This window comes from Motacilla alba, chromosome Z, assembly GCF_015832195.1.
Source record: "Motacilla alba alba isolate MOTALB_02 chromosome Z, Motacilla_alba_V1.0_pri, whole genome shotgun sequence".
Taxonomy (NCBI): Eukaryota; Metazoa; Chordata; class Aves; order Passeriformes; family Motacillidae; genus Motacilla; species Motacilla alba.
Window position 1 is genome coordinate 71,876,652 of NC_052046.1, and position 119,857 is coordinate 71,996,508.

General features: G+C 43.8%; 1 protein-coding gene across 2 annotated transcripts; it reads left to right on the forward strand.

Annotated features, from left to right (window-relative positions):
• Positions 1-8,871: 8,871 nt before the first annotated feature.
• On the forward strand, positions 8,872-93,816 carry MEGF10 (multiple EGF like domains 10). Of its 2 annotated transcripts, none has more exons than XM_038124938.1 (25): positions 8,872-8,967; positions 27,409-27,540; positions 30,202-30,303; positions 30,992-31,092; positions 36,088-36,180; positions 47,839-48,085; positions 48,599-48,719; positions 50,579-50,715; positions 53,075-53,287; positions 59,147-59,321; positions 60,126-60,246; positions 62,743-62,906; positions 65,847-65,949; positions 75,110-75,256; positions 77,321-77,455; positions 77,791-77,919; positions 80,477-80,605; positions 81,690-81,818; positions 83,681-83,809; positions 84,339-84,575; positions 85,546-85,673; positions 85,836-85,959; positions 87,895-87,939; positions 89,919-90,125; positions 91,038-91,201. In XM_038124938.1, the coding sequence occupies exons 2-25, from the start codon at positions 27,425-27,427 to the stop codon at positions 91,199-91,201; spliced, it is 3,396 nt and encodes a 1,131-aa protein (XP_037980866.1). In that variant the 5' UTR covers positions 8,872-8,967; positions 27,409-27,424. The 2 variants fall into 2 exon arrangements, with proteins under 2 accessions (XP_037980866.1, XP_037980865.1); XM_038124937.1 differs by lacking the exon at positions 8,872-8,967 and adding an exon at positions 27,155-27,264 and having other exon boundaries at positions 91,038-93,816.
• Positions 93,817-119,857: the final 26,041 nt, after the last annotated feature.

Below are 119,857 nucleotides of genomic sequence, written 5' to 3' on the forward strand. Positions count from 1 at the left end.
AACGCAGGGGACCAACTGACACAAAACACAGGAGCTGGGCTGCACGTCAGTATAGAAACGGGTGGAAACAGACGAGGGGCTCACCCATCCACCCATGGGAACATTTCGGGCTGTGGGGATCGGGAATACCCACACTCAAAGGGACCACTGAGGCTACTACAGGGGTAGGGCCCCAGTGCCAGAGACCATCACTCGACGCCTCTGATAGAAGTTTCTGGACTGAAGGGAGGAGCTGCCGAGTGACAGACAGGACACTGGGGAGGAGTCGAGGGAACGACTAAACATTTTCAAGGGGAACAGGGAGGGGATTGAAGTAAGGAGATTGACAGGGAGGAGGAGGGAAGAGGCAACAAGGACAGAACCATTATAATGCAGGGCACCCACTACAAACCATTTTACTGAACCTACAAAAACCACAATCTAACACCAAAGCAACGGCTCATTCTGCTACTGGAATGGCCAGGAGAAAATGCAAGAATGCAGAGCCTGTCCCTGGCTGCAGCTCCGAAGGAGGCAGACATCACCATGTGCTGGGCACATCATGCTTTGGAAACAGCTTTCATTGCCCACTATCTCCAGGTAGATGATGCACCTCCTCTTCTGCTCTGGGCAGGCCTGCAGCGGCTGCTGAGGCAGCTGCTCCAAACACCAGAACCTGCAGCCACACAGAGTGCAAGGACAAGTGCCAACATCGCTGGCACTTGCCCCTGCCACGGCCAGGAGACCACAGACGCTGTCCAGGAGCCACTGCTTCTCCATAGGAGCTCTTAGCACTTTTATTGCCATGGCTAGCACTTGAAGGTGTGCATAGAATAATCAGTATTGTATTCCCTTTCTGAACTACACTCACACTATGGTTGCACCAAATCTTTACTCCTCTTGAGTCTCCCTCACATACCGCCACTCTCCATCTCCAGCTGCATCTCCCTCCCAGACCCACCAGAAACCTCAGGCACCCCCAGCCCCTTTACACCAGCAGAGCACCCACAACCTGCCAGCCCCTTGGCAGCCACTGCTGCCGCCCCACCCGCTCGTCCTGCAGGTGAGGGCAACCCCATCTTGCAGCAAATCAAACAGCGCTGGACACACCACAGCAGCCCCTCAGCAGCACCCTCGGGGCTGCGTGGCCACCCCACGGCTCCCACCTGGGGCAGGGATGGGGCACTGCCACAGCACAGCCCCAAACCCACCTGGTGCCCTTGCCCCCCTCTCCAAACAAAGCTTCAGGGAGCACCAAGAGACCTGGCATGAGGTGTGGATGCAGAGCTCGTTCCTCATGGCTGTGCACTCCCAAATACCCACATCCACCTCTCCCCCAAATATATCACACACACTGGGGACACAGAGAAAGGGACAGAGCCAATACCGCAAGCACGAGCCCCTCTGCAGGGCTGCGCAAGTCTCCATGCAGGATCACCCCAAGGCCCTCCTCTGTCCCGGACAAGCCGGCTCAAGGGCACAGCACGGCAGCCACAGATGCCCCAGCAGCTGCCCACAGCCCAGCCTGGCCCCACTGGCCCCATACAGGTGGCTCATGGAGCCCAAGCCTGGCACCCAGGAAGACAACAGTGTCTGGAGACACCACCCGCTGCACTTCACGGGCATGACGACAACTCTGTATGGGTGAATAATTTACAGGGCCAGAGTTTGTTTGTGCGGGGAACTCCAGAGCCCCTTTCTTTCACATGCTCCTGCTGGAAGCTTCCACCACGTGCTCTACAGGTCCACAACTCCTGTCAGTCCCAACGCACCAACACACACAAGCCCAGAGGCACATCTGCAACAGCCAACAGGCAGGAGCAGCCACACTGGCTCCCTTGGGCACCTCAGCATCAGCACAACAGCCCTTCCCATGACAAGCAAACGAGGGACTGGCTGTGAGCACTAAGTGCCACAAGCAAAACCTGCCTCAGCTGGGCCCTTCTGCTCAGACCTTCCTCCCCAAGCCTACAGACAAACTCATCGCCTGTGTGCAGCCCAAAACTGCTGCTCTGGCATCTCAGCTCTTTCCCTCGTTCTGCTCCGAGCCTCCCTGGCACAGGCACATGCCAGCAGTGCCCTGGCCATGCCTCTGACCTCCCAGAGCCTGGCGTTAGGCACTCTTCAAGGAAAGGGCTCTGCCCGACAACGAGGGCACAGCCTCCAGTGCTTCAGCTGCCCCAGCAAAACACCGCCTGCTCCTATCGTTTCCACCTCCTCCATGCAGCAGAGGACAAGAGCCTCAGCACTGAAGGCACCGGGGCCTGGGCTCTCACTGCCCTCCTGCCTGCTGCCTGACCATCTGGAAGTCAAACATCCAAGCTCTTGGAGAGTTGGATCCCCACGGTGAGCACTTCCCAACTGTTGCTGTGCCACTCTATGTGTCCATTCAGAGGCTCCTGCCTCACTCTGCCACAGCGGACGGCGAGGGACGCTCTCCCCTGCCTCGGGACATTGGGGGCACGGCTAAGGTTTTTGGCCCGGCTCAGTTGAGACACTGGCAATGAAGGTCAAAGGAAGGAATCGACTCCTGTCGGGGGTTAAGCCCGGGTTGAGAATGGCTTCAGGGACACCCACAACCCAGGGGACCAACTGACAGAAAACACAGGAGCTGGGCTGCGCGTCAGTATAGAAACGGGTGGAAACAGACGAGGGGCTCACCCATCCACCCATGGGAACATTTCGGGCTGTGGGGATTGGGAATACACACACTCAAAGGGACCACTGAGGCTACTACAGGGGTAGGGCCCCAGTGTCAGAGCCCATCACTCGACGCCTCTGATGGAAGTTTCTGGACTGAAGGGAGGAGCTGCCGAGTGACAGGCAGGACACTGGGGAGGAGTCGAGGGAACGACTAAACATTTTCAAGGGGAACAGGGGATGGAAGTAAGGAGATTGACAGGGAGGAGGAGGGAAGAGGCAACAAGGACGGAACCATTATAATGCAGGGCACCCACTACAAACCATTTTTTACTGAACCTACAAAAACCACAATCTAACACCAAAGCAACGGCTCATTCTGCTACTGGAATGGCCGGGAGAAAATGCAAGAATGCAGAGCCTGTCCCTGGCTGCAGCTCCGATGGAGGCAGACATCACCATGTGCTGGGCACATCATGCTTTGGAAAGAGCTTTCATTGCCCACTATCTCCAGGTAGATGATGCACCTCCTCTTCTGTTCTGGGCAGGCCTGCAGCGGCTGCTGAGGCTGCGGCTCCCAACGCCAGAACTTGCAGCCACACAGAGTGCAAGGACAAGTGCCAACATCGCTGGCACTTGCCCCTGCCACGGCCAGGAGACCACAGACGCTGTCCAGGAGCCCTGCTTCTCCATAGGAGCTCTTAGCACTTTTAACGCTGTGGCTAACACTTCAAAGTGTGCGTAGAAAAATCAGTATTGTATTCCCTTTCAGAACTACACTCACACTATGGTTGCACCAAATCTTTACTCCTCTTGAGTCTCCCTCACATACCGCCACTCTCCATCTCCAGCTGCATCTCCCTCCCAGACCCGCCAGAAACCTCAGGCACCCCCAGCCCCTTTACACCAGCAGAGCACCCACAACCTGCCAGCCCCTTGGCAGCCACTGCTGCCGCCCCACCCGCTCGTCCTGCAGGTGAGGGCAACCCCATCTTGCAGCAAATCAAACAGCGCTGGACACACCACAGCAGCCCCTCAGCAGCACCCTCGGGGCTGCGTGGCCACCCCACGGCTCCCACCTGGGGCAGGGATGGGGCACTGCCACAGCACAGCCCCAAACCCGCCTGGTGCCCCCACCCCCCTCTCCACACAAAGCTTCAGGGAGCACCAAGTGACCCGGCACGAGGTGTGGATGCAGAGCTCGGTTCCTCGTTGCTGTGCACTCCCAAATACCCACATCCACCTCTCCCCCTGATATATCACACACACTGGGGACACAGAGAAAGGGACAGTGCCAATACCACACGTATGAACCCCTCTGCAGGGCTGCGCAAGTCTCCATGCAGGATCACCCCAAGGCCCTCCTCTGTCCCGGACAAGCCGGCTCAAGGGCACAGCAGGGCAGCCACAGATGCCCCAGCAGCTGCCCACAGCCCAGCCTGGCCCCACTGGCCCCATACAGCTGGCTCATGGAGCCCAAGCCTGGCACCCAGGAAGACAACAGTGTCTGGAGACACCACCCGCTGCACTTCATGGGCATGAAGACAACTCTGTATGGGTGAATAATTTACAGGGCCAGAGTTTGTTTGTGCGGGGAACTTCAGAGCCCCTTTCTTTCACATGCTCCTGCTGGAAGCTTCCACCACGTGCTCTACAGGTCCACAACTCCTGTCAGTCCCAACGCACCAACACTCACAAGCCCAGAGGCACATCTGCAACAGCCAACAGGCAGGAGCAGCCACACTGGCTCCCTTGGGCACCTCAGCATCAGCACAACAGCCCTTCCCACGACAAGCAAACGAGGGACTGGCTTTGAGCACTAAGTGCCACAAGCAAAACCTGCCTCAGCTGGGCCCTTCTGCTCAGACCTTCCTCCCCAAGCCTACAGGCAAACACATCGCCTGTGTACAGCCCAAAATTGCTGCTCTGGCATCTCAGCTCTCTCCCTCGTTCTGCTCCTAGCCTCCCTGGCACAGGCACATGCCAGCAGTGCCCTGGCCATGCCTCCGACCTCCCAGAGCCTGGCGTTAGGCGCTCTTCAAGGAAGGGGCTCTGCCCGACAACGAGGGCACAGCCTCCAGTGCTTCAGCTGCCCCAGCAAAACACCGCCTGCTCCTCCCGTTTCCACCTCCTCCATGCAGCAGAGGACAAGAGCCTCAGCACTGAAGGCACCGGGGCCTGGGCTCTCACTGCCCTCCTGCCTGCTGCCTGACCATCTGGAAGTCAAACATCCAAGCTCTTGGAGAGTTGGATCCCCACGGTGAGCACTTCCCAACTGTTGCTGTGCCACTCTATGTGTCCATTCAGAGGCTCCTGCCTCACTCTGCCACAGCGGACGGCGAGGGACGCTCTCCCCTGCCTCGGGACATTCGTGGCACGGCTAAGGTTTTTGGCCCGGCTCAGTTGAGACACTGGCGATGAAGGTCAAAGGAAGGAATCGACTCCTGTCGGGGGTTAAGCCCGGGTTGAGAATGGCTTCAGGGACACCCACAACCCAGGGGACCAACTGACAGAAAACACAGGAGCTGGGCTGCGCATCAGTATAGAAACGGGTGGAAACAGACGAGGGGCTCACCCGTCCACCCATGGGAACATTTTGGGCTGCGGGGATCGGGAATACACACACTCAAAGGGACCACTGAGGCTACTACAGGGGTAGGGCCCCAGTGCCAGAGACCATCACTCGACGCCTCTGATGGAAGTTTCTAGACTGAAGGGAGGGGCTGCCGAGTGACAGACAGGACACTGGGGAGGAGTCGAGGGAACGACTAAACATTTTCAAGGGGAACAGGGGATGGAAGTAAGGAGATTGACAGGGAGGAGGAGGGAAGAGGCAACAAGGACGGAACCATTATAATGCAGGGCACCCACTACAAACCATTTTTTACTGAACCTACAAAAACCACAATCTAACACCAAAGCAACGGCTCACTCTGCTGCTGACATGGCCAGGAGAAAATGCAAGAATGCAGAGCCTGTCCCTGGCTGCAGCTCCGATGGAGGCAGACATCACCATGTGCTGGGCACATCACGCTTTGGAAACAGCTTTCATTGCCCACTATCTCCAGGTAGATGATGCACCTCCTCTTCTGGCTCTGGGCAGGCCTGCAGCGGCTGCTGAGGCCGCTGCTCCAAACACCAGAACCTGCAGCCACACAGAGTGCAAGGACAAGTGCCAAGGTCTCTGGCACTTGCCCCTGCCACGGCCAGGAGACCACAGACGCTGTCCAGGAGCCACTGCTTCTCCATAGGAGCTCTTAGCACTTTTAATGCCATGGCTAGCACTTGAAGGTGTGCATAGAAAAATCAGTATTGTATTCCCTTTCTGAACTACACTCACACTATGGTTGCACCAAATCTTTACTCCTCTTGAGTCTCCCTCACATACCGCCACTCTCCATCTCCAGCTGCATCTCCCTCCCAGACCCGCCAGAAATCTCAGGCACCCCCAGCCCCTTTACACCAGCAGAGCACCCACAACCTGCCAGCCCCTTGGCAGCCACTGCTGCCGCCCCACCCGCTCGTCCTGCAGGTGAGGGCAACCCCATCTTGCAGCAAATCAAACAGCGCTGGACACACCACAGCAGCCCCTCAGCAGCACCCTCGGGGCTGCGTGGCCACCCCACGGCTCCCACCTGGGGCAGGGATGGGGCACTGCCACAGCACAGCCCCAAACCCGCCTGGTGCCCCCACCCCCCTCTCCACACAAAGCTTCAGAGAGCACCAAGTGACCCGGCACGAGGGCGGACACAGAGCTTGTTCCTCATGGCTGTGCACTCCCAAATACCCACATCCACCTCTCCCCCTGATATATCACACACACTGGGGACACAGAGAAAGGAACAGAGGCACGAGCCCCTGCGTAGAGCCGGGCAATTATCCACGTAGGATCATCCCAAAACCCTGCTGTGTCCCCACCCTGCTGGCTTAGGGTACAGCAGGGCAGCCATAGATGCCCCAGCAGGTGCCCACAGCCCAGCCTGGCCCTACTCCAACACTGGCGACACACTGTGGATCCCACTTCACTCACTTTGCACCCGACATGCACAGAAACATCCACAAACCCTGACATCTTCCCCAAATGTAGCAGCAGCCAACAGACCTGCAACTTTGTCAGCCACCTCCCAACCTAAAAAGACCCGCATCTCTTGACATCCAACAGTGTCCCATGGCTTGAATGAACCACCACACAGATCCCCAAACCAGGAACAACACCAAACCAGCAACAAAGCAACAAAAAGCTGCTCAGGGCTTTGCTCTAGGCTGGTCTCACACACTGCTCTGACGCTGAACCCAACATGGGTCTGGTGAGCACAAAGGGGACACCTAAATATGGAAGAGCTGCCAGTTACAGTGGGGCTGTGGACACAGCGTATGGAGGTGGAGGACCTCAAAGCAGAAGGAGGATCCTTCAAATGGAGGGAGGCACACCGACAACTCAGACCGCCACACAAACCAATTCAATTTAATTAAAGCCTTAATGGCTAATTGAAAACCCCAGTTATAAAAGGTGGAACAGCCATTTTCTGCACAAGCCTCTGGTTGTCAGTCTGCCCCCATCACTGTCCCTTTTGCTTTGTGGACTTTTTATTAGTTCTCAATAAAACCTTTGTATCTTACTCTCACTCGGTGTCTGAGTCATTTAGAACAATAATGCTATACAAGCGCCAGAGTTATCTCAAGATACAAATCCGTCAGAAATTGACACTGGGAATGTAGCAGCCACCACCTGATCTGCCAATGCAGACTCGGTGGTCAGGTCTCCATCTCATGGCCATTAGGCTTTCTAGGCTGCACTTGGGACTCACGGTCCCCAATGACACGGGGCCTCAGAAAAGCTCCCCTACCTTGCCCGAATTCTTGGAAATACATCCTTTACCTTTACCGCAAGGTGGGACCTACAACCTGCTTCAGAACACCTTGCTCAACATCCCTGTGTCCCTGCCATCCTGTCAAACGCAGGACTTCAGTGCCAAATGAACACCACAGCCATCCCAAACCCATGCAGTCCCTCTGGCCACTTGGTGTCCCCACATCTCTATGGTGTAGCTGCCATTATCTCACTGGACACCCTATCAGCTTTTTCTGCCTCAGACAAGCTCCTGAGAGCTGCTGCTGGCTCAGCCCATTAATGCACACCCTGGCACCAGAAAGTTGCTTCCAGCACCCCACCACCAGCACCAGCCCCAGCTCCTGCGAGGCACCTCCGGCACCCTGTGAGCTCCTGCCATGGTGACCGACTCCCACTGCTGGGGTCCCCTTTGTGCATGCCCGCCTGGAGCTCAAGGGCCATCTCCGATTCCTGCCTGCGCCTCCCGCCGCTGCTTCTCCTCCTGGCCCGTGCCGCTGCGAGCAGCGCCCACCCAGCTCGAAGGGGACGGGGACCGTGAGCGGCAACAGCGCCCAGGCACCCACACCGAGGAACACTCACAGCCCTGCAGCAGCACCGGGCGGGCACTCGGCACCCCCACAGCCCGGGCTGCGGCGAGCCCGGCACCCAGGAACCCCACAGCGCCTGGCGACACCACCCTCAGCACCCCCACGCCTCATGGGCATGGGGGAAAAGCTGTATGGGGCGGCATGGTCGGGTTTAACAGCGTTGAGGGACTACGGATGTAGCTTCTCTGGAAGGTGCTGGAATGTCCCTCCCTGTCCCGCAGAGCCAATGGCGCCAGCTCCGGGACGGGCCCGCCGTCCAAGACGGAGCCAGGCAGCGACACTATAAGGCCTCTGCAACACTACGCTCGAAAATGGAAAAAATAAACCAAAAAAAAAGAAGCAATGCTTCCTGCAGAGTAAAAATCTTCAATACACTTAAATAAACTTAAGTGCAAAAGTCACCATGCCCTTCCTCTCCGCAGTAGCTCTGGAGAGGAGCACATGATGTTTCCCTTTCTGTAAGAACGCGCCTCCTGACGGGGCTGAGGATCAGCCACTCATTGCGGGACCTAAGCATTCAGTCGTTTGAAAAGACGATTTCTCTCCTCGATCATCTGCTGGATAGGCACCTATCTTTCACTAGGCCAAACAGAATGCCTTCTGAGGTCCCTATGTAGCTCGCACTTGGGCCGCAAGTGAATGAAGGGCGGCGAGTCCGGTACCGAGGGACTGCACCCTCACGCCGCTACCGCGACCCGAGCGAGAGTAGCGCCGGGAACGCCGGTAAGCGGTTAAAAATGTCTGTGGGTCTGCCCGGGGGCGGTCCGGGGCAGGCGGAGGAGGGGCTGATCCCCGCCGGCCCCGCCGCTCTCACCGCCCCTCGCTCAACTCCCGGCGGCGACTCCCGGCGGCTCCCGGCGGCGGCGGGTCCAGGCGGCCGGTCGGACGGGGAGGGCGCCCGCGGGACAGGTAGGCACTGACCCGTCCCGTCCCGTCCCGTCCCATCCCGACCCGTCCCGTCCCGCAGGTGCCGGGTGCGGCAGCCTCGGGGAGGAAGCGGGGGTGAGGAGGCACCGCTCCCGGAGCGGGGTTTGCCCTCGGCAGAAGCATCCTCCGGGCAGCGGGTGGGCTGCGGGTCCGCCCGCGGTGCCTCCGCCTTTGCAGAGCATCCAGGCGTGTTTGTCCCCGCGTTCGCGCGGGGTGACCGGGATGGTGGGACGGGATGCGGGAGCGCTTCTGCGGTCCCGAGCCCGGGCGAGTCGGTTCAGGTTCTCCTCAGAGCACTTTTATTTATTTATTTATTTATTTATTTATTTATTTATTTATTTATTTCCGCGAAGTGCCGGTTTTTGAAGGTTATCCTTCGTTTTCGTGGAAGGCTTTTGGCAGTCTTGAGCAGAGACTGGAACGAGTGTACGCGCTGGAATAGAGGGATGCTTGTGTATAGATGTAAATTAGCGTGACCCGCACGTGAAAATGCACATCTGTTTAATACCTTGATTTCGTTCCAGCATATGTCCCTCAGCAGAAGCCGCCTAGAGAAATTCTCAGTTGTGTGGTATCCTTCACAGATTTTCTTTTGGCGACAGTAGTAGTAGCGTAAACATTTCCTATTTTGTCTTTCGGCCAAGGAGTAGGTTCAATCTGGAAATGTAGGCATAAATCAATTAGGAAAAATACGCAGCTGCTTTTCCTAGAATGAGCTGGGAATGGACAACTTTCAGTAGTCTTATTAATTACTTAAATGTTGCTGCCAGTCATTAAGTACTGAAATGTAGTCAAAGTGAACATGCATTTCCTAGGATCACGTACAGCTCTGAAGTTTTTCCAAAATACCAGCTTCTCACTATAGAGCTAGTTTAAAACCCCACTTGGAACGTGTCTTTGGTATAGAAGATGCCTCGTAGCTTATTTTTTCAAGCTGGTAACTGAGCTTTGGCAGCAGTGTTTTAGAAAGCTGATTAACATAATGACTCTATATAGGAAAAATGTTTTATTCCAGCATCTTGGAAGAACAGAGGAAGAAAATCCAAAAAGACAAGTCTGGAGAGTAGCATTTGTTTCCCAGCAGATAAGCTGCAGACCTTTGCTGAAAAGTCTTAGATTCTTTGATTGAGCAGCATGTCTGATGTGAGACTGAAACTGAAAGCTGGCTTCAGTTGCCTTGTCAACATCCCTAAATGGTATTTGTGTCCCACAGTACAGTACTTGGAGGAAAGCATATGTAATTAGGTGTGTGTGTTCTTTTTGAAGTGGGGAGTGGGGGTGCAACTAAGCTGGAGACAGAGTTTAGCCAAATAGCTACTTAGGCCAAATAACTATTGCTTGCTAGTTACTGGCCCTGCAAATGAAGCAGTATTAGCATGTCTGGTTTGATTTCCCATCTCAAATCAGAAAGACCAGCTGGGCAGGTGTGCTCCAGATTTTTAATAAGCTGGACAAACTCTAATTTAGGACCAAATTTCTGCTTGTTTGCCCATGTAACTCATGCACCTGTGCAGCATCAATATATGGCACCTTATATAATAAACTTTATTTAAATTTTCTTACAGAGAGAATCATGTGGCCTTGTCATACAATCAAATTTAAACGTGTGTTGCTCCCACAGGGGGTGAATCAGTGGCATCACATTAGTAGTGATTGTTAATGTGCTGTGGAGGTGCCATGGTTTTGTGTGTGGTTTTAAGTCTGCAGACTCTGACAGAGCAGTTCACAGGACAGGCTATGAAATTTGTGCTCTTGCTCCCTGATTATAGTCCATGTCAGGCAAAAAAAAAATTCTAAACTGCAGGCAGCTCAGTGACCTGTGTGAAGTCAGCTGGCCGTGTCTACTTAATTTCCATGGAAATAGAGTTCCCTTTTTCTGGTGTATCAGGTGGTAAAACGGTCCAGAGGTGGCACAGCTGTCCAGGGGCGGGGCTGTGCATGCCAGGTTTCAGTCCCCACAGATGGAAGCTGTACTACCCTTGCATTAGGGAAAGACGCCTTAGCCCTTTGCATATAAATTTCACCATTTAGATGTCTAGTTAAAACTCGGATAGCTAATGCCATCATTTTGAATGTGACTGGTAGGATGCGTGGGGGCACCTGGAGGACCTGTCCAGGGGTTACAGTGTTAAATGAGCTGTTCTGAGGCGAGCAGAAGGGTTTAACCAAGTGAACAGTCCTTTGGTGACTTGCAAAACCATGTTTTCCACAATCAGCTGTTCAGCTGCATGGGTACACGAAACCCCCCCCAAAGGAAGCAAGTGCAGTTAACAAAAGCAATTAATTCATCTATGCAAAGAACACAGGAACTGTGCATTACCATACTTAAGTTTGATTAACATCTAGCAGAGTTTGGAGTGGGCTTTTGACTGCAGCTGGTAAGGATCCCTTGAATTTATATTCAGATTACTTGGCAGGAGTTTTGCATGCTTTCTGTATGTTGCTTTTTCTTGTCTAGGCATTTTCATTTCTCGTTAGGGAAAGCAAGTGGCTTTTGAGGAAGGTAAAAACCAGATTCTTTGTGTATGTGCCACAGTTTTAGTCCAACCAAAGATGAGTTGGTTTAAAAAACCCGAAGTTATGTGGATAGTACTGTAAGATGGATGTGATCTTGCTTTTTGAAAAAATTTATTTTAATGGAACACAGTGTAGATGGGTAGTGTTTCTTTAGGTATGGACACGAATGGTGTAGTGAAATGACAAAGTTCTTACATCCTTACTCCTGTTAAGTGGTGTCTTCCTTGATGAATGGTGCCAGTGGAATCAGATTTCAGTATGTAGTAGTTATGTTACTGACTCACTGCCAGGAATTTGATCCTGATTTTTAATACTAACAGATTCGTTTGTCAGTAATTAGTACTGACTTCATATGCTCCAGTCAGCATAGCATAAACGTAGCTATAACTGCAGTATTTTTTCATCTGTGAGAAAAATCTGTGTCTTGATATTCCAAATGTTGGGGGTTTTTTTGGTTTTTTTTTACTTGTGAAAAGATTATGTATCATGTAAAGCCATCTGTCAGAAAACTAGGAGAAATATTCTGGGGTGGGATTTGCTTTACTGGAATAGCTTTATTGATTGTGTCAGCATTCATGTTAATTAACCCATTGAAACTGTCTGGTCTATAATTGATGTTTTGCCTGTGTAAGGATTTGTGGTTCATGCCTTTGGATGTACACGTTAAGTTTATATTAAAATGTGGACAGCCATCTCTTCCACTTTTATCAGTGTTTTGTATCTGATTGTCAGAGAAATTAGTCTATAGTCAGCAGTGAGATACTAATTCTGAGCTCTTTTGATGTGCAAGACAATGAAAACATACAGCAGAAAACATAATTTTAACTTTGACATTGACTTGCTGAAAAAAGGAAAGAAATGTAATCATTTTTCTGTTGCTGTAAAAGAACATTCTTCTCAGCCTACCAGATAATTTTTGTTGAACACACAGAGGTGCCAGTGTGTGCAAAATTATTTTTTCAAAGACATGTAAAGACTTCATATTAGCGTGTCATTTTAGATTTAGGGTCACTGGCGCTAAGAGCTGCAGCTTCTATGGCTCTAGTGTCCACCACTGCAGCCACAGGAGATGTACAACAGCACAAGAACGATAGCAAAAAATTATCCTTCCTTTTATAATCTACACCCAAGAGAAAAGGCAAGGGGAAATAAGGAGGGACAATGAAATGATGAAGACAGGTGTCAAGCTAAAGTCATGGTTTTTTTTCCACCAAAAGTCAATGGAAATTCATACATTTAAAGGAATTGATAATAGCTCTTTTTTAGATGAGAGTCTTCAAATAGGAGACAGTGAAGAGCTATTTCTCTGTAGTACCAGTATATCGCCAATGATGGCTGGAACCAAGGCCTTGCCAAACAAAGGGCCAACATCTTGTAAAGGACTGGGAATGCTGGGCATGGGTAGAGACCAGGAAAGGCAAGGGGCATCTCAGAGACGTCATGACCTTAGGATGATGCAGAGGGTGAATTTGTCAGGCTGGATAACAGGGGACCAGCAGGGGTTTGTGGTCTGGGTTGAATTGTCCAGGCTGGAGTCAGGGTGGCCCTGACCCATTGTGGTGGCAGTGCTCATCTGGAAGGGTCTGCTCAAAGCAGCAGTGGAGGGTGTCGAGAAGGAGGAAGGCTGGCTCAGGCTGCTTGATAAAGAAGAATTATCCAGAGGAGGGTAATACATGTTTAGGACACCTGGCACGTTTATGAGCAGTACCAGCGTGGAACGCCGAACCAGGGCTTAGAAGAAGTTACATTACTTTGACGGACTGCAAAGGAGAGGAGAATGAACTGGACAGAAGATAGTATGTGAGCTGGTAGTTTGCTGTTCCATGCATAACCCCATTTCTTTTGGGAAGAAGCCACTGCTTCCCAAAGTTTTCTGCACATCACAGGCATTATGTCATGAATTCCTCCCACACAGTGCCTGTTTCTTCAGGGATCGGTCCTGTAAGTCCTCTTCAGAGTGAGTAGTGCTGTATTTCAAGAGTAGTATGAGACAAAAATTATTCAATAGACAGTATAGGCAGGAGGATGTTTTTCTTAATATGGCTTGGTCTCAGCCCTGTGAGACTACTTTTCATTAATAAAAACAGAGACATCCGTACAGGGTTTCAATGAGTTCAGAATGTTTAAAACAACTTTTGAAGTTTCTCCTATACAGAAGTCTTGTCTATTTTTCAGAATATTTTTTGGTAGAGGAAGGGTTGGGTGTTCTTGGTGAATTTAAAAGATTTACAGAGCAAGTGGTAAAATAGCATTGTCACCTGGCAAGTTACTTGTCTTTGTCCTGTGGAAATGCTTTGATTTCCTCTTGCAGACAAATATTCAAGGTGGAGATAACTTGGACTTGTGATTTTTTTTTTCCCATCCCCCACTTTTATTTGGAGCACCACAATTCTCTGCTGTCGTGGAAAAGTGATTTAAAGTCATGTAAATAAATAATGGCTATGTTAGGTTACTTGCTCCGCTCTTCATGTGGCCCATAGAAATGCTTCATAATCGGTTGATTTGGATGAGAGCTTTTGAATTCTGACTTTTAAAGTTTCAGCGTTGCTGGGCTGATTAACTAAAGAGCAGCAAAAGAGTTTCGATCTCAGGGCTGTGCCAAAAGGAGCCCCCAAAGTGAGTGTTTTGTGTGAAAGCATGCCTTGCAGTTTGAGCCCAGAGTGACAATGATTGTAACACAATGCTGCTCATGTGACAGTGAGACAAAGAGGCCATTATGCACGGCTGACTGGCATCAGATCCTCCGAAAGCCAATAGTCAGACCAAGCTTGATCACCCTGAGAATGTGAACACACTGGAAGCACTTGCATGTTTAAAAAAAAAAAAAAAGAAGAAAAAGACATGTGTGTTTGTGTGTGTGCACGCCAAGGCCTGGTTAAGTTTTAAGTACGGGGTGACATAATTGGTTTGTTTATGTTTTTTTGGAAGCTGCTGTCAGGAATCAGCAAAAAACATATAACATAGCACTGAGACCAGACATAGTGGGAATAAGATGGAGTATGCCAACAGGCCAAGTGGATCTTCTACTTCCTCTGCTTCTTTGCTCCATTGCTTCCTTCTGTTTGCTTTTGAGCATGTGTAGCTGAGTTTTCCTTTCCTCTGAAGTGTTTACAAAATTTTGGACCACATTGGTCTGTCAGTACACACATCTCACGATCACTGGAACTTAAGCACAAATAATGGCTATGTGTGTTTGTGGGAAGCATGTGTTTGGTGTTCTATAAACCCTCTTCAAAGGGTTCAAGAGCACTTGATACATGAAGAAATGACCCTGATGAGTTGTGAGCTGTGGCAGTCTTGGTCCCAAAGGCAGCAGGGCTGGAAATCTACTGAGTTAATAGGATACAGCAGCTGGAGTGGAGAGCTCTTCAATTAGAAAGGTATTTGTTTAAAAACAGCTGGTTTGCCTTTGCAACCTTGAGGGGTGGATTGACTTCTCCAGCTCATCCATCACATGGGAGGTGGCACCTGATGATGGCCAGAGTTACTGGTGATCACACCCTGCAAAGAGGTTTGGCCTTACTCCCTGACTACTGCTGTATGTCACTTTTCCTTTTCACTGTTTTCCTACTGTAAGAAGAATTTCACAATCTGCACAGGCTGCCTGAATCCATCACTCTGTCACCACCAAAAATCTGAGGCTGCCTCTTTCATATCCTCTTCTTGCCTGTGAAAACCCCACTTAACTCTCTGGTCTCCTTCCCTCCCAACTTCCTCCTGCTTAGACAGGGAAAGTATGAAAGCAGAATGATGATTTGGGCCCCTTTTTCCAGAGCTGTGTGTGGGCTCCTCCGGATCTGGGGGAGTCCCCTCGGGAGGCAGCACTGGACAGGATATTTACCAGCAGCTCCCCCGTTTAACTTGTGGCTCTGCTCGCTCCATAATGGAGCTTTCCTGCCTTTTTAATCCGCGCCACATGCGGGTGACCCGAGCAAACCCTGTGGGAAGACAGAAGCCCTGTTGTGTGTTTGTAGAGCAGTTGCTCGGAAGCTGATGTACAGCTGTGGCCGGGCTTGTTTGGAAGTGAAGAGTAACTTGATCTTTTAATCTTTTTTTTTTTCCCTTCGTCTTCTTTTTTTTCTCCCCCCTCCCCAGACTGATATTGCAGATAACAACTGTTTCTGAAGGGTACCTGCCAGTGAGATTGAAATGTGTATTTTAAATTGAGGGGTAGAGTTCATGAAGATTTTATCAGTCCGTTGTTTGGTTTTTGTTAATAAATTAATTTTAGCTAGTTTCATTTCTTCTAAAATAAAATGCATAACTGTACAGAGGATGAGAGTCCAGTTTTCTTACTTGAATTGGGTAAACCAGGAGTGACTCAAGTGAGATCAGAGTAACTGAGGTGAAGTTCATGATGCCAGACCCATTGTTTGTGCATTTTAGGATCTGTGAGACACACACATCTGTGTCATCCAAATATACCAAAGCTGCCTCTACCAAAGCCAGAACAACTGGCCTCTTAATAGATAATTAAATTTTGTTTTAGAAAAAAGCGGAACTGCCAGCACTGCGATGGATTCTGCTGAAAGTGCGTACGGTGCTCTTTGTGCTTCGGGGTTGATTTGGATTAAAGGCAACTACACTTTACAGGTTCTGCTGTGCAGGTATGCACAGGCCTCCATCACTTTAAAAGAGAAGATGGTCCTGAAGAAAAAAATCACTGCTTCCAGGGAACTTGTTTAAACTCTGAACCCACAAAAGACTGCATTTTTAATTATTGAATAAGAAGATAGGGTGAGTAGTTGTTGAACGAGTAAAACAAAAACACAGCAAGAGAGAAGCTTCCTTGTTTTAAGTATCCCCACTGCTTGTCAGTAGATTTTTCCATCTCCATAACCCATTTCAGGGAGCTGTGGGACTTAATCTCATCTCTGGAACAATATTGTTCTTCTGCAACTTTAATGTACTTTTTAGAAATGCTCCATTCTTTCTTGCTGAACAGTAGTTCATGCCAATTTGCATTATTATGTATAAATGATGACAGCCAGGATATGCATTCATAGTAAGTGAACCTCAAGGGATGCAGTGGTTTGGGGTTCTGGTCTGCACCACTAATATGCAGGAGAAGATGATTTTTTTTTTTTGTGCTTTTGCAGATTGCCAAACTTTCTGTGCATATTTTGACAGTGTATCAACTTCAGAAAAGAGACTTTTGTTTGGCTTGTTCGCTGAAGTAGTGCAGTAGGGATGCAAGGAGGAAATGCCCTTTCTCATCTAGCAATGAGACAAGTTGTGAAGAAAGCCTGAGGTTGCTGCTGCTGCCTCTTGGTCGGCACAAGGGGGTTTTTTGGAAGTAGAAATCCATTGCAGGCACTCGAAAAATGTCTAGTGCCACTGAGTAACGTTTCTGGAGTCTGCCTTCTAGATACACACTTTAAACTTTTATCTTCTTCTCTTGTGGGAGTCTCTCAATAGACTTTTGAAAATTACCCTGCTTTCTGTTTCATGGCCTATCTTCAGGGAAATACAAAGCTTTAGTACACTGATGTTTTCTCTTAGGCATATGTGTGTGTTTTTTCTTCATTGCTGTTTCCAGCAAGAACACCAGTGGGAAAAACAAGCAATTAACCAGACTGATAAGAGGGCATTATTGGCCTCTTCAGAAGTGACCCAAATCTGTAAAAAAAATTCTCTCAGTCGTGACATTGGATGTGGTGGTACCTTTGTAAATGTTTAGGACCCAGAGGTCTGTATTTCATGATTTGCTACACCCAGTAAGCACGATGCTCATGTCATTGCCATCATGGCAGGATATCAAACTGGAGGCATCCTGGGCGTGGGTTGAAAATGGAGACTAGCAGACCTAAATTCTGTTTTCAGCCCTGCTGTTGACTTGTTTTGTGAAACAAGATTAAACAGTTAGACAGACTGGAGCCGAATACTTTCCAAGTACAGTGTGGTTATTAAGAGTAGCCTTAAGAATGAAAGGTCTTGCACTGTTAGAAGAAGTGTTGTAGATCTTGTAGGGAATTACATCAATTAAAATACTGTATGTGAGATTATTACATAGTGTGCATCTAAAATAAATGTGCTTAAGTGAGTGCTATCTTTTGCTTTATTCACTAGGTTGAGGGAAAACAGATATTTGCAAAAGAAAAGAGATCTCAAAGTAGAGAGCCATGTGGAAACTTTCTGGACCGCCATGTGGCATGGAGCAGCCTTGAACTTCTGAGAGCCCAACAAAACCTTCAAACATTGACAAAGAGCATCTGCCCTGGCTTGTCTCACCCACTGGGGCAGATTCCTTCCAAAAAACAGTTACTTGCTCTCCTGGAGGGGGAGAAGCAGAGTGTCCCAATCTACCCTCCACAGAGAAGAAAGATTTATACATGGATTAGTTCAGTGGGCAGCTGACAGGTTGGGTCAGGCCGAGTGCCCATCGCTTGCTTAGCCCATGGTGGACAGCTTTGCTTCAGCTTCCACCACAGAAGCATCCTTCTGCCTTTCAGGAGTGGATGCAGTGGGTATTGGTGTAGTTTTTGTTGCTCTTCCACACATACTTTTACCTTCCCTTTGCACTCTCTGGAGCAGCAGAGAAAATTGGTAAGGAAAGTCAAATAATCCCTTGCTCCTTACTGGATGAAGTGGATGAAAAGTAGTTTTCAGCAATAGTGCAGCTGGCCTGTCTGTCTTCGTGCTTACAATAGCAACATACATTTCTGTGCTCTTGGTAGAAAGCCTGTGTGAAATTGGAAAAAAGAAATTAGCTAAGGGAGAAAGTGTCGTTTTGCTATGTCAGGACAGTAGATGGTAAGAGTTTGGGTTCTAGAGCCAGTAGAAAATCAGCTGGTCATAAAACCACTTACTGGCCAGCTCAGGATAGCTGGGATTTTCACCAGGTGTCATGACCTGTGGATTTCAGAGAAAGGCAGTTCCTGAGCTCAGGTTTCATCCCGAGTTTCCATGCAGATCGGAGGAGAGTGTCCATTCCTTTTTTGCTCTTCCTTGTAGCTCCCTCATTGTGATTGTCCAGTCCCTCTGCAAATGCTGTGCTGTTTGTCACTGTCCCCTCAGCCCTTTGCTCATCTGCTGGCAAAATAAGGCAGCAGATGCACCAATGAATGTGAAATTTCACGTGGTGCAATTTCCAAATTCTGGGTTGCTCTCATCCATTAATGAGATGACACATTCACACATCCAGGTAACCACTGCTCTTCCTTCGGAAAATAGGGACTGCTTTTAATTTATCTTTAAGAAAAGAAAAAGAAAAAAGGAGGCACAATTTGCAATACTTACTTTAATTTTTAATGAATGACTGAACCAAGGCCAACGTTCTTGTAGTTTTAACTGAGAGGCAGCAGAAGCTGTAACAGAGATGCTGCTAGTGCCAGTTGGGCTATAAGTTATAAGTCTACTTTACAAAGTTTGCCTGTTTTCTGGCACAATCTCTGACACATGCACTCCAGTCAATCAAAGTAAAGTGCCTAATAACAGATGTGGCAATTAAGCTGAAGATTTCTGTCTCTCTCGTTTAATTTTTATTATGGAGAATAACAGAGTACCTCATTAAACCCAGCATCATAGAGTTGGGTTGTTGTTTTTTTTTTAATTTGGCATATAAATGTCTGCAAAAATTAGATCTCTGAATAGGGTGCCTTGTTACGAAAGGTGCTTTGTCAGACAATGACTTGAACAGACCATTTTTGTATGACAAATATGTGCTTGTGCTACTGCTGTCCTTTTGCATGCTGCAGAGGTACAGGCTTAAAGAAGTCAACATGTCTCCTGAAGGAAAATATTTTGTGGGATTTAGGGCCTTGTGTTCAAGTTGATAAAAACATGGTCTTGATTCTTCTGGGTTCAAATTACACTGCCCTCAACTGAAATCAGCAGCAGGCACTTAAAAAGATTTCAGATAATCTGCAACACAGGTAAATTAGCATGTTAAAGTAAGAGAAATTTTCTTGATGAACAGTATTAATTGCAACCTAAAAAAATTGTCTTCTGATTGTTGGAGCTTCTGAGGCATTTGCCGTCATTCGTTTCTTCTACTGATGTATTGGGTACTCTTTTTAAAAGGGCCTCTGATTCATCATTAGACAAAGTTAATTAAAGAATTTAATGATTTGAGGTGCTCTAAAATTAATGGTTAGAGAAGACTGATACTGATATAAATCAGAACAGGAAGCTTTGATTTGAAATTACTGTGTTAGCATAAAAGGCATAAAATTACAAAGCTGTTTACTTTGTCATTCTTAGAAAGAATCTGCTTTTTTACTACCTGCCACAAGTGTTGGTGTCAGTTTTATTTCTTGGAGGTTTTGTTTATTTGCTGAATCAATCTCGTCCTACAGCTGCAGCTGATAGTGTAGGGGTGTATTGAACCAGTTTGTGCCTGTGTACATTCACCTGCATGTTTATATCCCCGCAGTGTGCAGAAAACTTGAAGACACCACTGGCACCTGGCAAAGTTGAATTTCTCCCCAGGAATTATTTTTTCTTCTGCTGGCAGATAGGGAGTACTAGAGTACTTAATACCAGTACTAAGCAGTAGAATTATGCAAACATGGTTTTAAATTTGTAATAATGTTTACAGAGGATGTAATGTGTTTAAGCCAGTTTACCATGAAAACCACATATTTTGCATGTTGCTCACTCTATAGGCCTCTTGAGGTTGTGTTGCAATCCTTGTGAAAGTTCTTCAAGGCAGAAGTTCTTCAAGACTTAAAGATAGGATTTATCCCTTTAATTGTGGGTTTGTTAAAAAAAAAAAAAAAAACTAGAATTAACCAGTCTCTTTGGTTTTGAATTATGTTCTTCACTTTTTCCCTTTGAGTGCAGGAGTACTACATCCATTCCAACATCTGCAAAATAAAAGATGGAACTGAGTAAATGAACTGTCAGAGAAAATACTTTTGTGTTCCCCATTCTCCTGCTAAAATGTTTTGGATTTTCTTTGCAGGGTGGTGGTGGCGTGTGAGGCTTTGTGCAGTGAATGACAGATGCTTTGATTGCTGGAGGTGGAAAAACTGATCCATGATGCATTGAAATGTTTCAGAAGCTGTTAAAGGGAAATGGCATCAGAATTAATTAATTTTGGTTTTTTAAGCACATCATTTGAAACGTGAAGTTTTTAAGCTGTGATAAAGATTTACAGAAGTGTAATGCTTGGTGTAAATCATGAAAACAGGAGTTGGCTGGAAAGACAACTTTATTTCCTGCTGGGTGTTACATGCAAAATGGCATTTCACTAGATGATTTACAAGGACAAAGGTACTGAAGCAAGGGTTGCCAGCAAATTTTTTTCACAAACTATACCATCTTGTTAGCAGCTAGAAGTTGTAAACACATGCAGGAGTTCATATGTCTGATTTTCGTAATGAGAAGGTCCAGTGGAAGGCTGTGACAAGTGCAGGGAGCTGCAGACTGAAGAATTTTGCCAGTGATAACAGGCTGTGTCTAGGAAAGGGAAGAATCTAATGTATGGTGAAAATGTATGTGGAAAAAATGGAGAGTGCATGTCATGGGGGAGGGAAGGAAACAGAGGCTGTCTTTGAAGAGGGCTGAAAAGCAGAAGACTTTTAAAGGAAGGTGGGCACATTTGAAATTGATCCTAAATTGCATAGGAAGCTAAAGTAATTATCTGAGTTCTTTGACTGTGCTCTTTTATATCCTGGCAATAAACTGGAAGTGACATGGTGTCTGGAAGGCTGGTAATAGGAAAAGAGGGGTCACAGAAACTTTGTTCAAGAGAGGGTAAAACCATGAATGATAATTTCCACAGCAGTGGAACCAGGGCATTGGTGTATTTAGGCAACCACAGGATTGTCCCAGGCAACTTGTCAGCAACCACAAAGTTTTCACAGTTACATCCATGCGTGCAATGTCCTTTTTTATGATTAGCATTAGGAAATAAAAAAAATATTGTCAGAAATCTATATACTATATGGCTGAGGGACTATGACAAAAGTTTGATACAGATATCTTTGTGATGTAACTCTGTAATAAAGCTTTCATACATGCTAGTAAAACCTTATTTCAGAAATAATTCACCTTAAGCACATGCATTTAGCCATTTTTACTTCATCCTTTAGTCTTCTAGCTCTATACTATTAAAATAGACTTGGGGTTAAAATAAAGAGATGTTTCAGTAAGGAATACATTATTTGAAAAATATTTTAAAATATATTAATTTTGAAAAAAAAGAAGGGGGGAACAGAGGGGGATATGATTTTTGTCTCAAGCCTATACTTGAGACAAAACTGTATAGACTCTATTTTACTTGCCTTTTCTGCTGAGAACTAGCTGTTGACTCCCAACATCCACCCTGGGAAAGATGCCTATGGCTGAGAGATGCCATCTGTATATGACATAGTTCTTTATGTTTCACCTCAAATGTCTTGTGTCAAATAAGCAAATCAGGATTTATGTTCAAGGTGCTGTTTCATCTTCTCAAAGTGTGCTTTTCAGAAACTTTGGTTTGGATTCTACACAGTTTTAACTGTGTTTATTTGGTAAATTTTCATTTTGAGGGGAAAAAAAAGGCAGCACATTTACTCAGAAGATTTTTGTTAACAGCTCATCCTGCTGGCTACCTGTGGAAATAATCTTTAAACATACAATACCATGGGCTAGAGGTAACCTTAATGGTTCAACACCTATACTTGAAAAAAAAGGAAATACTTTCAAGTGAAAGGGCCCTAATTTATCACACAGTGACAGCTACAGTGAAGTGACCCCATGTTTGTGATGTTTGGCAGCCTTCCTCTGAGGAATAATAATGAGTCCCTCTGCAAAGTCTCTGGCATGCTGGCATTTGTCTTTACCATGCCTCCTTGCCTTGTGCAGACTTGACTTGCTCTGAATTGTCTTTTCCTGCCCTTCTAATGCTAATTTGAGGGAGAAGAGCACTGATAAGTGGATATATGCTCTCCCTGCCAGCTTAGCAGATTCAGAAACTCTCGCTGAATGGCAGTGAGTGAAGTCAGCGACTTCAAGGCAATCTTGCTTTTCAAGAGGTCAATTCCTAGAGGAAACTCTCATGATCTTTTGCAGTAAGAACAGGTCTTGTAAAAGATACTGCTGAGTGTTCTGCAGGGAAGGACAGAGTTCTTGAGGACCTTGTTGCAATATTCCCGTGTTTTTGGGTCTGTGCTGCAGCATGATCCATGCTCTCCAGCCACCTGTTGCATCTGGAACCATGTGGCATTACTAGTGCAAGTCCACATATTTGCTGGGTGGTAAAGTTTCCTGTTTCCTCCCGTGTTTGCTGTTACCTTATTTCATTCTGTGCTTGTAATTACAATGCAAGAGGTTGTTTGATGCTTACAAAACAATGTGCGGTGTGACAGCTCCCAACCTCTCCAGTTTTCCACTAGAAAATGTTTAACTAGAAAAAAGAAAAATTAAGTTTAACTCCAAAATTTACTCCAGTTTACAGTTTTAATATAGTTTGAATGCTGCTCTCTGTTGTTTAAGATCAGGTCATATATTGTTGCATTTATATTTAGTAGGAATGGTAGAGAGATACATTCTGTGAAATTATAGCATTTACCATGAAATAAAGGACTGTGATGCTGTAGCTTTCAAAACTTGTAATTCCATCACATAGGGACAAAAAGGGCCTGGTCTCCTCCAGACTTGTGCATTATCACTGGATTCTCTGGACCTTCACAATTCAGGACTTCTTTCCCTCTCTTGCCTCTTTATTAAGTGACCAATAAATTTACAAGTTATTGGGCATGAGGCCAGAACACGCAGACAAACACTGTTATTACATAAACCTCATTTTCTTAGAAGCCTCTGATAATTGGAGAGGGATGAAAAATAAAAATGATCTCATCTAGTAACCGAAGAAAAATGGTCATTGATTACTGATTTATTTTTCTAAGCAACGTAACTTGAAAAAAGCAGCAGCATATCTGCCTCCGTCAAGGAGACTTGTTCTAGCTCACTCTGCCTTTGATTTGGTTATTCTTCAGACACCATTCTAAATGAGTTGTTTTTCCCACATCCGTGCTTAGCCCATCTTCAACACCTTTGGACTCTCCAAATGTGTCAGTCTGTTTCACAGTAAGGTTTGAAAGTAGAGCAGCACAGGTGAAGAGGGTCAGATCTGATTAGGCTGCATCAAGAGGGGCTCTTATCATCTCTGACCATGGAGGGTGTGAAAGTTTAGGGCACTCTTGGGTTATCCTTTAGCAAACTCTCATGCTGGCCGTGCACACCCCATGCATTTTCTGTCAGGCAGAGTCTCAGCCCTGCCAGCTTGGTCTGCCCTGAACTCCCCATGACAGTGGCATCAATGCTGCCTTTGGAGTGATACGTTTTGAGGATTTGGGAAAAGATCAGTCAGTTTCCATTTGCTGTGACTGTACATCTTCAGCCTAGGGTCTGTGTGATAATGCTCCTAATTCAGGTTATTTTGTATTTGCTTTATGAGTGAGATTTCATGTGACAAGGTGTCAAACTGATTTACTGATTTCCAGAGGGAAAACGCCTTCTGCTCTTCATCCATTAATTCTCTAATGTAATCGATAAAAGCAATCAGTTGTGGATTTTTTTTTTCACGGAAGCTAACACAGGATTAATCATCATTGACAAGATTAGGTCAGATTCAAATTTTGCTCTGCCTGACATCAGTCATGATAGAGATGTTTTTATAAGCAAATTGTGTCCCTGGTAGAGGAGCTGAGCCTCAGGAGTGAAGAGTGTTAAAAAAAAAAGACTCTGTAGGAAGTGAAAGACCAAACAATTCTTTGCCCAAAGATGCTCATAAAAACTCTTTTATCTCATGTGGAGCTGTAATTTCTAGTTGCAGTCACCAGGTCTGTGTGGGGTGCTCTGGAGAGAGTGAGGGCAAGGACACCTGCAAGGGGCTCTGCACAGATGACTGTGTGGTTTTCAGTTCAGTCTGAAATTTGAAGAAATCTATGATGGACAGAGAGAAGATTTTTTTTTTAAGTAGCTCTTGCTGTACATGCAGGTTGATGCCATGTCAGTGCAATTTAGAATAGCCCATGGGTTGGCAGCTCAGAAAACATTTTGATGTCCCTGTGCCCTGTCAGTGCAGAAAGGCAGGACAGGGTGCTGTAAAACCTTTGAGATGCCACAACAGAGTACGAAAGGTTCTCACTGCTCTGGAGTTTGTCTTCTAACTAAATGGCCCATTCCTGCTGCATTTTTCATGTTTCAATGGTAAAAATGCTTTTGCAACAGTAATGGGAAAGCTGCATCAGCATTTCCCTTGGTCTTGGGTCCATTATGTCATGTTAGCAACTGTGTCGTACTATTCTCTGTTGCTCATGCAGTTCTAATCCTGGCTTATTCTCTGGCAGCACTTGATTTTGCTGACCAAAAAATACTTGTTTGCAGCCTTGAGCAACCTTCACTTCTTTTACAGTGTCTATCATATCCTCCCCTGCCCCCTTAGCTCCACCTGTATTTATTTACCTTTTATCACAAGAAATCTGCGGGAGAGCTGTGCATGCTCAGCTTTGCCTGTGGCTCTGCCCTGGGTGGGTGGAGAGATTAATTTGTAAGCATGTCATAATTTTTACCTCATAAAGAAGAATCGGGGTTTTTTTCTTCTTTTTTAAGTTATCTGTTCTTTTTTTGGTTTTGATCCTGAACTCTCTGTGGGGGAAAAAACCCCTAACAAAATAAAAACTGTCAACACAGTTACTAGTGGCAAAGAAAGTGCCTAAAAATCTCAGATATTGGGTATTAATGGTTAACCGTCTGTGTTTACACAGTGCACATACAGGAGTTTTCATCAGCTTACTAGTGAGACAAATGCAATTCCTGTAGTTGCTCAAGTTTAAATGTATTTTAGGGGAGTACCTGTAATTTATGGGAGTATATTTTGTACACTTTTTACACTACTTCAAAATGAGCTTGTTAAAAATCATAATAAACTTTGGGTTGATTGCGTTTATTTTTTTAAATGACTGTTATTGATTTTTATAAAATAAATATATAACTAGTTTAATTTCCTTAATTAGCTCACAGAGATTAAGAGATGTACTCTACAGTTGTTTCATGCAGCTGCACTGCTTTCCTGTTAAAATTTCTAAGTCATGGGCATGGATTAAAGTTGAGAGAAACAGAGAAGTCTGACCTGAACAGACACTGGTACTGCCTTAAAGTTCCTTCCTGAAATAGGAGTAAAGATACAGCTTTGTCAACAAGAGATTTTGCCTCAAATGCTGTAGAAAAAGCTAACAGGCAATAAGATTTTAGTGTTCTGTTGTGGAAGGAAGTCCTGGTGGTGGAACACCAAGGATTATCCTAATTTGTTGGGGTTTTTTTCTGTCTCATGTATGTACTAATTTGCACAGGGAAGGCATTCTTCAAAATGAGCATTTTCAGTACTTAAACTACAGGTTCTGTGTACGTGTAGATAATTGAAATACTCATATGTTATTGGGTGAGATAATTTGAGCAATATATGGTATGAAAAGTGAATCTCTGAACAGTAGTTCTTGGTGCAAACCATAGGCAGCAAGAGTTAAATGAGTCATCTGCATCTTTTATTGTTAATATCAACACTTCAGCAATGCTAATCAGCCGTACTGATTTTCTGTTTTGATTTTCCTTAATAATTAAGCAAAAGATCTGGAATGCAATCAAGTTTTACTCTAGGGGGTTCATGCAAATTTTTTTTTTATTAATTTTAAATTTTGTTAAATGTATCCTGAAAAAGGAAAGTTGCTGAAGTTGAGAATAAAAGAAAGAAAAAAGGGAAATACAATTTACAATCTGCTTAATCAGAGTGAATATTTGCAATGAAGTCACAGCTTCACTGCAATTATTAGGTGCGAATACAGCTGCTGTTGAAATAACTGTGCATTGACTGCTTTGCTGCATGCAGATAAATAGTTACAGACCATGAAATACCTTTCAGCAGCCTGATTTTTCAGGAACAATTCAGCAAAATAGGATCATCTCTGTACCCTCAGATACCTTAATGTAATAATTTTGTGTTGTGAGCTTTTTTATGTGGACTTCTGAAGTAAAACTTTATTCTGCTCCATAATATTTAAAGTAAGTAATTGCTATTTCTGGATTAATTTACTGTGTTAAAAATACTTTTATTAAATCAAACATATTTATTAGAAATTATTTCCTCATTACACTGCAGATTAGACTCAAGAATCTAATTTTTTTGTTATCTCTGTAACCACATAATGTTAGAATCAGTGGGTAAGTGAGGAAATAAGGTCAAATGTTCACTGAAGCAGAAATGTAGCTTAAGTCATTACAAATAAATTACATGTTAATGGCATTCATTCTGGCATTTGTGGGTTGATGACCAGTTGGATTAAGAGTGTTTCTGCATGCAAATTAAAATAATTTGCTTAGTAAAAGTGTTAGGATAATCTTTTCAGACCTTCACATTACTCCAACAGCTTTTTTTTAATGAATGTTTATTCTGTTTGGAAACTGTACAGCCGGCTGAGGAGGGGGAATTAAATTTTGGGGATTCAAATTTAAAGAGCAGTGACAGTGCAGGGTGACATGTGAGGCTGTGCTGGCCATGGGGAGCAGTGGGGAGGCACAAACCCTTCCTGTAAGTGAGGGACGTGCAGGGCTCCTGGTGCTGTGTCACATCTGAGCCTCTCTACTATTGTGGTCTTGAGCAAGTGCCAGCCTTTATTCCAGACCTCAGCTCTGGCTCTCAGAGCGGGCAGAGCCTGGCTGAGCACACCCAGCCTGGGTGGCTGCAGCTGGAGGGGACAGCAGGACCTCTGAGATGCAGTTTGTCCACCAGCTGGCCTCGTGGGAAACAGCTCCATTTGGGCTCTTCTTCCAAAATGGGTATGGTGTTGCTGCTGCTGGGCAGGCAGTGTGTGTTCCTTGAAGTACCTCTTGCTTTAGGTTTATTACAAATGGGTCAACATTATTAGCTACTTCATATTCTGCATGGTATCGCTAATGTACTATTTTTCTTTTTCTTCGCAGTCATCTCTTTGGAAAGATGGTTCTTCATTTCAACTCCCTTTTTGGCTTCCCTGTCATACTCCTGTACCACTGGATGGGTTCAACTGTGTCTTTGAATCTGGAAGATCCCAATGTGTGTAGCCACTGGGAAAGGTAATACTTTCCTTTTGGAAAAATAAGTGATGTAAATTCTGAAGTAATAGTTTTGCTTTGCTTTGCTTGGCATGCTTCAAATTATTGAAGGTTTTAGCTGAGTTTAAAAACAGGGGGGAAAATTCACTTTACTGCATGGGCAGGTGAGTTCATGGATAAGTAAAAGACTATTTAACAGTGGGCTGAAATGCATCTTTGCATTGGGGGTAAGATGCAAAGAACCACTACAGTGGTACTAGCAATGTTACACAACCATTTGGGTACTAGAAGTGAGTAAAAATAGCTCTTTCCAATTTCGGTGAAAAGAAGTTTTACATATGCAAAATATAATTAACCATATTGGAATTTGGCCAAATTTGATTATGCTGATTCCTTCCTATTCAGCACTCACAGGATCTGAATTAAGATTTGTTGTTTAATTATTTTGATGAGGTTCAAAAATTTATAACATGCAAAATGAAATTCATCATCAATGTAGTTGATCTGTTTGTTCATCCAATTTCATGTGAATTGCAAAAAGCTACAGTGAGTTGGGAGAGGTTGAGCCTCAAGCATCTGCTGAACTTCTTTCCTTGTGTAAAGGTTATGATAGTGAAAACAAGACTTCTGGTCTCATTATAACTGTTGTGCCTGTAATTGATCAGCTGGTCCATGAGGAAGTCTTGATTTTCACAGTTCACTTGAGGACATCAGTATTTGCTGTACTTAATGTAAACTGTGTTGTATGCTTAGTCATGAGGAGTGCTGCTGAGCCACTGTACATTTATTTGTGATTGCTATGGTTGAATCTTTACAAAGAAAATCGAAACTTGTATTTTTTACAAAGTCTCTCTATTAAAAAAAAACCCCAACACTTAAGAACGTCCTTGGGAATTTACCTCAGCTTCATGTAAAGGATTTGGCACCTCTGCCTCAGCTGCTGTGTACAGTTCATGCAGCAATGTGTGTATGAAGTAGTCACCATATTAAATGCCTGTTCATAGTAGTCAGGAATTTGTCTGCAGTGTTCCTGGGTGCTGTCCTATATTGTGTGTGCATTGTTTACAGTTTTTGTAGGTAGAAGTTTTGGGCGAAGCTGCAACATCGTAAAAGCAAAATGGGAAAGAAACCCTGAATATAACTATTTACACTGCATAATATAATTTAAAACTAGCTAATCAAAGTCTGCAGAAGGAAAAATATACCAAAAATACATTTAGCAAGCATGCCACTTTGCTGCATGAACTTTTTTTCCTTCTTGTCCTAGCTATCTCAGAAACAGGGCAGAGCTCCAAATCAACTTAGTGAAACATTCATGCTGCTGCCCAAAGCAGGTGACAAAGGGACAGAAGTATGAAAGGGCAAAGCCCCAGACAGAAACTCTTGACTGCCTCTGTCACTGTTGTATGCTTTAAATAAAAAACAGACCTCAGTCAGTACTAAAATGGTCTTTACAAATGGTGAGAAGAGGTAGAGAGTGCCCTGCCTCAGGGTAAGAGCACAGAGCCTCAGGCTAGCGCAGCATCCCACTGAAAGTTGTTGGGCTGGGACAGCTGGGTGGATTAGGGCTGCTTGCCTGCATGCAGGAAAACAGGGAGCAGGGTGTGTGCATTTAGGGGTGAGTGGCTCTGGGTGTGCTTCCGCTTGGCATAGATGGTGGCAGCAGGATGAGGAGGCTGTGGCTGTCACCCTGCAGTGGGGTCTCAGAGAGGGTGTGAGTAGAAGAGAGGGAGAGCTGGTCAGGCTGTTTAGTGTTTTGGCTGGTCCTGGGAATCAGTCCTGCTGCAGCAGTGCCACGCATTCCTGTATTTTCAAGCTGCCTTGCGCAATCCAGGACTGGCTGCCAGCACAAACAGCCTCTCAAAGAGTTTTCTAGGATGATTCAATATTTTCCCCTTTTGTGACAGGGCTCTGCTCCTCTTGTCCTACTGACAGCTTTGGAGGCTCTCAGCATGGATTTGTTTCTAGGACACTGTATGATTGTGTAATTTGGCAAAAAATAATACTAGGATTTCATATAGTATTTCTAGGGGTGTGGTGTGGGTGGTTCTCTGTTAAATATTATCCAGTAAGCAAAAGAAATTATGGTCTTCATTATTCATTAATTTCTGATTGCAGAATAGACTGTTTGGTGGTGTATCTGTAATGTAATTTTTCAGTAATTTTACTAGTCAGGTGTATTTCCGTGTTAACGTTCACTTAGTATCTAAATGCACTGGATGTCTTCCTCTAGGCCCAGATACAGTTTTTACAATGAATTTCTCAGAAAGTCCTATTTTTCTATTTTGAGTGATAATAGAAGAAACCTAATTTTCTGTCTCCTTAACTAGTTGTTCAGTTATCCAGTTGCATTAATAAATGGAGAACACCTAATATGCACTACTTTAATTCTCTGCCTATTCGAGATACAGGTGTTCTGGTTTTAAAAAAAGTTAGACTGACATTACATTTCTTTAAATGTCGAGTAGTGGAATTTCATCAAATGTGTTCCACAGTATAAACATGATGACTCTCTGCATTCTTATTTTTCTTTGCAAGCTTTCTGTCCCATTTTTTTTAGACATGAGCATTGTGTTATATTTCTTCCATTCTGTAACAGGATTCTGTAAAAGACCTAATTAAATGAGACTGTACTTAAGGGACTTGCTTGATGATCTCCCTTTTTTCTCTGTCTCTTCCCAGTTACTCAGTTACAGTGCAAGAGTCATATCCACATCCTTTTGATCAGATTTACTATACCAGTTGTACGGACATCCTGAACTGGTTCAAGTGCACACGACACAGGTGATGTATAAATCCTAACATTGTCAATTTGCTGATATTGTTAAGATTCTTGACTCAAAATCAAGCATGACATGTAGGATTTTTTAGCTGTAGTGTCCTGCCTGTCTAATTGCTGTGATCTGTGTCAGCTGGAAAATGACTGTCCAAGAAACGTCACATATTAGCAGGTTGGCATGTACCATCCCGTGGAGTGCTAACAGAAAGCAAACAGCTTAGGAAAAACTAAATTCTCCAGACCCTGCAAGGTGTATTTGTTCAGAAATATCACAGGGGACCTTTGTTGCATGCAGTGTTGTGTTCTGGGGGACATAAGTGTATGCTTCTTGAAAGAAAAGTAAAAGGATTTGTTAAAGGAAACTTCCTGTGCAAGCAGAAAGCAAGCAAGGGCTGAATGATTAAAAACTGGTGACATGTGTAAAGAGCATTTTCCTCAGAGGAATATGCCTGTAAGTGTGAACCATCACAAGTGAAAAAGTCCCCGTTCTTTTCCTGCTTTCTGACCACCCATGAGCCTAAGGCATGTCAGGGAACCCCTTGGACTCTTGAAATTGGCAACAGATAAATCAAGACAACTTGGAGCATTTTTTTCTCTTCTTATGACACCTGAATGTTTTGTAAGATGTGTAAGAATACATCCTGTCTTGTTTCTGAACCAAGGTGTGTGACAAACACTCATTCCTCTCTTTAGGATCAGTTACCGAACCGCCTACAGACATGGTGAGAAGACGATGTACAGGCGCAAATCCCAGTGCTGCCCTGGATTCTATGAGAGCAGGGAAATGTGTGTCCGTAAGTTCAGCTTTTTCTTATTGTTTTTTTGGCTTTGAAACTCCAGACATGCATCACTGTGCTGGTGTGACTCCCCTCTGGTGGGTGGCTTGTGGAGGCTGGGTTGCAGGAGCTGAGTTTCTCGCCAGTGATGCATGTGCAGCTCTTGTTGGAGCCAGTTGGGGCTGAGCAGATGCAGGTGACAGGATGGTTGGACTCCAGGAATCTGAAAGCTGTCTAAGTGGCCAGCCAGCCTTGATGTGGTCCTAGCTAATGATCATGTGGAAAATGCACTGTGCAAGCATCAGTGTATTTTCCAACATGGTAAGCAAACGCAAGGTTTAAAACCACGAGGGACATGGAAGTGTTTTCTCCTTGGAACAGACCCCAGCAGATCCTCATGCTGAACCTCTCTTGGACATACAGAGGTCTGTAACAACTCTTTGGAGGTCTCAGCACCTTTTTTGGGTGGCACACACCTCTGTCTTCTCATCTAACCCAAAACTGGGAAAATTTGTGGCTGAGGTGTCTGGAGGCAGCCTTGGCTCAGTTCTTTCTCTCTCTTATTTGACTTTGTGCAGACCTAAGGAGGTCTTAAAATGGTATTAGATAAGAACATGTTTTATGTCCTGGAATTTGAAAAGAAAAAGCTCTGATTCAAAACATTTTATGCTTGTGCAAAAGCAGAGGTCAAAATATTTTTAGAAAACTAATATATCTGATATCAGATTGGCAATGATTTTAGCTTTTTTTTGGTAATTTGTATGTATATTAGACTTAAAAGAACCTATTTCTGACTACATTTGGTTATTATAAAGCATGTCTGAATAATGATATTTAATTTTTTATTAGGTAGAATACTTTTTGAAGCGTGTTACAGTTTGACTCATGATGTGATGACAGGTGTGACGGTGATTCTCTTATGTGACAACAGCTTTTACATAGCTATAGCATATGTAGTAAATTCATTGTGTTAACACAATGAAATTCAGAACCTCAGAAATTCAAATACCATTGGACATACTAATTTTTCCTGTTACTACATGAAAATATGCCTGATAATGATACTCAGGACATATCTGCTCTGACTTCTGAAGCGAATGTGGAATGCCTCAGACTTTAAATTATGTGAAAATACAGATCCTTCAGTGTAGCTGAGTTTGCATTTATTTGACCTTGGAAGAAAGAGGGAGACCTTCAGTCTTCATGATCTCCAGCTGGAGCATTTCCATTACTGCAGTTTTATTTCTATGCTGTGTGGATTATTTTGTTTACCTAGTGGAAGTATGTAAGATGCCTCTAAAAGGCTAAAATCCTTGTGTTGTTGTTGGTATTTTGTTGTTTGTTTGTTCCTTTATTTGACTTCTCAATTTAGAAAAGTAAATTAGAAAAGTCTACTGCTAGATGGTTTTGGTATGACTCAGCATTGTGTGAATTGAAATTTCATTGCTGCTTCTCAAAAATAATAGGAATCTGTGTTTTATTAGTTGTGCCATTTCATTTTGTCTTCATGTGGGTTGACAAGAAGTTGTATTTTAATTTTAAATCCAACCTTATATGCAGTCAGTACTTGGACTGTTTGTAAGAGTGTAGATATCTTAGTGAGTGTAGATATCTTAATTCACTTTCACTAAGGAGAACGTGCTTTGTGCTGTCCTCACAAAACTCCTGTTTATAGAGGATATAAATAATATACAAATTTCTCACCTCTGTCTTCACTATTGCCAGCACCTCTGTAGAGCAGTGGGTTAAATGGACCTCAAGCTGTTATTTTTGCTCCTGTGTTTAGACCTAATGCACTTTCTGAGATAATCTATATGCAGTTTATATGCAGATATAAAGGCAGAACAGTAATTCTGTGAAGTTCTGTTCAGGAGCTTACTCCTGGCAGCTCCACCCCAGGCTGAGTGATTGACTAAATTTCTTTTTTATTCCAAAGAATTTCCTGCCACTTGTCTGCTACTATCAGTGGCAATCCCTAGGAGATTTGGCATATGAACACTAGGCTTAGCTACAGACTAGAAACTTTTTCAAAAAGTGCAATTTGTTTTTTTCTTTTAGCATGTTTCTGAAAAGGAAAATGTCAAAGGTTTAAAGACAGTTTCTAGTGGCTTTCTTGAAGATGGACACACAAGCAAAGGTTGAGTGTTCCTGGCAGCTTGAACATTTACCTCCCTTAGTTTCTAAAATTGTAGTACATTTCTAAGAACCTTAATAGAGAACTATGCCTGTTGAATTTCATCAAAACATGAAATAGAAAAAGCACCATCTATCTTAACTGGTATAACTGGATATAGTCACTTTACTAGCAAATAGCCGTCAAGCACAGGAAGCAAGGATCAAACAAGGGGTATGTTCTAGCATATAGTGTAAAAGTGAAGGATTTATTTGAAAAAAACATGTTTATAACGTAATTTAATAGATAACTTATTTTTTTCCCACGGCAAATGCTTGTTTCAGTTAATTTGGAGGAAGCTGGAGTTAAACCTTGCAGTCATTTATGTGCATAATTACATCCAAAGTGTTTCAATTTTATGTTAACTGGTTTGTGGCTGGCCTTTCGAAGTGAAAAAGCAACAGATCCTAAAATGCATGCATAAACTTTCATCAAAGATAAAAATACATTTTTCCAAGTTTTCTTTTAACATCAGATAATGAAGGCAAGAGTGTAGAAGAGATCTTGAAAAAATAATAAGGCACAAAAGAAAAGGGCAAATAAGATGTAAAAGCCAATGTGCAAGAGTAACCCAGATTGCTTTTCATGCAATAATTGAGCTTTTTCTTGCAAAAAAAAAGAAGACATGGCAATTGCTGCCCGGGAGTTTTTGGTGCTTCTTTACGCTAGTCAGTAAAAAAAGAAAATTCTTCATGTTAAGTTTTTCACCTGCACATGCATATAAGTATTTTTTTTAATACCATGCCAACAATCCTGTAGAAAACCAGGAGAAAGTAGTTTATCTGTTCCTGGTGTTATTCATGTCTTTTCAGCTTCCTCTAGGTGATTTTTATGTTGTCCTCACCTCTTTGTAGCTCTGTTTAGTAAATTTTGGTTCTCTCATCCCCATGTCCACTGCAATATTTTTTTTAAAATGTGCTGTCTCTTAGTGATGTAGGATTCACTTGCCAAGAGTCAGTTAACCCAGAAGGTGTCTGGAGAATAATTTCTTTTGGTTAGAGAATAGGTTTTTATGTATATCCAGAATGTGGATCCGTGTTCTGAGCGGCAGTGCAGTGAGATAGGTCTGGTTTTTTGCAACTTCTTTATTTTTCTGTTCTGCTCCAGCTGTCTCACAGGGGAGGTGGTGGAGCGTTGCCTTATTGTACTTAAGGCTCAGTGCTCAGAAATTTGGGCTGAGATGTTTGCATTCCCTGGGTTATTCCTACAAGTGCTCACACTGCATGTTTACAGTGACCTGCTGTTGCCTCACGGCTCGCTGGCAAGGTTTTTTCACACATTTGGTTTGTGGAGAGCCTCAGTGACCGAGGCAGCGCTAACTAGGAAGGAATCTTCAAAGATACAAGTGATTCACGTCAAGTTACAAGACTAATGGAAAATTGTGATGTATTATTTAAACTCAGTCTTTCCGTAACACATAAATAGGCAACAGCGCTCTGTGTTAATGCCTTGCTTCATCAAATGTTTAAAAAATTATTATTGTCCCTGTTGATTTCTGATGAAGATCATTTTATTGCACATCTGAAAAGTAGCTTGTTAGAAGTAGCTGAGGATGAAAACTAAAGGATGTAAAAATAAGCAGTTAATGGCTGGGATCCTGTATAATCAAAAATTTTTATTTTATTGATCTTTGTGTGGTTTTTCTTTTTCTTGGACACACTAAATGTAAAGATGACCAATATGCTTCATCATCTTTAATTGAGAAAAACCCATAAGTTGCAAGTATTTTACCTAAATGCCTAATTACTCTAGAACATTTTCAATCATTTAGAACCACAGTGATTCATAGGTAGCCCCATTACACTTCTTTTTAACATCCCCTTTGTCTTTTTCCCCTTGATAACTTTATATTAATTTGTATAGCAGTCAGATTTAGTTTCTCTGGAAATGTTGATACAGAGAAAGAATCTCATCCTGTGCCCATTTTCTAAGTTTTATTGTTGTTTAGAGTAGAAGGAAATTATTACAGTGTATGTATTTTGGAAAATTAGGGGTATTTTTTGATTAATATGGGGGTCAGAGTCACATTAAATCTCTGGTCAGAGATTTTTCCTCTTGGGTGTGTTATATTCTGTCATTGATAATGCTGGATATCAAAGCCATTTCAATTTTTTCTTAGATGTTTCAAACAAAATGTTGTGTCAAAGTAAGACTTACCTTAGAACCTTGTTTGCAAATCATAGAAAAAAAAAGAAAAAAGAAAAAAATTTAAGGGCACCCTGTTTAGCACTTAGAATAAAGGTTGCAGTGATTAATAAGGTTTATTTGTCATGCTTTACTACAATCACTTTCACTGTTTGTTTATTCTTCAATTGAACTCTGCAATCATTTGGAAAAGTTGATACTAAAATATCGTTGTGTTGCAAATCATATTTTATCCATGCTGTTGCAAAAGAGCATTTCTTTGGATGCCTGCTGAAGTTCCCCTGTTTTTTCTGGGCATCAGGGTTTGCTGCAGAGAGTCAGAGGATGGTTGAGGTTGCAAGGGAGCTGTGGAAGTCATCCCATCCAAGTTTCATGCTGGGCCAACCAGAGCCTCTTGCCCAGGACCATGGTCAGATGGGTTCCCAACCTGGATCATACTTTGACTCTCTTTTCGTTAGATTTGGACAATTTCCTCTGAAGGTTTTGAGTAATACTAACATTTTTAGCTGGAATCTTCAAAGAAGAGGCTGAAGTGAAATGCATTTTTAATAGATGCCACCAAATACGCTGGTATTTATTTTGCATTAAGGGGTACTTGATACATGAAAGAACTTGATTAGGACCATTTTAGAGAATGCTTTTCCTAGTGGTGGTAGGAGTTCTGTAATTGTTTGTTTTATTCCCTTCTCTGACAGCTCACTGTGCTGATAAATGTGTCCATGGCCGTTGTATTGCTCCCAACACCTGTCAGTGTGAGCCTGGCTGGGGAGGACCCAATTGCTCCAGTGGTGAGTTTTCACCTGCTTCTGCCTGTCTTGTACTCTTTTCATGGTGTTGTCCTCTCTTTTAGACAGATAATCATCAGTTCTGTGCTTGGGCTTCTGCTCTCTGATCAGGGCTTTTTTCTGAGTTATCAGGTTACTCTGTGTAACCTGATTTTCTTCATTTACTTGCAAACACTGTTCCCATGTAGCAGCACTAATGAGCTTTTTTTTTTTTATGCTCAGAAACATGCAGATAGCACAGTATCTGGAGTAAAGACAAAATTTTATTTTACATGTAAGAAAATCTCACCGTTTTTATTTTACTAATGTGTGAAGTTTGATCGTGCCAGGTCACATTTAAAAGCTATGAGGAAAGCCTTCCTAGCAGCTCTGTCCTCCTTTTTCACTCTGACACTGACTCAACCATTTTCCCCTTCACTGTTCACTCCCTGAACTCTCAATGTCTTTCCATTATACTCTGGTCAAATTTCTCCCACTTCCTTCTCCTTTCCCTTTCCACGTGCAGGAGATATGGAGAGCAGAATTGTGCGGAACACAAATCATTATCTTTTCTTCCCTTTGGCTGAAAGACAGTTTCTCAGAGTAATTTTCTAATTCTTTATAATTCTTTATTTATTCCAGCCTTGTGGCCCCCCTTTTTTAGGGTCTTTAAAAATGTATTTTTGAGGCTACCATAAAACCACATATTTTGTTACACTCAAATTCAATGTGGGTCTCTGCTAGTGACTGTCCAGTTGAAAGAAATGTATTTTAGCCAACAATAAAAACAGCTGTATTTACAAGTTAAAGTCCATACACCTTATAAATCTCTAACAAACAAATTGCAAAGATATTACACTGCTAATTTACTTTGTACATGATTCCTATAAAATTAAAAACTCTCATTTATCTTTCTTTAAAAAAAAAGGGAAAAGTTCTTTTCTTCAATTTTCAAACATGTTGCTATCATAACTCACTTCATCTGGAACTGATCTGTTGTTCCAGCAGCACATTTGTTGGCATGAGGAAGAATTTAACTATTTTAAAATTAACTGCTGCATTTGTTGTGGAGTTTTTGTGTATCCATACATGGGATTCATGTATAGCTCCAAAGAAACACCCAAGTTTTGCATAAGGCATAAAACTGAAAGAGCCATTGTTCTTTCACAACAGAGTGTTGCTGTAAGACTGGTCTTCATCTAATGTACTGCATTGTCAAAATAAATTGTCAAAACATGCTATCTTTCTTTCTGAAAACCTTATGCATTAAGCTCCTCTGTAACTAATCAAACATGCAGAAGAAACGTGAATCATTAGACAACACAGATTGCAAAAAATACTGTTATTTACTGAGATTTTCAAGCCTGAAAGTGTGCTTTAGATAAGACAGGGACCTCTAAATCTGCCTTTGGAAATAACCCTTCCTCTTCCAGGATTTCTGTCTGGTGTAATTCACTCTGAGTACACGTGCAGCTCTTTTCCTCTGCTTCTTCCTCAGCTGCTTGCCTTTTGTGTACCTTTGAACAGTGTCCTCTGGAGAGGCTGGTGATCCTCTAAAGGCTCCTGGGTGATGTTAGGGCTACGTGGAATTGCCAAAATCTGTTTGGGATTACTGGTGTAGCCACAGGAGAAGGGGGGTAGGTGAGGAAGGGGATATTTCTGTGCATGTGCTACAGGAACATTTGTTTTGGGATTTATCCCCTTCTGCGTGGACAAACCTAAGAAAGTTGCTGATTTCACTCATTTGTCCTTCTGAGCTTGAGAGCTGACGTTTGCTGCTATCTGTCCATGATTTCCTTATCTGAAGAGCTACAGCAGAGGTCAAACTGAATTCAGGAATAGTGGATAGTGTTGGAAATAACAGAAGTTGAGAGGGGCTTGGCTTTCTGAGCTTTCTTAGTTGCTTACCCTACTGAGATGGGTCATAATCATAAAAGATTTTGATGCTCTGCCTTTAGTTGTATTTTCTGCATGATCCCCAACTTGGTTTTAGTATTAGTCAAAGAAAGGTGCAATGATGCAAAATAAAGATCTGTGGTTTTTTTAAATAATATTTTTTTTGTATAGCAAGTTATTAATTCAGTAGGAATATACGCATATTGCCCTACTGTAATAATGTCCATCAAATAATCATTTTCATTACTTAACTGAATGGTGGAACCATATTTGAAAGACAGGCCACTGTCTTTGTAAGGCAGAGGTTCAGGGATTTTATGGCTGCTGATGACCAGATAAAATGCCCTGTCTGAAAAGGAGATGCAATCGTCAAAGAGTGAAGTGTTAGGACAACTTCCAGATGTAGTCATCTGTTCTTTTTCATGTATTCACAGATATGGGAAGGAACTGTTCTTCCTAGGGACCAAACATTTTGTAAAACTGCAAAACTAAACATTTTCTTTCAAATTGCTGTCCTATCTCTATTGGAATTGTTTATTCTCCTTACAAAGGAATTTTATCTGCTAGTATCTGAGAACAGATTTAGTCCTGTTACTGCATCTGTCCATCTGCCAACCCCCCAGACTGATTTTTATCTGTTGTTTCTCAGGAGGGAATAAATTTCTTGGGTGACTCCCATTTCCTTTTGTAGCAAATATTACCTCCTTATTGCTATGACTCCTTGCCAATTCCTGAATGGTTTAGGTTAGTGGCTGCACTCAGTTTAGGGAGAGGAGGCCTAAGGCTTGACCAGAGTGCTGAGCCTGTCTTTTTTCAGCACTCAATTCTAACCCAGACTATAACTCTGCTCCTCACCACATCCTCTGCCTTTTTGAAAAAATTACATCCCAGATGAGTGGGAAACAGGACTGGATCTATTCTTCAGCAAGGGAAACCTGAGTTATGGCCCAGCAGTTTTGTTAATTAAAGTTTCCTTGGGGAACACTTCCTGCACAAGGTGTAATTTTTCTTCAGGTATTTTCTTTCTATTTAAAGAGAATAGACTGTGTTAGGCAGTGTTTGTTTGCAGTGAAAGTCAGTGTGAGGTGGGTCAAGAAGGTGATGATAATGTGGATATATCTGAGAGGAAACACCACTTGGATCAAGAGATCACTGCTTTGCAGAACATTGCATTCTGGTGGGAGAGATGACGGTCATGCAAAACAATTTATTCTAATACAGATTTATTGACTGAACACAATTGTCAGGTCAAGGGAGTGGACAGAAGATGTGTCGAGTGAGAGAAGCAAGTGAATCAGCCATAATCCATAAGCTGTCAGTTCCCCTTTGAAGTAATACTTGTGAATTCCAGGAATATAAGTTGGACAGTTCTGGGTTAGGGACAAGTGCAATATTAACAAAAGTGCACAGAGTGCTGAATATAGGTTAAACAAACAGATTTTATTGAAGAGCAAACTGACACTTTTCCCTTCCAAACTAAATTACTGTTTTCTCAAATTTTTAACTGGCGTGTGTCTGATTGGGTTGTTTTTAAGAATGCTTTTGAGTACAGGTTGAGAACAGAATAGTCTTCTGAAGAAGTTGTGCTAATAGTTGAGTTATGTGCTAATAGGTGTCTGTGGAGATGATCAAACCCTGTTAAACATTTGTAATTTATGTTTTCTGCCTGTTTTTTGCTCACACTCCTGCAACGCTACTTTATATCTATTTACAAGTTTTATTTATTTATATTATTTATATATATATATGCTATTATTTATATTTATATGATAATGGATAATACATGACCTGATTGTCATGTTTTGAGTGGGTGTGCAGTTCAGTGGGTGTCCTGTCCACAACCAGGACATCCACTTTGTTTTTCTTCTCATGCCTAGCAGTCCACAGATAATTCCTTCAAAATCAATAGGACACTTTCTGGATAAGCTGGAGCAGAGGCAAAAATCAATATTACACTGACTAGACTGAAATGGTTATAGCCTTGTGATCCCCCCCAGCTGGCATGAGTGGTAAAGCAAAAAAGGGAATTACATGTCTTTGGTTTATGACCAAAGCACGTGTGTGAAAATGGGAGTGGGATTCTTCCATTTTTATTGTGCTGAAGTAATCTTGAGATTCGTTTGAATCACTGGGTTTTAATTTGTAATTTGATTATGTTGGTGATTAGCAGAGCTTTATTGAGACTATAGTCTGAAGTCATGGGAGTAGAAAAAGTGGCACGAAGACATTAATTTGTCTCCAGGGTTTTGTAAAGCATGAGAAGAAAACTGGATTTTTCCTTAATACATTAAGCTGCAGGTTTAAGGCTTGCACCTCAGAGAAACCTTTACCTTTAAATGGGCATATTAAGGTAACTTTTAAACTACAGTAGCTCTGCTACTATCAGATTTCCTTCACAGCCGTGGGTGTTTTGTAAAGTTCGCAAATTCCGTGAAAATCTCGCTGTTTTCTTCATGGGACTTGGCAGATGCAGGCCATGGCAGAAACTGGATCCCTTGGCAGTGCTGTGTGTGAGACACTCACGTGAGCCTCAGGCAGTGCCAGTTTCCCAGTGTAGCCCTGGATTTCCTTTAACCCTGCAGAGGTGGATGTGTGACTTTTCCAGTGAGACAGCCCCTGTGGAACCTGCCTGGAACCACCTTGCACACTTTGGTGTCACAGATTCACAGAGTACTCCTAAACAGAGCTTTTTCTGGGCCAGGGCATTGCTTTCCTTTTTTTTTTTTTTTTTTCTTTCTTTTTCTTTTTCTTTCTTTTTTTTTTTTTTTTTAAACTAATGCAGCTTGCGAGATATGCTTAGGGAGTTAGCTCATCCCTGAGCTTTCCAGGCCATCCAGCAGGCTGCAGAAATAAGTTCTGGTTTTAACCACATCCTTGCATTAGGAAGGCTTGGTTCCCAGAACTGGGGAGCTGGTAAACACACAGGCAAAACTGCAGAGTGTCCTGGCAGACAGCTATTTCACTTTTATGGAAAATGTAGAGAAATAGCTTGTTCAAGTAATGCAGAACTTCCCCCAGCCCGGCTCCCAAACAAAAGTGCTAGCAGGTCATAAACAATCTTAAATTGAACCTGTTCGTATTTAATGTGTCTTCCCTATGTTCACTGCCCATAATTCTTCTGTAATTATTGCTGCTGTAACTTCCCTGACTGACTTCTCCTCACTTTTTCCAGCTGAACACTTCATTTTCCCCCTCTAATGAGACTGAATATCTTTGAGTTGAGAAACTAACCCACCAGCAAGTCAGATGAGGTGCAAATAGGAAAAACAGATATTAATGGAAGTTGCCATCACCTTCATTTTTAACAGTCACTACAGTGTCACTGTGGTAGGTGGCATCAAAATTTCCAGGGCCACATAGCACTTCTGCTTGTCTGGAGGTTCAGTACAACTATGCATTTGAAATAATAATATTCTTACGTTTAGTATATCTTTGGTGCTGTGAACCATTTTGGATTGGAAGTCCCAGAGAGATTAATAGATTTTATGGCCATGTGTCAGAATTTTGCTTAATTACAGTGTCAATCTTTAAGCAAAAGTAAAAACAAACAAAAAAAATTGCTTTCTACAAAACAGGGTTATTTACTTATGTTGAGATTTACGTAGAGGAATGCATTCCAGTAAATGGTGGTAGTTTTATTGCTTTGTAAATTTTTTCTGGACCAGATAAACTTTTCATTTCTGCTTTTCACCGTTTTGGAAACGCAGTAATTTGTACTGTTTGCCTAAGCTGATTTTTTGACTAAGGTCTGTGTTGGGTTTTTTTCCCCTATTAACAGTGCCTAAGTATTTTTAGTGCTGATTTCATTTCAATCTGCCTTACATATTGGCGGGCTTATATATTTTCAGTGGCTCACTTAGTAGGTTTTCAAGGATGTGAGAGATACCATTCGTGGCCAATTAAAAAAAAATACCAATTAAGATGACTTTCAAGTCATTGCAAAAAAAAAAAAAAAAAAAGGAAAAAAGCTAACTTATGGTTCTACAAGGATGTCTGTGCAAAATCAGGGTCATGGGAAGGATGTAGTACAAGCAGGTTCTTAAAATTTTACCTATAATAATTATTATTTTTAACAGGATTTATCTCAGTAACATGATAAAAATGAACTCCATCAACCATCTGTGTGTGTTTTCCTTACCAATTATCCATCCTTGTGTTCTGCTGTCCAAAGCACTTTAAAGAGTCTTGGAAATTTATGGCATGTGAAAGGCATATAGTTCCAGTCTTTCATAAGATCTGAAAAACACATTTTCATTGTTCTTCCACTTCACGGATCAAAAGGCTTTTATAAAGTAAACAAGAAAAAACCCTGAATTAAGTTTAGGCTTAGCATTTTGAATAAAAATCCTTTCTTACACACAAAACAAAAAGTAACAATGAAAAATATGCCACGGGGTAAAAGGCCTACAGTATAACAAATGCAATCGGAGAGAAACAAAAGACTGAAAGAAAATTCCAGATCCAGTAGAAATGGCATTCTGGAAAAAAAAATTCCATGCATTTTTGTGTCTGGGATGTAGGTAAAGTAGGTCTTTTACTAAAAGACATTGGTATTTTATAGTTATTATGAATGATTCTCTGAAGGAAAAAAAGGGGGTTTTAAATTAATATGCATGTGCAATTTTCATAGCATTTTGAGATGACTAGAACAGAGCAAAATAAAAAAAAATACATGGAGAATAATCCATGGTTTTATTGAATAATACTTTGAAGGTTTTCTACAGGATGTTTTTATTCTAGTTTTCAGGATAGCTGGCTTTGTTCCCTGGCTTTTTTGACTCATCTCTGAAGTTTCTGTTTGCCATGTTCCACATTTGCTGTCCAGGCTGACAGGCTGATGTCACTGGGGGCTTAATGCATCTTGTCAAATATGAAACACACTTTGAGTATTTATAGCTTTCAAATTCAGTAGGAATTTACTTTTACTTGGATTAAATTCCAGTTGGGAGAATTATTATCTGTTTCCTACCCTGCAGAAATATCCTAAGGGAAACAATTGCAATCCATTTAGATCTGCAGATGGACATAGCAGAGAGTAGTTTCAAGAATACTCTCTAAACTTTAAAGTAGGTGTGATGTGAGTATAGATTAGGGATAACATCCCTTTTTTTTGTTATTTTTTTGCTTAGAAAATCAACGGATTTTTCTTCTATTGACTCTTGTCCCTTGGGACATGTCCAGGGATTACCAATCTTGTTTGTAGTTACAAGACTCAGTGGAATACTTGTTTGGATACATGAAAGTGTTTTCAATATTGTCCTTTTTATACTCACTCTGTCTATGGTTGGCTATTGGGAAGGGAAGAACAGGGAAGAACAGAGAAGGATGTTGAAGCTGTGGGCAGCTTCAGTTTGTTTTACATGCTGAAGCAAGGAAAATCACCTTTCACTTACTAAAGGCTGTAATTGCTTGAAACTTTCTGAAGAAACTCTGTTGGGAGTTTTGAGGGCAGAAAGACAGGAATAGATGTATGTGCCAGTGTTAGATTATTTTAAATTTATACTTCACAATATTGTGTTCCAAGGGAGGGAGTATTTACTCCCTGCTGTCTGTGTAGGGAATTTTGTTTTCAGTTTTTTTAAAAGGCCATAAAAATACATAAGCCTAATGAAGTGATAAGAATCTCCTCTGTTTTCAAACAGTGGTATGTATTTCCAGGAACACACTGCAATGTGTCTTGCAGAAAGATGGGTAAGATAGACTAAAATCTCATTTACTTGTCTTGGTGCTACATATGAGACACCTGCAAGAAACTGACAGCAAGGACTGTAAATCTTAGTTTTGCTGTAGTTCTTCTCCCTCCCCAATGGCACAAAAAGAAGCGATCTTTAAAAATAGCATTGCAATAAACATTGTCTGGCTTGAGTATGAAGTTATAAGGGAAATTGTGGCATAGTTAAAAAGTAGTTGCAAGTTAGAATTTCTAACGAGGTCTTTCTTCTCGTAAGTGTTCTTTGGCTTGATCTGATAGCCTTATTTGTTTATTATAGGTCAGCCTTTAGAGAAGTGCAGAGTTTCAGGTGATCGAGGTGGGTTATCAGTGATGAACTGGGAATTTTTTGCATTTTTTTGTTGCCCTTTAATGAAATCAACATTTTAAAAAAGCAGGAAAAAACCTTACGAGCATGTGACCGTATTTAGTTAAAAGTGGTTTTTGTTTATAAAAAGCAATAAAGTAGTTGCCAAATTCTACCCATGTGTTCCAGATTCTTAGAAAAAAATCATTTAAAAAGATAAATTAAAATATCAGAGCTCCCACCACCCCAGTTTGTAAATTACAAAAACTGTTTGCACAAAACCTCATTTAGCCCAGCACAGTAACAATGTGCATTGCAGTTATTTTACAAGGAAATCATATACTATATAGGAGAAATTTACATCTTTGAAGATGCTACAGAAGACCCCAAATTGGTAGCAGTTTCCATCACAGTTTTCAATGTCTTCTCAAAGGTGGTTCCTTTAGATTCTCCCTGTTTCTCAAGTCACTTGGCCCTCAATGTCAGCAAGAATTTTTATCATGGTAGACCTGCATAGTCTTAGAGATTCTTACCATAGTGCTCATGTTGAATAGAATTATGCAATGCAGTGCTCTTATTCCAATTCCTGCTTTTGCTCAACAAAGCAGAGAGCAAAGTTCTTCTTCCTGTTTCTGTGGCATTGTGTGATGTGCACAGTGCATACTCTGGTGACAAGAAAAGATATTCCCAGATAAATAATAAAAGGAAAAGATTATAGGAGGATGTGGCTTTGATACCACAGTGTTAAAAGTGATGTTTATGTGTATTTTCTTTTTTCCCTACCGCATAAGGGGAGGGCAGAAAGGATCCTGTGAATCTGATCAAAAAGCTGACAGGGAGACTAACTAATTAATTTGTTTAAAACATAAGAAAACCTGAGGGTGAATATAATGTGTAAAAGGCAAAGAGGGCCTTTTGTAAGGAAGGTGTTCTGTGTGAGACAGAACAACAATAAGCCAGTTCTCTAGGATCAACACAGAAAATCAGTACTGGTTTCCTGGCTGGGTTCGGCACCTCTGAGTGGTACAGACTTTGCAGGAGTTACTGGGGCCGAGATGCACCATCCTTGTGCTGAAACCATTCTGAACGTTCCCTTGTCTCTGTGCATTGCTCCCCTTTCCCCTTGTGCTGAGAGAGATGGTATCGCAGCTCAGGATCTGTTCAGAAGATTGGTGTCTGAGGATTTTGCAGGTGCCTGCTTGTGGTGTGTGCCCTGTGCATGTGTGCCTGTGACCTGGGTGCAGCCAGCACTGCTGTGCTCATTAACCTCCTGCTGACTCTGTAACCTGGCAGTAGCCATTAACTTCAAGAATATCCCATTCCACCAAATTAGCAGATGTGTGTGACTTCCAGCCCAGCTTTCTCAGTGTTTGAATCCTAGAAATAGTCTGATGTAGTAATTGTATAAAAGTAATCCAAACTCGCCACAGGAAATAATTCTACCCGTTGCCGCCTTCTTTTCTAGTAGTAAACTGAGCATCAGTTTCTGACAAATCACTCTGATTTCCTATGGAGAATTTTATTGATGATCAGTCAGGGGACATAGAGGTAAAACATGATTATCCATCTTGTTCAGTATTATTATTTACTCCCCTTAATCATGCACATTTCTCCACAGTTCCGCCCATAACTCACAGGTGGATGGAAGGCTGGTGACAGGCCTTGTGTGAAGGGTTGTGGCAAAACTGCACCATGCTTGGGCCACCACTGGAATGTCATGAAAGATTGCAAACTCAGTATTTGTTATTCACCTTATCATTGCCAGGAGAATGGTCCTGAGGCTGAGTGCCCTATTGCTAGCCATAAGATGTGCTTTTATTTTAATGATTTCCTGCAAACACAATGAGAAGGTCATGCCAGGAAACTTAATTAATGCTGGCTGCACCAAATACCCCATTCCCAGCAGCTGGTAAAAGAACACCACCTCTCATTTACCAACCAAGAATAAATCTCTTGCCAGTCCCATCTTTGTAGCAAGGGCATATTCTGGCTGCCTCCATCCTTGCCTGAGCTCTGCACTGGAACAGTTGTGGTGTGGCAATCAGTCTGAAATCTCCTGTTTATCAGACATGTCTGGAGAGGGCTTTTTGGGTTTTGATTTTTTTTGTTTGTTTTTGGTTTGGTTTGGTTTTTTTTTTAAATTATCATTATTATTATTACTTGTTTGGTTTATTAGTTAGTATTTCCATGAGGAATGGCAAAAATTGAAATTTTGTCTGAAACAAAGAAGACTTTCATCTGAATGCAAACTAATGTGTTAAGAATATATATATATATATATATATATATATATATATATATATATATATATATATATATATATATAATATATATATATAGTTTCCTGCCCGGTTGAGCAGGAGGATTACACGTTCTACTCTACATGTTGAAAATGTTTAAATTATCATGGCAAAAGGCAATTTGAGAGACGCAGTGTGTTACAGAACTGTTGTAGGCCTGTTGTTTGTCCAAAACAAAACCCACACATCTTTAAAGACAGAGGCCAATAGTAAGATGGGCAGTTGTTCTTACAGCTCAGCAGCATTGCTGGGTGTTTATAATACGTAACACTACTTTCTGTTGCTCTCTGGTTTATTGTGTGTAAGTGCTCACAGTATCTCCATTTATGGATGCATGTTCTAGTGACCTATACTGGGGAGAAAAAAAAAAAACAACAAAACAACCTTAAGGAGTAGATTCTTGAAAAGACCCTAATTCCTTTTTATTAGTGTAGCCTGGGTGAACAGCTCTTACAGCTGAATAATTCCTACCCTGAGGAGCATTCTTGAATTACTTTGCATTAGCCTAGGAAAGTGTGGCTGTTCTCTGCCTGGCTTTTTTGCCCCAGGAGAAGACTGGGAGAACAATGGTTGTCAGTCTCCAAGAGGAGAGCCTGGGCTTACAGTTGCTGCAATTGAAGCTTTCCCATTGTGCTGCTGTTATCAACAGAACATAAAAATAAAATCAGATCATTTGACCATATGATTAACACATTCCTGTTGAACTCCAGGTGACCCTAATCTTCTGGCTCTTCACAGAACCTCCTGTGTTTCTTAGGATAAAATTTCTTCCTTAACATTGAGTTCTTCTTTTGATGCTGAAATACCCTCTGAATGGTTTGCTTATAGGGCTTTAGTGGATGCATTGGGGCAGACAAGAAAAGATGGATTTGAATGATCGTAAAGATGCATTGGATAATCAAATTTGTAGCATCCAGATGAAGTTTAACCACATAGTTGTTAATTTCCTATTGCTTGGTGAAGTGCTTCTTGTGTTTTCTTTTCCCCTATCAGTGCATTTGAAGATTGCAAAGGAAATATTTGCAATTACATGAACAAGTAGGAATTCTTTGATTTGCCCAAAATCATAAGTCTACACTGAGCAAGCTTTGCAACTCCCTTGTGGGATTAAGAGAGTTGTTGGTGGATTTAGACTGCATTTTTTAAGTTAGCTAGACTTCCCTCTGTAAAGGGAAGCTCATGGCTTCATGGTGGAGAGTTCTAATGAAGAGTTTTGAGAATTAAGAGAGTCAAACTTGTATTTAGTTTTCAGCCTCATGTTTATAACGTTGGCTTTTCTCGAGAAGAATCAATTTCAAAAATCACATAAATGAAGTCTAATCTGCCTGCCACAAGCCTTGAGGACCAAGAAGGAATAACCATTTCCCTTCCGTAACTTCTTGCTTGTTGCTGCACCACCGCCTCACAGCACCTCCAAGTGCTGCAACCACAAAAATTCCTCTAAAACTTTTCTCCCTCTGCCCGCCCAGCGTGCGACAGCGACCACTGGGGACCCCACTGCAGCAGCCGCTGCCAGTGCAAGAACGGGGCCCTGTGCAACCCCATCACCGGCGCCTGCCACTGCTCTGCAGGCTTCAAGGGCTGGCGCTGCGAGGAGCGCTGCGACCCTGGCTCCTACGGCAACGACTGCCACCAGAAGTGCCAGTGCCAGAACAGAGCCACCTGCGACCACGTCACCGGAGAGTGCCGGTGTCCCCCCGGATACACCGGCGCCTTGTAAGCAGTGGCCGTGCTGTTTTTTGGGATGGCGGGGTTTTGGGAGAGTTTAGATGGACTTCTGTTCTGAGCTGGCAGGTTTGGGCAAAGCCGTGTTGCAGGGTGCATTCAGGTGTGCAGCCAGGAGAAGAAAATCCTTGGCCCAGATGGGTAAAAATGTACAAAAAGGAGCAGCAGAGCTATGTGGTCGTCACAGTCTGGCCCTGGGTTTGGGAAATGGCATTGAAACATGGAGTTGTTTGGCCTTGGTGATTCCAGAGCTGTGTGAGCAGCAGGGAATGAGTGCCAAACTGCATGTAAAGAGATGCCTTGGGAAGGAGTAATTCCTAGAATGCCAGGTCTGTTTCCTTAGATCCGTTGTGTGGGTGCCGCACATCACTCGGGGCGCATCTCTCTGCGTCACACTGCTCTGTGCTCCACGCTTTTGGCTGTAAGAGCTGATGATGATAGCACTGGAAACAAAGCTGGGGCCTGTGGTAACGGGTGTCTGTGCTGTCCCCACCCTGTGCACAGCTGTGAGGACCTGTGTCCCCCCGGGAAGCACGGCCCACAGTGCGAGGAGAGGTGCCCGTGCCAGAACGGAGGCGTCTGTCACCACATCACCGGGGAGTGCTCCTGCCCGCCGGGATGGATGGTAAAAAATGCTCTCTGAAACCCCCACAACCCCCCCAAAACTTCCATATTTGTACATCTCGACAGGGGAAAAAAAAAAACAGGGTAGCAAACGAGGATAGCAAATGTGGTCTGCTTGTAGCCAGGAGTAATGAGAAACATATTTTAGCATAAGGGACTGAAATAAAATGCTTGCGAAACCATCTGTTACTGAAAATGCTCCAGTTCTGCACTGCCTTTTTAACTGTATCAGATTCTGGGAAGCCAAAGACATGAGTTGTGCTGTGACAAGGCAACATCCTTTCGATCTTGCCTAGGAATCATTGGTTTCTGTGTGTAGGTTGATGTTATAGGGAGATGACACCATTGCGTTCATTAATAGTGGGGTTTGTGCCTGTTTTTATATGTCCAATGTGAATGGAAAAAAGCCCAAAACGTTTGGCTGGTGTGTTCACTGTTGGGGAGGAGATGGGACATCAGATCTTTGACATTATCTTTAGGCTTCCTTCCCTTTTATCAGAGGGTAATATATTAAGACCTGACCTTGGAGCTGCAAATTACCTTCCCTTGCTATCAGGCTGCCTGTTCTGAGTTGGAAAATAATGCAGTTGGAAGGTGATCAAGGCCCAAAAAAATTCTTTAAGTGCATTTGCTGATAATATTGATCATGAGCATTTGATAATATTTTCCATTTAGATGTTTCTTTTCTGTGAAAATTCACATTTACTGATCATTTCATTACCTTGTGATTATATTATACTGAGAAGAACCTGTGGCAGAGACCAGTTTTTCACCAACTAGAGAGCATGCTATAAAATACAGCCTCTGGTTGCGAGATTCTGTAGCACACCTGACTACCCAGATTGGAATATGGCCATTTTTACTTTCTATTGCATTTCAGGCTAGAAGAGCAAAATTACTGGTTGTGGAATACAGATGTTTGCATAAATTCTTGACTCCCTTTATCTGCCTAAACACAGCTACTAAAACTGAGATGTAGCACATGAAGCAGTGAGGAAAGCTTTATGCTAGTATTGTGTGTTAGTAAGTTTTAATTTTAGAACTTTCAATTTCATGAAACACTCTTTTGTCAGTGTAGTCTTTTCTTTTTTTGTTTTTGCTTTTTTTTGCTTTTTTTTTTTTTTTTTGTAAGAGAGGTTTAAGGTAGCCAGGTGCAAATTCTGCAGTAGATTAAGATGCAGTCTTACAGTAGATTAAATACCTGCATGTCTTTTGTCTGACGAAATGCCTGTAAATACCTTTTTCTTGAAATGGCTTCTTAAAAGTCTTAGGTTCTGATGTTTCCCTCACCACCCAGGTGTGATTAATTCCAAGGATGTAAAAGGCAGTGCAGAAATTCAAAACCCATTGAAAGGAGCAATCATGCTACTTAAGCTTTTAGGATGTGCTGCTTTAAGTGAAATTGCAAACAGCTTTTTCATTCATAAAAAAAAAAAAGAAAAACGACCCACAACTTACCATGAAGTAGAATAATTGGGGCATTAGAGCAGCTGCTGATTCTTGCACCTCTATTCACTGGAGGGCATTCCTGGATATATAGCACTCCTGGTAGATAAATTGGGAAGAGATTGACATCAGTTCGTCTTTCATGTAAGTGTGTGTCATGTGTAGTCTTTCATGTGTAAGTGTTTTCACAGGTGCTTAGAGTGTTTTTCATGAGTGTTTTACTTCCAACATGCAAATCCTAGAAGATTATTCCTCCAGTGCTGGAACATGCCCCACATTTAAAGCTGGAGAAGGGTTTGGCCTTTCCAAGATTAGCACTGGGAGATTAATACAGCATGTCCTTGATCTTCCCTCATTTCCTTGTCCATTCAAGCTGCAGTCCCAACTCTTAAGACTTCTCTTCTTCACTCCCAGGGCATGGTCTGTGGTCAGCCTTGTCCTGAAGGTCGTTATGGGAAGAACTGCTCCCAGGAGTGCCAGTGCCACAACGGAGGCACCTGCGACTCAGCGACAGGCCACTGCCACTGCAGCCCAGGCTACACAGGGGAACGGTAAGGAAAACCCATTCCTGCCAGGCTGCTGAGCCTGGAGGGCTCTGCTACAGCAGGGGAACTTCAGTAGCTGGTAGAAGGATCTGTGGAAGCATCTGAGATATGATTGAAAGTGCTGATTTCAGTGATAAAATGTTTGCCGTGTCGCTCAGCTGATGCCAGGTTGCAAGCTGGAAGTCCACGTGAAAGAACACTTCCTGTGAAGGAACTGCTGGGTTTCACTGTTTCCCTGCTGTGCTTTGGCACTTCTTGTGAGTCTTCCTTCCTTGGAGTGCCATGCAGAATGGTGCAGCCTGGGCTGTGGTGAAGGGGTGAGGAGGGAGGCTCGTGGGTTTGTGCAGATGTCTGGCACTCACAGCATCGAGGGAGGCTCGTTCAGTCCCTCTTCAAAGGCTGCATGCAGGCTGGAGAGTTGTCTGCTAAAAATGATCTGCTCAAATGAAATGAAACATTTCATTTTCTGATGGCTGTTAAGTCAGCTTTGGCAGATTGGAAAGATAGCAGAGTGAGACATCACTTTCGAAGGCAGTGGAAAGCAATGAAAGAACGTTTTCCTGCATTTATTTTACGTAGCACACAACTCATTTTCAGGAGTCAGCAGCAGCCTGATCACTGGGGTCAGTCCAGGGGATCCCTGCCAGCAGCTGTGGGTTTTGAAACCATATGCACTCCCCACACCAGTGTTCACAGGACATGGGAAGTGCTCTGCCAGGCATAATGTGGAAAAAGACCTCAAGAAGAAGAGAAATAATTAGCCCAGAGCCATTTGCATGCCAACGTTATATTTTTGTCTGTGAAGAAACAGTGCAGAAAGTGGTAGATGCATTTAGGCAGACATAGACAGGGGCTCCAGGGAAAATCAAAGGAGTAACCACACAAGTGTCTACACAGTGCTCTGCAGTGGTGTTTCTAAAAGTAATTAAATTTTTCGTATTGTAATAATTTAAATCTGATTTTCATCTGAAATACCTTACAGTTTGCTGCAGTTTGATCACTTTTGCAGATCTTAGCCTCCTTCTTTTCCTGCAAAAGGGGCTGTATTTTCAATTCTTTCATTTTTCAAGATGGTTCCAAGGGCAGGAAGGAGTCAGTGGCAAGCTTGTAAACCTGGTCCTTGTTTCATGTCAGAGAATTGTGTGGACACTGCCTGAGGTAACCCATACACACCACCTCCAAAGAAATGGTTTTTTGCAAGTTAAATAAAAAAAAAATCTGGGTTAAATTTTGTCTACTGTGGCTGAAGTTCCTGGATGCCATTTGAAGAAAATTCTTTCGCAGCTTTATTTGTATAACTTCATCAGGACACATTGATGCAGGGTAATTAGCTCTGTTATTATGCTATTAGCGCTACTGTTATGCTACACCTCAGGAGAAAAGATTTTATTGATAAAAAGTTAGGACAGAGTTACAAATACCTTGAAACTACTTGGTATCAGCGTCAGATTGAGAAAAAGACTGTAGAAGCATGAAACAAACACATCTGCCCATTTTACTTCAGTCAGAGGGCTTTGCTAATTTATGTTACATTTTGCAGTGCCTTGTATCATGTGTCTTTGAAAATTCTCATGTAATGAACCACTAGTCATACCTGAAAACAAACCAAAACAAAAAAAAAGCCAAATCTGTAAGGAAAACAGAAAAAGGAAAAAAAAAAAAAGAGGGAGAAATAAAAAGAAATAAAACCATTAATAATGTGTTACATTATCAAGCAGTATTTTTTTACAACATGTAACTTGACTGGCACTCATAATTTAACAGTTTCTTTTTTAGAACACAGGAAAGACAAAGCTGAAAACATCAAACTCATAAGACATAGCCAATTTAAATTGCTATCCAGAAAGTCATCACTTTATGAGTTGAAAATTCGAGAAGCAGGATTCTGAAATTTTATTTTCTAGTAGTCAGGTTAAAGATAGAGACTGATCTAAAGGTTAAACGATGTGTTCCATTTATGAAAAATTAAGGAGATAAATCTGTTGCCTAAAGTGTCTATCTTCTCAAAACTTTGTGAATAGGAGAGGAAAAGTTTGGTGAAGAAGTCTCTTTCTCAAGATATAGTTTCCTTAAACAGCAACCAAAATCATTGCTGCTTCCCCATGTGGGTTAAACTCAAATCTTTACTGATATTCATTTTCATGTGTCAGAAAAATGAGATGAAAAGAAGGGGTTTGATCTCCTGAAGGTTTTTCCAAGTTACACAGATTTTTGCTCTTATTTAATTGGCATTTTTGACCAGTAGAAGACATTCCTCCTAAACCAAATTTCCTATGAACCTCCAGAAGCTGTCATTTATGGGAAGTATAACATTTTTTTTTTGTTTGTTCATTGGTTGTTTGTTGTTTTTTTTTTTACCTCACAGGTGCCAGGATGAGTGCCCAGTGGGGAGCTATGGGCTGCTTTGTGCAGAGACCTGCAAGTGTGTGAATGGTGGGAAGTGCTACCACATCAGTGGTGCCTGCCTCTGTGAGCCTGGCTACACTGGGCAGCACTGTGAAACCAGGCTCTGCCCCGAGGGGATTTATGGCCTCAAGTGTGATAAAAAGTGTCCCTGCCACATGCCCAACACCTGGAGGTAGGCTTTGCACCCTCTACCCTGCTTTGTTTTTTCCTAAACAGAACAAAGAAATCAAAATATAAGCTGAAAAGGGGTATTTTCTTGATTTTTCCTAATACTTTCATGCAAACTGAAGCAGCTGAAGGCTTGTAAGTATTTGGTATTCTCTGACTACAATGAGAAAGAAAATACCAACCCAAAAGATGCTTTGGATTTTTTACTTCCAAGCATGTTTGATCATAATATTCACTGCTGTGTTTGGTCTCTGACCCATGAAATAAATATTAAGACAAAGCGTGACCTTTATCAATGTTTGCCACCTGAATAAATCATTATGTTGCTCACTGTGACTGAATAAAGTCAGTGCACATGGGCTGCCTCTTACTTACTCTGGTTTACAGTAGATGAGAAATAATTAATTGAAATCAATGGATCTTTAAAGTCTTCTGATTAGGGCATGAGGAGCTTGGACATTTCTCTGTCTCTTTATATAAGAATTTCTGTGGGTGACTTATTTTAGTACAAAATTTCAAAAGCCTTAGCTATTGTAAATCTGGGATAAGTACATACTGTAAATCTGGGAAAAGTTCATTTTTTGTCATTTAAGAGCTTTTTTGAGTGAGCGGGTAAAATCCAATCCCTGGAAATCAAATTAAAATAGTTTTAGATGCTTGAGCCTGTCCAAAGGAGAGCAATGAGGCTGGTGAGGGGCTTGGAACACAAGTCGAAGAACGACTGAGGGAGCTGGGGTTGTTTAGCCTGGAGAAAAGGAGACTCAGAGGTGACCTTATTATTCTCTTCAACTTCCTGAAGGGTGGCTGTGCTGAGCTGGGGGTTGGTCTCTTTCTCTGGGCAAGAACAGACAGAACAAGAGGACACAGTCTCAAGCTGCGCCAAGGGAGATCCAGGCTGGAATTAAGGAGGAAGTTTTTCACAGCGAGAGTGGTCAAATACTGGAATCATCTGCCCAGGGAGGTGGTGGAGTCACCATCCCTGGATGTGTTTAAAAAAAGACTGGCTGTGGCACTTGGTGCCATGATCTGGTTGAGGTGTTAGAACATGGGTTGGACTCGATGATCTTAAAGGTCTCTTCCAACCTAATAATTCTGTGATTCTGTGATTCCCATTAGCTTAGCTTTTACACATCTCTCCTCATTCAGGAGGGAGGGATGAGCCCTGTTCTTTGAGTTTTTGGGGATTTTGACAGCATTTGAGCGTATTGTTATGAAAATATAAAAAACTGGTTATTTGCAGACAGAGTTTCAGCTGTGAGGGAGGGATGTCAGATGTCAGTTGAGGCGAGCCAGCATATTTATAGAACAATTGTGGACAGCTTTCTCTTGTTACAAAACAGTTCTTCTGATTAGATACTGTGGTCATTGTGCATTCACTTACATTTAATTGCATTACTAATAACAGTACCTTGGAGAAGGTTTGTGAGCACGATTTAAATTTCTGCTATTGAGAGTAGCTGTGAGGGTCATTTACAGGAGCTACTGAGTGTCACATAGAATGCTGCTCTACATTAATAGAAGAGGCACTTTTTCTCATAGACAAAACAAAAGCCTTTAGTCGGAAGTTTGCAGTGATGTTAAATCCATCTATGGAAATAGCTACTCTGTTAATTCTTTGTGAAAAATTATTTTGTGTTTTGTTGGAGTTGTCCAACACACTTTTTGTTGGCAAACTGTGCGACAACAAGCTGAATAATTTCCCCCTTCCAGTCATATACTTTTACAGTTGTGTATTTGTGCTTCTGCTCATCCCATTTGCCTGAAATACCTTGAAAAAAAATAGAGAGTTGTTTTGATGTAAAATCAAGCAATTTATTGTTTGGGCAGTATGGTCAGGAATAAATGGCATTATAATGCAGGGCCCTCAGATTAGGCTAGCACACCAAAGACTGTTGTGTTGTGAATTATAGTTTGCTACTTCCCTACAGAAAATCTGTCTGCAGACTGTTGCAGCAGCCTGGTTTGACAGGAATGCATTGCACTGTATACCATTTCTAATATTACAGGGATTACTTCTGATTCATGTCCCACGCAGCTGTTCCTTCATTTATACCACTGGAAGAGACGGCTCGTGGTCAAATCAGATCACAAATGTTCACAAGTAAACAACAGCATTTGGCTGGTCTTTTTTTTTTTTTTTTTGGACATTTCCCCCTCTGAATGACAAATCCAAAGGCACTTAACAGCCCTGAAGGTGCTGGACCATATTTCATGATTATGAAATTTCATTCATTATCATGATGTGTGAGAAAAATAAATATTTTCATTGCTTCACAAGTCTATTGTACATACGTGTAAGTTGGTTCCCCTTGGGTCAGGATGTGCCCAAGACCATAAACAGCAGGAATCAGGGTAATGATGTAGAAGACAAAACTCCCTGTGGGCACTTGAGTCGTTTTGAGTATCTTTTGAAAATCTTTTTAGAAGCCAGTTGTGCCAGGTTGTCCTCCCTTCTTGATGTCAGTCAGCCACGAGGCAACTCTATAACCATGTCAGGGAATACCCTCAACCCTCTCCTGCCTGCCACAAGCACTGCACTAATTCATTTAGCAGCAAAGCAATCTCAGGGCATGCAAAAAAAGGGGTGGAATTCCTTCTGGAAATAAACTGTGTGTGTCTGTAGGTCTGGGGTTCTGTTTTGGGGGCCCTTGATACCATGACAGATTTTTTCATCGGAGTGTGATCACTGGTTTAGATATCCTCAAGAGGAGCTATTGGTAGAGCTATAGGTTATTGCTATTAATCAATGTAGAAGTGAACAGAAAGGATAATTAAAAACAAATGCTTAGCTCCAAAAATTACTGCTCTAAAGAAAGTGTATGTAAGTTCCAGAATACAACTATGTTTTCTTTACATATTTCTCCACATACACAGTTGAAAAATGCACGTTCTTTGTTTTTTATTACTGTTTTATGATTGACAAAAATTGCATCAAAACAGCTTTGACAAAATTCATGACTTGCATTTTGGGTAGGCTGAGCTGTAGGGATTTTACTGCTTCTGTTGGTTGACAGCAGCTCCTGGAGATGAAAGGAAAGCCCTTCGTTGCTCTTGGTTGTACCAGCAGCCTTTATTAAATGCTCTGTAGAGCATAAAAATAGTTATACTTGAGAGATTTTAATCTGTTTGAGGAGCCCAGAGGACAGCAACAGGTAAAAACCTTCTTGTACCAGCACCCTTGGTGCAGTTCAGCCTGCAATTAAGATTTATTCATGACATGAGCACTAGTGGGTTTGTTTTTTTCTTGTCTCATGCCCTTTCTGAGATACCTGTGTAGGATTGATTGCAGTTTTATTGGTGGAGTTCATGTTTGCTTCATGTTGTTTGGCTCTGTTTTTAAAGTAAAGATTAGGGCTTTTTAATTTTCCATTTTTCTAATGAGCCTGTATGTGCAGGTGCAAGAGCTTTTAATGGAAATTTTGTATTTATTCATATTTATATTTATTTTTTAGGGTGCTACACAATTTGGTTAAAAGCAAAACACGTAAATGAAGCGTATAAAAATCATTATTTCACCTATTTGTCCTTCAAATACATAATATGAACTACCCACAGTAAATTTTTTGTCTCTGTACAGAAGAGGGTTGTATTTCCAGCAAGTGTGAACAGACATCCAGGAATAAAAGAGGATATACTGCCAGTATCTCCCAGCATCTCTTTATATCCCTACCTTAATATTTAAATATTATTGCCAATTAAGATAACTGCGTGAGAACCCATCAAAAACCTCCAGAAGTGCTTTGGCTTCCTACATCTAATTACAAATCACAGAAATACTAATTTTGGTATCAATCAATACATGGGCAAGGGCGCCTCAGTGACACTCACTGGGAGGCACAGAATATCAATGCCTCTGCCTCATATCCAGTGCTTCCTCATGCGTGTGGGCTCCCCCTCTCCTGGAAGGGGGAAAAAAAAAAAAAGCTCAACAACAAACCACACTTCCAGTCAGGAATTTACAGGATTCCATGAACACCGGGATTTCTGTCGTAAAGTGCCAGTGCTACTGAATTTATGTTATGAATATATTCTGGTTCTTATCCTAACAACAATCTAGTTGTGAACTGATTTTTTTTTTTAAATTTTCCCTGTTCTGTGTTCTTTCACTGATGAGAACTCGGAGTCCTACAGGATTTTAGGACAGGAGACAAACCTGATTATCTTGTTGCATCATGTGCCTTCATAATTTTGCCTGTGTTTTATATGAGAATAGCTCCATTTCATCTTGTTTCATGGCTGGTATGCACATAACAAATAGCCAGGGCTGGTCAGAATGAACACCATGAGTTTTGAACCATTTCTGCATGAAAAGGCCTTTCCTCTCACTTTATGTCAACACTGTTAAAGGTATTTTAATATCTTAAAAACCCACAAATTTTAATGGTGCCATAGTGTGTGCATTAAATATGCGGAAAGCAGAATACACAGTGATGTTCCAACTTTCACAATCCATGCCTTCCCTGATTAGCAATGGTTGTTTTCAGCAATTTTTAAACTCTTACTTGGACAAGGGCAGCCCTCAAGTCCAAAAGCAGTTGTAACTGCTCTTGTGTTCCCGTGTTACACTGCAGCTCTTTCAAAAATTGCTGTTGTAATGTTACAGCGTCTAAAAGTGCAGCAGGTATTTTTTCAGACTTTCAAATGGTCAGAAAAATACTCAGTTTCCAACACACCCCCACACACAAAGTCAGCAAGTCTTGCAAAACCAGGCTCTTGTCATGGGTCATTTAATTTGTCTGGAGGAAGGATTTTTTTTTTTTTTTTTTTGGGTCCTTCCAGCACTCTTAAAGGAGCTTCACTTCAATCAGTGGGAGGCAAATATCTCCAAACAGTCTTCCCATTGTAAATATATTGGATTTGGATACTGAGGCTTTCCTTTGGTGAGAATTAAGCAAATGCTTTGTCTGCCAGAGTGCTACAGAGCACCCCATTGTGTCCCCTCTCCCAGCCTATATATCCTTGCACAGCTGATGATGTCCATTTGTTACGAGGCAGCAGCTGTCTGCGTGGCCCTTCAATGAAACTGCTGTTCCAGGTACAGAGGCAGCTGCTCTGCCACCAGGTATGGCCAGCAGAGAGGGGAGATACTCCCCAAAAGGTCACTGCTCTCATGCTATAGCTGGCTTCCGCCCAGTGCTGATGTTTTTTTTCCATTCTCAGTTGTCCTCTTCCAAACTAGTTTAATGACGAGAACATTCTTGCTTTGCTGATGGGGTGCTGTGTTTTTATTTCCTGTTGGATGCCATGCTATTTTTCTTGATCATGTTTCTCAGACAGTGTGCTGCTGAGCTTCTGTAGGGCTACAAAAATGATCCTGTTAGAGTGGGAATGTAACAACAAATGTTGGGGAATTTAATGGTTTCATCCTCTTAGTATTTGTATCCGTGGATATTTGTCTTATGGTAAAAACTGTGTTTCAGCAAGGTTTCTGTTCAAATAGAGAAAAATGATACCTCTTCATTTCTTTCCATGTCATCCCAAAATGTCTTTATGTGTATAATGTTAAATTTCCTTTCCTAATTGGAACATATTTTTATATAAATACACCAAATTGTGGGAAGTAAAATCATCTCACGCAAGACCCTTCCCGCAACCCATCTGCAACAGGGGGGGTTTTTGGGTGTTTTTGGGTTCTGTTTTTTGGGGTTTGTTTGTTTGTTTGTTTGGGTTTTCTGGGATTTTTGGGGGTGGATTTTTTGGCTTTTTGGGTTTGGTTTTTTTTTGTTTGGGTTTTTGTGGGTTTTTGTGGAGTTTTTTGGGGGTTTTTTGAAGGGTTTTTTTGGTCCTGTGGAAAGAAAACAATACTTATGCCGTGTTTAGTCCTGAATTACTGAGTTAACCTTTCATCCCCCACCCGTGGCAGCTGTCACCCCATGTCTGGGGAATGCTCCTGCAAGCCAGGCTGGTCTGGGCTGTACTGCAACGAGACGTGTTCCCCGGGCTTCTACGGGGAGTCGTGTCAGCAGATCTGCAGCTGCCAGAACGGGGCTGACTGCGACAGCGTCACTGGCAAGTGCACCTGTGCCCCTGGATTTAAGGTAAAAGAGGTCTCGCTTTCACAGTTTCACAGTTTTCGGCCCCAGTTGTGCAGCAAATTCTTCAGGGTGCCACCTCGTCCGCGGTACAAGGGAAGGGAGGGTGTTTGGGTAGCACTGCTTGGGGTGTGGGACCCTGAAAAATCAGCATTTCTGGTGGGTTCTCACTGCTGAAACGAAGGCATTTTTAGAAGGAGAGGTTATTTGCTTTATAAGACGTTGATAAGAATGCTGTTAAGGTGTAAGTAAAGGCAGGAATGATGGGTTTCAGTCATCAACTCCTCACGCTCCATCTACAGAAACTTAAGCCAAAAGCACTTCTTTTTATACTTCGGGACAGATTATTCTGCAACTTTTACACACATTTGCTGTTACATGTGCTTTGGATGCTAATCTAACATTTTACAGTATGACTGTTCTTGTGAAAGTAATAACTGAAAACGTCAGCCAAATTAGCTCTTAAAAATATTTTACATACCCACATAATTTACCATTAGACTGCTTTCTTACTGTGTTTTGACTTCATAAAGAGCTTCTTTGTTATTGTCCACTGATCCACCTGATCTAACCAGGTGCTATGTGACTTGAGCTCTCACAGCAAATCGTAGAAAATTAATACTTATTAAAAAGACTTAAAAATACTTCAACAGCATGAAGATGTCCCTCTCTCCTAAATTAAAGATAATTTAGTGACAGCCTAGGACATGCATGGGCTGTGTTTTTTCCTGGCTTTTGTATCACTTGAGTCAGTTGTATTGTCCGAGCCTCCTCAGACGGTTTTTAGACTCTATTTTTTTAATAATTCAGGGTGCATCTTGTGGTACCCCTTGTCTCCCTGGGACATATGGAGTGAACTGCTCCTCTGTGTGCAGCTGCAAGAACGGGGCCACCTGTTCACCTGTGGATGGCTCTTGTGCCTGCAAAGCAGGTAAGTGTCCCCTCAGATGGGTTTCATTTCCCTGCAACTGTAAAACGAAATTGGGTTTTTGAAGTAGAGAAGAGGAAACTTAATGAGAAGCAGGCACTTGATGCTTCTGCTGCTCTGGGAGGTGAAAACAAGGAAAACGTGTTCTCAGGGAAGAAAACTTGTTCTCTGCTCTGTCATGAGGTCTGTGGGGTGTACCCTTTATCTGATGTCAGCATTCCTGATCAAAATCAAACAGAATCCCAGAACGGTTTGGTTGGAATTACATAACTCTTCTATTATTTTTTTAATTAATGGTTTTCATTAACTTTTAATAACTTGCTTTTAATTAATCATAACCCGTATGTTGACTATAAGCAGTGTGGTAGTTTTGAATCACTTTTAGCCACAATTTAGCAAAGTTTGTCGTATGCAGCTGTTGTGAGAATGCTTGGGAAAAGTTACTGAAACTTCAAGTTTTCTGTAGCTAATTTTGATATGCTTCAATGAACAAAGCCTGGGGGAGGGACAGAGAGAGAGATGTGTTGTTTAAAATGAATATAAGAAGTGCAGAATTTATGGGCTGCACAGACATTTTGCAGAAGCCAGAAGATGAGGAAGACGACAAGATAACTAAGACTCCATATGTGTGTGTTGGAAACTCCCTACCCGTGGAAATGATAATAAAAAGAGTAAAAAATACAGACTAATTAGCCTGAGAAATGGGGAACCAATTACCAATAGAGGATAGAATGCTACGTAATGAAAGAGAATTACGTCATTTAGAACCAATGAATAATAATTTCTTTGTTTGCTAAAAATGGATAAATAAGTGAAAAAGTTTTGTGTCTGCATCTGTGTGGAGGCCAGAATTTTGTCAGCCACACAAACACAGACCCTGACCAGGAGTAAACCAATGCCTGACTTGCTGACACAGAAAAGACAGTGTTAGAGGGGTTTATTTATACCAAGGGTTTTGGAGGATTTGTAACAGTTTTGGTTGGAAGGAACCTTAAATCCCATCCAGTTCCACTCCCTGCCATGGCAGGGACACCTTCCCCTGCCCCAGGCTGCTCCCAGCCCCAGTGTCCAGCCTGGCCTCGGGCACTGCCAGGGATCCAGGGGCAGCCCCAGCTGCTCTGGGCACCCTGTGCCAGGGCCTGCCCACCCTGCCAGGGAACAATTCCTTCCCAAGATCCCATCTAAATAGAGTTTGCTGGACAAATAGCCACTAAATTTTTCAGGGACTGACACTGTTAAATCAGCTATGCAGCCAATGTGAAAGTTCTGCTCTTTCCAGAGACAGTATGGCTAATTTAACTCTGATCAGGTTGATACTGCAAAGCAGCCAGGTCATGAGGATAAAAATATTCCTTGGGCAATGCAGAGTCCTGTCTTCCTGTGCCCATGCAGTTTCAATCACACTACAGTGAAAGAGGACAGCAAAAAGTAAAATTAAACTGAACATAGGTACTTGTCATGTAAACACAGGAAGATAATAAATCCTGGGAAGACAACTGAGGGAGAGTGTCTCAATTTAAGTTACAAAAAATTACATTAGTTAAATTACAAAAATTTAACTAGTTACAAACTAGTTAAATTACAAAAAATGCATTTTTTTTCCTGAAATGACCCCTAAATTTGAAGTTATCAATGAAGCACGAGGCAGCCTGATTTCTGTGCATGTGTTTTGCATAGCCTATTGATCAGTCTCAGTGCAGAATTTTTTTTCCCTCCACTTACTGTAAACAAGGTACAAAATTAGAAACTTGGCCTGTGTCACTGGTGATGGTAGTATGTGACTGATTGCCTCACAGTGTTCCTCTTGAATCCAATGGATGATCACATTTTAAAAAATCTATTCACATCCCAGTCTATCCAGTCTGCAGACCATTGCTATCAGGCATGATCAGTGGTGAATGCTGCATTTTAGAGCTGTTTTCCATTAAATTTCTTTTTGTATTTGGAGAGAAGTACAGATCATCTAAAAGGTCTTCTGTGTTTCCTCAGAGAATCCAGTTTGAGCAATACTTTTATTTTTTCTCTCTCTCTTTTTTTCTTTTTTTTTTTTTTTTGTTTAGATACATGTTAAAACCATGTTACAGGACTGTCTGAGTTGAATGCTGGTGGAACAATTACGAAAGCAGCAGCCTGAGCCTAGGGAAAATATTCCTAATTATTTTCAGGCTACACCTTAACACCCTCAGTGTAGTTTAGAGCTTCTCAGTGAAATGTCAAGGTGTCTTTTTTTCCATTTCAGATCTTCCATCAGTCTCTTTTGCTTGTTGGCACCCATCTGCAGATGTGTGCTGTGCACAGATGTTACAAGGTGCCTTTGAACACCTTTGTTCCAGCCTGGACAAGCCCTCAGCTGAAGCAGCTGATAAATCCTGCAGTGAATTTTACCCCAGTATTGCCCACCTCAGAGACATGAAGCATCCTCTGAGAGGAATGGAGGAAAACCTGATCAATTTCTGACTTTAATCCCTTCTTTTTTTCTTTTTTTTTTTTTTTTGGCAGGTTGGCATGGTGTGGATTGCTCCATAAATTGCCCCAGTGGCACGTGGGGACTGGGCTGTAACCTGACCTGCCAGTGTCTTAATGGAGGGGCTTGCAATGCTCTGGATGGCACCTGTACCTGTGCCCCAGGATGGAGGGGAGAGAAATGTGAACTCCCTTGCCAGGTAGTTGAATAATTCCACTGAATTTTGAGTTTTTGCAGGAGAATACTGGGCAGGGAGGGGCATCTGTCATTCTTTGTCTCCATGGGGATGAGTCCCTTTGGAGCACGCAGGATGGGGTGCAGGGTCAGGGACAGACACTAACAATTCTTCTAACATTTCTTCATCAAATGCTATCAAACTGCTACTGTCCAGCTACTTTGAAGTGTAAATAATGACAGAAAAATACAAAAAATACACCCCAAATCAAATAATTAGTAATTACTTTAAAAAAAGTAATTTTAAGTAAAAGTAAAGAAATAAAAAGTATTTTAAATTACTTTTTTCCTTACGTCTGTGTTACAGTATGAATAAAGAATTTTCATTCCTTCTCAGTCAAAAGTGAGAACTCTTACACCCAGTGAAAAGTGAGCTACTCTTACACCCAGTTCCATCACAGGTCTTTGCTTTTCTACTGGGGCTTGGGCTTCTAGTCTCTCCCTGACTTTGGAAAATCAGAAATCATTTTGAGGACAGTGGCATGCTCCTTATCAGTTCTGTTTCACTTTGTAATCTGCAGCTTTGGGGAAATGAAATGCATAAATTCAAATCCATAATTTCAGAAGTTTTTAAATCGTAAAATTCCACGTGGATTTGTTTTATATTGTGTAACTTTTCAGTTTCAATTCTATTTTATACACTGAAAAATATTTTATAAAAAGTGAGTTTTTCCAGGGTCCACTGTTTTCAGTGATGGACATCAATTTTCTGGAAAGCTTTTAACAGAACTAATTATAAAATAAACTGATCTCTGCCCTTCTTTTCCCTTCCCCTGTTAACTTGTGCAATGTCTCTGCAGAGGAGGTTGTTGGTTTGATGTAACTGCAGAGGAATCACCTGAAGGGAACACACACCCTGTAAATATCACATTTAAGCTTCTTTCAGTTTGGACAAGCTTTACTGAGCAATGATATGATGGGAGTAGCTGAACTACAGCAGAAAACTGGAAATCACTCCATTTTCAATGAAGTCTTTTTCTGCTGAACTGCACTAGGAACACTCAGGAGTGATTTTTTTAGGTGTTTGCTTTTGGTTTTAAGATGAAGCACTCCTGTAGTGAGTGAAGTGGCAAAGAAAATGGAATATACTCTGGAAAGCTGATGGCAGTACCACCTGTGCAGTGTTTCCATCTCCATCAGAAGACTGATTTTTCTGTTTCCTCAAGCAGCTTTGTTTACCACTTAGTGCCTGATTCTGAAGGGTGATGAGACCTCCCAAGCTGCAGTAGCTCTTGCAAAACTGACATTTGAAAAAGACATGTACCATTTCAGAGCAATTGCATCACTATCCCAAACTTAGTAAAATAAAGCTTAAAAGCATTTCTGTATCAGATAATTCAGTATGCCCAAGCTCATTGTCTTCCTCTTCTCCCTCCATCTGTATCAAACAATGGCCATAAACATTTACCTATTTCAAATGCAAATTCTGCTTCAAAATTCCAGAGCAGGGGAATAAACAGAAACTGTTTATTCAAATAATAATGAATATAATAATTTATTAAAAAATAGTTCAAATACTATCAGTTGTCTGAAATGTTTTTCTTGTCTGAACAGAGACTTTATTTAAATCAATGTATTTCAGTTTGTTTCAGTAACTTCAGAACATTATTATCACTGCTTAGATTGTTGTTCAAGATTTGAACTACAGTATGGACTTGAGTCCAAGTACATAGCAGGCTAAAAATACTGCTTTTCAACAGCATATTTGAGGATTTCCTTTCATTCCAAATCTGATTATATGCAAAGGAAATGCTTAATCTTTTCTTTTTCTGTATATAAAAATGTATTGTTGAGATGAGTGAAAGGCTCCTTACACTGAAGTAATGTAAGATTTTGTTCTACTTTAGACTTGAAAGACTGGCAGTTACATAGAAAAAATCCTGTGGCACTCGGTTGAAATGTATGCATGAACATCAAAGAGCAGCAGATTAATTCTCATATAGGTTTTATTTAGATTTTTAATGTGACTGACACCAATTTTTAGCTTTGAATGTAAATTATGGGTGTTTAAACCTGACATGATTTTTTTCTTTTTTTGCCTTTGCTGTGGGTAACCCTGAAGTACTACTGTAAATTATACTGGCCTTTTTTCCATGCTCTTTTTTTTTTTTTTTTAATTTGGTTTTGATGCTTTTTATTCAAGATCAGTTGACTGTTGTACTTTGCCTTGTTTGGAGATTGCAAAGAATCTGCTCTTCTCTGTTTCTTGGGTTGTTTTTGTGTGAAATTATCCACAAATCTGTGTGCCAGCTTCTATGGAAGCAGCAAGAAAAGAAAATTCAAACGTTTAGATGTTTCCCATGAAAATATAAATACACCAACAGGGTGACTCAATTCGTGACTTCAGTCTCTTATCGGTTCAAAAAATGTTGCATAGGTAAAAAATAAATGTTTCATTTTGTGAACTCTTCCATGGCCAAAGATTATCTGTTTTTGATGGAGTATATGTTGTAGTGCAGAGAGAAATATTTTTAATCAAGAGAAAAGTTTCTAATCAAAACAAAGTGATAGTTTGCTTTATTTATGCAGTGAACCTCACACTGAAGGTATCTTGTAATTTAATGGTTTTTACTCATTTTCTTTAAAATTATGCTTCCATGTGGTACCCATTTTGACCCACAAGCAGAGATCTCAGGGTTTGATGCAGAAAGGAGACTTAATTGCTTTAGTCTTGGATTTTCCAAGAGAGCATAATTCATTCTTTATCTTCCCCTTTTTAATGAAAGAATGAAAGTGTAGGATGCTGACACGTTCCAAACGCCACAAGTATTTTACATTAGTAACAGCCTCGAGATTCAGGAGAGGTCTGTGGCTGCTTTTTGAGGGCTGGGCTGACCCTAACTTGTCTCTCCCCTAACTCCCAGCTGCCATCATCTCCGGGGTGTTGTGTTTTTTGTTGCCACAGGACGGTACCTACGGCCTGGACTGCGCCGAGCGCTGTGACTGCAGCCACGCGGACGGCTGCCACCCCACCACGGGCTACTGCCGCTGCCTCCCGGGATGGTCAGGTACAGGAGACACTCTTGGAAAGCACAAAAACAGAGTTTCCCCCCAGGGGGACTTGGTTTTGTGGGCAAAGGAAGAGTTTGTGAGGTTGGAAGGGGAAAGGGCCCCCGTTCTGTGACCGCTGTGTCCCTCCCGTGACTCACAGCTTGGGAAGTTTTCCAGTGTGATCTGCAGAAAACTGGGAATGGAAGGGGAAACTTTAAAGCTTGGGCACCTCCACTTATAAAAGTGGTGATCAGCTGTAAATATCCATGGTTGTTCTGGTAGCTTTTGGGTAAAGCATCCTGTACAGGAACTCAGTAAGCTTTGTTCAGGCAGCCAAGAAGAGGATGAACCATTGTCCTAACTCATCAACCTCCTAACTTGTCTCAAACCAAGACAACTGTGCTGCCATTTCAGTGTCTCAGCCTTTTAAGTTTCTCTGCAGATACTTTGTCCTCTACAAAAATTTTCTCACAAGGTGTTTCTGATTTTTTTTTTTTTAACATTATGATTTTAAGGACTATTGTCAGTCAAATCATTCACCAAAATTTGTGTTTGGCACTGTTGTTCCACCCTCTTGCCAGTGGAGAGCAAGATTTTTTATTTTTTTTTTGAAAACGTGGTGGAACTTTGCAGAAAGGCAGCTATCACAAAATGTTCCCTTTATCTCTAGGAGGGAGTTTTAGGTCTCACAAGGATTTCTGAGCTTTAAATTTGGAAGAGCTCTTTGATCTTCTTTAAAGTTTAATTAACACTGTAAGTTTGCCCCTCTTGGAGTGTTCCAGCTGCCTCTCTGTGATACTGCAATGTTGCAAGGGTCAGATCTCACATCACCTGTCTGTGTGGGCTCCTTCCATTTAATAATGAGGAGTCAGCATGAAAAACAAACCTTAAATGAGCAAAGCATGTTTGTGCTCTGAAAATCAGTGATTTGTGTTTTATTTGTGATTTTAGACATATTCCGCTCTTCTATAAACTAATACTTAGCCTAACTGACTTGTAGGTTCATGGTAGAGTTGTTTTCTTCTTTTCTATGGTGCTTTTAGACAAAGTAGGTGGAGGTGAGCTAATAATCTCCTCAGATAGGTACAGTCTTGCTATTGTTTTTTCCCAAACCTTTATTTCTCTATGCTCTTTCTTCCTAGCTCTGTGGATGGATTGCCAGCGTCTTGTTTGAAGTACCTAATACTTGCTGTCTACAATTCAGGTTGATTAACTGTAGCTGATTACAGCTTACCTGCTGTTTTTTCTACTTTCTGTTCAGATGAACATGACTTTTATGATTATTGGGGGTAGGAAGTGGAAATCTCTAGGGGATACAGATACACAGGCGCACAAAGAGCTCCTGCTTTGCTCTGGAAGACCAAAGCTCTCTGTTATTTACTCATTTGTCTGTTTATTATCACTTTGAGAAGGCCTGTCTCTCCATTTCCTCTCAGTGTGAGTGAGAGGAGCTTTAAGAGCTAGTCCTCACTTAACTGAGGCAGGACTTCTTTTGGTTCAATTCTCTTCCTACAAGCTGCAGTGTGACTTGCCATCAGCCACTCAGATGCCTCAGGAGTGCAGAAAGTAGTAGAAGCTACCTGATTTAATTACTAAAAAATACTATTAGCTTCATACCCGCTATTGCTGTTTTTGCTGACACTACTTTGTGTTTATTTTGTCGTGATGGTAATTTCCTTAACTTTCAGGTGGTTTTCAGGTAATTGTGTGTGTGTTTGGACACATTTCCAACTTACATTTGAATCTGCTCAAAATGTGATCTCATTAATTACTATATGTATTAATCAAAGAATGCCCACCATAAAAACATGTGAAGAGTTGCTGATCTTAATGGTGCAGGTAGGAAGAGCTGTTCACAAGTCCTAAATGCACAGCTTGAAATACATCCTGTGAGTCTTCTAAAATGAGACAGACAATCAGGGTCAAAATGTGTTATTGAATGGATCCAGGTTAAAACAGGCAGTTTTGAAAGGCCAGGTTAAAAATCTAGCAGTGTTTTTTATAACAGGTTATAAAAATTACCTGACCAGTGTGATATAACTAACCCAGTTAGTTGTGTGACAGAGGCTTCAAGTGCAGCACAGACTTTGACTGTGCTTGGATGCAGGTATGGGAAAGGATAATCTATCAATAATATAGAATATATAATATATAATAAGATAAAGACATAGTGTAGTAATTTTGTGTAGTGAAATCTTACTTTGCCTTTGTTCTTAAAAGGAAAAATACTTCACAAGAAAGAGACTTGAGGCCCAATTATTGATAAAATGGAGCCCCTCATCCCTGGATGATGTCACCAGAACAGCATGTGTGTGACAGACTAGTTTTGACATGTTGGTGATGTCTAGACACACTTTACAACATCCACAGCATAGCTCACTTTATACTCAGTGTCTGGAAAAAAAAAATCCTCCTCCCACACTTCACATGTCAGAGCAATACCAAGAGAGGAATCCAAGGCTTTGTGCAGATGCTTATATTTGGAATGATTAAAAAAAAAGGAGGGAATACTTCAGGAAAGGGCTCTCAAATAGCTGTGCTGTAGCAGTGCATTGCAGGAATAGCAGAAGGTTGTAGGATTAAGGAAGGAGGTTGTGCATAGGGTTGTGGGGAGAAGCAGGTGGAGGATGTGTGGAAAGTACAGCAGCTTCTAAAATGAAAGACATTATGTGGCTTGGCCTTTTGGTTTGGTTTGGTTTTGGTGTTGGATTTGTGAAAGTAACCATCAGACATACTAGTTTTGGGTGGGTAGTGTTACCTACCTACTTGAAAAACAAAGAGAGGGAAAAACAGATTTTGGATCAGTTTAATTCTTATCTAACCCAAATGAAGTATTTAGGTGTTTAAAACCATTGGTGTTAAACCAGTGTTAAAAACAAATACATTTTGAGGAAGCTTAAAAATGTGAACTTGTCTTTCTTGGTTTTAAGCACAAATAAATCCATGATGCCAAGGTGAACTTCCCAAAATGTTTTGATGCCATCAAATAAACACAGACTTTCCAAGAAGGTACTTTAAACGCAGCATTTTCCTCAGCCCTGTGAACAGAACAGTTATCTGCACTTCCCCCAGGGAATTTCATCAGAGGGAATAGTTTATGTAACTTTTCGGAAGCAAATGAAGGAGTTACACAGTTGTCCCACAAGGCTGGGGAGCAGGAAACTCTGCATGGGGAGGGTGGGTCAGTGACCTTGGGGTGTGAGGGAGCTCTGGGCTGCTGACGTGGGCACGAGGGCTTGGCCTCAGCCTCCAGACAGAGCTGCAGCTCCCCACTGGGTCAGCACTGAGATGCTCTAAGGTTTTGTTTCGTAAAGTAGTTTTTAGTTTATTTTTGAGTATGCCCAGGGAGTTCTCTTCTCCTCACTAGGTTCTGCTTAGGAGTAAAAGTTCAGTTTTTGACTGTTGTGTTAAAAGAGTCAAGAAGCAGTTAAAATTAACTTTCATTAGATCTCTGTTTTTATTTGGGATTGCTGGTTTTCATTTGGGTTCTGTTTCAAGCTAAACAAAAGCGACTTAGGTTTACAGGCCCCCTGTTAGAAATCCTGTGCTCTTTTGTAGTTTGCAAAATGTTTTCCCTCTGCAGCAGCTTAATTCTGTTTAGGGAAGGAAGAGTTAAGGGTGATGTTTTTTTCCTGGCAGTCTGACCATTCCGTCACGTTCCAGGAGCCACATGACAGGATGGCACAAATGAGAAACATCCGCCCACACAGAGGATGATGTCTGCCCCAAACTCCCTCATCCCTTGACATTTTCACTGTATCTTATAAATAACTTCTTTTTCATTTGGAGGGAAAATTCTTTTTCATTTCTCAGTAGCCAGAGAGTGGAAAAGAGTAAGAACTATTAAAGTAGAAAACAGAAGAAACACACAGAAAATACACTCTCCTGATAGGTAATGATAATTCTCCTATTAAATTATACCGAAACTTTTGGTCAACTTCCACTATAAAGGTATATCTAACAGTTCTCTCAACAAGCAAACCAGCAAGCACCATGATAGTTTCATCCCTTAATCTTATCTGTTCTGCAAGCAGCTGTCAAAATAAATTTCTCCCAAATTTCCTGAAAGACTAGGGAGCTCATATTCTTGCAAACAGAGGTTTCCCATTAAAGCATTAATCAATTAAATTAAGTAAAGCAGTATAATTAATTAATTAAAATGGCAAAAGCTTTTTCCCTCCAGACAGTTTATTGGTGTAATTGCAGTGATGTGGGTGTTCCTGATCAGACATCACTGCTCTGCTTCCCCTGCTGCAGCTCTGCTGTACCTTTGCATTTGTGAGGAGATGTCACGTCAGGGTGGCGCGACATTTGTTACTCTCAAAAATCAATTTAAAGGCCATGTGATGCCAGGGATTATGAAATTCCACCAGTCTGCTATCTGTACCAAAACAATGGCAGTGGTTTGTGGAAAAGACAGATGCAGTAATACCAGCCCACATTTTACCAGCATGCAGAGTGTTCACCCACAGGCTGCAGCAGGAGGGGTGTCGGTGACTTTTTCTGTGCTGGACACCTGCTGGCATTACTCAGCTCACCCATCACCAGATGTGTTGTTTCTGTGTCCTTCCATGTGCGTCTGACAGTATTTCTGACAGGCACATTTGTTGCTGGATTATAAAGGGGTGGTCTGCCATCTGACACCCACCCCACTGGTGGAAACACCCAGGGAGGCTGCAGCTCTGCCTTGACCCTCAGCTTTCCATGAGCGTGCATTTTTAACCTGTCCTACAAAGCAAAAAAAACATAATTGGAAGGGTTCTGTCTCACATTTGGAGCAAAAAATTGCTGTAGCACCAGTGCATCCAAGCCAAGATTCTCTTGTAAAAACATGGCCTTCCCTCTACTGCCACCAGTTCCACCTGGCCTCCTGAAGGATGAGGCCCTGTTGGGAGGAATACTCAGTGAGGTGCAAAATGAAATTATTTCTGAGCACTCTCTCATTATAAATGACTAATTTGCTTTTCAAGCTTGGGGAGAGGAATTCTCCAATAAGAGGTTTGGTTCCACCCTCCATCTGGGTTTCACTGTGTCCATATGTCTGTCCTCTGTGTCATGTGGTGGATTTTTTGTGGAAGAAATACCACCCTTGTAGGAAAAAAAATAGCTTTAAATCAGTGATTAGGGGTACCTGTTTTCTGCCTACAAAGAAGTTAAAAAAGGGAGAAGTTTTACTTGCTGGTGGCTGCCTGGGGATTGATAGATGAAAAGAAGAGCACCTCTGGAGTGGATAGCAGTATGGAGGAAGAGTATGGCCTTCAGCAGGATACTTCAAATACCTCAGAAGGAATTCTGCTACTAAAATTTGCAGATCAGGATGTCTGCCTTCAAACTCAGATGTCCTTGTAGATAGTCTTTCCTAGCTAGCTTCCTACCAAAATTTCCAGCCATGACTCTCCTGCTGCTGCAGGGAAGCAGCTAAAATCTGAACTTCTACAGAAAAATCTCTGATCCTCTCATTAGGTCCTCAGTTTAGGACACTTAAATTAATTCCTCTGGCTACCTTCAGCAGTGGAGTAAGTTACCACCCTCCCTCAAAGACAGTGAGGGTACTTAAAAATAGTGACTGTGACATTTTTCACCACCTCCCTTTTTGGGCTGCCCGTTATTTGACAGAGAAATTAGGAAAGTAATTCTCACCATCAGAATTTGCAGCTGCCTTGAATAAAAATGTTAGTTTTTCTCAAATATGAAGGGCGAGCTCTTGGACCAAGATTCCTCCAGCCTTTGAAGGTCTTGTTCCTTGTTTAGTTTGGGCTGCTCCATATCCAGTTGTGCACTGACACACGGGAAGTACACCAGAATATAAATAGTTTTTAGTGCTAAGGGGTTATGCTGGAAAGTTCCATGTGTGTTAACATAAATTGCACAGCAAATAAAAGTTCTTTTTAAAAAAAAAAATATTCTTATTAAAGTTTGGATAACCTTTTATCAGACAAATGGAAACATAGTAAAGGTGTAAAACAGCACTTACTCCAGAAGTAAATTTGCCTTGGAAGATAGTAAGAAATAATTGGTAAATTCCCCCCCCCCCCCCCTCAAGTGCTAAAACAGATCAGCTCTTTGTTGATCTGACTCGGGTGGATCACTGAGTCTCAACTTCAAAATACAGCATAGGGAGTGTGCAAATACTCTGCTAGCATGGGCAGAAGGAGTGGTACCCCTGAAGAATTCTTCACTTCATTCATGCAATTACGAATGCTGGGGGAATGCTGATTTGGATGTGAGGCCCCCAGCATAAAGCACTGGGCATTAAATGCACGAGCATTTCTTCAGAGCAGCTTAGCTGAAGTTTATCATGACCATTCAGCTATTGCCTAGCAACTTGTGAAGGCCATCAAAGAGCTCTTTGTCCATAGCTCTGGCAAAAACATTTTCTCGCAGATATCCTTATCAGTATCAGAACCAACATGAAAACTTAACAAAAACAATTTTATTGTGCAAGAGATTAGTACTTGCACAAAACTGTGGTCATCATCAACCAGTTGGTAACACTGTTGTAAAAGCTGAGTCTAATCTTGCTTTGCAAGTTCTAGTAAAAATGTTTTTTTTCCTGAATAATTTCTGGCTTTTCTCTCAAAGCATAGCTTCCTTTGCCGAAATTTCATAAAAAGCATCACTCTGGAAATTAATTTTTTAACTTTTTATATTCCCTTCAATATTTCTAACCTGTTCTTTCTAAAAAATACACATTTGGTTTTTACAACCATAAGATATGAAACTCTACTTGTTATTTTTAAGTGTCTTGTGAACTTGCCTAAATAAATAAATAAATAGTGAGTGAGACTGAAAACAATTTTAAGAAGTAGAGATGAAGTAAATAACTAAATGATTTCGGCCTTGCTGCATTTGTTCTTTCCACTCAGAGGACTAAAATTTATTTTCCTAATGATCAAGAGTGAGTATAATAAAATTACAGTGAAACAGAATCGTGTTCAGCAGTCTTGCAGTGTGTTATGTTGTCATCATTGTTACCCAGTGGCATTTAGTGCACACTGTTTATTTGCTGAGTAGAATGATGCCATTCTTCACCTCCTCATAAGGGATGAGAGTAGGAAATAAAAGGCAGGTTTTTTCAGTTTCCCTGAGGGATGGTTTTCCCTGATGTGTACTGAAGGAGCCTTTTTCACCCCTTTTTTCAATTTTAGTGGTAGTTTCTGGGTGTTTTAAGCCCCGTGGCGCTGTGCAGCATGGGACCCATTGTCTTCCCCATGCCAGCGTGCCTGCATCACCCTCGGACACTCTGCTGTCATAAAGCATCCTCTGTGCACAGATCAAGGCAGTATAATTGAGCCTGGTGTTATTGTATGTCACTGGTCTACATAATCTCAGATAATGCACTTTGGTAGCTCTTGGCAACCACTGGCTTGTTAATAGTGACCATTATACACTGAGCACCGCTGACAGCCATTGAGGCTGTGAAAAATGTCTTTTCTGCAGCAGGGTGCACCGAGTGCAGCTATGTGTGATATGGCAGATAACCCTCTGAGGTGCCCTGCCTGTGTTTTCACAGACTTAGAGACCCAAATTCTCAAGTTTGGGAACACCAGGAAAAGCAGCAGCTGGAAGAAGTGGTCTTGTTTCTGGGGAAAAAAAAATTAATTAAAATACAGTGATGTCATACTCCTCTTGTGCACCAGCATCTCTCAAAATCAAACCTCTCTCTTTAATTTGCTTAAATGAGTTAATGAAAATTGTGAACTAGACTGCTAAGAAACAGTCAGCACTGCCTCTCAAATGTAGATGGAGACAGGAGAACGACACCGTCTAGGCAGGCAGAAAGTGAAAAAGGAGTGATGTAAGCAGCCTTTCACTTTCTGACAATAGGTTTGTTTTAGGTCAGTACTGGTGATCATTGTGCAGTTAGGGCTTTGATGTGGCCTGGGTACTGTCTGTCAGTATCTGGATTTTTAAAGTCAGGTGTTCTTCTGTCGTGCTGGCACAGGTTGGTGCAGTCTGTTGAAACACATTATTTGATTCTTCAGTCTGTTGATTGTCCTGCAGAGAAAAACAGTTCAAGAGTCTGGAGTTCTACCTTTCTTCTAATTAGAGAGTTGGGTTTTAGATACGGGCAGCTTTGCAAGGCACATGCTGGGGGTGTTGAGGAATCACCTCTTAGTCTGCTCTATCAGCAAACCGTGTAATTATTTCTCAGGATTTTTACAAGCAGTAGGTTCTGGTGCTCAAAGTTAAAAGATTTTTTTTCCTTGTCACATGTAAAACTGTTTTGCTTTTTTTAGGACCCTGGCAGCCACTGAACCTGTGGCATATTTTGCTGGAAATACTTACAAAGCAAGACATGCTTGTGGTTGGATCCAGTCCACTTTTCCCTTAGTGGAGGGTTCATTCAGTAGAGGCATTACAATAAAACTTGATTGTTAATGCAAAGTGCTGCAGACACAATACGGTCTGAGTTCCACAGTGGTGCCTGCTGGCATTTAACATGCACAGTGCTTCTGAAAAAGCAGGGAAATTATATTTAATGCTGCTGCATTGTGAAGAAAAATGACAAGCAAACAAACAAAAGAACCCAGCAAACAAACGGTGATTGGATGGTCATAGTGGGTGGTGTGTATTAGGATCTATGTGTAGAGATTCAGGTTGTGGCCATTTTACAATCAATTTTATAGTGAAACAGGTTAAACAAAGCACTGACTGACCAGCATCCCTAACGCTGTGGCAGCTCAGCATTTTGGAATGCTCACATGGTGTGTTTGGAAACCCTTTGTGTACACTACATTTTTCCGTTCAGTACGAGGCTGAGCAGTAATCAGCTCACCACTAATTAGAAGTCATTCTGTGTCCTGCACCCCATTATTATACACAAGTTATATCAGACACAAAGAATGCTCAGAGGGAAAAGTTCCTGCAATACCTTCTGTCGTGCATTTCCCAAACATAAAATCTGAAACCAAAAACCTTCTGCTGTTTTGAAACAGCCATTATGGAGGAAGCAAAAGCCATTTATGTGCCTCTCACCAAAACTGGAATATGAGGGAAATTCACTGTTCTGGGGAATGCAGGAACAGAGATGCAGGTTTATCTTGTTGTACTTTCCTGATGTTAGTGATGTTCTGATAAACAGGTTGTGTGAGCTGCATTTTAAAGTTCAGCAAAGGTTTAACCTAACTGTGCACAAGAGCTCTTCGCAGATGTTTTGTTTTTTTGTGGTTGCAGGTATTCACTGTGACAGTGTGTGTGCTGAGGGGCAGTGGGGTCCAAATTGCTCCTTGCCTTGTTACTGCAAAAATGGAGCATCCTGCTCTCCAGATGATGGGATCTGTGAGTGTGCACCAGGATACAGAGGCACCACTTGCCAGAGAAGTAAGGACAACATAAATGCTTTAAAAATCTCTGTTTCTCCCTCATTTGCTTGGAAAACATATCATACAACATCCTAATGCTTTGCTAATTGCAGTCTGAAAGGCTAGGAAATACTCCTTGATTGGACATTTTATCAAAATGCATTAATATTCAGAAAAAAAAAAGGGTTACCTGAAAGGAACAGATGTTTCCATCTAGTAGTGCTCTTCTTGTTATGGTACAGCTTTCATTTTATTCACTCTCTGTCCTGTGGCACTGTTGTGAACATGACTTTGCAAGACATGTCATAGGGGATTCCATTCTAAAGCATTTCCAAACACGACTGATGAGTGTTCAGTTTGTAATACAGGTAAGTAAAACATACTTGAGTTTCAGAAACTAAAAGCCTTCCCAATTGTCTGCTAGGGACCGTCAGCTTAGTCAATATTTGGGGCCTTAACACTTGTTTTGTAAGAATAGTCAGTGGGATCAAGCCCCACAGTGAGCAGAGGATGTCAAATGTACCCATGGCTCCTTTTGAAAAACTTGTCTGGGTAAAATACAAACTTCACAAAGAGAGACACAGATGAACTAAGGAAAATCATGCCAGAATCAGGGAGGTAAATAATAAGTCTGCCCTCCCAAGATTTGTCACATTTTGCCAGCAGTCCAGCTGTCTTGAGTTTGAGTCACTGAAGCTGTGAGGGAAAGGTGTTCAGGGAAGAGAAATGGGACTTGTCTGGAACTGGAGGGGAGCCCAGTTTCCAGAGCAGGTCTCCCAGAAACAGGATCCAGCAGCAGGTGGGTTAAGGACAAGCAAAGGTGCTCCTGGCTCTTCCAAAAGAGGCTTAAAAGACAGGCGATGACCTGAAATGGTCCTTGTCAGGGAGAAGGAGAACCAGAGGAAGGTGAAGTTCTGTCAGTCCAGGAATGGCAACATTTCCAGCTGAAGGGTGGGTCATGGCACTGCTAAATCCCACATAAGTGTGGCATTAGTATTCCTTGAGTATTTCTGACTGTGAGCACTAATTATTCTCACTATCTAATCTCTAAAGGCCCTGCAGTCAATCCGTGCATCCAAAGTGTAACACTGCCATGTAAAAATGTTCCCTGGTGTTCTGGAGCTGTGCCTATAACCTGGACAAGAGGCTCCCAGTTCAGTGCCCCTCTGAGGCACAGTCTGCAGGCTGGGAAGACAAAGGTCATAGGAATAATTTGGATCCTGGTCAGAAACTGCCTTTTCAGTAAACAGGAAGACCTTTTGGCACTGTTTCACTTGGAGAAGTTAATCTCTCTGGAGAGATCCTGGCCATATAACTTGTATCAAGTGTGTAATTAAAAGACTGAATCTTGAATGAAATTGAAATATTGAAAAGATTCCAAGGTAGTTTAGTAAGTGCTAATTGCAGCTGTTCAGGTATTTCTCTTGATCTCTTACCTAATATTCTAATTTACCAGGAAATAAATGCCAGAAGGGATTAGATCAAGAAAGAAGGAGAAGCAGCCTTTTTTCCTCCCCCTTTTTTCTTTTTCTTCTTGAGAAACTCGTGCTTTTAGCATCACAATTAACTGCACAACTCTGTATTTCTAGTCTCAGGTTCCCTGAAAGTTAGAGTGACTCTGTACCATGTAAAAGAAAGGTTGATTGGAAAACATCTGTGCTTTTTATCCAGTGAAGTTGTGTTTTTATCCAGTGAAGTTGAATTCCAAGTTAGAAAACACATCAGGAATCAAGGTCTAAGATGACCTTACTCACTAGAGATAAAACTATTCTCTCTGTTACTTCAGATGTACTTCAAAAGATGTCCTTGTTTAGCCAAAAAAAGAAAGTATGTATGCATTCCAAACATTACCCAAGTTCAGGGTGGCTTGACATGTAATGGAATGTCAGCAAAGTCGTGATGAACCAGAATACACCAAGTCCTTGAGGAGAGGGAGCAGATCTTGTTTTGGGAGTGTAAATCACTGAGCTGCACAGATAACAACGACCACCTCTGGGGCTGGAAAGCAGAGCCAGTTCCAAGGCAGGGGAGGGTGGCTGATGGCAGGGCAGCAGCAGTGACAGCTTGTCCTCTCTGGTTCCAGTCTGCTCGCCGGGGTTCTACGGCCACCGCTGCAGCCAGACCTGCCCCCAGTGCGTGCACAGCAGTGGCCCCTGCCACCACATCACGGGCCTGTGTGACTGCCTGCCTGGATTCACAGGAGCCCTCTGCAATGAAGGTACAGCTGGCCATAAACACGCCATGGGATGGTTTGCATTCCATCACTCGGGAGCTGTGAAACCAAAGATAGTTTCTGTTGCGGAATGTTCGGTTTATAAATCAGAAGTCTTAGGTTGTTTCATCCTTTAGCACGAAAGCCTCTGTACTCTTAATTGCATTATTTGTGTAGTGAATATGGATATTGTGCTCACTTCAATTTAAAATACCTCACTTTACCCTTATACTCAGCAATACCTCTCTCAATCCAAATATTAGTTGTTTTCTCCTGAATTGAAGAAAATGAAATCTTGTTCTGATCACCAAGGAGTTCTAATTCTGATAATGTCTTCTCAGTATGTCCCAGTGGCAGATTTGGGAAGAACTGTGCTGGAATATGCACCTGCACCAATAATGGGACTTGTAATCCTATTGATAGATCCTGTCAGTGCTACCCTGGATGGATTGGTAGTGACTGCTCTCAGCGTAAGTACCCGGGTTTTTTCACCTTTAATTTTAGAACAAATAATGAGGGTGCAGCTACTTAAAATGCCTTTTTTTTTTTTTTTTTTGTAAAGAAACACTGTCTTAACTCAGAAATTAGGACTTCATGGTAAATAATGGAGAGATAAATAATCCTAAACTTCTCTGGCCAGGCCAAGAACAAAGCTGAAATTTTCTCAGACATAGGTTAGTGCTCTGGCTGCACAACCATCCTTGATCGCACTGAGCATTTGAACATTTTGTTAAGAAATTTTTCACTATGCCTTTTTTTTTTTTAGTGCTTGTAACTCTGTGATGGATTTTCCTCTTTCTTCCTCTTATAAGTGTTTTCACAGACAGACATTTTTAGTGTCATTCTGCCTCACTCAATGAGTATTGTCTACCTGTGCTGAACTCACTGGACTCTTCATTACTGCCTTAAAAAGGAGAAGGGAAGGTCCTAATTTTACCATTTTTTTAAAATTTACTTTATTAAGTAGTCACTCCCCATGCCTGGATGGGTCTATGAGATTTACTAATTAGAGGGAAGAATTGTTTTAAGGAAGACTCTCACAAGAAGCATATCCAATCCCATAAGGTGCTAAAATCCACTCAGTCACATGCCAAAATTTCACTCGGCCCACTTTTGTGAATGAAAGAAGCTGCACCATACCCTGAAATGTCAGACATTGTGCTGGGGTTTCCAGGGAAGTGCATTTTTTAATAACATGGCTCATTGGTTTGTATCATTTACGGTTTGACTGGCCCAGGTTAACAGGCTCTGCACAAGTGCCGGGTAGCATCTGGCCAGTTTGGGAAAAGAACCCAAAAAACAACTTTCCTGGCTAAATTCTGTGAAGTGATTAGCATGCACAGCCCAGTATGATGCTAAAATAAATCTTGGGCCCATTCCTGTGGAAGCCAGTGGCTACAAAGGTCCCTGTTTTTATGGTAAAATAAGTAGGTAGTTGGGAGAGTAGCAGAATAGGGGTATTTAGGAAGAGGAGGGACTTACTCACTGCATCAATATCAAGAAAATGGTGCCAGCAATATGAATGGAAGTGTTTACTGAGGCTGTGCTCACAGACCATAACAGAGGAAGTTTATTTGCTTTGTATAAAGGCCTTTCGTTCACATGGAAAATAATGATTCCATTAATTTCTTTCAGAACCAGCGACCTTTTTTAAACTTCTAACCTTTTGCCTGTATGTGATTTACATTCCTTCCTAGCTGACCACTAATTTCAAACACAAAACAATAACAAAAAAGTAATTACAAGGCACAACTGAAGTGAAAGTAATAAAAAAACAACCTTACTGGGTTTTTTTTTTAATTCATCATAATATAATTTTTAATGAACTGAAATTTGGGGAAAAAGGTGATACTTTGGGAAAGAACACCCCACTTATGCCTGAATCATTATGCAAATGTGTAAAGGATTCAAGAGTTTTATTGGTCTCAGGCAACCCGATCAGTACAAAACAATAAGGAGTTACCACCCTTTTAAATTTACACAGGAATAAAACCAAGGCTTCAGTGTCTGACCTCTTGCTTCTCTCCTACAAAATACTGACACTGTACTTCCATGAAACGATTTTTAAAGTACTAAAGAATTATTTATTTTACTTTTTATTTTTAAAATACTAACTACTTAAAGCACTGCTGTCTTTTACTAAAGGGAAAAAACCCTCAATATGAGAATCCTACTCAACAGAAAGGGTCTATTCTTAGAGTACCCTCTTCACTTAGTGATATTCTACCATGAAGAAAATTATCTTTTGCTGTCTCTGAATAGTAATTAGTATTTTGGAACCACTTCACAGTTCTAGTGGCAGCACATAGCATCAGATTCATCCATCATGACATTTCCAAAGCAGCCAGTAAATTCTGTCTCATAATGAGTCTACATGATTGTGCACAAAATAATCTCCATTCTGTGGATAATTACTTGGTGTTTAGAAATATTATATTGATTATTGGATAATTACTTGGTGTTTAAAAATATTGTATTGATTATTGGACCCACAGAAGCAACTGAGTTAAGCAGATTAAGGTACAGACCTGATTATCTTCACCATGTTTAGGCAAATACATGAAATTTAATAGTGGAAGCACAAGAAGCAGACTCAGTATTGGATCTAAAGCTCTAGGCTATATAGGAGTTTCCACCTTCTCTGTTTTCCTTCACTTTTTGAGGTTTAAAAGCTGTATCACCTTGACTGTTTGCAGAGTAAAAAACAAGTGAAGAGAGGAGACCTAATGGTTTTCTCTGTGAGAAAGCTGCTGTGAATGTCCTATTTACAGAGTATTGAGTATGCATTTTTCACCCATTTAATATTTTTAAGCACTTTTTACCTGGAGTAAAATGATTCCTTAGCTAAATAAACTAATAAATCTGTGGCTGTTTGCTCAGAACAGAGCAGCCCAAAGCATAAACTCGGGAGAAAAACAGCGAACAGCAAACAAAGCAGTGCTCATGTGTGAATGAAAGCAGCTCTATTCATCTGCATCAAGGAACCTTTGTCATTTGAGGTTAATTAATTGCTCTGGGTTGTTGCAGCTTGCCCACCTTCCCACTGGGGACCAAACTGCATCCACACGTGCAACTGCCACAATGGAGCTTTCTGCAGTGCCTACGATGGGGAGTGCAAGTGCACCCCGGGCTGGACTGGCCTTTACTGCACACAGAGTAAGTGAATTTTGTGCTCATCCTTAGTCTGAACATCAGTGACAGAATTATCCTCCAGAACAGCTTGAACCTGGAATTCAAATACTGATACAGAAGCTGTTTTTATTTAGAACCTTGAACGATTATTTCACTAGACTGTAACATCATAATTTCTTCTGGGATTTTCTTCATGTAACAATACATAATTAGTGATTTTTTTTTCCCCTAAGAGCTTTTTGTTAAAGTAAAATAGCTGTGCAGTAACTGGGTGGAGGTATGTGTCGTTCATTGCATGCAGGCTAAGAGTTCATACAAAGTTTGAGAAATAAACATTTGTTAGAAATAAATACGGGTAAAGCTGGCTTCTTATCTTTTTTATATTACACTTTCAGTTTGGTTTACCTTCAGTTCAGGTCGCCTCACTTGAGTGTGATCCTGGCCACAACCCCTGCATTTGACCTCAAGAAAAATAGGACTGCTGACTGTGTTTTGCATTCAGTGTTCAAATACATGTTTTTCATAAAATCAGAACTTTGCTGTTTCAAATGAGTAATGTCATAGTGGCAGGAAATAACAGATACATTACAGGACCATATGGATGCAGTTCTGGGAGACATTCACTATGCTGGTTCAGCTGTCAGCTATCAGGGGTTTTTTGCTTCCTGCTGGTGAATAATGATCTCTTTGCAGTGGTGTGTCTTCTTCATACTGAAATGGTTTCTTTGTGAGTAGCTCAGGTACAATATGTTGTTGTTTTGGCTCTTTTAATGCTTCAACACAAACCACAAAGGAAATATGGCCAGAGAGTCACAGACTGATGAGCAGACTCCCAAAGTGCCCTCAAATCTCTTTGGAAGCCCGTTTCTTCAAGGAGCTGTCTTTTCAGAACCTCTGCTGCCAGCACCATTTCCCAGCCTCATTTTTGCCTGATGTGTGTTTTGAACCACTCCACACGAGGCAGGTCTTGGCCCCTTGCACTGACAGAACTCTCCATTTCGGGAGCTGCAGGAGCAACCCTCAGTAACACACCAAAGCAGAGTGTTTGTCTTCCACTCCCAGAGCAGCTGTTTCACCCCTCTCCCCCCTCCCTCTGCTTGTGTTGCAGGGTGTCCCCTGGGGTTTTTTGGGAAGGACTGTGCCTTGATCTGCCAGTGCCAGAACGGAGCCGACTGCGACCACATCAGCGGGCAGTGCACGTGCCGGACGGGCTTCATGGGGCGGCACTGCGAGCACAGTGAGCACACCCCTCCCTCTGCCTTGGGACACAGCCTCTGGCCTCCAGGGCCACTTCTGATGGGCACAGGGCTGGCCACGGGCTTTTCCAAACAGTTTAAAACCCAGCAGAATTAAGTTCCCACAATTGTGGTTTTTGTTTCTTTGCACTGCGTTTTAGTCGCTTTGGGCGTAACGCTAAAGGAACACCCAAATACTCCATCATGTAAAAGCAACAAAATGAATCCAAGGAATTGTTATTAGCATCCTGTGAAAGCAACAAGATATATCCATTAGTACAAACCACGGTGACAGCTAATAATTGGAAAACTGGAGATAAGAACTGACCCATCAGTACTGGTGGGTGAAAATAACCTTCGCAGTGTGGGTTTACAGCGCAGCTGGTTTGTAAAAGCGTCGTAGGTGGAGTTTTGTTCTCGTCTTTTCACACACACGTGTGGTTCTCTCCTCAGGAAGATCAGGGATAACACCACTGACATCACTGGTGGTGTAATGTTGTGCAACATTAAAAGAATAATCAGGCTTGTCAGCACAGGACTGTTTGTCCAAGCTTTGCTGACTTTACAAGGCTCCCAAATTTGTGCATTCAAATGACATCTATGTTTTTCTTCAAAACATCACAACTGTTCAGGAAAAGATAACTTTTTAAGATAGTCTCTCGAAGTCATAACATCACTGTGAATAATTTGGCAAATCTAACTCTGTTACGGATTTTGTATTTTATCCTACAAGTTGATAATAATGATTTAGCAGCGTTAAGTTACATGGTCTTGGTATTCATTCTAATTCAGATCTTGAAATGCAGAAATATATTACAACATGATGGGTTTTGGCCACCCATTTACCTCAGTATTTATAATCTTGTTTTATTTAGTGTAATCAAGAGAAAGAGGAGGTACATAAACATGAAGTTTTTTCACTTGAGTTGGGATTTGTCAAGACTGCAAGACCATTCTCTGGCACGCATTGAGTTACTTTATTTTTTAAATTATTCCAAATTAGGAATGCATGAAAGTTGAGTTAAATTATTTTAAAAAGATAAAAGGAAGTAAATATAGTTGCAGAACTCTCAAGAAATATCAGAAAAAGTGAAGAAATACTGCACTTGCTAAAACCATCAGAACTAGTATAATGTGCCAGGCCACACAGTACCAAGAGGTGGCAGTATAAAAGAAATTATTTTCATCAGTGTAGGGTAATTCTCTACCAACATACTTACATGAGGTAGGAGACAGTTTGATAAGTAATTAAGTATTACATTCAAGTAATTCAAATAATTAAGTACAACTTCCCCAGTTACCTTACTCCCCATAATTTAGCATTGTTCTCCTGTCGATAGTTTCTCAGTGTATACATCACAGTATCAGAGCATGCAATGGGCAGCAGTTGTATTTCTCTGTAAATGTGTGGTTTTAGACTCACTTCTGATGTTTTACATCAGCCCATCTGTCACACCACAGGACACCATCCAGGTGTCTGGCTCCACCTGTATGATAATGAGATTTTTCAGGCGCTGGGATCTGAGTCTTCTGGCTCTTTATTCACACCTTGCCCATTTCTTCACTGCCTTCTAATTTCTAAAAAAATACCTTTTTTGCCTTTTTTTTTTCCCCCCTTGATTCCTCGCTGCACTGCCTGGGTGGCATTGCAGCTGAAGCATGAATACACATCTGAGCACAGTTTCTCCTGCACGCCGAGGAGGATGCTCCTCTTAGGAGCATTTCCAGGAGGGATCTGATGCTGATGACACATTGCCACCTGCTGCCCACGCACAGGAATGTGTGAGGCTGGGCTCCTGTGGTGCTGCCGACCTGTAACTCCAAAGCCTTTAAAGAGATTTTGCTTGCTTCTTGTCCTGTGCAGAGTGTCCCCAGGGCACGTACGGGTACGGATGCCGCCAGATCTGTGACTGCCTGAACAACTCCACCTGTGACCACATCACGGGGACCTGCTACTGCAGCCCAGGCTGGAAGGGGGCCAGGTGTGATCAAGGTAAAGCCCAGACACAATCAAATTCAGTGTCATCTTCTCACACAGAAAATGGCTTCGCCTATTAAGCACCATCTCTGTGTCATTCATTAAATAAATCGGACAGGTGTTTTTTTTTTTTAAAGTAGCCCGTTCTCTTAATTCATGTAAGTTTTGGAGGCTTTAAATTAGATTAGTGATAATTAACTGGAGCAGAGTGACTGGAATGTGGATTTGCATGAAATCACAGGGCAGTGCTGCTCAAAGCTGCTGATGGAGCATGGGCTTTGCCTGCCCCGTTCTTTTGCCCAGAGAATCTTCTTACTTCTTCAAATTCATGAAAACATCTCTTTTCTGTGAAAATTCTGACTGTTTTGCCTTTATGTGAAGATTCTAAATGTTTTTCCTTAAATTTAGGCCTGGTTTCTGGGAGAGTTCTATTCTATCCGTAATAAATACAGTTAGATTTAGAAGTGAAATTCTGTCTCCTGCTCCTGACACGTGACCCCCTCTGGGTTTATGCCACTTATTTTCATTTCTCCTTCTATTCCAGCTGGTGTAATTATAGTGGGAAACCTGAACAGCCTGAGCCGTACCAGCACTGCCCTCCCTGCTGACTCCTACCAGATAGGAGCCATTGCTGGCATCATCATTCTTGTCCTGGTTGTGCTCTTCCTGCTGGTGCTGTTCATCATTTACAGGCAGAAGCAGAAAGGGAAGGAGACACACATGCCCACTGTGACCTACACCCCTGCTATGAGGGTCATCAATGCAGATTACACCATTTCAGGTATGTCTTGTTTAGAATACTTTTTTTTTTTCCCCCCTCCATCTCTTGGCTTTGTGCTCAGATCTGCCCCTAACAGGGCTTGAATTCACATATTTCTGCTTTTTGATACCCTGAAGGTGGCACACCCTGGCAAAGTATCTTAATTCGAAAGAAAAGTGACCGTGTACTTCACTTTCCTGTGCAACAACATTTTACACCCTCAAACTTTTTTTCTGCATTAAACACGTACATTTCTATCCTCTGTGCCTGCTTTTATATACAGTTGGAATGTGGCAAAATCTGGTTTCTACAAGAGACTTTAAAAATCTGGTTTCTACAAGAGACTTTAAATTCAATGGCATGAGCTTGAATAGAGGAAGAGTGTCGAAAATCAGGATTTCCTGCTATCTGTAGCAAGATTCTGCAGAGAAATAGACAGCAAAAGGTTTGAAACTGACTAAGGGAAGGAGCAATGAAACTTAAAATAAGAGGTTTTGACCTATTATAGTGCCTGTGAGTTGGGATTCAGTGGGTACATGAGACTTGAGGCAGTTGTGCCTTCTGAACACCACTGTCAAGGAAAGCAGCAGCTGAAGAAAGCAGCAGGAAGACTTGTCAGAGTTAAGAAAAAGCAAATCAGCAAAGGTCCTGGTGTACTTGGAGCACCATAAAATGTTGGTGCAGACTTGATGGTACAAGTGACTGTAATGATGACTAGAAAGGAAAAACAGAGCAAGTGACCACAGCAGAGAGAGGAGGTAGCAGGTTACACTTGTGAATGCTCCTCACTAAAAAGGAGGACATGACTTGTCACTCACTGCCCTGTATCTCTCATTCTTGGAGTGAATAAAAGATATTTCGTTTTGTGTTTGTTGTTTTTTTTTTAAGAAACTCTAGGTCAGATTTGGAAATCAGTGCAGCACTCTCAAAAATGTATCTTAAGAAAGAAATTACATGTTTTTGTTCATTTTTCCTCTCTTTTTCTTTCCAGAAACCATCCCTCATGCCAATGGTGGAAATGTCAACAGCCACTATTTCTCTAACCCCAGTTACCATACTCTGACTCAGTGCTCCAGCCCACCTCATGTCACCAACATGGAGAGGCTGACCTTGGCAAAGGTAAAGCAGGAAAACATGGAAACTTCTGGCAGTCTTTAGTTTATTTTACATTGTTCCCTAATCTCTCCTATTTGGCTTATTTTTGCTCTTCCTGATTACCACCTGGAAATTCAGCATCTTCCTTGCACTTTCAGTTTTATTACCTCTCTTTCTCTGAAATAGGCAAAAACCAGCCAGCTGTTTGTGAACCTGAAAAATATGGAGCCTGGAAAACGAAGCGCTGTCATGGACTACACAGGAACACTGCCAGCAGACTGGAAACATGGTGGCTACCTCAATGAGCTTGGTAAAAAAAAAAAAATAAAGGAGGAGAATGGGAATGTTATTCACTGTGTGTGGGATGCATCCCTTAAGGCAGGAAGAGAAAGAAGTGACTCCGTGTGAGGAATGGTGGAACAGTTTTTGATGCCCAGTGCAGACATGATGTGTAAAATACCTCATTTTTATTAAAAGATTTGCTTATTGATTAGTTTCATAGAACAGTGGGGTTTTTGCAGTAAGTACATTTTGTCTACTTAGACAAAATTACAAATTCCTATTAAATAAAGGGAAGGTTGTATATGTTCTTTTTTTTTTAATCACTACAAAATGCAATCAGTGGCTTAAAAAGTATTTTTTCATTACCTGAGCCCCTTCAGGTGTAAATAGTAGATCTTCCCAGCTAAGCCTCCTGTTTGCTAAAAGACAGAGCATTGTCTTTAAGAAGAGAAATTCCCAAGAAATTGTCAGAGTTGCTGCATCCTGCTTTATGCTGTCTTTTCACCCTTTTCCACTCTCATGCATTCCAGAAAGGCTGGACTGTACTGCCCAGTGAAAGCCTTAAAAAGGACTTTCAGTGACAGTATAATTCAGAAAATTTAATTACCTTCATTTCTGGTACTTACATATATTAGACCCAGGGATTCAGAACAACAGTATGCAGCACTGATTTATTTTTTTCCCTGCTCTTCCCCAGCCTTGGTCAAACCACATTTCAGGCTCAGATCTGTTGTGTTTTGTTTGGGATTTATGGTTTGGTTTTTTAGGGGGATTTTTTTTGTGGTTTTTTTTTTTTTTTTGGTTGGTTTTTTGGTTTGGTTTTGGTTTGGTTTGTTTTTTTTTGTTGTTGTTGTTGTTGTTGTTGTTGTTGTTTTTTTCTCCAGGAAAGGATTTCAGTTGTAATTCTCAATACTCAGCTTAATATTTTCTTAGAGCATTTGAACTTGCACTGAATGCTCCTGAGAGACACTTGCTGTGGTTAACCCAAGGCAGGAGATCTTGAGCAACAGGGAGGTTCCAGAGGATTGGATGAATGCTGATATTGTGTCTGTTTGCTGGAAAATAAAATAGGATTACTTGAGTAACTCAAGGCCAGTGACCTGAGCATCAAACTTGTGAAAACAACAGCAGAGGTGACATGAAATCTAGTAAATAAAGATGGGGTAGGAATAAAATTAATTATGTTTAGGTCTCCTTAAAGTAATACCACTTCCCTCTTGAAAACTACTAATTTTGTTTAGATAGTGCATGGATAAAACCATTTTAGGCTTTTATGATGCTTCTAGCATAGTACCACAATACAGCCTAATTAAAAATGAGCTCTATATCACTTAAAACCATTTTAATAGATCAGCAACCAGGAAAGTGCCAGGTCTCCGAAGACAGCTGTTGTGCTCTTCTGTTTACTTTCATTGAGAGAAATCAGTGAGTAACAGGTAATTGCAGAGTTTTAGATTCAGGTGCAAGGTGTTCAGGCCTGGGGCTGGAACAGGGCGACCCTGATTTGGGAGTGATTAAATTTGGAAGCAGAGAAATGAGAATTGGAGCAAGCTCTGCACACCCTGAGATTTTCAGGTCAAGGTGGGATGCACTTCTGGAAGGTAGGGTTTATCCAGATTAAAAAAAAAAACAAACTAACAAAAAAAAAAAAAAAAGCTTTAATCCAACAGCACTCACTAGGATTATTCAAGAGTGAGTAACTGGCATTATGTGAGGTCAAACTTTAGATAATTTAATGGTCTCTTATGACCCACCTCCCCTGTTCCTGCTGGAAAATGTGCAAACAAAGTACAAGTGCTTCTGTACCTCCATCCTGGGCAGTTCCATGGTCCTTATGAGAGAATTATTCAGCTAGGGCAGAAATGAGTTCCAAGGCAATTCTTACACATTTAGAAGCTGTTGTCAAATCACTCTTTTTTTGGTTTTAAAACTACTCCATTTTTTTGTATCATTTTCTCCTCAGGTGCTTTTGGACTTGATAGGGGATATGTGGGGAAGTCCCTGAAAGGTAAGGATTTTTTCTGATGCATTTAGGTGAAACTACACAGAAATGCCTTTTACTCTTCTAAATTACCTTTGGTTTCGAGGTGAAAAGAACATAAAAAATCATTCTGGACTAAATTTTTCCTAGACACTGAATCAGTGCTTGTTTGTTTTGTTTGCTGGTGTGGGGTTTTTATCTTTTTGAAGGGAGGTTGTTGGATTTTTTTTTTAACCAACAAAACCACAAGCCAAGCCGTTTTAAGTCCCCTATGTGTCCCATAGATCAAATGTTTTCTGTCATTCTTGAGTCACAACACAGCTCAATTCTAGACTGCAGAACACATGCTCCCTCTGCTGAAAGGCTTTTAAAAGGCAGTTCCAGCTGCAGCTGGCATGGTCTGCATGACCACAAACCTTCACCAGGCCCTTGGAAAGGATATCAAAATACAGAGACACAGACAGGAATGAAAAGCTTCCGAAATGCAGGGTAGCGATCTGGTATTTTGATCTTCTGACTTACCCAGTTCTCTCACAAGACTTTACATTGTACCACCCTGCTGTGTGTCAGTGTTTGTGGTACCTGATCATGGCATGCCAAGGGTGCCTGGATATCCAAGCAATGGAAAAGGTGTGGCAAAGTCCCTATGAATGATGAGTTAAATACATTGACAGAAAGCAGCTGGTTTGTCCCCGTGTGTACAACAGGGCACAATTAAACTGACACAGTGATTTATTTATTACACCTGGTTTTTCCTGCCCTTGGGTCACAACAACCCCCTACAGCTCCAGGCTGGGGGAAAGGGGCTGGGACAAGCCCTGGGGGTGCTGTGCCAGCAGCTGGACACAGCCCAGGGGTGCCCAGGTGGCCGAGAGGCCGATGGCCCCTGGGCTGTGCCAGCCGTGGGGTGGCAGCAGGAGCAGGGCAGTGCTGGCCCTGTGCTGAGGCCACAGCTCGAATCCTGGGGGTAGCTCCGGGCCCCTCACAAGAAGACAAACATTGAGACATTGCACATCATGAAAAATCCCTTTGTAAAAGGGTTGTCAAGCATTGGCACAGGCTGCCCAGGGAAGTGGTGGAATCACCATCTCCAGGGGGATTTAAAATATGTGAAGATTTGGCACCTAGGAACGTGGTTAAGTGATGGATTTGGCAGTGTTACATAAATGGTTGGACTCAATGACCTGAAACAATCTTTATAACCTAAACAATTCCACACTTCTCTGATTACAAAAAGCCCAGTTTAAATGAGTCACGAAGTCATGAGCCATCCACTGGCAGGTCCACCAGGTCAGTCTCATTTTGGATATGGAGTCAGGAATGAGCTAAGGAAGTCTCGTGTTAAATAACACATTATATCACAAAGCATCACAGAGAACAAAGTTACATAAACACCACAAAATTGCTTCCCAGCACAAGCAAATACATCTCTGAGACCCGTTATTCATCCTTCACTTAAATCCTGACATCACAAGCCACCTGATGTTTCCTTGCCAGTTCTCCTGCTTTACAGAAACTTGGAAGAATCTGGTTATTCTTTTTGTGTACTCAGATACTTAAACTTTGCACCACCCAAGCCATTCCTAGAAATAAATCATGCCATTTGCCCAGACACTGCTCTTGGGAACAGTCTCAGATCAGTTATTGTAAGTGTCCCAAGTTCAACACCTGGAGGGACAGGAAGTGTTCTGAAGTTCTTGTTAAGAACTGATTCTACAGCTTATCTCTCTGTAATGCTAGGCACTATTTTAACCAGAACTGAAGATGCTCAGATTTTGCAACAGTAATTTTCTGGCGCAAGATGAAGTCCATTAAAGAGTATAGCAGCTGAGATTCTTTCATTGATTGTTGTAAATGATTTTGAGGTGTTACAACTGGTTTCCATTCAAATATTCACTTCTGAGTGACTTTTTAAAACTCAGCATGAAACAAAACCCTTTTTTTTTTGTAGCCACGTCCATGGCATGCAGCATGCTCGAGACAATAACGTGCTTTTCTTTTTGTAGACCTGGTGAAGAACTCAGAGTACAATTTAAGTAATTGCTCACTGAGCAGCTCTGAGAACCCCTATGCTACTATCAAAGACCCACCAGCTCTGGTGCCAAAGAGTTCAGAATGTGGCTACGTGGAAATGAAGTCCCCGGCGCGTCGCGACTCCCCCTACGCCGAGATCGCCGGCTCTGCCACAGCCAGCAAGAACGTGTATGAAGTTGGTACGTACAAAATCCACCTCTGGATGCTGGGGCTTAGGAACAAAAGAGCACAGGGCTTTTTAATCTTTGATTCAGTTTCATCAAAACATGTGAAAACCACTGGGGGAAACAAAATTACGCATTCAGATTCTGTGTTCTGCTCAAAAGCTGTAACAGCAGTGTTTTTACTGATTTGGTGTAATTCACACAAACAGGGTTTGAAGTACCTTCAGCTCTGTTCTGTCACCTGCAGGTACCTCTGAACTGCCCTGGTGTGAAAGCTGTCCTTTAACTAACAGCATAAGGAAAGTTTAGCATTTGATTGCAACGTAGTTCAGCTCTAGGTTAGACTGAATGCAGCTGGAGTTATCCATGGAAGGGCTGAAGTTCTGTTTCCTTCTCTTGATGAGAATAAAATGGCATCTTCACCCACAGACATCGTATTCCACTAATATGGGCCCTACGTAGTTACCATATTCCTTTAGTTACAGAAAACTTTGGGGTCCTCTGGAATGGTAGCTATCTTGATCATCTCTGGGCTGTAATAAATTGTGTCCAGTGTCACAGGATACATTTTCCTTTTCTGCATGCAATTAGAGATCACTGAAACCCATCGACAGACCCATTCTGCTTTTAAGGACTGTTAAAAAGTCTTGATTAAAACCCTCAAATTAAGATTGTTGTTTTGTTCGGTTTTTTTAATTTGCTGAAATTAAAGACACATAAAGAAGAGATGCTGTCTTGTTTCTGTCAGTAAAGACACGGCAGGGCCCTGCTGCACAAGTGTGAAGCAAAAATATCAACCTGTGTTTCTACAGTTGCATTTTAGGACTCAGCACAATGAGGAATCTTCCTACTGAAGAAGAAACTGCTTAAATTAAAAGTATCAGTGTTTTCCCTGGAATCGAGTGCATGCTCTCTCTCTCCTCACAGAGCCCACGGTGAGCGTTGTCCAAGGCGCGTTCGGCAGCGGCGGCGGGCGCCTCGGCCAGGATCCCTACGACCTCCCAAAAAACAGCCACATTCCATGCCACTACGACCTGCTTCCTGTCAGAGAGAGCCCCACGCCCTCCACAGAGGGGGTCAGCAGCAAATGACCCCGCAAGGAGCTGATGCCTACAACCCTGGGACTCTCAAGGGGCAGAGTGGCACGGTCGTGCTCCTTCCTCTCTCGTTTACCATCTCTCTTGGCTCCTGATCTGTCCTGCAGATAATTGCTGTACCTTAAGCAGAATCTCAGCACGAGGTCTGTATTGTGTATACAAGTGACAGATGGACAAATGCCACACTCTGGGGATCCTGATTCTTCTTCTTTTTTTTTTTTTTTTCATGGCAGTAAATTTTATAGAAACAGGTATGCAACACATTTATACTGTAATATACTGGCTTAAAAAATAGTAGTTTGCAGATTAGTCTTGATAACATCACATTTTTAGCAACTTCAAATATAGGCTTCACGTCTGTCATGTTCCAGAGTAGGAATACTCCCACGACAGTGCAATTTACCAAATACCACTTTGTACAGGTGATCTGATTCACCAGTTACTCACTAGTAGAAGGAAAACTGCCTTGCCAAATTTTACCTTCCATTCTTATCTTTAGTCAAGACATGTTACAAGAAACAAGATCTGATGGGGATAAGGAAGCACAGTGTTGCAGTTGTATGGGAAATCCACCATCAGGCTTTGCTGTCCATTGCAGGTGGTGGATGTACTTGGCTTGAATAGTTCTGGAGACAAAATAATTGCGTACATCAATATTTACATGATGCTTCAAGATCTCATAGTACTGTAGACCCAGCACCAGTCTTCAACAAGTATTTTGCTACAGTTCAGCTTCATACATTGCAGTTCTGACCACTATTTCTGCCACACACAAAGTAATAATCCACGACATATCAGCTATTACTTCAAAAAATATGTAAATTGAATCAGTTTATTTTTGTCACCACGGACTGATTACGTAAGGAGTGGACAAAGGTGATGACTTCTGTAAATCTTAACTGCAAGGAAGGGTTTACATTTTATAAAAAGGTAGTAATAATGACTGTAATATAGGATAAAGATAGTCAAGTGTTCTCATTTTTTTTTCTTTGAAATAACTAAGCAAACTCTGTGCATACTTGCTAAAAAGGCACCTTTTCTTTTTTTTTATAGTTGATGTAGGGAAACACATGCTTAAGCTGGTCTTTTGCATTGCTAATAATGTGACACATGTACCCCCCCTCACCTCCATTAACTTCTCTCTCCATTTTTACGCTGTGTGTCTGTGTTTTTAGTGAACTAGCTTGTAACTGAAAAAAAAAATTCTAGTAGGTGTGTGTGTGTGTCCATTTCTTTTGCATTTTTGCCAACTGGCCTTTTGTTTGTCCGGTACAAGGGACCTCTGGGCAGACCAAGAGGAGCAAAATGAGAATTCACAGTGATGTCTGTCATGGGTGACTAAAAAATACATAACAGTTCAGACTGATTCATTAATTCAGGGGAAGAAAATCAAGGTGTTTTTTGTTGAAAATGACAACAAGAAGCCAGAAGAGAAGTAAAAAACAGTTCCTCCTTAAAGTTTAGCTTACTCTGTTGATCATGTGGATGGAGACCATCCTCCCAAAACAGCCCCTTTTTCCCAAAAGAGGCTTTCAGTCCTTCCAAAATAGTCTATTACAAGCTGCACGATTTGGTGGAAATTAAAATTCACCAAGGGATCTGTCCACTGGACAGAATTTTCCCCAAACACGTCAACCTGAAGATAACGTGGTGGTTTATAGATTAGATATCCTCTCTCAGTGAGAAGGTATTTTTTAGGAAGCTAAGAGTGAGGTGCCAGCATTTAACATGGCCTGGCAGTGCCTCTGTACCACCTGGTCCCGAGGGTTGGTGTGTCACTGATGGAAGGGGAGAAGGATCCTGGCTGGTTGGCAGTTCCCTGGGCATTTCTGGTATATCCTTGGAATAAAGAATTCCATTACCTTTGGATTTGGAAAGTACAGATATTAGCTAGGAGATTTCTAAGGCTCCTTGCCATTTAATCCCTGTCTAAGATGAAGTATTGATTGGGTTTGTATGCATCTAGATAAAATGTAGAGCTACTGGCATATACCCTTTTTTTTTTTTTTTTTTGTATTGTGTGACTTTAAAATAAAACCTTTCTTCTCTGAAGCCATGAATAGAAAATGCTGCATTTAACAACTGGGAGTTCATTAAAATTTCTTACTCTTTGAAGACCACTAGGTAAATTATCTTCATCATATAAACAATTCTTTTAACATGGAAAAGGGAAGAGCTGAATAAATAATGTGAGTTTTTTTAGATTTCCAGCATATCACATATCCTCAAGGGAAATATTCAGTCAAATATTCATGAAAATAGATGAGTTTACTGTCGTTTTGCTTATTGTGTGTGTTCTAAATGTACTCATGACTGGGGTTTGCCTTCCTGCACGTGGGTAAAACTCCTGCTGGGTAGTCAGCAGCAGCAGTGTCTGCATAAATCTGAGCTGGATGTGCAGTACCTGCAGGGCAAGCAAATGGCTTGTGAGTTTACTTCAGAGAACGATTCCTGGTGAGGTGCTCAGAACACTCATTTCCTGGAGTGCACTCTGCTCTCAGCCTCAGAGACCCCCAGTTCAGTCCTGGTGCCTGCCAGACAGCTCTTCCTGCAGGTCCCACTGTGGTCTTCACACAATTCAAACACTTCTGAAGGTGCATTCTGTAGGGTGGAGGAGACTGAACAGGTCAGGTGATGGAGTAATTCCAGGAAACACTCAGAGAACTGGCTTCACTTCACCACAGACAGGAATGGAAAGGGATGCCTTGCCTCTGTATATGCACATTACAAAAGTGACAAAATACAGCATTGAAAATTTAGGTAGCTCTCCCCTAGCAATATGTCACCATTTTAATAAAAGGCTGCACCGAGTTAATAGCTGACTTTAAATTGGCGAGTATAAACTTTAGGCTTTACATGCTGTAGGCTTCATTAAGTCAGGCCACTTAAAAGCATAACAAACCCCACGGATTTCTGCTACATCCAAGACTGTAATCACAACACACTGTTACACATAAAATCTGTCCTTATCTTGATCTACCCAGAGAACTTCCATTAACTTTAACTGGAGATGCACATGCAGATTACAGGAAGGAAGATTTCATTGTGCTCACACTTTCTGCTGAGACAATCTGCAAGTTCATACTGAAGTGAAGTTATGATCAAATCAAAAGCAAGGAATGTGTTACTCTAAATATATTGGATTCTCAAGTACACTAACAACAATTTTTTATCCATTATATGTCCAAATAGTGATTCTTACACTGAAGCTCCAAAGTCCAGACTGAAGATCACAGAGCTAGTTTTGACAAAAAATGCTGTATATTAAAGATTGTATATACAGTATCTGAAATTACTGAAAACAAATGAGTGGATGATTATCAATTACTGTGGAGAAAACCTTGTCATTTGATACACTCATCCTAGTGCTAGAGCACTGAACATAATTTTTCAGTTTTTTAGCCCACAAGACTTCACTTTGATATGACTGAACTGTATTATATTTTTAAAGAAACCTATCAAGTATGCCTAGATTTTCTTTCCTTAGTTGTAACAAAAAAGTGTTTTGTTGTGAAAACATATATATATTTTCCAAAGATGACTGATGTTCATCATTCTCCCTTTCACTACCATATATTTCACTTCACATCCCTGTAGGTTAATACAATAAAGTTTCTAATAAAAGATGAGAAGTGCTTTCTTTTTTTTTTTTTACTTTGTTTTTAATTTGCCTACAGGAGATCTTTAAATAGTACAGGAAATGTATGAAATGTCATTTTTGCTCTCATGGTTTAATCCCAGCTGGCAACTGGGTACCATGTGGGTAGTTACTCTCTCCTCCAGGGAGGAGTAGAGGAAAGGAAACTCTGTGGGTTGAAATAAGAACAGTTTAATAACTGGGAGAAAATAAAGTAAATTACTAGTACTGATTGTAATAGTAAAACAGAAAAATTCATCACAGAGGTCTAATGTTTCAGATTTAAAAAGCTACAATCCAGTACTGTCAAAGTATAGTTCTACTTTCCAGGCTTTTCTGTGCAAATCTGAGAAACTCAGCATTCCTTCAATGCTGTTAAAACAGGGGGCTTGATCCTAAGTAACTGACTTGTTTTATATTCAAATGGCCATCTTATTAATAAAAAAGTAACAAAGACTGATCCTGATTAACTACATAGGGTAAATGATCATTGGTTATAAATTAGTGTTCTCCATAAAGAGTCATGATTCTGCATAAGGAAAAAAAGGGGCTGGGACATTTCACAGAATCACAGAATCAATCAGGTTGGGAAAGACCTTGGAGATCATCAAGTCCCAAGCTGTGACCTAACACCACCTTATAAACTAAATTATCCTTATCCTAAACTGAGGGGCCAGAGCTGGACACAGCACTCGAGGTGTGCCCTCACCAGTGCCGAGTACAGGGGCAGAATGGCTCCCTGCTCCTGCTGGCCACACCATTCCTGATCCAGGCCAGGAGCCACTGGCCTTCTTGGCCACCAGGGCACACTGCTGGCTCATGTCCAGCCTGCTGTCCATCAGTGCCCCCAGGTCCCTTTCTGCCTGGGCCCTGTCCAGCCACACCATCCCCAGCCTGTAGCACTGCAGGGGTTATTGTGGCCAAAATGCAGGACTGGGCACTTGCACTTGTTAAACTTCATCTTATTGGACTCTGCCCATCCATCCATCCATCCATCCATCCATCCATCCATCCATCCAACCATTCCAGGTCTCCCTGCAGAGCCATCCTACCCTCCAACACAGATCAACAGACGCTCCCAGCTTAGTGTCATCTGCAGATTTACTAATGACAGACTCGATCCCCTCATCGATGTCCTCAATAAATGGAACAACATCATATGGAACAACAACATTAACATAACCACTACCATGATCCCATTCTTCTCACCATTGTCTTAGCTACAAAATTTCCCTCTTAACATCCCATTTCCCACAGCCTTAAGTTGAAGCCTCTGGTAATAATGGCTAGATTATTACCCATCTCAACTAGTTGAAATCCCACATCTCATCCTTTCTGTTTAAAACAAATACGAGCTTCAAAGACTTCCTTAAATTCCTAAACAACCAACTGTTAAACACAGCAATAACACCAATACAACTGTAATAACAACAAGAATTGGCATTCCCATCTTAATTAAAGACAACAACCAACTTGGTAAACCCAAACTTTTAACCAGTCCATTAAACCAGTCTTTTTCACTTTCAACTTGAAGTTTCTTGACTCCGTCCTTGAGGACTTGAATGCTCCGCTGTATCGACTCGCTGTGGCCCAGTAAATTCATACAGCATAGTCCATCAAAGTCTTGGCAGTCGTGTCCTTGGGCCAGCAGCAGGAAATCAATCGCAGCCCTATTTTGCAGTGTAGCATGCCCAATACTGTCAACATCTGTTAGTGGTCTACTCAATGTGAGGGCTGTAGCATTGGTTTCCTTACTCAGCCAACACTCTAAAACTATCCAACCGTTTCAACGCTCTTGCTGCAGCAACCCAAAGTGCCAATACTGAGGCTGCTGTTCTTTTTCCTTTATTCCAATACGTATAAAGTTTTGTTTTCACTATAGGGGTAGTGCTTCCCAGTACTACCCCAAAGATACCTTTGGAGAGGTGCTTGTCTGTTAACACTCTGGATTGAGAATGCAAATCGAGGAGCATTGTCAGGATGAAGGGCTATGTCAAAGAAACAAATCTTTAAATCAGGAACTATTAATTTCTATTTCCTAGGGATCATGACAAGCAACAGTAGGCCAGGTTGTAATGTGCCTATGTCCTCCATGACTTCAGTGACCTTACACAGGTCCCGCAGAAATTGCCACCTGCCCTTGTTTAGTTATTGGAGGGCAAAGATCGAGTTCCGCCCACGTGGGGTTGCTGTGATGTGCCCCTTTTGAAGCTGTTCTCGTACCAGAAGCTGAGGCACAACCAGTTTTTCCTCAGGGAGGGGCCGTTCATCTACAGGCATGTCTGATTTCCAAGTTAGCTTTAGGGTGTCACGCTGCTCAATGGCCCCAGTTAAAAATTTCTCTCTAGGTGTACTCCCCACTGAGATAAAATGTCTCTTCCCCACAGAACTACTGGGGCTCATGCCACAAAGGTCTGGGGGTGGCGACACCAGGGTTTGGATCCTTCAAATTCTATTAGCTCCATGCTCCTGAGGCAGGTGCTCTTCCCTCCAATCCTTGACAGAGTTCCTGGAGTAGGAGCAAGAGCCCAGTCAAGGGGCCACTCGGGCCACGAGACGATCGTCATGTCTGCACCCATGTCGACAAGTCCCGGAAGAAGAATTCTTTTGGTGTTGAGAGTTTTAGTATGAATGTCAACTGAGGTCAACTGGCTGATTATCTGCATCCACACAACTAAGGACTCTGGCATGCTGTCATTGGTCGAATCAGGGAGTAAAATCATTTGTGTAATTGTAAAACAAGGTGGATCAGGACACATCGCTAATACTGTACTTTCCTGTTGTGATATTAATGACAGCCCCAATGGTAAAACAAAAATCCCTCAGTTTTCAACCTGCAATTCCCAAGAATTAACAGCTCATGGGGCTGGTCTTTGGGCCCAAGCTGTCCTGTTGACACAGTTATGAGTGGAGAAGTCAGTCAGTATTACCGGCTTGGCACTTGCCAAGTCCAGCCTGGCACCTGAGGCAAGGCTGTTGGTAGCCCTGTGATGAGATGCTGACGTTCTGGGCCGCCGGGCCTATGGTGGATGTAGTCATGGGGGACTGGGACATTTGTATCCTTGTGCAGAGCCATCCTGTGCTCTGCAGGAAGCTTCCCAGCAGCGGCCTGCTACAACCTCCCCATTTTGGGCAAATGTGGTTAGTGTGTTGGTAATCCCTTTTGCTCCTGCAGGTCCGAGGAGCAAGTTTTGCTCCTCACTGGGGGCAGTCCTTTACAAAAAGTCCTGCATTGCCACATTCCTAACATGGTCTCAGACCCTGCTGCCGTCCTTGAGGCATGACTTGCACTGCAGCTAAAACCTCTGCAATCCCCCAGTCCTACCGCCTGTGCCTGTAAAGCAGCTGAGTGTTCTGCTGTTCTGAGGCTATTACAAGCCTCAATCATTTGCATCAATGCTGGCTCAAGCTGCCGTGGAAGAGCACAAAACAACTTTTTGCATTCAGGGCTGGTGTTTGAAGTTACCAATGTCCTCAATAACTTGTCTTTTGCCTTTTCCTTTTTAACTTGTTTTTCAAGGGCTTGCTTAAGGCAGTCAGCGAATTGCACTTAGTGTTCATTGGACCCTTGTCTTATGCCCACAAAATCAAGTGCCAGTCTGCTGTTGTCAGGCGCCCGCCTGAGTGCTTTTCTGGCTGCAATTTTGATATCATCAATACAGGTCTCGGTAGAGTGCGGCCTGATCAACAGATTGGCTTGGCACCCCTTCACCTTCAAGGTGGTCGATTTTTAGTGCTGTCCATGCTTGATTGTTGTCGTGTGCGTTCGGTTCCATTTGTATTGTTCCCCCCATTTGTATTACTTCTCCCCAGTTTATGATATCCTCCCCAGTTTTGCAATCCCAAATTTATGTTGATGGTTCAGCCCTGTTTTCCCCTCTCCCTGGGTTGGTTCCCTCAGTTCTGGGCAAGCTGCCAAGCCCTTGTCCCCACCCCAGTTCCCTTGACGACTACCCCACTTGTTACATTCTCCCCTCCTCCCGGGCCCTGTCCATCTCCTGAAACCCCACCCATTCTTCCAGAAACTTCTCCCTTTCCCTGAGGGTGATTGGACAGGAACCCTGGGCCCCTCCCTAGTCTGTGTCTCATTGGTCTTAGTCCATGTCAGTCAAATGTCACCCCACTCTTTAGTTCTCTCCCATTGGTTAGTGTAATGTATCAATGTCTGTGTCCACCCCCTTTATATACTGGTGTTCTTCACTCCTCCTGGTCTTCCCTCGTGAACTCCCCTAGGGACAATAAAACCTCTGGACTGCATTCACGTGTGGAGACCCTCTTTTCTCACAGCTTCTTCCACTCTTTGCCGCTCCCCGCTTGGCTGCTTCCTCCTGTCGAAGGCGCTGCCCTGACGCCCCGGCGCATTGGGGTAGTGCCCCCCGCTGCTAGCTGCTGTGGTGCTCCCAGCTAGCCGGTGCCGCCTCCTCCCCATTGCTGGGGGAGTAGAGGAATTTCGACACAGCAGCGCGGCAGCTTGGCGCCCAACATGGGGCCCGAGAAGATCGCCGGACCCCGCGGCAGGAGTCAACAGCCTCGTTAGGAGCTTCGCCTCCTTTTCGTGGACTGTCTGTCGCTCCATGGACGTTGAGCTACCCTGCTCCGTGAGCAGACCCCGTTCTAGGGGTGGCGCTCCGGACAGGGATCGGGTCGACAACTCCCGCACCCAGGAGCCGACCCGGGACGAAGCTGCAACCTTCGGAGGTTTTCCCAGTTTCCGCCGGTCAGGGGTGAGTACCTCCAGCTCTCCACCTTCGTGAGGCGCCCCCCGCCCAATCTCCCGGTTTCGTCCGGTCGGGTCGCAGGTTTCGCCCTAGACCCGGTGAGGTTGGGGCTGACGGTTGGGGTTTTCAGTTGAGATTATTTTTTGTTTTACTCCGGAGGTTTGCTTTTGCTGGGCAGAGATGGGTGTCAAACTCTCTGTCCCTCAGAAAAGAGTTTTTGTCCAAGTTGTGGGTACTCTTGGGGGGAGGGATGTAAAAATCGTAAAACGGGAGTTGAAAGAACTTGTTATCTGGTTGTTCACTCAATTTCCACAAATCTCCCCTGATTTAGTAAATGAAATTAAATTTTGGAATTCGGTTGGGGAAAAATTAACTCAATTGGAGGCTAAGGGGGGATCCAAAAATAAAAAATTAGTTTATTGGAGTTTCCAAATTATGACTGCATTACGTGAAAAACAGAAATTGAGGGAACAACCATCCCCCGGTTCGTGTTCTCCCTACCCCCAAGTCCCAGACCCCCATTCCACCCCTTCTCTCCCTAAAAATAAAGGGATCCTGAGGGGAGCAGCTCGCGAGAGCACCGCGCCGGTCTCCTACCATCTCCCGGGCTCTCCTCAGGGCTCCCTGACCCCCCGCCTCCGGAGTCCTGGCCAGACTTCGGAGGGCTCTTTCCAATCCCCGGAACCCTTTTCCCCCAAGTCCCCAGTTGTAAGACCTAAGGTTAGTTTTGCAGTTTCTGAGGGTGGCAGCCCCCAGACCTATCCCCAAGATGGCTCCCGTGGAGCCCAAAATGGCGGAGACCCCGTGTCTTTTCCTGCCACTTATCCTTCTTCTCCCCACAATCCCTTCCTCTCTCCCGCCAATCCTTGCCCCACCCCTTCTCATTCCCATAACCCTGCCCTGAATTATGTTAATCCTTCTCCCAACCCCCCACCTTCTTACACGCCCCTTTCCCCTCCCTCTTCCCAAGCCCTGCCCTTTGTGCACGCCCCTCAGGCGGAGCCGACTCCATCAGCTCCACCCCAAAGCTCCGCCCCGGTTCCCACACCTGGCCCCTCCCCTTGGTCTTCCGGTTCCCACGCCCCGCCTTCCGGTTCCCACGCTCCGGTTTCCGGGGGTGTGGACCGGGGGGATTTAAACACTGGTACACCGCCTCTAATAACAGCGGCCCCAGTTTCCTATCAAAAGGAAGGTGAAGGGCCCACCCGGGCGCAATGGACCCCATTCCCCCACTCCACCATTAAGGAGTTGTGTAAGGCTCAGAGGGAGTTTTCCCAGGAGAGTGAGTACTTCCGGGGGCTCCTTCGGGCCTCTTTGTTAGAGACTAATGTTGTACCCGCAGATTTGCGGACGCTTTTTTCATGCCTCCTCAATCCCACCGAATTCCTGGTGTGGGAGGAGGCGTGGAAAAAGGGTATAAGGGATATTCTCCCGGACTTATGGGAGAATACCCAAACTGCCACAACTCCTAGTGGTGAGGCGGTTTGTACCGACCTACTGGTCGGTCTTGGGAATTGGGCCGACGGGGCAACCCAAGCCAGGGTCACCCCCTGTCAAGCGCTCCGGGAGAGCGCCAAGGTGGCCGAAAGGACCTTCCTGGCACTCAGGCCAACTACACCGGCCCTCACCTTCTCTAAGATCTGCCAGGGGCCAGAGGAGCCATTCATTGTTTTTGTTGAGCGCCTCCGCAGGGCCATTGACCAGCAGGTCCAGGCGGAGAGCGCTCGGCTGGAGATCTTGACAGAGATAGCTAATGCCAATGCCAACGCGGCCTGTAAAGCCGCCATCTTAAGTCTCCCACTCGATCCACCACCTACCATCCAGAAGATGATCGAGGTCTGCCAGAGGAAGGTACCATCGATCCTCAGGGAGGACCCCGGAGCAAGAACACCAACGCGCCGGGTGTCCTTCGCTGAAGCGGCAGACCTCGGGGGAGACGTGATGGCGGCACAGCGGACTCCGGCACCAACGAGAAGATCAGGCCAGGGAGAGTGCCACCTGTGTGGTGACCCGAGCCATTGGATGCCCGACTGCCCCCTGCGAAACCAATTCTATGAGTTTCGGAGGAGGCAGGCGGCATCCATGGCAGGGAGCGATGCCCAACAAAAAAACTAGGTGTCAAGCGCAACCCCTCCTTGCGCGAAGACAAAAGTGAGGCGGGAAATAACATCGCTTGTGAGGGGAATTCAGGGAGGGGGCCCCAATCCCGCACCTTATCTTTCTTAAATTCACCGGACATGACTATTTCACCGATGGAGACTATACCGATTCTAACTACATCTTCCTGTGTCTCGCCTTTCAGGTTGCGACTGGCTGAGTCAATTAACATCAAGGACTCACAGTGCAGACTCGCGATGGTCGCGCTTCAGGCACCAGGTACTTGGCTTCGAGTCGGATGTAAGTGCGTTGTGGTAGGAGACACAAAGTTCACACCCCCGGAAATCACCATCATTCCGGGAATGCTGCCGGCGAACACAGAAAAATTTGCCATAGGAATCATCTGCATCCACCCACCTGTGTTCCTGCCGAAGGGCCAGATTATCGCCCAGGCAATTCCAGTTACCCTTTCTGAGTTCTGGCAGTGTGAGCAGGAGGCTCACGGTAACACCTCGCCTCCCACCCTAGACGTGTGCTGGTCACAGACGCTAGGGCGTGGGAAGCCTCGGCTCACCTGTCAACTCACCAACAAAGGTCAAACGACGAGGGTAAATGGCATGCTGGACACAGGGGCAGACGTGACGATCATTCCCGCGAGGGAATGGCCGTCACAGTGGGAGTTGCAAAGCGCTGCTGGACGAGTCCAGGGCATTGGGGGTGTCCAATTGGCGAAACAATCCAAGAGCGTGGTTCAAATTATGGGGCCGGATGGGCAATTGGCTTCTATTCGCCCATTCGTTTTAGACTATGCGGAACCCCTGTGGGGGAGAGATGTTTTGGCCCAGTGGGGAGCCACAATTGACCTACCCAAGGCTCCTCAGCTTTTTCAGTAGCGGCCACTGAGGAGCGCCCTACCCAAAAATTGACTTGGAAATCAAATTCACCTATCTGGGTAGAGCAGTGGCCGCTCAATAAACAAAAATTACAGGCGCTCACGGAGCTCGTGGAAGAGCAACTGAGAAAAGGTAACATCGTGGAGTCCACGTCTCCGTGGAACTCCCCCGTCTTTGTCATAAAAAAACCGAACAAAGACAAATGGCGGCTCCTCCACGACCTTCGCCAAATTAACAATATTATTGAAGATATGGGCTCTCTCCAACCAGGGATGCCGTCCCCAACCATGCTCCCTCAAAATTGGAATCTGGCCGTGTTAGACATAAAGGATTGCTTTTTCCAAATTCCCCTGCACCCGGACGACGCTCCTCGCTTTGCCTTCTCGGTTCCCACCATTAACCAAGAAGCCCCAAGGAAGAGGTACCACTGGCGAGTCCTGCCGCAAGGCATGAAGAACAGCCCCGTGATTTGCCAGCGGTATGTCTCTTCCTTGCTGTCCCCTGTCCGTGAGGCAGCAAAAAATACCATCATTTTACACTACATCGATGACATATTAGTTTGTGCTCCTGACGACAACACACTTACCCATGCTCTTGCCCTGACAATCGATGCATTGACTTCTGCAGGGTTCGAGCTTCAGGAAGGAAAGATTCAGAGGATGCCACCTTGGAAGTACCTTGGCCTGGAAATCACCAAGCGGACCATTGTTCCGCAAAAATTGGCCATCAGTACCAAAGTGTCCACTTTAGCGGATGTCCACCAGCTGTGTGGGGCTTTAAATTGGGTAAGACCTTGGCTGGGTATTCCTACGGAATTGGCTGGGAATTGGCTGGGGTTGATTTCACATGCATACATATCCCAATTCAATTAAATTCGGGCCATTTGACAAAAGCCATGTTGGAACATCTCCTCATGGAGAATGAAGCTCTCCAATTTGCTCTGGATTCATACACCGGTCAAATTTCAATTCACAGACCGGCCCACAAATTATTCAATCAAGATGTTCAATTCAAATTATCTCTAAAAAAGATTCAGAGCCGGAAGCCTTTAAAGGCGCTGACCATTTTCACTGACGCATCCGGAGCATCCCACAAGTCAGTGGCGACTTGGAGGGATCCTCAAACTCAGCAATGGGAGACCGATGTTACTACAGTTGAGGGATCACCTCAAATTGCTGAGTTGGCCGCAGTTGTCAGAGTCTTTGAGAGGTTTTCCGAGCCCTTCAATTTGGTTACGGATTCGGCTTATGTTGCCGGTGTTGTGTCTAGGGCGGAGAGCGCAGTCCTACAGGAGGTTCCAAACATGGCTCTCTTCCAATTGCTCTCGAGATTAATAGATCTGGTCTCCCGTCGAGAGCAACCATTTTATGTTATGCATGTAAGGTCACACACCGACCTCCCGGGGTTCATCGCGGAGGGCAATCGGCGTGCCGATGCCCTAGCCGCCCCTGTTGAGATGGCCCCACTTCCCGACGCCTTTCAGCAGGCAAAACTCAGCCACCAGCGATTCCATCAGAACGCGCCCGGCCTGGTCCGTCAATTCCATCTGACGAGGGACCAGGCAAAGGCGATTGTGGCCACATGCCCACAGTGCCAGGCCTTTCAACTTCCTGCTATCAGCGCCGGCGCCAACCCAAGGGGGCTTCACAGCTGCGAAATATGGCAGATGGATGTAACCCACATCCCATGTTTTGGCAGATTCAAATACGTGCATGTCTCTGTGGATACCTTTTCTGGGGCTGTCTACGCTTCTGCCCACACAGGGGAGAGGACGGCAGATGTCAAAAAGCATCTGTTGCATGCCTTCTCCGTGTTGGGCATCCCTAAAGAAATTAAGACGGACAACGGGCCGGGGTACACCTCCAGGGAGTTCCGAAGCTTCCTGCAGGAGTGGGGAGTGAGCCACAAGACCGGCATCCCTTACTCCCCGACAGGGCAGGCCGTGGTTGAGCGGGCCCACCAGAGCCTCAAACGTACTTTAGAACATCAGAAAGGAGCGGTGAAGGTGGAATCCCCTCAGATCCGACTCGCCAGGGCCTTATTCACCATCAATTTCCTGAATTGCAGTTTCGAGTGCCTGAACCCGCCCATCGCGAGGCACTTTAACACCAGCCGCGCAACCCAATTAAAAGACAGACCACCAGTCTTAATTCGAGACCCAGAGACGTGGAGGACTGAAGGGCCCTTTGACCTGGTGACCTGGGGTCGTGGGTACGCTTGCGTATCCACCCCCGCCGGGCTCAAATGGGTCCCTTCAAAGTGGGTCAAGCCGTTCCTCCCCGGGAAGATGTTCAAGCCAAACGCCTCACCACAAGTCACCCAGTCTGCCTTGAGGCGCAAACGGAAAATAGTCTCCACCGCCGGTGTCCCCCAGGCTGAACCATCCCCCCCGAACCTTCCGTTTTAACCTATTTTCTTCGCTTATTTCAGTTGGACCCCGACTCTTCGGTTTGATAACACTGTCTTCTAGGTTTTCCAGTTTTTCCATAATATATAAGTTGCTCCTCCGTCTCCTGCCCACCACAACACCGCAAGTCAACCATGTCGCTACCTCCCCCTCCTCGGGCCCAGACGTCCAAGAGTCACCCTACGAGGAGATGAGCTCTGCTGCCGCATCCTCGAATCCACAGTGGTTCTCGGTCCCGGAGATCATCGCCGGCACTGAGAATTCGACGCACGGAATTTTATATCTGGACCCTCCAAATCTAGAGACTGGGTTTTAAGGACCACTTTTATTTCGTTTTACAAAACAAAAAAGGGGGAGATGTTGTGGTGTGCGTTCGGGTTCATTTGTACTGTTCCCCCCATTTGTATTACTTTTCCCCAGTTTATGATATTCCCCCCGGTTTGTAATCCCAAACTTATGTTAATGGTTCAGCCCTGGTTTCCCCCTCTCCCTGAAGTGGTTCCCTCCAGTTCTGGGCAAGCTGCCAAGCCCTTGTCCCCTCCCCGGTTCCCTTGACAACCACCCCACTTGTTACATTCTCCCCTCCTCCCGGGCCCTGTCCATCTCCCGAAACCCCACCCATCCTTCCAGAAACTTCTCCCTTTCCCTGAGGGTGGTTGGACAGGAACCCCGGGCCCCTCCCCAGTCTGTGTCTCATTGGTTTTAGTCCATGTCAGTCATATGTCACCCCACTCCTTAGTTCTTTCCCATTGGTTAGTTCAATGTATCAGTGTCTGTGTCCACCCCCTTTATATACCGGTGTTTTTCACTCCTCTTGGTCTTCCCTCGTGGATCTCCCTGGAGATAATAAACTCTCTGGACTGCACCACCTGGGTTAAGACCCTCTTTTCTTCGGCTTCCTCCATTCTTCGCCGCTCCCCGCGTGGCTGCTTGGCCCTTGTCGAAGGCGCTGCCCCGACGCCCCTGGCGCATCAGGGTAGTGCCCCCGCTGCTAGCTGCTGTTTGTGCTCCCAGCTAGCCGGTGCCGCCTCCTCCCCACTGCTGGGGGAGTAGAGAGCATTCGACACAGCAGCGCGGCAGGAGAGGTCGTGTCCCTTCTTCCCCTCACTACTTTCCTCTAATAAACCTCACTGGACTTGGCAGACGAGGAGTCCTCTCGCATTTATTCATTTGGTGAGGCATCGACGCAGGGCCTGGATGGAAGGTTGGCTGTGGGTGTCACCACAAGGTAGCCTGGCAGGACCAGTCCAGGAAGAAAGAGCAACCCTGCAGCTTGGCGCCCGAACAGGGACATTGGCCACCTGCCAGGTCCTTCAGAGCGCCCCCCGGACCCCACTAGATCTGTGATCTGCAGCTTCTGGGGAATCAAGCGCTGTTCGGAGCAAGCACCGGGAAGAGCTCCTCTTTCATTGTTGGGAAGACTGCTCCTCTCGGGCTGCTGACAACCCCTGGCCTTGAGTGTCCACGTCGGCTTCAAGGAAGCTTCCAAGTCACCAGGGACTGGCAGCTGCTCACCAGCCCCTCTGAAAGCTTTTTCAATAGTTGGGTGAGTTGAATTTCCTTAATATACTTTAGAGGGAAAAAGGGAAAAACAGCCACTTTTTTTTTTTTAACAATGGGAAACCGTCTCTCAGTGGCTGAGCGAGAGATTTACGTCAAGTTTCATCCATCCTTGTTGTGGGGAATGTTTCTTTTAAAAAAGGGGATTTGAAGTCTTTTGTTAAGTTTTTGTTAAAACATTTTCCTGACACTAGTTGGGAAAACCTTACTTCAGTTTCTTTTTGGGGAAGAGTGGGGAAAAGGATTTATGAAATACAGGTTTCAAGGAACCTTAGGGTGGGGAAGCATTATCCTACATTTGATTTAATTTATAATGCCATTAAGGCAAAGAGGGAAGTTGGGGACCCTGGTTCACCTACCCCGTTTTCCACCCCCCTCGATCCTACCCCTATTTCCCCTATGGGTGCGTTGGGAGCTGGATCCTGCCATCCGGTACAGGGTTGCCACCTGCTCCCTGCCGCCTCCCTTCCCACTCAGTCCCTCTGTCCACCCGGGACTGGCCACCCCGGTCGGACCTCTTCCCGCCACCCAGCACCTCAGCCCCCAGTCCCCAGTTTAATCCCCAGTTCAACCAAGTTAGATAGTTCTAGACAAGATGGCGTCCATCGTGCAGTCGGGAAAAGTCCATCACAAAATGGCATTCCCTCTCCTCCTCCCCCTTGCGTGCTCCCAGGCCGTCAGGTTCTGCCCCTGCATCGGGTCCCCTCCCTTCGTGGGCGTCGACAGCACCAGCGCTGGGACCCTCCCCTTCCACCTCCTCCGACACGCCCCTGGGTGGGTCTTCTGTGGGCGGTCCTGACCACACCCCTGAGGGCAGTCACACTCCACCTGCGCGCCGCCCCGCCCCTCCGCCTCCCACTTCCGGTTCCCACGCCACCGGATCCAGAAGTGGTGCTGGCCGGAAGTAGGCCATCTTGGCCTGCAAGGGGTTGAGGCACCGGAGGGCCCGTGTCACTATCCAGTTCTCTGATGAGGATGAGGACAGTGACCATTCCACCGAAGTCCCCAAGCCAGGTGATGGGTGGAAGAAGATCCGGGAGGAGGCCATGAGGGAGGGGGATTTCGACCTGGTGCAGAGCCTTGACAAGCTTGCAGCACCGGTCATCATCCAGAGGGGAAAGCAACCACGATGGGAGCAGATCCCATTTGTGGAGTTAAAGGAGTTGAGGAGTGTGGCCAAAGACTATGGACGGAATTCACCTTATTTTAAGAAAATTTAGGACATGACTTTTACCGGCCATGTCATGATCCCCCATGACCTCAAACACATAGCGGCCTCCCTGTTTTCTACAACCGAATATATGATCTGGGAAGGACACTGGAGGAAGCAACTCAAGCCCCTTTTATCTAAATACGACCTTGAGGAGGTAATAGGGAAAGGTAGTGAGGATTTAGAAGCTCTCATGGGAGAGGGCAAGTTCGCCCGACAGGAAGACCAGGTGCTACTCCCCACAAACCTCCTGGACGATATTAAACAAGCGGCAAAAGCAGCTCTTTTAAAAGTCTCCGATGACTCGACTCCTTTGCAAAGTTTTTCATCTATACACCACGGAGAGACTGAGTCTTTTATTAAGTTTGTAGACAGGATGACAGAGGCCATAGACAGACAAATTGACAATCCAGGGGCTCGGGAAGAGTTGTTAAGGAAAATGGCAATGACAAATGCCAACGAGGAAACCAAAAAGGTGCTAAGGGCTTTGCCCCAGGAACCAGAACCATCAATCATGGATATGGCACACGTGTACCAGGGCGTCCTCCCTTGAAACCACCCTAATCCGAGTGGTGACCAAGGGGATGGGGGAGGCCATGACGTCAGTTACGAAAGAAATGGGCAACACTTTGTCATCTGCTACCACAGAGATGGGGGAAGCCATGTTAAATCTACAGAATACCAGATGTTTCTACTGCGGCCAGCTCGGACATGTTCAGATAAACTGCCCTCATTTCCAGACGTGTAATAACTATGTGCCTTCTCCGAGGTTTCCTTGATACCCCCAGCCCTACCACCATGGTCCAATGCCTAACTTCTGGCAGGGAAACGGATAGCAGAGCACAATGCGGCCCCGTGCTCCGACACCAAATGGACAGCTGCCTCGCCCAGCGCTCCCCACCCGCAGGGAGGACGAATTCCCCAGCGGCACCTTTCCACAACTAGGAGCCATGAGGATGGTTTCAGGTACTTCCGCAGAACCAGAAACCTCGACGGCGACACCAGGTACCTCCTCTACAGCTCCATCCACATCCTGCTAGAGGATGAGGACCTGGTGAGGTCCTAAGCCCTCCTCACAATGAGCACACCACCACCGTGCTCCTCCTAGTGGACTCCAAACACACGCCATACCATCTGAACATTGTGCCAGAGGTCGTCACCATCGACCCGAGGAATGAGGTCACTGTCTCCATGACCTGCATTGAGCCACCTTACATGCTGAGCAAAGGTACCCCCTTTGCCCAGATGTACATATTATCTGGCCAGGACCCTTGCTCGGGGGACGACAATTACCAAGTTGTTTTATCCCAGCACGTCACCAGGGAAAGACCTGTCATACCCATCTCTGCTTCCTATAAAGGGAGATCAATCAACACGCGGCTCATAGCAGACACAGGGGCGGACATTACAACTATCCCCAGGGCCAAGTGGCCCAGTGACTGGGAGCTGGCGTCTCCCACCAGCACGATTTCCGGTATTGGGGGAAAGGTCAGTTCTCTCAGGAGCAAACATCATATATGCGTGGAGGGACCTGAGGGGCAAATTGCTACCATCAGGCCTTTTGTGATAGCATCCAATGTTGCCCTACTGGGCAGGGACATTTTGTCCCAGTGGGAGGCCTGCCTCAATATACCAAATCCCACTTGGGATTTTTAGCATGGGCCACTGTGGAGTGCACTACCCCACCGCTGCAGTGGAAGACCGATGCGCCGGTGTGGGTAGACCAGTGGCCCCTTCCCAAAGAGAAACTAGATGCGCTCACGGAATTAGTTGAGGAGCAAGTGTGCTTGGGGCATTTAGTTCCATCTACAAGCCCCTGGAACACCCCCGTCTTTGTTATCAAAAAGCCCAGCAAAGACAAGTGGCGCCTGCTCCAAGACTTAAGAAAAGTGAATGAGGTTATTGAGGATATGGGTCCCCTACAACCAGGCCTCCCCTCACCCTCCATGCTGCCGAGAAACTGGCCGATGGCCGTCATTGACATCAAGGACTGCTTTTTTAATATACCCCTATACCCGGGAGACGCCCCAAGGTTCGCCTTTTCTATTCCAACCACCAACTTAGCAGAACCATTCCAACGCTTCCACTGGGTCACTCTGCCACAAGGGATGAGGAATTCTCCTGTGCTCTGCCAGACTTTCATTGCCCAGATTCTATCACCTGTCCGCAAGCTCTTCCCTGAGGCCATTCTACTTCACTACATGGATGATGTACTTGTTTGTGCGCAAACACAAACCACACTACCTAGACTTGGCACTTGCCAAAACCATTTCTGCAATTGAGGCAGCGGGGTTTCAGATCGCCACAGACAAGATCCAACTCTCGTCACCATGGAAGTACCTTGGCTTCCTGATTTCTGGCCAGACCATCATCCCGCAGCCCCTTGCCATCAATGACGACCCCAGGACTCTGCGGGACATGCAGCAACTCTGTGGCATCATCACCTGGATCCGCCTGCTCCTGGGGCTCACCAACGAAGAACTGCCCCCCTCTTCACCGTGCTGAAGCTGCCCGAGGATAACCCAGGAAGCCTGAAGAGAAAGTCCAGCTAGCTGAGTCTTCCCTGCCCCCCGACTCCCGAGGCAAGGCAATCTCTAGCAACAGTAGCAGACGCCATCCAGAACAGGCAGGCACACCGGGTGGATCGGATGCTGCCGCTGAGCCTTGGACTTTTTGGTGAGTGCCCCAAATTCTATGCCCTCATCTTTCAGTGGGATGATAAGCTGAAGGACCCACTCCTTATCATCGAGTGGGTTTTCCTTCCTTATCAGCCCCGGAAGACCATAACCACACCACCCGAACTGATAGCCAAACTGATCATCAAGAGCCACCAACGGCTATGGACCCTCGCAGCTTGCGACCCTGAGTGCATTTACTTAGCTTTCAATTGGAACAATTGGATTTTCTCCTTCAAACCAATGAACACCTCCAAATTTCGTTAGACAGCTATCCCGGAAAAATATCAATTCATTATCCTAAGCATAAACTTTTCAAAAACACATTTCATTTGACTCCAAAATCACTAAGAAGTAGTACACCTATTAAAAATGCCATCACCGTGTTCACCGATGGCTCAGGGAAATCCCACAAGTTGGTGTTCACCTGGAAGGACCTGGACACTCAGAAGTGGGAGTCTGATGTCCAAATTGTTAAAGGTTCCCCCCAGATTGCAGAACTTGCTGCAGTGGTGAGGGCATTCAAAAAATTCCAGCAACCAATCAATTTGGTAACAGATTTGGCCTATGTCGCCGGGATAGTAGAGCGGGCAGAACATGCCCTGCTCAAAGAAGTTTCAAACATAAAATTATACCGCTTGCTCTCGGATTTAATCTGGCTCATCTCCCACCAGGAGCAACCCTATCACATACTGCATGTCAGGTCGCACACAGAGCTCCCGGGTCCTATAGCCGAGGGAAATCTAAGGGCAGATGCACTCGCCATGACAGCCCTGACCACCCCATCTGTCCCCGATGTGTTCGCCCAGGCTCGACTGAGCCATGCCTTTTTCCATCAAAATGCTCCTGCCTTAGGCAGTTCAAACTTTCAAAGGAGAAAGCGAAATCAATCGTGACAACATGTCCCAGCTGCCAATCCTGTGCTTTACCGTCTGTTGCCACAGGGGTCAACCCTAGGGGACTGCAAGCTGCTGAATTATGGCAAACCAATTTAACTCATTATGCCCCATTTGGGTGGCTAAAATACCTACACCTCTCTATTGACACTTTCTCTGGGGCAGTGTTCGCCTCCACCCATGCAGGGGAAAAATCTAAAGACGTCATAAAACATTTGCACATGGCTTTCGCCACTCTAGGCGTGCCCAAAACCATCAAAACAGACAATGGGCCCGCCTTCACGTCCAAGCACTTCGCACTTTTTACCCAAAATTGGGGAATTAAACACCTAACTGGGATCCCGCACAACCCCACGGGCCAATCTCTCATTGAGAGAACACACAGGGAGATCAAAAAATTATTAGATCACCAGAACGATGTTAACCCGTCCCTAACACCAGCGGAAAAACTGTCTAAGGTTCTTTTTGTAATGAACTTCCTAAATTGCTCAGAAAAATAACCTAATCCTCCAATCCTCCGCCACTTCCATAATAGTACTTATGCCCATTTGAAAGAACGACCACCTGTGCTGCTCAAGGACCCTGATTCCAAACTCATCAAGGGGCCGTACCCTTTGACAACTTGGGGGAGAGGGTACGGTTGTATTTCTGCAGAACAAGGCCCTCATTGTATTCCGGCTAAGTTTATCAAACTCTTCGTTGAAGCCGCAGCATCATCCACCAACGATGCACCTGCAGATGTCGCCACCCCTGAACAAACCACCCCAGATACTGCAATTGCCTGGCGAAGAAGGAAAAAGAAGACCACCCCTCCTAACACAGTGGGAAGAGTCCTCATCACCAGAAGCTATTTCCCCATAATATCCCAAACGAATACATTCCCTTCCCCACCTATCCCATTCCCTTTTCCCTCCTACCTTTTCCGCAAAACCCGTGCATCCCAACCTTAACCCGTCACTTTTTCCCCTCTTTTATTTCACTTAACGAAAAAGCGGGGGGAAGATGGGAGAAAGGATGACATCTTAATGGGGAACCAAAAAACTTTAAATGAGAAGTTGAAAAATTTAAAAATTTCCACTCTGTCTTTCATAGAGAACTTTCACCACTGCCTTGCCCTGATGACTGTCCCCATGATGGCTCTCCAAGCGCCCAGTGCACCCCAAGTGCTCCTCATGAGCGTCACGATCCTGTCCATAACCACCGTGTGGATTGTTCCACAGCCAAAGGAGAACATCGGGGACACGCTTGCAAGATCGATAAAGCAGGACGGCTTCTGCATGGCCATGGGCAATGTGGACGACCCTTTGTCCACATGCCTGGTGGGAGTCGCCCTGTCCCCAAGAGACTACCCATACGCAGGTAAGGAACCCAACCCGGTGGACACCTGGGATGAGTGGACGAGGATTCTCCCACGTGCACCACAAGAGCCACAGGAATTGGGCCTACTGGGCTCCTTCCCTGCTTCGTATTGTGTTATAAAGTAAAACAGGAACATGATCAGGAAACTGGCCAATCACCACATCAAGTTGGAGAAATTCAGAGAAAAGATGCGTCACCATTCTCCAGGAAATATGCCAATTGGGGCAATTACACCAGTGACACTGTATCCGAATCCACTTTTGCTCCCAGAGTGCTCCCTAAGAGCGTGTTCCTTATCTGCAGGGACAGGGTGTGGGCCGGGATCCCATCCAAGATCAAAGGGGGTCCCTGCAGCCTTGGCCAGCTTACTATGCTCCCCCCAAACAAAACCCAAATTCTCAACTGGCGGAACCTTACGCAATTGGCCAGACAAAAACGTTCTTACACTGGATTCGACCCCAAATGTGATGATAAAATTTACAATTGGAATGAGGGCAAAAGAATCGCGGCATCCATCTTTTTGCTTTGGTACGCCGCCGCGAAAGCCCTTGGGGAACTTTCCCACTTGGGGTGTTGGCTTAGTAAGCAGGCCAATGCGGGGGTGTCGTGTCCTTGGGCCGGTCCCGTCAGGTCCCTCGGATGGGAGCCCTTGGCCAACCTTCCACCCAAGCCCGGATAATATTGATGCCTCACCAGAAATAATGAGCAGGAGGGCTTCTTGCTTGCTAGGTCCGGAGGAGTTTATTCCAAGGAAAGAAGTAGCAGGGAACAGGGATACAACTCTCACCGAAGGGCAGCAGAGGCAAAAAAGCCCCGACCCCGGGAGGGGTTCGGGTATATAACCAAGGGGAGAAAGGGGTGGAGTTTGGGGAGGAGTCAGGATGGGTTAACATGACATAGACCAATGGGAAGGAGGGAAGGGAGTGGTTTTGGGCAGGGGACCAATGGAAGACAGAGAACTGCAGAACTTTCTGGAACAAGGGAGTGGGGAGCAGGTGAGTGACACACTGACTGACATGCGGGGACTGCCTCACACACACGTTGTCTCCCAAGGCATCCCCGAGGCTTCTCTCCACCCACCTCCCACATCTCCCCCCTTTCCATTAACTGAAAAGACATTTTTGAATGTCTTATCTATGGTTTTCTTAAAACACATGATAGCCGCAAAGACTATCATGAGGATAACAGCTACCCAAATCAGGCTTTTAATGACGGAAACGGCCCACCTGGGAATACCCCATTGCGCCAGTGCTCGGTCGGTTGGGTCATAGATTTTTGTTTCTGTCAACAAGCTGGAGACTTGATCCTGGATTTTCTTGATGTTCTCATGGATGGATGTGCTCCTCGATGTTAGATTGAAACAGCAAAGTCCTTCGAAGTCTTCACACCCGTGGCCATGGGCAAGTAAAAGATAGTCAATAGCAGCCCGGTTTTGAAGGGTCGTGTGCCTGGTGGTTTCTTCATCAGCCAGCAGATCGGACAATGCGGCTGAAGTAGCGTTGGCCTGCTTACTCAACCAGCACCCCAGATGGGAAAGCTCCCCAAGGGCTTTCGCAGCGGCGTACCACGGCAGAAAGATGGATGCTGCAATTCTTTTGCCCTCATTCCAATCATAGATTCGGTCGTCACATTTAGGGTCAAATTCAGTGTACGCATGTTTTTGTCTCGCTGGCTGTTTGCCTTTTTTCCAATCAAGGATCTGCGTTTTGTTTGGGGTGAGTGTAGTGAGCTGGCCAAGGCTGCAAGGACCCCCTTGGATCTTGGACGGGATCCCAGCCCACACTCTATCCCCACAGATAAGGAACACACCTCTGGGGAGCAACCTGGGAGTAAAAGTGGATTCAGATACCTTGTGGCTGGTGTAATTGCACCAATTAGTGTACTTTCTAGAAAGAGGACATACGTCTTTCCTTTCTATTTTCCCCATATTTTCTTGGGATTGCCCAATCATCTGCCAATGTTCTTGTTTAGATTTGTAGAAGAAATTAACACAGTAGGTGGCAGGGAAGGAGCCCAGTAGGTCCAATTCCTGGGGTTCCTGTGGTGCATGCGGGAGGACCCTTGTCCACTCATCCCAGGTGTCTACAGGGTTGGGTTCCTTACCTGCATATGGATGGTCTCTTGGGGACAGGGGCATTCCCACCAGGCATGTGGACAGTGGATCGTCCACTTTTCCCATGGCCATGCAAAAGCTGTCCTGTTGTATGGATTTTGCAAGGGTGACCCAGATATTTTCCTTAGGCTGCTGTATGATCCAGGCTGCTGATATCCATGCGAGCGAGGCGCTGATGAGGAGCACTTGGGGTGTTCTGGGGGCCTTGTGAGCCATCCTAGAGTCGGGTTCTATAATTAGAAGGACAGAGTGATCATCTTAAAAACTCTTAGTTCCCCACTCTCTACTGTTCCCCTTGATGTTCACTTCCCCTTCTTCCCCTCCCTTCCTTTTTCAAATAAACGAAGGAGGAATGGGTTAGGGTTGGGGTTTATGGGTTTTAGGAATTAGGTTGGGGGGAAAGGGGAATGGGATAGGCGGGAATGGGAGAACATTAGTGTCCGGTAAGGTAGGTAAGTATCTGCGGGTGATGAGTAGTCTTGCCACCATGTTGGGAGGGAAGATTTTCTTTCTTCTCCTGCGCCATGCTACAGTTCTGTCCGGGGTAGTTTCATCAGGGGGTGCAACCTCGGTGGTAACTTCGGCGTCCGCGGTGGATGCAGTTGGGGCTTCCACAAATGGCTTGACAAACTTTGCTGGGATCCATCGAGGGCCCTGCTCGGTGGAAACACAGCCGTACCCTCTCCCCCAGGTTATCAAGGGGTACGGTCCTTTTATGGATTTTGAGTCAGGGTCCTTGATTAACACTGGTGGCCTTTCTTTTAAGTGTGCATAGGTGGAGTTATGGAAATGGCGGAGAATGGGGGGGTTCGGTTCCTTGTCCGAACAATTTAAAAAATTTATGACAAAGAGAACTTTACACAACTTCTCCGCCGGGGTTAATGAGGGATTGACGCAGTGTTGGTGGTCGAGTATTTTTTTGATCTCTTTGTGGACCCTCTCTACTAGGGATTGTCCTGAGGGGTTATGTGGAATTCCGGTGCTGTGTTTAATGCCCCAATTCTGTATGAAAAGTGCAAAGTGCTTAGAGGTGAAAGCAGGACCATTGTCGGTCTTGATTGCTTTGGGTACGCCTAGTGTTGCAAAGGCCATGTGAAGGTGTTTGATAACGTCTTTGGCCTTTTCCCCGGCATGAGTGGAGGCAAACACAGCTCCTGAAAAGGTATCTATTGAGGTGTGAATATACTTCAGTCGTCCGAATGGTGTGTAATGGGTAATATCAGTTTGCCAAAGCTCAGCAGCTTGCAGTCCCCTTGGGTTCACGCCAGCTGCTATTGATGGTAGTGCATGAGATTGGCAATTAGGACATGTAGTGACAATTGCTCTGGCCTGTTCTTTGGAGATCTTGAATTGTCTGGCTAAGGCAGGAGCGTTTTGGTGAAAAAACGCATGGCTCAGGCGAGCCTGAGCGAATGTGTCCGGGACTGAGGGAGTGGTCAGTGCAGCCATAGCGAGAGTGTCCGCTCTTTGGTTGCCTTCGGCTATGGGCCCTGGAAGCTCCGTGTGCGACCTAACGTGCAAAATGTGGTAAGGTTGCTCTCTGTGGGAGATTAGCCAAATTAAATCAGAGAGCAAGCTGTATAATTTTTTATTTGAGACTTCTTTTAAGAGGGCATGCTCTGCCCGTTCTGCTATCCCGGCAACATAGGCGGAATCGGTTACCAAATTAATTGGCTGATGGAATTTTTTAAATGCTCTCACTACTGCAGCAAGTTCTGCAATCTGGGGGGAACCATCAACAATTTGGACATCAGACTCCCACTTCTGAGTGTCCAGGTTCTTCCAGGTGAACACCGACTTGTGAGATTTCCCCGAGCCATCGGTGAACACAGTGACAGCATCTGCAATACGTGTTTTACTTTTGAGAGATTTTGGAGCCAAATGTAATGTGTTTTTAAAAAGCTTATGTTTAGGGTAATGTATAGAAATTTGGCTGGGATAGCTATCAAGTGAAATTTGCAGATGTTCGTTAGTTTGTAGAATAAAATCTAATTGGTCCAAATTATAGGGAAGAAAGATGCACGCTGGGTCGCAAGAGGCGAGGGTCAACAGCCGTTGGCGACCTTTGATGATTAACTTTGAGATCAACTCAGGTGGGGTGGTGACAGTTTTTCGGGGTTGATAGGGAAGGAAAACCCACTCAATAATGAGGAGCGGGTCTTTCAACCTATAGTCCCATTGAAATAGTAGGGCATAGAACCTGGGGCACTCACCCAGAATGCAGAGATTCATTGGAAGCGTCTTGTCGACTCAGTGTGCCTGCCGAGTTTGGATGGCATTAGTCACTATTTGCAGCGCCTTTTTTGCCTCAGGTGTCAAAGGGCAAGGAAGGCTCAGCTCGCTGTTCTTTTTCTTTGGAACTCCCGGGTCTTCTGGTGGTGTCTTGAGAAGGTCGAAGAGGGGTGACAGTTCTTCATTGGTGAGTCCCAGGAGCGGGCAAATCCAAGTGATGACTCCACAGAGCTGTTGCATATCTCTGAGTGTCTTGGGGTTGTTGTTGATAACGAGGTGTTGGGGTACGATGGTTCGCCCAGAAATTAGAACGCCAAGATATTTCCAAGGCGCAGAGAGCTGGATCTTTTCAGTTGCAATCTGGAATCCTGCCGCTTTGATGGCTGAAACTGTTCTGGTGAGCGTCGCTTCCAGGTAAGTCTTTGTTGGGGCACAAATCAAGATATCGTCCATGTAATGTAGAATGACTGCGTCGGGAAACAGTTTTCGGACAGGTGACAATACTTGCGCTACAAAGGTCTGACAGAGCACAGGGGAGTTCTTCATCCCCTGGGGCAGGGTGACCCAGTGATATCATTTGAAGGGCTCCGCTAAATTGGTGGTGGGGACGGAAAATGCAAATCGGGGTGCGTCTCCCAGGTGTAAGGGGATATTGAAAAAGCAATCTTTGATATCGATGATTTCCAGCGGCCAATCTCTAGGAAGCATGGAGGGTGAGGGGAGGCCTAGTTGCAGGGGCCCCATGTCCTCGATGACATCGTTGACTTTCCTTAAGTCCTGCAGGAGGCGCCACTTGTCTTTGCCTGGCTTTTTAACCACAAAGATCGGGGTGTTCCATGGGCTGGTGGATGGTACAAGGTGCCCCAAGCGGACCTGCTCCTCTACTAATTCCGTGAGCGCTTCAAGTTTTTCTTGAGGAAGGGGCCACTGGTCTACCCACACCGGCGTATCGGTCTTCCAACGCAACGGTGGGGTAGTGCGCTCCACAGTGGCCCATGCTAAAAATCCCACTTGGGGTCGGGGATATCGAGGCGGGCCCCCCACTGGGACAAAACGTCCCTGCCTAACAGGGCGGCATTGGATGAGATGACGAAAGGCCGAATGGTGGCAATCTGTCCCTCAGGTCCCTCTATGCACACATGGTGTTTGCTCCTCAGAGAATTGACCCTCCCCCCGATGCCCGAGATTGTCCCGCAAGGGGACACTAACTCCCAATTACTGGGCCACTTGGATCTAGGGATGATGGTAATGTCCGCCCCAGTGTCTGCCATGAGCTGCATCTCAATTGATTTCCCCTTATACGAGATGGAAACTGGAATCACAGGCCTCTCTTTAGTGACATGCTGAGATAGGAAAACTCTGTAATCGTCGTCTCCAGCACAAGGGTCTTGTACAGATAGGAGATACATCTGAGCGAAAGGAGTCCCTTTCTGCAGGGTGAAAGGTGGCTCTATGCAAGTAGTAGAAACAGTTATCTCATTTCTAGGCTCGAGGGTAACAACCTCTGGCATAATGTTAAGGTGTTCAGGTGTGTGGTGGGTGTCACCAAGGATAAGTACGGTGGTGGTCTGCTCACAATAAGGAGGGGGTAGGAATCCTGCTGGTATCCTTACTAGGTCTCCGTTGGTCAGCAAGAGGGTGACACCGCTGTAGAGCAAGTCCCTGGTGTCGTCGTCGAGGTTGCGGGTGCGACGGAGGAACCGGATCCCGTTGTCAAGGTCTCAAGTCTGGGAAATGATCCTGCTGGGAACTCGTCCTCCCTGATGGTGGGGAGCGCTGGGCGAGGCAGCCGTTCCATTTGTTGTCAGCGCGCGGGGCCGCGTCGCGCTCTGCCATCCGTTTCCCTGGTGGTAGGTGTATCGCGGACCCTGGAAAAAAGGCTGGGGACCTCGGGGCAATCTTGGGGAGGGAGCAGGATTATGATGTCCTAGATAGTGTGGACAGTTCATTTGCACGTGTCCCAGTTGACCATAGTAAAAACACCTGGTGTTTTGTAGGTTCATCATAACTTCTCCCACCTCTTTCGTCACGGTGGTCATGGTCTCCCCCATTTCCTTGGTTACTGTGGTCATCGCCTCCCCCATCCCTTTAGTAACAACATTGGTCAGGGTGGTCTCGAGGGAGGAGGCTCTAGTGCAGGCATTTACCATATCGGTGATGGTTGGCTCAGGGTCCTGGGGCAGTGCTCGCAATATCTTTTTGGTCTCCGTATTAGCATTGGACATCACCATCTTTATTAGCAGTTCCTCTCTAGCATTAGGATTGTCAATCTGTCTGTCAATTGCTTCCCGCATGCGGTCGACAAATTAGATAAAAGATTCAGTCTCTCCCTGATGAATGGAGGCAAAGCTTTGGAGAGGTGTGGAGCCGTCAGGCACTTTTAAAAGTGCTGCTTTGCCCGCGTGTTTAATGTCAGTCAGCAAGTTAAAAGGCAGCAGTACTTGATCTTCGGGGCGGTCAAACTCACCCTCACCCATGAGGGCTTCCAGCCCATCATTGCCATCCCCTAGGATCTGCTGCAGGTTGTATTTATTTAAAAGGGGCCGCAACAGTTTTTTCCAATGTCCCTCCCAGACCATATACTCAGTGGTGGACAATAAGGATGAAGCAATGAATTTCAGGTCATGGGGGACAAGGTCATATCCATTAAACATTAGATCTAAAACATTTTTGAAATATGGTGAGTTGCGTCCATAATCTTTGGCAGCCTTTCTCAAGTCTTTCAGTTCTGTGTATGGAATTTGCTCCTACCTCGGTTGTTTTCCCCTTCTCACAACAACGGGGGCTGCAAATCTATCCAGGTCTTGCACTAGGTCCAAGTCTCCCTCCCTCAAGGCCTCCTTTCGGATTTTC

Bases quoted from the DNA above. Each gene is read 5' to 3' on its own strand.
- MEGF10 (XM_038124937.1), top strand. From the start codon at position 27,200: ATGCAGTTTGTCCACCAGCTGGCCTCGTGGGAAACAGCTCCATTTGGG. The intron at 27,265-27,408 runs GTATGGTGTTGC...TTTTCTTCGCAG, and splicing joins GGGCTCTTCTTCCAAAATGG to TCATCTCTTTGGAAAGATGG. The intron at 84,576-85,545 runs GTATGTCTTGTT...TTTTCTTTCCAG, and splicing joins TGCAGATTACACCATTTCAG to AAACCATCCCTCATGCCAAT.